Source organism: Hydra vulgaris, chromosome 01 (genome assembly GCF_038396675.1).
Source record: "Hydra vulgaris chromosome 01, alternate assembly HydraT2T_AEP".
Classification (NCBI taxonomy): domain Eukaryota; kingdom Metazoa; phylum Cnidaria; class Hydrozoa; order Anthoathecata; family Hydridae; genus Hydra; species Hydra vulgaris.
In genome coordinates this window covers 36,075,263-36,219,441 of record NC_088920.1, presented here as the reverse complement: position 1 = coordinate 36,219,441, position 144,179 = coordinate 36,075,263, and the positions used below count along the sequence as shown (strand labels likewise).

Below are 144,179 nucleotides of genomic sequence, written 5' to 3'. Positions count from 1 at the left end.
TTGTGTAAATGAGTGATGTAAATGATAAAGAAAAGGGGCCCAAGTATAGAACCCTGGGGAACATCACAGGTTATATTTAATAGATTGTTTGGGTCAGTTAAATTACTATAAACAAACTGTTTACGTTTGCTTAAATAGCTTTTAAGTAACAGTAAAACATTTCCTTTAATTCCATAATATTCAAGTTTTTTTAGGAGAATTTTATGACCAGTTGTATCAAAAGCTTTTGATAGATCTATGAAAACTCTCAACGTGAATTGAGAATTTTCAAAAGATTCAGAAATATTGCGAGTAATTTGGATTATTGCATGTTCTGTTGAGTTATTATTTTTGAATCCGTATTTATTAACATTTAGTATATATTTAAAGAATGGTGAGTATAAATTACGTTATATAAAGTTCTCTCTAAAACTTTAGAAAAAGTAGACAAAACAGAAATTGGGCGATAATTAGAAACATTGGTTGCATCACCAGCTTTGAAAGTTGGAGTCACTTTAGCTATTTTTAGAAAATCAGGAAAAACGCCCTGAATTATTGAACAATGTAAAACTTTATATAGTAAATCTTTTAGGGGTTCATAAGACTCGATGACAACATTACCATTTATATTATCATGGCCAGCTGATTTATTACACTTAAGCATCTTAAAAGATTGCTCAAAATCTTCGTAAGATAATTCATAAGATGTTAAGACCAAAAATCATTCTCATCTCTTTTATTAGTCACAACAGGAATTTTATTAGCTAGATTAGGGCCAACAGAAACAAAAAATTTGTTTAATTCACTACTTATTACAGTTGGATCAGAGGAAAATTCATCATAAGCTTGTATAGTTTTAGGCAGTGAGTATTTAATTACCAAAATTTAGTAAACATTCTGTTGAATAACTACAAGTTTTAGGCAGTGAGTATTTAATTACCGAAATTTAGTAAACATTCTGTTGAATAACTACAAGTTTTAGGCAGTGAGTATTTAATTACCGAAATTTAGTAAACATTCTGTTGAATAACTACAAGTTTTATATTTTTTTTATATTTATATATTTATTAAACACCCACTATACAAGTATACAAGGTAAATTAGAGTTTTATACATGATAATTATAAAAATCCTTGAATTATTATTATTATTATTTTATTATTATCTAGGAATATTTTTTTCAAGAATATCCTTGAAGATTGTTCTTTGTTCTTTTGAGTTCCAGCATTCAACTGCACATTTTAGGGTTTGAAGATCCGTTTCAGGAACTAAATTTTTTAAGCCAATAATTTTTATTTTTTTTTTACTTTGAATTATTTTCTCCAGATTTAGTTCATGTTTATTACACAAACCCTTGATACTATCTAAAAAAGGTTGTGGGGCTGTTTTGTTTTCCGGCTGCGACTTAATAATATCAAATGTAATTTTATTGTTCATCAGGCGAATAAATAAGTTGAGCTTGTTTTGTTGTATAGTTATAGATATATCTTCAATAAAGAATAAGGGATGAATATAATTTTTGCTATGTTTTGAAACGTTGAGGAGTGACTTGAGTGCGTTTCTTCCAACTATATCAAGCTTTTGCATTAATACCTTTTTATGTTCACAAAGCTCAAGACCATATGTCAGTGTTGGGACAGCCAAAGTTTTATATAGCTGGACAATGGAGTTTGGGTGAGCAAAACGAATTCCTGATTGAATTAAAGTTTGGATTACTGCCCGGAAATTAGATATTCGGTGATCAATGTTTAAACTATTAAGTGAGGCAAAAGGTGAACTTTTTGTATCCCACGTAAAACCTAGGTGATTAAGTTTATCATGAAGTTTTATTTTTTTGTTGTTGAGAGTTATTGTGCAGTTTTTAATTTGCTTTTTTCCGGTGAGCAAGAACTCGGTTTTGTCAGCATTCAATTTTATACAGTTTTTGTGTGTGTACATATTACAGGTATTAAGAAGCTTTTGTAGGCCAGAAAGGGTGGAGCTAAGGAGTATAATGTCATCAGCATATGCTACAACACCCGTATAGTTTCCATTGATTGATGTACCTACGGTGCTTTCATTTTGTAAGGTATCTAGTAGATTTTCGGTGTAAATGTTATACAAATAAGGCGAGAGAATAGATCCCTGTCTCACTCCTTGCGTTAGATAGAATGGATATGATTTGCAACCTAGATAAGAAACAGAAGCACTACTTTCATAGTATAATGATGATATGGTATTAACAATATATAGAGGGAGTTTTTTATCATTGTAGAGTCGCTCAAACAGAATGTCCCAGTTACAGCTGTCAAACGCTTTTTCAGCATCGAGGGAACAGAGATAGACGGGTGAGTTGTTGTTGTTATAGTGTTTAATCGTTTCACTAATAACAAATTCGGCGTGTAGGGTTGAGCTATTTTTAGTGAAACCGAATTGAAGAGGATGAGTTTCTTTTATTTCTGGACAGATTATTAGGATTAGATATTCCATTAGTTTCGTAAAGATTGGAATGATGCTAATGCCGCGGTAATTATTTGGATCAGTTAGCGATTTTTTATATGATTTAGCGAGTGGTATTATGAGTGATGTAGACATCGATTTTGGGGTCTGCCCATGATTAATAGAAAAATTAAAGAATTTTCTGAGCCATTCTGTTAGTGCTTCACAGCTCGCATTCTTTAAATGTTCAGCTGAGATTCCAAAAGCGTCTTTGGATTTGTTTAATTTAAGGCGAGAAATAACCGTTTTTATATTTTCATCTGATATTATTACCTCGTCGAATTTTGTACAAGGTGGAATTTCAAAATTTGAAGAGGTATATGTGATTGCTTTAGTATTTAATCGATTTTCAAAACTGTTGGCAAATTCTTTCGTGATTGAGTCTTTATCTTTTTTATTATTTATGGTGTACAATTTCGAGTTTGCTTCGTTTTTTATATTTTTGAAAGTATTCCAGAAATTTTTTGGATTTGTATTTTTTAACTTTTCGATTTTTATGTATTTTTTGTACAGGTTTTTGTTTTGAGCATTTTTGATAGCATTGCGGAAATTTTTACGAGCCATCCGGTATCGAATAAAAATTTGAGAGTTTAAATCTTTTAGGAACCCATTTTCCCGCCATTTTTTAAAATAAAATGAAAGAATATCTTTACTGCGGCTTAACTCGGGTGTCCACCAAGATTTTGAATGCAAAGACGGTTTTTTCCCGAATAAATATTGACTAAGTGCTTCAGATGCAGATTTTGTAATAACAGTATATACCTTGATAAGTTCTTCGTCGTAATTTTCATTTGTAAAATTGTGACGATTAAAATTAATATTTAAGCAATTGTTATATAGTTGTAAAAAATCATTGTTATTCCAGGCATAATTTGGAATGCTATAATTTTCTGATTTTTTGTGATTGTTTTCTTGAGAAGATTGTCCGATAATTCCAATTTCAATCGATACTGGTAAATGATCACTCATATTTTGAGATAAAAAAGGAATTACGAAACAATTTGAGTACAGAAGAGACGTATACCTTGAGAGAGCTATGTGATCTATGTAAGATGCGTTTGGTAATGTATTATGGCGATACGTTATCTTAGGTCCAGAGCCTTTTGTTACGTCCACTAGTTCAAGTTCATTCGACTTAATAAAATCTGATAAAACCACGGAGTAGTTATTTTTCGTATAGCTAGCTCTCTTTAAAAAATCATATATTTCGTGAGGAAAAGATTGAAAGTCCCCAAGAACAATAAATTCAGCAACACCCTCGTAGTTGTTAATAACACCGGAAATTATATCCAACTGACTCTTGTATTCTTCCAGCGATGTTTGATTATTGCGCGACGATGAGAGATAAATGCCAATAATTATAATATTAGTCTGATTTTTTTTAAGATTTATTGCGAAGATGTGATCATCTTCATAAAGAATAATAATGTTTTGAAACAAATGTTTCCGAATAAAAAACGCGTTTCCGCCAAACGGCCGACCCTGCTCATGTTTGTTAGCCTGGTGGAAAAATGAAGAATGGGTATTTTTATATATATTTTTTATAATAAAATGTTCTAGTTTCGATAACCAGTGTTCACATATAAAAGTTATGTCATGAGAGAGAATCAACGATTTAGTATACTCAATGTTGGACTTTAGACCGTGGCAGTTAAAAGTACATAAATTAAATGTTGTTGTTGGAAGTTTTTCTTCCTTTAAAATATTCCCTAAATCCATTTTGATCTATGAGAATCTTCCTGGTTTCCGTTAGTTTCCAGATTTTGAAATATTTTAGTATATAAACGTTTTTTTCGGTATGGTTTAACTATTATATTGTTATCCCATAAAGCAGGGTTAAATATTATATTTTTTTCTGTGTTGTTTACGGAAACTTTGTACGATCTGTTGTATTCATTTTCTTTATTCAATATAACAGATAAGGGGGTGATTCCTATTTCTGTTTCTAAATAGTTTTTAAAAAGTTCTTCATTGATTTGGTTGCTTACCCCTCCGACAAAGATGTCAAATTTACGAATTATTCTTTCACCTGCAATTGTTTTATTTTCAGAAATTTTTGTTCCGAAAACGGGCTCTGAAGTTCTATGTTTTTTTACTAATGGACAATTTTGTGTTTTGTGATTAGATTTACTATTTCGGCACACTAAAGTAAAATTATTTTCGTCATTGTTGGTGTTTGATGCGCGTAGTTTGTTATCGATTTTGGTTTTTTCGTTTATATTCGTGGTCAGTATTCTATCGATTTGTGGTCGATTTGTGATAGAGTGAGTTTGAGCAACTACATTTGCGAATGTTTTTAATAGTCGCGGTTTGTACTCAGCATTTTTAAGAGGCTTATCATGCGTTTTTTGAGTTAGATTTTTTTTAGCACCTGTGTTGGTTATTTTATTTTCACATTGCGAATAACCATCAATCTTTAATTTCGATATTTGACACGGCTGTAAGAGACTTATATCCAATTCCGAATGTCTGTTTTCTATCTTAAGGTTTTCAATAATTTTAGTTTGGAAAATTATTTTTTCTTTCAACAGTATGAGTTCTTCTTTAATTTCTTTATTTTCCTTTTGAATTTCTTTTGAAATATGTAATAACTCTTTTACTGATTTACTTAAAAATCTATCACTAGACAAAGTGTCCACATTCTTTGTTGAGATAATTACCTTAACGATTTCTTTGTGAAATTGCTTTTCACATAATGTCATTGAGAGTATATAAATATCTTCTAAACATAAACTTGTTTTATATCTTTTACGAAGATTCTTTTCAACAGGATTTGTAAGGTCTAGAGTTATGTTTATCTCACTAAATTCATCTGCACAAAATGTCTCAATAATTTCGGCAAATAATCGCTCTCGAAGGTTTCGAATTGAGTTATCTGAGATTGGGCTCATATTTGAGATAACCAAGTCTTTTGGATGAGAACAAATTTCCTCAATATTTTTCAAAAAATTTTCTTCAAAAGTATAAATATCACACTTTAAATAGTTAAACATCTCCTCGATTGATCGTGGTGCCATATTGGTTTTATAGACAATTCTTTTTCAAGTGACGTTTTATTGATAAAAAACCATATTATAAAAAAAACTTTATATTATTTTATTATCGGTTTTTTTTTTTTGTTTTTTTTTTCTCTGTAAAAACACGTCTTGCTTTCTTGCGTATGTTTTGCGTTTAGGCAGTGAGTATTTAATTACCGAAATTTAGTAAACATTCTGTTGAATAACTACAATAACTAATGGTTAAAAGAATGTAGCGTATTTTTGAATAATTCAATAAAATAAAATTTTGAATAATAATTTTTCAATGTAAATAAAATTATTTTAGTCAATTTTTGTTGTTTTTTGTCCAGTTAAACTCGTTTTTTTTTTATTTTCGGTAATAATATATATACTAATAATTTATTATTATAGTTATTAATGAGAAAATAAAAACATAAAAATAATATATATATATGGCGAATTTCATTTTTAACTTATGTTAAATGCGCAACAACTTTATCAAATATTTGCCTATTTAAACTGTAAATTAAACTTTTTTTTGTATGAAAGTTGTTAGTCTAATGAACAAAATAAGCTAAAAAATATTGTTAATAAATGAACAAATAGTAAAAAAAAAAGCTTTTTGATAAAAAAAGATAAGACTGTACAAGATTACAATTTTTATCTTTTAAATCAAATTTACAATAAATAAAAAAGGAACAAATAAAGTTTTATTTTTTGCAGTAAGTTCAAAATTTCCCATATACGTTTACAATTATGTTTGTTCATCTCAAGTAAATTTGAGTAGTACGATTTTTTTAAATTTTTCCTTTGTCTTTTAAATTTTTCGGCATAGTTTTTATAAAGAAACTTACTTTCGTTTGTTTTGGTTTTTAAGTATTTGATATATAATTTTTGCTTAATTTTAGAGGATCTTCTAAGATCTTTTGTGATCCATGGTGACATTAAACTCTTGGTTTTTTATATTTAATGTACATTTCGGAAAGTTTATATCATATATTTCATAAAATTTTTTAAAGAAAGCGTCATAAAGTTGATTAGCGTCTGTAAATACTTTAGTTTGTTTCCAATGAAGCAGAGATAACTGCTCTTTTAATGATTTTAAGTTTGCTGAGTTAAAAAAGCGTTTCGAAAAATTTTCTGTTGGGATATTTTTTCTGCGGCAATGTTAATCGAGATAAAAACGGGGAAGTGATCTGAAATATCGCTTAAAATTATACCTTTTTTAGAGATTTATTAAAAATATAATTTGTTATGATATTGTCAATTAAAGTAGCTGAAGTTGAAGTTACTCTTGGCTCATTAATTAGAGGAATTGCCCCATGTTCAAATACATCATTATAAAATTTATTAGTTCCACCAATTAGTGTGGTATTGATAACTATCCAAATTAATGTCACCTATTAAATAGTATAATTATTTTTCTTGACTGCTTTTTCTTAAAATATCATTAATAAATATATTAAAATTTCCAATTTGATGCGAAGGTGGGCGATAGCAACAACTTAAAATTAAATTTTTGTTTTTTGTGGTTATTATTTCAATTGTTAAAACTTCTTTGTCGTCATCAGAATTACTCAAATCAGTAATTTTGACAATTTTTTTATTTCGAACCATGATGGAGCTTAAACCTGAACAATAAAATATAAAGTTTTTTAAAGAAACGGTTGGTAGGTTGTCTTTAGTATATCAACAGAGAAGATGAAGAGCTAGAATTGACCACCTTGCATGGTTAAGAAGTCCAATTTTATATCCGGCCATTTATCAGAAACTTTACTGTATTCTTCTATTTTTTGTCTATTTATAAAGTCTATTTTTTGCAATATTCAAATAAAAGTCTTTAATTGCAACTAAGGTCTATTAGTATTTCTTCTGGAATATATCCATCTACTTTTGGGTTTTCAATACGTTCAAACAAAACTTGATTTATATCCTAAATATTTTCAGGATTTATCTAGTACTTCTTTTTGAGGTGAGTTTATTATTTTACTTGTTTTAGTTATCTGATTGAGCTTGCCATCAACCCCTAGACAAATTAACCGTTTTTTTTTTTTCTGAGTCCACATCTTCACTAACAATTTTTACTTTGGACTTGGCCTTATTTAATTTCAGCCTTAAATTTTGGCATTTTTGTAGACTAATAATATATGTAAACTGTATTAAAGTATAACAATTAGAGTCATGAGCCATGACGAGACGTTTTAGTGTGTGTGTGTGTGTGTGTGTGTGTGTGTGTGTGTGTGTGTGTGTGTGTGTGTGTATGTGTGGAAAGGGGGTCAAAGCATCAAGTAAACCGAAAATATCCAAACTTACTACTAAAAACCTGCTTTGTAATTATAAAATATTTTTTATTATTATTACAAAGCAGGTCGTCCCAAAGAGGGAGGGGGCGTAGGGGCGTTTAGCCCCCCTACGAGTTTTATTATTCGGCAAATCGGACACTGGAGTCGGCGAAAGTGGACCTTTAGTTGGCAGTCGGCAAATGTTTTAGATAAGTTAATCGGCAAAAAATTTTTTGGGCTTTGGTCGGAAAAAAACAGATACGTCACCCCCCCCCCCCCCATAAAAATCCTTTTAAGACGACCCTGTATATATATATATATATATATATATATATATATATATATATATATATATATATATATATATATATATATATATATATATATGTTAAGCAGATTAGTTTATTATCTTCAAAATGGCTAAATTTCTTCATCGAAAATGCCAGAAGTTTTTATGCCAAATACTCATAAAAAAAACTTGATAAACCTGATAAAGCGTTTAAATTCGGTAAATATAATAGCAGCAGCAGGCTCGACTAGTGATAGCGATATTCAGTTGAAACAGGCTTTATCAAGCCAAAAATGTGATAATGGCACATTTTTTCTGCCGCTAGGTTTTTATGTTCAAAATATCGAACACGATTAAGCGATGAAATGATTGACGCTTTGAGTTTTTTAAGGTGGCACTTTCAAAAAAAATATATAACTCATGTATGATCATGCATATTTATATTATTTTTTAATTATCATTTTCATTTGTAATGTGTTACTATTTTAAGGTATTGTTTTATAATTTTAAATACTTAAGTTCATTAATTTTTAAAAGTTAACATCTTAGATAAGTTTTAATATAACAAAATTAAGTTAAGACATCAGATGTTTTAACTTAATTTCAGGTTCATTAACGAATTAAATATTTTAGTTATATTTCCATTAAATTAATCATTTTTAAGTGTTTGATGAGTACTTAAAAAGTTCTTCTTATGCTTCTCCTTCTACAATTGCGTTTTTTTAATTATATCTCGGGATTTCTCAGGGACAAACTTCTCAATCCCAAAATCCCGAGATTGAAAATGTCCAGAATTTTTGCCATCCCTAATTCTAGCTTTTCGGAACCGTAGGATACGGGTCTTTACCTAATCTACCGTTATTATACTTATCTATTTCACACGGATAGGGCTGTAAATCCTGGCTCGTGTTCGTGAACGGCTCGGTGATCGGCTAGACAAGAGCTCGTTCATGTTCGGGTAGAATGGTAAACGAGCCGGGCTTGAACAAAAAATTAGGCTCGTTTATTAAACGAGCCGAGCTTGAACATCATAGGCTCGTTCATATAGGCTCGATTAAAGCTCGAATATATATATATATATATATATATATATATATATATATATATATATATATATATATATATATATATATATATATTTATCCAATGCAATGAGAGCAAGACTTATATTTGTGAAAATAATAATTTGAACTATTAGAGTGCAGTGTTTAATAGGAATTATTATGTTTGTGAGAGTTTACATTATGTTTGAACTTTAAACATTAAGTTTGAACATTGAACTATTAGTTTTAACTTTTATTTTGAACTATTAGATTTGTAGGATCTTATTTTATTATGTTGTTTATTTGCATGTTTAATAGACTGTAGGATTGTTTATGTTGTTTGTTGATTTGGACTTGGATTAATTACAGACGAGCCTTTAACGAACAATTTTTTTTACTAAACGAGCTTTAAACTAACAGGTTACAATAATTATTTCGAGTTTTAAACCAGTCGAGCTCGAGCAACATGTAAAACGAGCCGAGCCCAAACAATACTAATCCTTAACAAGCCGAGCACGAACAAAGAATCTCATGTTCGAAACGAGCTCGAGCCGAGCCTGAACACTCTTAATATGTAAACGAGCCAAGCCGAGCCTTGGCAAGCTTGGCTCGTTCGGTTCGATTTACAGGCCTACACACGGATCATTTCTATACCTATTCCTTATTTACTTCCATACTTTTTAGTAAAATAATTTATTTTAAAAAACTGCTGAAAGAGAAAAAAAAAAATACCATGCGCACCTTTACCGCAGACGTTTACCCTTACAGACATTTGTACGTAACGCTATACAAACGGCAGAACTAAGAAAGACCTAGACCATTAAAAACTATAGATAGGCCTTTGTGATGGCTAACCTAAAATTTAAGCCAAAAAACAATTTTCCGCAGTCGCGTCAGTTTGTGGCAAAAAAAAACTTTAATACGTCATATTTGCTTTCGCATTTATTATACATTTATTTATTAATTTTGATTGAGAAACAATTGCACAAAAATATATAAAAGTGGTACAGATATATCATTTCACGGATAAGAGTTTGTATTTATTACAATAATAATAAAGAGTTTGTATTTATTACAATAATAATAAAGAGTTTGTGTTTATTACAATAGTAATAAAAAGTTTTAAAGAAATGACATAGTAATTACTATATTTAGTTTTTATTAGAATATATCCCATAAAAATATATTCTATATACTTTTAATATAAAGAATTTTCCTAAAAAACATAATCAAAATCTATTTCTTGTTTTTTTCTGGTATTTTGCCACAAAGTGACGTCACATACGCAAAAAAATTTTGGCTTTAACGGATTTAGAAAAAAGCTGCGTCTATCATTTTTAATGGTCTTTCTAGAAGATGACGTATTTTAGCAACCATAAATTTTTTTTTTTTTTAGTTTATAATGTTAGTCGTGTTACATAATTCGTAATACATAAGTCGTAATACAAAACATAAGTCGTAATACAGTTACGTAAATGATACAATTCAGCGTACTAACAATATAAAGCTAGGTTTCCGAAAGAAGATCATACGGATCTTATCATCGGAACCTTAAAAAGTAAAAATATTTATTTATAACATATATATATATATATATATATATATATATATATATATATTATATATATATATATATATATATATATATATATATATATATATATATATAATTTAACGTATTTACATTATGCAAAATACATCACATTATAATATATAATAAGCTGAAGATTTAACAAATACATTTTACATACATTTTAAGTAGAATTTTAGAATGTTGTCCATAAAAGAATGAATTTTTTTAACTTAGTTTTAAAAGCATGAAGAGTAATAGAAGGATCAAAATTTGGTAATACTATTTTATTCCAAAGATAGGGTGCACGATATGAAATACAAAAAAAAAAAGGTTCATTTAAAAAACTATTATTTCTTAATGTGTACTTATTTATTGGTTTTAAAGAAAAAAGGTCATTAAAAAAAAAAAGTCTTTTTGCGCAGTAGTGAAAGATAATCCCTTTTGTTTTGTTAATATTTAAAGTTAATTTATTAGCTTTAAACCAATTAGAAATGTGATTGAGTTCTTTGTTTGTAGTTGAAAAGAGTTCATAAATATCAGTATGGGGTAAGAAAAGATTAGTATCATCAGCGAACATTATACTTTTTAATTTGGAAGCTTTGTTTAAGTCGTTTACATAGATTAAAAGTAGTAGTGGCCCGAGATCAGAACCTTGTGGGACACCACAGGTTATGCTCAGGGGTTCACTTTGCTGACCATCATTACTATACACAAATTGTTTTCGATTTGTTAAATAGCTTTCAAACCTTTTTAAGATTTTATTGTTTAAACCATGTTTAATTTTTTGGATTAAAATGTGATGATCGACCGTATCAAAAGCTTTCGAAAGGTCAATAAAAACACCTAGTGTTTATTGAGATTTTTCAAAAGATTCAGAGATGTTATGTATAAATTGAATAATGGCATGTTCAGTTGAACTCTCTTTTCTGAAACCATACTGATTGTCATGAAGTGTTTGTAGTTAAAATAACTATATACTTTGTTGAAGATAATTCTTTCTAAAATTTTACAAAATATAGAAAGAACAGAGATGGGACGATAATTACTGATATTGGATCTGTTGCCTTCTTTATGGATAGGGGTAACCCTGGCAAGTTTTAAACGTTCAGGAAAAATACCTTGACGAATAGATGCTCTGAACATTTTAAAAAGAATATTTTTTAATTGTTCGTTTCATATTATTAGGAAGCAAATCTAAAATTTAAATTTTCCACTTGGATGAGACAATAAGTTTCGCGTTTTTTCAACCTTGTCAACTTTTTTTAATACAATAACATAAATACAAAAATTCAAAACAAAACAACTTGAGCAAAAAAGACTTGTTTTATTAGAAAAATTTTCTTATATTGCACACGATCCTGTATAAAACGTTATATTAGTGGATTTTCTACATTTGCATATCGCGAGGTTAGAATTATTTTTTTCTATCTCCATGTTTTTACGAACCAAGAAAATCAAGTTTAAATTTTAAATGGACCTGCAGGCCAAATTATATTAAAAACGCAAACAAAACCGATTTGTATTAATTTCCTATACAGGCTACCACAGTTTCAAAGGAATCATATTAAAATATTTAAAGTGCAGGTGTCTGAATTACTACACCCTGATTTGGAGATAGAACAACATAATACATACTTAAAAAAAAAAAAGTATTGTTTTGTTCTATCTCCATTTTCTGTTGAAAAACATAATACAAGCTAGTATTATATATATATATATATATATATATATATATATATATATATATATATATATATATATATATATATATTGTGCAAGATGAATGTTTATTTTGGCAATTAAAGTACTGTAAACTACATATCTGTTTTATTAGAAAAAAAACTTTATTTTACACTAGTGAACAAATTATATAAACACGTTGTTTTGTCTATAATTCAATTCAACAGAGAAGATAAGTAATCTATTATCTAAAGTATGTACCCCGATCTTCACAACGAAATAAAAATTTAGTTATAAATTCTAAAAGCATACTAAAAAAACTAAAAGCAAGCATCTAAAATACATTGCACAATAAAAAGATATCTTGGAGAATAATTAGTTAACCAGCACCTGTGGTTAATCCATTAAAAAACATAATATTTTAGTAAGAAGCCCATTTAGTAACATAAAATAAATTGTTTTAAAACTCTTATAAAATGCAATATTTACAGCAGGCATATACTTGAACATACTTTGAAGGACATTATCTTTATCATTTGAAATTTGAGCACCCTAATTCAAGGCAGAAAACATTAGTACCACTGTCATGACTAAGATCATAGATTGTTAATTCAATAATTGGCCTCTTATCTGAAGAAGCCCGGGAAGGTAGAAATAAAGACATTAAAAATTTTTGAGAACATTTTACAAGAAAATTTTCTATAAAAATTATAAATAAAGATGTAATGCAAAGGTTGTTCTGCTCATCAGACCCCTTTATTACTTCTATATATATATATATATATATATATATATATATATATATATATATATATATATATATATATATATATATATATATATATATATATATATATATATATATATATATATATATATATATATATATAATATATATATATATATATATATATATATATATATATATATATATATATATATATATATATATATATATAGAAATAATAAAGAAAATGCATTTTTATTTATAATCTCGGTTATAAATAAAGATAAATTGTCTTTAATAAAACCAATATTACGCGTTCTTATAAAGTAGTTGTATGTTCTTTTTTGTGCTCCAATATGCATAGAATATTCATGTCTAGGTAATTATAAAATATGTGTCCTTGATGATTTAGTTTATTAATTGACCAGAAAGTCAAACTATTGAAATCAATATTATGGTAATAAGTTTTAACATATAGATCTAAAAATAAATGTTAATGCAAAAAACATGTCACGTGTTATGTCATGTGTCCTTGGTGTGTTATTTTAGAGTTTGTTTATCATCAATATTCGTAATATTTGTAAGTGTACCATAAATCAAAGAAACTATTAAATGAATTTAAATATTGTTATGTAACATGTGTCGTTTGTTGTGTCTACTTTTTGTCTCTAGTGTGCTACTCTACATGTTTATGCAATCTATCAAGTGGGTAATTTGTCCTCCAGACAATATTTATTTAAAAGATATTCCAAAAATAATTATGTTAAAATAAGTACTTTAAGTGTAAGCTTTTACGCTATGCGTTCAAGGTGCTCTGCACATGTATGATATTTATTCCTTCAAGCAAAAATGTGTGATACATAATAGTGGTTAATAGAAAGTTGAAAATTAAATATAAAATACGTATCACATTTTTATTATTTATTATTTCATTTGTCCTTGGTTTCGTGTTATTGGTGTGTCTTTTAGAGGTATGACAACCAACATTACAATGATCGTTATTGTTGGCCAGGGTATAATAAAACATTCACCAAAAATATTAGTTTTTTAGCTTCAAAATTGGCGAAGATATGATTTTTGCCTCAAAAGTGATATTTCTGGTCCAAGATCATCTGTATTTTTTTTTACTCTAATAACATCTGTTCAATATCATCTGAAAATTTAACGACTCTTAACTACATCTTTAGAAAGTTTTAACTACATCGGGTAATTTTTCTCCAAATCCAATAAAATCTGGAAGAATTTTCTCCAGATGTAGTTACATTTGAAAAAATTTCTGTGTAACTACATCTGGTTAAAATAATGCATTACTAGTTAATACTCCTTTTCAGATGTAATTATATCTGGAAAAAAATCCTATATGTAAATAGATCTGGTTAAAATAATGTATTATTAGTTAAATTATCTTAAAAACAACTTCATCTTAAAACCTATAGATGTAGTTGCACAGATGCTATTACAACTTGATAATTTGAAAGATGTAACTACATCAGTAATATTCATTTAATTTTTGCACAGATGTTGTTAGACATCAATGAAATTTCAGATGTTGTTGGGCAGATGTTATTATACCTCATTTTATTTACAGATGTTGTTAAACAGATGTTATTAGACTTTGCAAAAATTGATGTTGTTACCCCGACCCATTCCGTTTTTTAAAATTTTTTTATTGGTTACTTTATAAATTCGAAACGAGATTAACCCAGCTAAGAATAAATTTGGTAGAATAAGTAAACATATTTTATCAGATATTAACACCAACCTAAAAAATATTTTGCAATTAAATCAGTGGAATAGTAAACAAAATGTAATAAATTGGCTCAAAAATATCAATGATTTTTATAAATTCCTTATTTTCAATATCGTTGAGTTTTACCCTTCTATTAATAGAAAGCTACTAATCGACTCCATGAACTTTTTAAAACAATATGCTACCATTGGTGCTGATCATAAATCTTAACAACTGCAGTTTTCAACCTTACTATAAAACTGATAGTACGTTAAATTATATCCATGCAAGTTCCAACCATCCACCAAGCATTTTAAAACAATTACCAAATTCAATTGAACATAGACTATCTTCCAATTCTTCCAGCGAAAATTTTTTTCAAAAGACTGCTCCTATTTATAGAGTAGCATTGGAAAAGTCTGGATTTCTGACCAATCTCCCATATTATTCAAATCTAAATCCTTCTAATACTAATAAATAAAAAAGTAATATTATAAGATTTAATCCTCTTTTCAGTAAAAATGTTGTAATCAAAATTGGACACCTTTTCTTAAACTTAATTTACTTGCATTTTCCATTACATCATTAGCTCCACAAAATTTTCAACAGAAACGCAATAAAAGTTAGTTACAGCTGCATGCCGAATATTCGATCAATTATTAATTCACACAAACAACAAGTTTTGCACAACAAGCTCACTGCTAATGATACAAGTTGCAACTGCATTAAGAATAGCTCATTAAATAACCAATGTCTATCAAAAAATGTTGTCTATAAAGCCACTTTAGCATCACCTAATCCCAGTCTTACAGAAAAATCTTACATCGGTATTAGTGAAAACGCATTCAACTTAGGTTTGCAAACCACCTTAATCCTTTAATGCAACCAGGTATAGAAATGATACAGAACCTTCCAAAGAAATTTGGAAACATAAAGACGCAAGTAACATGCCTATACGTAAGTGGAGCACTTTTTTTTACCAACTTTGATTCCGGCAATTAGCAAATATCGGATCACGTATATTTGACGTCAGATGCCGTTGCAACGCTAAACTTGTATTTTTTATAACGGCTTTTATTTTACATTTTTCAATAATACGGCTGATGATTGCCGAAAGGCATGAAACTTTAAGTTTCATTATAAAGTCGCATTTTTTTAATTAAATTATTTTAATATATATATATATATATATATATATATATATATATATATATATATATATATATATATATATATATATATATATATATATATATATATATATATATATATATATATATATATATATGTCAATGTAGTCTCCGAAGAGTCACTTTTTTCACTTTTATCTGACGTTATATTCTATTTTTTATTTTTTATTAAGAAAAGTTTATTGGCAGCCACATTTATGGACAATCTATTTATTTAACCATAAAATTAAAATAATTAAAAGTGATTTATAATTTCACAAAATTAGGTTCGGTGTCACACTTATAGTTAAAAACTAGTCATTGGAGTGAAACCTTAATAAATAAAACAAAAACAACAAAAAAAAGTAATACAGTAACCAAAATAAAATTAAACAAAAAAAAAAAAAAAAAAATATTTAAAAAAGCAAATAACACAAAAAAGGGTAAAAGTAAATAAACATGATAAATAACGAACGAATGAGATAACACAACGTTTGACGATCAGAAGGATGATAAAAATAATGAAGAAAATAAAAAAAGGATATTTTTAAATATTATGACGAGACAAAAAATAAAAAATAACCTGAATAATAGCAACATAAAAAGCAACAATAAAAATAATTTGCAACAAGACCACAAAAAAAATACACGTCGACATAAACAATTTACAAGTGTAAACGTCAATATAAACGATGCACAAAATTACACAACATTATAAACAAAATATAGAAATAAAAAATACAAAAAAACACACGGCATTATAAACAATACACAAAAATACACGACAGTATAAACAATCCATACAACATAAATTAATAAAACTTAAAAAATATTATTTTTGTATCTTTAAAAACTTAAAGTTTTTTTATTTTCGAATTTATCACAAATATTTTTATTCTTTTATTCACATCTTTTTTAAACGCAGGTGCTCATTCGAACCAACTTTATTCTTATTAAAGAAAATAAACAACCACTCAATTAAAGTAATAATTATTTAAATGATAACTAACTTCTCACTTGTTCCCTTTTCACATGCTCGCTCTCACTCATTCAGAGGCGTAGCAACGCATTGGCATATGGGCAGTTGCCAAGGGCGCCAAAATCATTTCAGATAAATTGTATATGCCTAATTCGTATAATTGTTAAGGAAATAAATGCATATATGCATTTTATTTGTTTTCCCCAAAAAAAGGGTGTTATTGATTTTGTTATAAAGCCGTTACGAGAATAAGCGTAATTCATGCGCGTATTCATTTACAACACATTCATGCGCGTATTTATTTACAACACATTCACAAAATATACTTAATATGCATCAAAATATGGTTTTCGTTTACGTCGGAGTTAAATAAAATGAAGATAATAAATTTACAAATTCTTTAAATTCGTATAATTCTTTGTGCCAAAATCCTCGCTATGCCACTGCACTCTCTGCCATTTTTAAGAGGATTTCAGTCAAAGTTATTTATTTCCGGTTTTTGAAGTCACTCTAGTAGATTGACATGAGTGAGAAATTAATCTCAAATTATAAATTTAAACAAATGAAATGATTGAGGTCTTTGTGTCAATATTTTGTCTAAACATTGACGTCTTTGTGTCAATATTTTGTCTAAACATTGATGTCTTTGTGTCAATATAACACGAATTGTGTTTTAAATATTATGGTGTCACAAAAAAGATTTTGTATTCTTTAGTACAAATATTTTTTAACAAGATGAAAATTTTTCTTAAACAAAAGAAATCTTTTATGTCTTACTTAGTTTTTTATGCACCGCTGGGTTTTTTTTCAAATATAAAATCTTGCTCTTTGTAGTCTCCTTTTAAAGCCAAACTTTTTTGTTTAGTATTTTCTATATTAGATTATTATAACTTTATAAATAAGTATTCTGACAAATTTTTGTAACTGATGTAATTTATTGAGACTATTTTGTCTAAATATTGACGCCTTTGTGTCAATATTTTGTCTAAACATTGACGTCTTTGTGTCAATATTTTGACTAAACTTTGAAGTCTTTGTATCAATACTTTGTCTAAACTCTTTACAGCTTTGTGTCAATGTTTGTCTAAACTTTGACGTCTTTGTGTCAATATTTTGCAATTAACTTCTTAACAAAAAAGACTTCAACTTTTGACTCAAACCTAGTGTTTTAAGAACGGTAACAAAAATACCCTCAAAAAACGCTTCAGTAACTGAAGCGTTTTTTGAGGGTATACCCTGCAGTTATATGCGTTTACTTTTTTCTTTTCAAAATTTTACTGTCAATAAAATATTTACTTTTTTGTATTAATAATATATTAAAAGGGCCGGTGCAAGTAGAAGAAACATGTTTGTTTTGTCGCCAAGCCCCTCATATTGAAGACAACAAATATTCAGAAAAAATAATTGAAAAATCTTTTCACATAGTGGGAAAATTTTAGAATTTTTAAGTTTGAACTTCAAAGCCATTTCCTTAATGTTTTTAGTAAACTATAAATTAATTTCCTTGCTTTTATCCGGAAAAACAAGAAAAGACATATTACCTACAAAATTTCTAATTTTTATGCCTTTGTCCGCATAAATAACTTTACTCTTAAGGTAAAAAAAAAAAATTCTTATATTTAAAGCAATGGTTCGTTTTATAATCTTCTGTTATAAAATAATTAAAAACTTAAATTGATAAGGTGAGTTAAAATTATAAATATTGTAAAAAGGTGTAAAAATTGCTTTCATGCAAATGTTAACAATATTATTGATTGATAAAATTTAAAATAACAATAGAAATATTGATTGTATTTAACAAAATAGCATATCATGGTAAGATATCTTGAATAGATTTCTTGGCAATCATTTCACAATATAAATAATTTGCATCCATTGTGTTTGTTTTGTAACAAAATTAGCATCAGTACACAACCAATTAAAATACGCAAAGCAGGACTTTTTTTTTTTTTAAATAATAAAACTTTTTTTAAAAAGCAAAATGTTCTGTGTTTTTTTTTTTTTGAATACAGTATTCTGTGGTCAAACATGTTGCGATTAACACAATAACTAAAAGTTGTTGATAACATTTTTTTTTAATATTTAACACATGCAATGGGTTATTCGTCTAAATATATACACAAATTAGTTTTGCTATCAGATATCGACAACCTCAATTTTTTATTACGAAAATATCCTTCTGAAGTAAACTGTCGAAATACAAGCGGGTTAACAGCATTACACTTAGCGGTTATCTACTCTAATACAAAAGCATTAAAAATGTTACTGAATCACGGAATTAATGCAAATTTTCAAAACAACGAAGGTAAGACTGCGCTTCACCTTGCTGTTCAGCTTTCAAATTTAATTGCGGTCAAACATTTACTTAATTATAATATAAATGTAAACCTTAAAGACAATAATGGTTTTAGCCCATTACATTTGTCTTTATGTTCTCAATCATATTTATCTAACCAAGAGGCGTTCATACTTTTATTAAAAAATGGAGCGAAAGTGAACGTTAAAAGTTTTAATGGAATAACGCCGCTTCACATTGCTGCAAATAGAAAATGTCACAAAGCTGCAAAGATACTATTGTATGCTGGAGCAGATATAAATGCTGCAGATAATTACGGTGTAACAGCACTTCACTGCGCTGTATGGAACGCCGATTTTAAAATGATTAAAATACTATTAAAGAATGGAGTTAATGAAGTTATTAGGAGTGATTGTGCAAAAACAGCTGTGCAACTTGGTTTAGAAAGTCGTACCGTAAACTTGTTTCTCGGTTCAAATGAAGGATTCGTATAAAATTTTATAAAAACATTTAATAAGAATTTATTTCTTTGAAAATTTACTTCATTTGGTTTATAACATACAATGACATGTTGGGATAGAAAAAATTGCTATTTAGAATGAGAAATTGCTATGAGTTATAAATGAATCAAACCTGATTTTTTATAATTGAATCGTGTACAAGCCTTTATTAAACTTTTTTGAAAACATGCGTTTTAAGTATGAATTTGAAGTTACTTAATTTACTTTATCACTTTACTTTGATTTAATCAAAATAATTTCAAAATTTCGTAAATATTTTTAATTTTTAATAGTAATTGTTAAACCTTAATAGATTTTAACATTAAATGAACTGTTAAAATTTTTAATATTTAATGATAGCATAAAAGTCAATATAATTTTATATTAGGAAACAAAACTTATAAAGAAGCAATAAAGGAAGACGGAAAAAAAAAAATGTTTTTTTTTTTATTAATGCTTCGGCCATTAATTTTGTATTTCTTTCTTTTATATTTTGTAAATTTTGTTTTAAGATAAAATAAATTATTATTTAAGATTTTATGTTTAAACCATTATAAGCTTTGTTTTAATACAACAAATAAACTTGGTTTTAATATAACTAGCTATACAAATAAATTGCTTTTAACTAAAAAAAAATTTTGTATAATATTCATAAATACTAAAATATTTATGAAAATGTTTAGCTTTTTAAAAAAATGTATTGTTTAAAATAAATAATTTTTGAATATAAATATATAGCTATTTAAAATTTTATAGCAAACAGAAGAAAATCAGGTAAAACTGAATAAAGTTGTAATTTGGTTTCCTAAGAGTTTTTTTGTTAATCGATTAATTTAAGAAAATTTTATTGATGATTATATCAGGAAACTTTATTTTCTTTAACTAGAAAAATTAATTAGTGCAAAGTAAATCCAAAACATTTTATAAAATTTTATGAAAAATCTACAACTTTTTAAAACATTTTTGTTTATGTTCAAGTTCCGCATTTTAATTTTTAAATTTTAAATAAAAGAACTAAAATTTCAGTAATTTAAACAAAAAATACACATTAGAAAAACTTGGTCTCTAATTAGTGGTGGGTAAAAACGTGTTTTTTAATTTGACGTTCGATTTCTTTGATTGAACACGAGTTTTTTTTTTGTTTTTTTTTGTAAAAGCACGTGTTTTTTTATTTATCAAAGTTTACGTCACACCTTGAATAAACAACGCTAAGGCCAAGTTGAATGACAAGTAATGAATAAATGTAACTTGCAAAAGTTTTAACTACTTTATTCCATACGAATTCATACATTCAGAAAATTGCTTAAAATATTTTATAAAAACTTGATGTAACCAATCTTTAGTTAAGGGATAATATTTGCTGTTAAGAAAGCAATATTCTATATAGCTGATGCTTAAGCGAATAACAAAGTTGTTGAATTTTTTTTTTTTGAAATTCACTGTTTAAATTTTTTTAAACGTTTAACACAAAGGATGACCATACGAACCATTTTGAACAGACATGCTTTTTCTTTGAGCGTATTTGAACTTTAAATATAAAACAATTCTTGACTTGTTTAAACTTTGTTTAAACGTTGTTTAACGATAGTTATAATTTCCTTGCTTAAATGTTTAAATTTGCATTGAATCTTCAAATAAAATGCAAAGACAAATCAATTTCTAACATTTATAAGCTTGTATCAAATTATTTATTGATCTGTAAAGAAGTGTTGACGAGAAAGAATGATAGAGAAAATATTATCACTCAACGTTATTGCTTTAAAAGATAATAGGCAAACCAAGAGCATTCACCAATCAGTTAGTTTACTCGCATTATTTACCAATAATTTTCTCTTCTTTGAGCCAATTGCTTTTATTTGATTGGGCAAAAAGTTCCTTTTCTTTCTTGAGCCACTTGCTTGTATTTTGTTTGATGGAGAACTTCTTCTTCTTCGAGTTACTTGGATTGGAAAACACATCCAGAGATTTTCTATTTTTTATATAAGTGAGTAATCTAAGTGAGAGTTATGTCATGTAGTAGGCAAATGTTTTTGTAAAGTAATCGACAAGTTTGTAAGTTTTTAGGATATAAATAAGAATTATACCTCAATCACTTTGTTGTCAATGGAAATCCACGATCTGCCATGTTAAAAAGCCTGTTTACTAGTGCTTGTTACTGTTGCTTTGTAAACACTGTTTTTTCTTCCACAGAGCTTGATTGTCAACATCCATTTATCTTATCTTTCAGCGTTAATCTCGGTACTCGGTACTAAGATAATTATTACCAAATGGCATAATAACTCACTTTTTAAAAATCGATGCTTGCATTTTATAATGGTGTATTTTAAACATGCTAATCGATATAGTGGCTATAAACAATCAGAGATGGTGAGCATTTAATGAGAAAAAATGCAAATATAAGAAATGTATTCAATTGAAACAAATGACATTTTCAAATACAAAATTTTAGGAGAATTTTAGAAAAGTTGTAAAGTGCTTTAGTTTTAAATTGTTTCTATGATAATAAATATTAAATATAGTTTAGGAAGCAAAAATATTGTACATTATGTATTTTTTTAAACTGTGGGGCTATTCTATCATTCTGTGGCGAAATCACCCCACAATATTTTACCTGTACAAAAACCTATAAAATAGAAGAAGTTTTATGGACGTATTTGCCAGCAGGGCCTATACTGAATTAACTAACTTTAATAACTTTAATAAATAACTTAAAAGTCCTAATCTTAAATCAATATTTATAAAACCTGCAGAAAAAATTTTTTTGTATAATTAATGTTATATTAAATGTAACCAGACATAACATTTTTATGTCAGGTTAAATGATATTTGCGTGAATTTAAAGCTTCAAAATAGAAAAAAAAGTATCATTAGAAGATCCACGATAGATATGGCAACAGCATTCCATACAAGGACGGATTTAAGATTTATAGAGATAAAGAATAGAATAGGGAGTAAGAAAGTGACAAGCACAATAAAGAGATGCAACCTTAGCACATGCTAATTTTGAAATCAATTTGATTTATGATTTCCAAGAAAGATTGGAAGTAAGAGTTAGCCAGTAAAATCCCCATACTGTAGCAGAAGTGAGATCCTTTTTAAGCTTAAATGCCCCCTCCAAGCAATCAGCGGGGTTTGGCTTCTTATCAAGACAAGAATAAATGGTAGTATCATCTTATATAAAACACACAAATATGATATTTACGCATATTTAACTCACCAATAGTTTCATTCAAAAAATTTTTTTTTTTTTTCATATATGGGACGAGGAAACTGTTTAATAACTGACTTGCTTTGTGTTATAAAGTAATTAGATATTTATTGTTCTTTGAAGGATTTTTGGGTTTACATTAAAATCTCGTCTAAAGTATTTAATGATCCAATTATTATTTTCATCCATAATTACAACTTGGCCTAAAAAATAAAAAAATCTTTTTTCCTTTAAACTTTACAACTATATAAGAGCTCTCTGCTAATGGATATTCACAGGTTGCAACCATTCCAGATCATTTATTATTTTAGAGCAATTAAAATCTAATTCATAGATACCTTCATTTAAGTAGTTTATAAATTTTCTTTGGATTTGTACTTGCTTTTGATGGAAAACAGAACTATAAAGGTCATAAACATCAAGAGATATATCACTTTTTTTGAGTTAATAAATCTTTTATTTTCAATGCTTTAATTTTCGCATTTGTGCATTCTCTCAGATTTTTTTATCAAAACCTTCTTTTAGCTCTATATACAGCTTGAAGACACATCATAATCAATCACATTTTTAAAAATATTAAAATTAAATGCAGAAGTTCTTCTTTTTTCTTTATTTAAGGAGTCATTAAGTAGTATATTTTTAATTTGATTAGCTTTTTGATTGGGATTTAGAAACAAAAAAGTCTGTTTTATTATCTTCCAATGAAACACTTCTACCAGGTGAAACTTTAACTTTTTTCCACGCAATACAGAGCCTGAGCCATTTAACAGAAGCTTCTCAAATGTCTGTCCTCAAAATCTTGTTGATATTTTTTTTCTGTTTAGTGGGTAGAGACCAAAAGAGTACACGGGAAAAAACGGCAGAATCATATTTAAAAGGTTTTAAGAAAGTATATATTAATCATTTATAAAGGTTTTCATAGAAAGCATAGAAGTAAATTAGAAAAAATTATTTCTTGATTAATTTTTCTGAAGTTTACATTTTTAATAAAGTATTTGTAACTTTTATTAAAATTTTTTTTTTCCTAACTTTATACAAAGACTTTTATATATGATTAACATATACTTTCTCAAAACTTTTTAAATATGACTGCCGTTTTTTCCTGTGTACTCTTCAAATGTTTCATACGCATTTACAGCAAACTCGTGCATGTAATTTTAATTAGTTAAGAGATTAAATAGCAATCTTGAAAAAATAGTTTTTTTGGTAGGGACGTATGAAACTTTCCCTTATCAATTTTCCATTCAGTAATTACTTTTGTTCATGTTGATATCACGGGTTTCTAAACTGCAAGGTCAAGAGATTGTAGCAAACACTGTTTGAAGGTAAAAAGACCATCCTAATTTTGTTAGCTTTAAAAATTTCCATAACGTTAATAAACAAATGACATGCTAAAGTATTGCATACGAAAGGCTTTTTGTGTGTTGTTGTCAACATGTTTAAAGTAAGGTACTATTAATGTTTGCATCAACTCTTTAAAACAGTAACCATTAAACCAACCAATTTTTTCCGGTTATAACGTACATAAATTAGACCTCCAAGTATCCAAGTAACCATTAGACGTTCAGATTTATAAACCGTATATATAAAAAGAAATACAGCATCAGCTGGACATGCAAACATAATAGACACTGATGACTTCGATATCTTCATAACCTTTTAAGCGTGTTTAGTTAATTTATATTCCTTACCGGAATATCATTTGTTTCGATTTTTGATTATCAGAAACATTAGTTTCATCATAGTTTATTATATTTTGATGCAGAACATTTTTTATAGTTTCTTCTAAATTATCAAAGATTATATTCACTGAATCACATGAAATTGGAGCATACATTTTACAAATATTTGACATGCTTGATAATATAAGAGACATGCTTAATAATATAAGAGAATTTTAAATTATTCTAAAAATGATCTTACAAAATCATCACCAGGCAAGTTTTCTCTAAAATATGGGCAGTCTCTTTCAGATTTGTTAAAAAAACTATGTAAAAATAGCTTGAAGTCTACTTTATCAAATGCATAGCCAAAATCACTTAATGTTGAAATTTATCGAGGATTTAACTTCTCCTCTGGTAACAATCAACTCTTTCGATCAACCGCAGTGGTTTTGCATTAACCACTAACATGACACCTTAGTGTTCTGTGTGCTATGTTTAGTAGCCACACATTTACAGGTTCTTCGTGATATATTGGTATATGGACCAAAAAAACTTCAATTTTTTGTTGTTGTTGTTGTTGTTGTTGTTATTGTAGTTATTAAGGTGCTCCCAGATGTCCCAGATGTCCCTACGGTCTTATTAAAGAACTCTAACCACTACACCTCGGGTGCGTTATTACGTAACTACCAACTTATAATTTTTTATTTTTAAAGTTAACTTAAGTATTTTTGGCATGAAAATTAACTTAGTACTATATATTTTATTTAACTTTTAAAATGAATATGATAACGGATGCGCCATTTTTTTAACTTTTAATTTTCAGTTTAAATTTATTACATGTCGTATAACATAAACTTGGCATCTGGAAGAAGATCATACTGATCTTGTCGCCCAAAGCATTTAAAAATTGAAATATAAATATAAAATAATACAAGTAGTTTAAATCTAAAATAGTTGAAATAATAAATTGTTAAAAATTATGTCTCAAAAATATTTTAATAAATTATCTATTGAAAAAATAATATTCTTTAACTTATTTTTAAAAACTGGAAAAAAATCGACAAATCAAAATTGGGCTGAACAACTTTATTCCAAAGATGCGGTGCTTGATAAGTTATACAAAATTGATTAAAATTTGTTTGACAAAAGTCAAAAAAAGTTTAATCTCTAAAAAGAAACAAAAAAGCTTTCTTTCTTTTTAGAGATTTGAAAGCTCTTTCACACTCTTCAATTGATAAATTTAGTAATAAATCATAGTGGAAAAGTGAATTATTGGTAGATTTTAAAAAATAATGAAAGGAAATATCAGAAAAGGAATCCTATTTGCAGATTTACTTTCAATACCAGTAAAATATTTATTGAATTTATTCGCTATTTAATTCGGTTCACATTTACATACGTTGTTTATTTTAATCATTAATGGTATATTTGAGCAAGTTATCTGTTTTCCTCTAATTTCTTTTAATATTTTTCATAAATGATTTGAGTCATTTTTATATTTAGTAATTAGATTAGAGTAATAATTATTTTTTAAATTTTTACGAATTTTATCAAATAGAAGTTTGTAGCTTTTGTATATTTATAGATTTGAATTGGATTTTGTTTTTAAGTATTTAGACATTTTTTTGAAGATTTTCTAAGCTCCTTAGTAATCTTTTATATACAGCTTTCTTATTAAATAGTTTATATTTATATTAGGTGATGAAATTGAGTTAATTGTTAAGAAAATGGGGAAATGATCTAATATATCTGATTTTATAATATAATTACCACATTGGGAATAACCAACGTTATCTCAGCGAGAAAAAAATGAAACAATGTTTTTACTGAATACAGGGTCAATTTAAATCTTTATAGTTAATTTTCTCCAAACAGACTTATTGTGACACTTCTTGAATTAGACCTTTTAATTGCCACTGCTAATATCAATGCTATTTTTTTGCTGCTGCAATAACTACAACACTTTATATTAATTTAGATCTTGTTTGTGCACTCTATGCTAGACGTCACTAGACTCACTTAACTAGTTAGTAACTATTTGAATGTACTTGAACCAATCGTGTAAATTTAAAATGAATTTTGTAAATTTGATTAATGTGGTTGGATAAAAAACAACAACAACAACAAATTTTATGTTGTTTTTGTTTTTTTTTCTTTGACGCAATAAATCCTTTTTGTTTTTTTATTTTTTATTTTTTTTTAAATTTAAGTTAAGGTTTTTTTTAAGTTTAAGTTAAGGTTTTATTTTTAAGTTTATTAAAAGATTTTTTTCTTTTTTCAAATTTTTCTCACAAATATTATTCTAGTAGATCGAAGAAAAAACTCTTTTTTTTTTTTGAGTTTATAAGTTCATAATAAAAAGCTCATTCAAAAAATCGTACTTTAACTTATTAACATTTATGAGTTGTATTTGAAAGTACTTTTTTAATTTGATGCCATTATGTTTAAAAAGTGTAACGAAATTGAATTAAATATAGGTATGAGTATTGTACTAAAAGGACATTTTTTTATTAAAAATAAAAAAAAGAATAGGTCCTCGTTAACTGACATTTGCCGACTACATAAACTTGCCGACTACAGGTTTGAATTAAATAAATAATTTTTGAAAAAGTTTTGTTAGAAAGGTTACACACACCTACGTCCCCCTCAGCTAGGGATGCTCTTCCTGAAATATATTCAATAATGTATCCTAACAATGCAATTTTTTTTTATAGCTACTTCAACGCATAGATTATGCACAAAACCATTGTTTGAAACCATTTCAAGTTTATTCAAAAGCACTGAACTTAAAAGCTTTCGTCAAATTTATATATATATATATATATATATATATATATATATATATATATATATATATATATATATATATATATATATATATATATATATATATATATATAATTGGGAAAGAAAATACTCCAAAATTATATATATATATATAATTTTGGAGTATTTTCTTAAAGAAAACATTCTCAAATAACATAAGTATAAGTATACAAAGAGTATTGAAGATTGACACATATGTCATATCATGACGAATTTGTTATTTTTATATTTCAACTTTTTTTAAATAGATTAGTCGGAACTTTCTATAAATGAACATAAATCAGGTGTTTAGTATGCTTGAAACAAATAGGAGTGAAGGCCTGGAAGAAATTAAATATGATGCTATTAAGGTTTTCTTTGATGCTATTAAAATACATCTTCCATAATCTTTAATCTTTCTTTAAAAACGGCGTCTTTCCTGACCAATTAAAGCTGGCAAAAATATACATAAAACTGGCGACGATTCAATAAAGTTAAATTAAAGAAGAACCTTTGTAATATCACGCTTTTTGTAGATACTTTGACCTATTAAGATAACAAATCGGATAATTAACTTGAAAAATTTTTTTCCTTTTTCACACACTACTTTAGTTGTTGGAAAATCATTCATCTCATCCATAAAACTATTGATTTAGCAAATAAAGTTTTAAATGGCTTTGCTTAGCATGAAAAACTAGATTTTTTCAAAACCATTCAAGTCAATCATAAGAACCATCATTACAAATTGTGAACATGTAGTTTAGATAGGTAAGTCAATTTATGAGTAGTAAACTCCAAATGGGAAGAATCTTGTCTATGAAATTATAAACAAGAAGTACCAAAAAGCCAAGCAGTTCATTTCAGAATATCAACTGAAGTGTTTTCTACGGATCAATAGTTGGGGCTTAAATAATTTCTGTGCAAACATTATTTTCTTAACCTAAGAAAGTTTATTTACTTAGTTGTTCGGCTATCGACGTTAATGTTTTTATTCTATAATCTAAAAACAATTTCTTCTTTAATTAATACATTAAATATAGTGCTTGTAAATCTTACCGTTTGGTTAAAAAAAAATTTTTTTTAATATTACTAAAATTAAATAAATTTTATTCACAAAAAATTCAGGATTATGAAGATAATAATTTGGGCATTAAGAAACTGGGTGTAATTTAAAAGTAAACATGTATATTATCAAATAAAAAAATGACTCCTTTTTTACAGTATGAAAAAAAATTATTTTAAGTTAATGATTCCATAAAAAGAAATTTATAAAATATATTAAATTGGAAATAATTGAGGTCCTAGTATAGGTCCTTGTGGATCTCTACAAGTTGTCTTTGCAAAATCAGGTGAAGAAGCTCCTTCAACGTAGTCATATTGTTTGCGATGGCTTAAATAGCTTTTAATTAGCATTAAAACGTTACTGGAAATGCCATAATATTCAGGTTTTTAAAAATATATTTTATGATCAATTATTTTAAAAGTTTAGTCCAGCTGCTTCTTTAGAAAAGTTTAGAATAAAAAAAAACTAATGCGATATTACTCAATGATAAAAAAAGGTAATTCTAGTAAACAGATGATTTATATCTAGATATAAGAATTTGAATTTCAGAGACATTTCTAGTAATGATAACAACTGAACAGATACTAATTAATTAATACTTTGTCGCACAAAATTTTTAATTAATATTATGAGATCTTTAATTATTTTATTATCTTTTGATCGTTAGAGGTTAAAGAAATAATTGTATTTTGACAGGGCGCGTTAACACGCATTATAAAGATCGTATTTGTCTTTTCATTTTTAAGTAAGTTTTTTTTTAAATGCTCTAGAAAGCATACATTATAAATGTTTAGTTTATTGTTACATTTAAAATTTACTTAAAATCATTTTTCATAATATTTAAAATATATCAGATCCCGTGAACAAGAACCATGTTAAAAATAGGTTTTTCATGTTTAAACTATAAAGCCATTATAATACCGTAATATCTTACATAGTAAGTTGGGTAAATTATAGCTTACCCAATTTCTTTGCCTCTAAATAAATATCTTGGGTAATCATATACCCTTTAAATTAAGAGAAACTGTTTTACAAGTATGGATAAATACCATGAAAGTTCCAGGATTTATATGACATTCTGAGGATCGATCCCTTCTTCATTTTTCTTTTTTATCGTTTAGTTTCTTTATTTTTTATTTTATTTATTTGTTTAATATGAGCTTGATTATATGATTTTTTCAGGTCCTTTTCCACTGCACTGCCCGCAACTTCTGACCATCTTAAATCGGGATAAAATATTGATGAAATTTTTGTACAGATACTAATCCCGTAATGACTTAAACAACATTAAATAACATTTATTTTTAGAACAGAGATGTTAATTAACGGTATTTAAAAGCTTTTAGTATTGTTGTTACAAATAGTGTAAAAATATTCATTAGTTTTTAGGCCAGTAGAATCGCCACGGCTCGGTAAATACGCCAGTCTATTGTTACACAACTGGAACAAGGAATAATAACGAACGTACTTAACGATATGTTTACTTTTTTTAAATAAGAAACAAACTAAACAAGCGGTATTTTTTTTGGTTTCACTATTTATTTTTGATTTAAGCCCCTCAGCAATCCAATAATTTATAAAAGTTACTATATTTTATAGCAACTGCAGTTGAAATACGCATTTAGAAGTTGTCTCATGTTAAATCTTGATCTACTTTAAAATATTGTAAATGAACTTAGTTTTGCGACATCGGTTAGGAAAGAGGCGTGAACTTTCAATTAAATGCTGATCCACGGTGCTCTGTGATAAGACCGTAAGGACTTCTTGGGGCACCTAAATAAAATTATATATATATGTATATATATATATATATATATATATATATATATATATATATATATATATATATATATATTCAATTTTATTTATAAAATTAAATTTATATATATATTCAATTTTATTTATAAAATTAAATTTATATATATATATATTTAATTTTATTTATAAAATTAAATATATATATATATTTATATATATATATAATTAAGTTTATATATATATATATATATATATATATATATACATATATATATATTTATATATATATATATATATATATATATATATGTATTCAACTTTATTTAGCCGCCCCAAGAAGTCCTTACGTGGATGAGCATTTAATTGAAAGTTCACGCCTTCTTCCTATCCGATGTCGCAAAACTTGCCCAGAGGTTGGGTTTGAACCACGGATCCTTTGTTTCTAAGGCAATATATATATATATATATATATATATATATATATATATATATATATATATATATATATATATATATATATATATATATACACATATACATATTATATATAAATATATTTTGAACATTGCATTAGCAATAAATGGGTAAATATTATTAAAAAAATAAATAAAAAAAAACCAGTATAATTGTTTATGACATTTTAATATAATTATAATGTAATGAATTTATGTAAAAATTTTTGAATATGTTTTTATATTTATGGCAATGTAAAATGGTTCTTGATGATAAGACCATTTTTTATATATATAATCATATATATATATGGTATAAATTATATATATATATATATATATATATATATATATATATATATATATATATATATATATATATATATATATGATATAAATTATAAATATATATATATATATATATATATATATATATATATATATATATATATATATATATATATATATATACGATATAAAATCTATGCATATATATATATACATATATATATATATATATATTTATATATATATATATGTATATATATATATATATATATATATATATATATATATATATATATGTATATATATGTATATATATATATATATATACGATATAAAATCTATGCATATATATATATACATATATTTATTTATATATATATATATATTTATATATATATATAATATATATATATATATATGTATATATATATATATATATATATATATATATATATATATATATATATATATATATATGTATATATATATATATATGATATAAAATATATTCATATATATATATGATATAAAACATAAAGCATTTTAATTTAATCCAACAATAATTAAATTAAATATATTATCTTTAACAACTTTTTCTAAACTCGATGAACGCGGTGTAAATTGCATTCAGATAAACACTTAGCGCGTATTGAGTATTTTCTTATTGTTTGCGTTAAATAAAATAAACAGACCTATTTTAAACTTTTTATTATAATTGGAAAAGATTCTGTTAAATGCAGTTTTCTCAGAAATCTTTTGATTAAAAGTATATTATCAATCATATTGTCTCATTTGTCTTTACAATAAAATTAGTATACAAAAAAGTATTTGCTCAAAAGTAAAAGTAGATTTTAAGATATGTAGCTTAGGTAAAGTTAAGCTTGTAGCAAAGTTTTTTAGTTATGGTTATACGAAAATGTTTAGCGTAAATGTTTACTTATTTTGAAATAAATGTTTTATTATAAATTCCTCATAAAAAAGCAGATGCTTTTGATTTTTAATAAATTTTATATAAATGTATTTATTTTGCAATTGAATGATTTTGCTTTTGAATTTAAAAACTCGTTTACGTTTCTATTTGCCATATGGTTCAATTTCGATTAATAACGTGATCTATTTTATATAAAGTTTTTTAGAGAAGAAACGGGTAACAAAAATTAATAAAAAAAGATTTTTTTACGAATCAAGTATGACTTAGGAGTTTTTTTTTGAATTCGGAAAATGTTAAGGAAATAGCTATTTTTAAATATAAACAGTTGATTATTTGTTATATCAGTTAGTAACATTATTTTTCAGCCATTAATTGATATAAAAGCAATTAATCACATTTAATTGCTATTTACCATAGTTGAACGTAACCAAACGGATAGTTTAATCAAAAATTTTAATTGATTTTCTTAGAGAAAGTATTTAAGAAAAGCTTAGATTAACTTGTTATTACATTACTATGTTGATTATATGAGCATAATTTATGCGCAGTTACATAATTATGTAAATGTGATTATGTAAATTATTAAATTATGTAAATTATTAAATTACATAAATATGTATAATTTTTTTTTATTTATTTGTACTTAATAAATGAGTTAGTTCTTTTTAAATTTCTCAAAAAAATAAATAATAAATAAAAAAGAGTAGACTTAAGTAACAATTAAAAACCAAATTCGTTTCTAGATATAAAAACCTTCCTATCGAGATAGAAAAGTTACTTATGGTGACTTGAGAAAATTCATGACGATCATGGCGCGCCAATACACGCCAAAACTTTTTTACATATTAAAAATATATAATTAAGAAGAAAATATTATTAGATTAAAAACACGATTTTTTTTTGTTTGTTTTTCCTTTATTTGTCTTAGTACCATCAAATGCAAGAAAGTACTTCTATTCTAAAATAAAATGAAAAATAGGACAGAAATCGACTACGAAAAGTATAATATAATTTTTGACTTTTTTCGTTTGATTTTGTTCTGAATTTGATTCTGTTTAAATGTTAACAAAACCCAAAACTATTAAATTCAGAGGCTTTATTTGAAACAAAAGAATTAAACATTATCTTTCACAGTGGCCAGTCTATTGTCTTTAATAATTGTACTTTTCGAACCGCGTAATAAGCATATAATACCTATTATTAAAAAAGTAGTCCCTGCTATGTTTTGCAAGAAAAGCATTACTAATAGGAAACATAGCACATTTTCTTTCAGAATAATAAATTAAGTTATTAAATTTTCAATTTTCAAGACATTTCTTGACAAGTAACTTAGTTTTAAACTAAGAATAAAAAAATTTCAAAATTCTATTGTCAATCGTCCATGCGAATAAATAAGCAGTTGAAAATTCTGTTTGCGCGTGAACACTCTGTATATAACTGTTAATCGCCAAATGTTTCTTTCCAATTACACTGGAATCCTTGCATTACAGGAAACCTGCAAGGAAGCCTTTAATTTCGGAAATATATTATTTCGAATCAGATTTTGACAAATCTTGTTACTTAGTGTAAATGTGGGTGCAGTTTAATGCCTTTGCTCATAAAGCGATGAGTATGAATAGGCAGCAGGACTTTCTGTATTAATATGAGGAATGTTTTGAATAGAAGTATATGTTGGCACAACTACGGAGCTACCACTGACTCCTGGTCCTCCAATGAACGAACTAGCATACCGATTTTCAAACTGCCGGTTTTCAGACGAAGGGTATCTGTCTGAAAGATTAATTATATCCGCTCCGCTACCACTCGAAGATCTTTCTGCCCTTGTTTCGGCAGTCGATGAATGCAAACCGGAATAGTATTCGTTTTTGCTTGAAACTGCCCCGTAGTAATCGTTTCCAGCAGCAATAGGGCTTGCATTTTTGTTTAACGAATAGTAATCGGCAGCTGAAGGAGTGGTAGTTGGAGCTGCTGAACCAGTTCTTAAGACTCCAGTTGAAGACATTGACTGACGGGCAAAATCACTATACATACTTGAATAAGCCGGATGGTTGCTGTTGCCCATTACTGGGTACATTGTGCCATACATTGAGTCTTGAAAAAAAGGACTGGGATAAGGGAATTTCATGGCAGGAGGAATTGTGTTAATGTCCGCAGCATACGGAAATGACGGCCTCTCTTTTTTTATGGCTTGACGTGGCTTACGTCTATTTGCTTTGAATTTGTAATTTGGATACTCTATGCTATGTTGTTCTTTTAAGCGTTTTGCTTCTTGAATATAAGGCGATTTTTCGTAGTCACTCATACGTTTCCATTCAGCTCCAAGTATTTTTGAAATCTCCGAGTTGTGCATGCGAGGGTGAACTTGTGCAAGTTTTCTACGTTTTTCACATCCAAATATCATAAACGGATTCATTGGTCGTTTTATTTTTGTCGATTCGTCATTTTTTATTTTATTGTCTGGTTCACTTTTAATGTCATTCGATTCTAATGTAACTTGAGTTCTATTTTCATAATGGCCATTTTGTTGTAAAGCGCTAGTTTGGTTGATTGCTGAAGCGCTTTGTGAAGTAACGTGGTCATTCGCTAACTGTTTGTGTTGCATTGAACTCATAGCTTTTTAAGCCTTTATAAACGCTTTTGTGTTTTTTAAATATATAAATGGCAAACTTCCAAATAACTTCTAGCCTTCTTTTTATAAACGATAGGTTTTCTAACCAATATATTTATTCATTCAAAGAAAAACAAAATAAACAAATAACTTTTTATGATAACCTTAATTTTATCTCAATTATTCTGACTTTGAACGTTATATCTGCTATCGTTTGTTATAATACCAGCTGCCGTAATGAAAGCTTTTAAGCGCGTTATTTATTCCATTGAAAACGCGATAATAAAAGACTCCACTGTTAGCTAGGAATTTTTACAACGAATCTTTGTAATTAATTATTAGCGTACAATAATAAAAACTAAAAAGTCAATTATTCAACGGATTTGGTATTATGCTCTATTATTTGAAATCCACGAGGTGAAACCCTACAATGGGAATAAAGTACAAAGTTGTAAAAATCAACTTTAGGATCGCTGTAGCGTAATCGATCATTAAACAAAGAACCTTCAACGGGAGGCCCATATAAAAATATCCAGTTGTAATTTATAAAATTTATCGGGATATTTTATTATTATAAATTACGAGTATTTTTATTGCGAAAATCGCGATGAAATATTTTTTAATTGTTTTAAATAAAAGCAAAAATTAAATTTTTTGTTGATCATTTTATATGTATTTTAATAGATATATAAAATATAATTAAAAAAAAATAAAGCTCACAAAAAATACTTTTAGCAACTAAATAAAATGTTAACTTTTAATTATTAGTTGAACCGTAGAAAAATAGCGTCCGGGTAAAAAATAGCGTCCGGGTAACCTAATCACGCAATATATTGTTTGCAGCAAGAAAAAAATCTTTTTTTTTTTTTATAAAATAAACGAAAAACGATTTAAAAATAAATTTTATTGGCCGCTTAAATTTTAATTGCTTTTTTCTTCTTCGTTACTCTTCAAGAATTTGCTATTCAATAGTTTTTTTTTAGATGAAGCAAATTTGTAAATACAATTTATATGTATATACATATATATATATATATATATATATATATATATATATATATATATATATATATATATATATATATATATATATATATATATATATATATATATATATATATATATATATTAATTTACTGTATCTTTAACGATTTTGAACTTTAAACGTAATAATATATTAAAAAGCTAATTCCGTCTTCAACTCTGTCTTGTTAACACCCATTTTAAATCTATTACAAAAGCGTTTAATGTTGATATCAGCAAAATTATGTTAATATAGAAATCAGTAAATAATTTTTATTTCAAGTTATAAAAATTTTAACAATGGAAAAATAACCAATAGACTGCTTTTGTTTTTAGCGCGCATATAAACATTTAGTAATTTTTGTATTTATTATTTTATATTATACACAAAATGAAGTTTACTTAAACTTTTTAATAAGTTAAAAGGAGTGTCAACTAAGATTTATAAATGCAAAGAAATTGCATAGACAACAATATAAGTTCTCGTTTATCTGCATGACGAATAAATCAGATTAGTTCGCAGATGTTACGGAAACCGTTTCGGACGAGTGGGAATAATGAAAACGAGGCTTACACATTAACTATTTATGTAATAGTTTATTTGTTGTAATGTTGTTCTAGTTTTTATGATTTTATGTACTTTTTAGTTTGTTGAACCAATATGCTATTAAGGTTTTTTTCATAATGCCTACCGTAAAAGTTTTATTACTTTCCGATTAAATATGTTCAAAGATCTAGTGCCTAAAACTAGCTGTTAATTTGTTTTCATTGTCTGCAACCCTAGCAACCATAGATGTTATAGATATCTATTGACCTTATGACTATTTATATTACAAATAAATGATACACATTTTTAAATATAAATTATATTATCTAAAAATAATGTTAAAATTATATTATAATTATATAATAGATGTAATTGTATTGTAACTATATAATAGAAAATTACTATTACTATATTTATTATTGTTATTTATGTATATGATGTATATTATATAAAAAAATAAATCTCGTCTTTAGGAATCAAGATTTAAATTTTTGACGCAATTCAATCCGCATTGTTTATAGAAGGCTGAATTTTTTTAGTTTGTAAAAACACCAGGTCAGCTTCCTCACGGCGTGATATTCTTAAACCCATTTGATACTTTTCAATGAATTAACTTTATTTTTATCTTATTTTTATTAAATCTTTTTAAGATCTTTATATTAATTTTTACACTCAAAAATTTTTATAAATGTTAGTTTGTCATTTCTTAAAATGTTTATATGTCATCATATATCATAATTATTTGTTATACAGAACATTAAACGTTTAAGTTTACATATAATGTATATATTTTTGTTTAAGAATTATACAAGAAAACGCGAGACAAAATTTTCTCTAAGTATTAGCAAAGTATTTAATTTATTACATACATTATTTCCCAGCTACTATTTGTGTATTAAAACAGAAAAAATGTATACATAACTGTATAAAGTTTCAAAATGATTGTTAGCTCTTCATATTCATTTATTACCGGGGTAGTTACCAAACCTCAAAATATTTTAGTAAACAAATCAATTGACTGTAATCAATTGCTCAAGAAATAAAGAGAAAAAAGAGTTTTTCTTCACAAAGTAAAAAATTGATTTAAACAACTTATTTACATCCAAATAAGTACTCTTTTTATTATTAACCTCAGCACAATTGTGTGCACAACTCTTTAGAAGTTTACCTTATATGACTGGTATTTATTGTTATTGTATTTTTCAGTATTTCTATTTAACAATTTGGGCTTTTTATTTTATTTATATTATATATGGAGACAGATACTTTAATTTAGGATGCACTTATACATGTATATGTATATATATACATACATATATATATATATATATATATATATATATATATATATATGTATATATATATATATAAATATATATATATATATATATATATATATATATATATATACATATATAATATATATATATATATATATATATATATATATATATATATATATATATATATATATATATATATATATATATATATATATATATATATATATATATATATATATATATACACACACACAAACATGAAAATGTATTTACAAAGTGGTTTATGTAATCTTTTAAGAAATGAGATAAATAACTTATTAATCAATTGATAAAAAAAAAATTATTTACCTCATTTTCAATTTGAACTTTACGTTTTATTAACTGATAAAATCTGATAAAATACAAAAAAATTAAAAATTTATTTATAAATAATCCATAACAAAATGTCTACGAGAACATCTTTGTGAAAAGATAAAATGCAAATTTCAAAGTTTCACTTATTATAAAAAAGGGGCTGCAATTTGACTTTATAACACTCGGTTGGTTCTATTGAACAGTTTGTTGGTCAAAATATCATTTTTTATTGGATAAATTTTGGGATACAAATATGGTTAATGAAATTACCTTACAACATCTTAATGACATTACCTAACAATATACTATAATAAAAATTGCATTTGTTTTTAAAAGATCCTAATTTTTTTATATATATACTAAATGTAATTTTAGATTATTACTTGTTGCAGCTGAATAGTATTGCTTAAAGCCTTATAATCTAGGTTCAAATGGAAGGTTTCTGGATAGTAAACTCGCAAAATATTCCCTCAGTTTTAAATTCTCTCTTTGTTAAATCAGCCTGCATAGAAAACGGTGTTTAAACCCGAGCAGTCAACCAACAGCTCGTCTCTATAATGTTATACTGTATATTTATTTTTATTTTTTAAATAATATTTATACCCGGTTTTAAAGTAATGTTGAAATAATAACAGTGGATGTTCTTTACTTTCTTTTTCCGATTTTTCTTCTTCTGATTAGTTATTTACTGATTTTGCATTTTTTTTGTGAGTTGGTTAAAAACAAATAAACAAAAATGTAGAGATTTAATATTTATTAATAACAAAAAAGAGGTTTAAGATAACACGATGACTACTGTGATATGAAAGATATTTTGCACGCGACGCTCTCGCAAAGAGTAAAGCATTAAAAAAACATCTTGGCTTAATATAAACAAAACAATGTAAATAAATAGTAAAAAACAAAACAAAATAAAACGCGTAAATAGTAAAAAAGGAAAAATAAAAGTTTGGTAAAATAAAATGAAATTTAAAAGTTCACCACTTACGTTGGGGTTTATGTAAAGAGGACATCCATAAATTAAGTAAGCAGTTAAACCACTGATTTAGGACACACACCCCTCCTTTCCCTTTAGGCAAAACTATTTTGTGCTTTAAACAAACTCTTCCTCTGCGTACGTACGCATTATTTATAACCCCTTCCGAAACGCATAAATTATGTAAAACATTAAAAATGAAAAAAACTTTTAGTAAGTTTGACAAATCAATGTTACATAACATAATATTGATTTTTCTAAACTCTTGAAATTCTGTATTTTTTTAAATAAGAAAAAAAAAAAGAAATCAAGTTATAGGAGAGATAGAGAACGCGAGATAATCAATCCGCGTAGACACTCTACTTTAAGACACACACACACACACACCTAATACGCATCCATTTTTACGCAGGTTTAAGGAGTAACCCCCTACCTAAACCTGCGTACGTACTTTACGGAAGACCTCAATGTACGTTTAATCTCTATCCTTTACAGATAATTCTTTTCCGAAAAACGCAATTCAAGAAATCCGTAAGATTTCATAGCACTCTTGAGACTGTGTTTAGTTTAATAGATGTAATAAGAAATTTAAACATTTCTGAATAAGATTAAAGTTTTTACAAAAAGTGTATAATAATAACAAGGTAGAGGATAGTTGAGGAAAGGGGCAAGTTGGGCAATTAAAATATCTCAAAAACTACGCATCACATAACATAACATCTAATGGATGAAAGTTTAGGAATTAGAATGTTAACTAAATCCGCAACAAAATATTGTTGGAAAGCAATCGAGTAAGATACACGGGCACTTTTTCTATTTTCGACCGAAAAAGCAAAAAAAAAAAAAAGCTTTGATATTTTTTGCTTAGATGCTTCATAAATTTTTTTTATCAGACATCACTTTAAGTGTTGATATTTTAAAAATTTATCGGACTTTCGATTAAAACTACCCGTTTTTCATAAGTCTTCTTGTTCTCTTTAAAACCTAACCAATGTGTCACCTTGTCTAGTAGAGGTAAGTTGAGCAGCTTTGAAAAAAATAAGTAAAACTGAATTTTCGAACTTTGATAAAAAATAATTGAAGATACATTATTTATATTTATGATATATTTTTAAATTAGTAATTTATAAATAGGGCTTCAAAGTCATGATAATTGTATAAAATAATATTTTTATATTTTATGACGCTTTCTTACTATTTAATTTTTCTCTTCTCGTATTTACGTCATTAAAGTGTATAAAATAAAAAATTTATAAATTAAACACACGCTTACGTTAGTGAAAGTTTTATTGAAGATTCACCAAAGTTTCATACCGTGCATATACATTCATTTGTTGATTGCTCAACTTACCCTACACTATTGCTCAACTTAACCCGCTGGGGCAAGTTGAGCAGCTCCGCAAACTTTAGGCATTATCTTATTAAAAAAATCAAAAATATACCTTTTTTTCTTAACAAATTTTGAGCAGGTTAAATAATCTTTCAAATACTGAAAAATTTTGTAAATCTGACGAAAAATTATGTAAATCATGAGATCTGTTAGATTTAGTAAAAATTGTTTTAAAAACAATTATTATTATTGTAGAGTGTTTTAAAAAAAAAAGATTTTTTATGTGTAAAGATTGCATACAAAGGCGATTTTAGGGGGAAGTTGTGTGGTGTTCCACTTCCACAAAGAAAGCGGTTTTCAAGTTTTCAATTTAGTTGGCTAGTCAGGTATTTGACACAATTCAGTCAAGTGAATTTTATTATTTAAGGGCTTTTTTATTTATTTTTAAGAAACCAAGTCAATACTTTTTAAGGATTTTTCCCCCTCCCCCCCTCCCCCCCCTCCCCCCCCTCCCTCATTTTATTTGTAGAATCGCCTCTGATTGTATATAAAAAATTTTATATATAAAAGATTGCATTTTAAATCATCATGTTACAAATACACTAGCTGTGATAGATAATAATAATTTATCTAAAAATGACATTAGTAAATACATTTGATTTAAATGTTCTGTAAAATAGCAAAAAATTAATTTGCTTGATACTTATAACACACACACACACACACACACACACACACACACACACACACACACACACACACACACACACACACACACACACACACACACACACACACACACACACAAATTGCCCACTTGGCAGTATTGGTTAAAAAATACAGTATTTATTTAAACCATTTTTAAATATATCATAATTCTTTAATTTATTAATTTATAAAGTCAAAAGTGCCCTAGCAAGGTTGTGGCGAGTGAGACTCAAGTCTTGAAAGCATTTATTTAAACACAGCGGAATTTATGACCCCGAAGTCATTAGTTTTTTATTTTTATTGTTAACTTTATTTTTAAATATTTAAGTTTAGGAAAAAATTTTCGTTACTTTTTGGCTTTCATCAATCAATAACGTCTTTAAATCAAGAAAAAATTGTAAAGTACCGTAAATATTCAATCAAGTCTTTTTATATATAATTTTACAGTTTTTAGTTATTTGTCCAATTTAATTGATTGAAAAATGCCCAATCCCCTTATGTCAAGTTTTAAGAGAAATCTCTGGCATTACCATAACTAAATGAGGCGCTTTTATTAAATAAAGCTCTGGCATTAGAGTTAATGACAAATATTTTTTATTATTCAAATAAAGTAGAAATTATTTCAACCTTAATTCATTTAACTTATTTAATTTTAACTTAGCTGGACCAAATCTAACAAAAAATATTCATAGACAAAAAATTCCTTTAAATTTGTATTTCCAAAAATAACGAATCTTAATTCCATTGTAGTATCTTTTGAAGAACTTGAACCAGGAAAAAAATTTTATAGAATTTTTATAAATTTCTGAAACAATTGGCCTGTAGAAATGCTATAGAATTTCTATAGTATTTTCATAGAACGTCTATTAATTTCTATAGAAATTGTTATAAAACTTTAACTATTTCATGTTTTGCAACCCCCTCCCCTTTTTTTCAAAAGGGCCTTTTTTTATAAAAAAAAAAAAATACAAGCTATAGAGGACTTTTTTTTAGAAATTGCCGATTATACCCAACCACTTCGAAACCCGTGTCATCGGCCATGTATTGAGTAATTCATGTGATCGGATCCCTTAATGAAAATGTATTAAACATATACCAACTTAATATATATTTTTTGGATTATGTAAAAATACAAAACGAAACTCTTTTTTTTTAGTTTATACTCGTTATGAAAGTGTGGTATTTTATATTTTTTATAATTAATTTTTTATAAATGGGGATTAAGCACAAGACAAAACATCATTTGAATAAAATATGTTTAAAATGTTTTAACTATTTATCTATACATGGTCATACATACATATTAACTATTGTAATGTTGCCTGGGCAAACAATCATTTATCTTTCCTAAAAAATCTTCATACAAAATAAAAGCAAGCATATCTTTTACTTCACATTATCTCTCTTTAATTCTCGGTAGTGTTTTACTCAAGAGTTTAATAATACCATACTCAAATATGTGTTTTTAGTGTTCGGCTCTTTTAGTGTTCGACTCTTTTTTTATTCAGATACTTAAAAAATAAAAGACAATGTCGAAAAAATACAGAGAAAGCAGGTTACAACAGCATATGCTTTAATCAAAAAGGTAACATATTGAGAAAAAAAAGGGCAACCCAATTGCGTTTAAAAGTTGTTGAAACTTTTGGTAAATACAAACATGGTCAAAAATCGTTTAAAAATCAGCAAAGGTTGGCATTTCATCTTAAAGTTATTTACAGCATATGTAAAGTAGATTAGGTAAGTACAAGAAGTTCGTAAAACTTCAGAATCACAAAACATAAACATCAAAGTAAAGTGCTTTAAAATAACAAGGTTCTTGTCAGCAGTAAAAGACATATATTAGTATTGGTAAGACCTGTTGTTTTTAGAGTGTTTAACGTTTATCATAATAAGGCAAACCAAGAAAGTATTGTAGCGCCTTTTAATGTAGCACAATGTCAGATTAGAGTGAGATGGCTTAAAAAAAAAAATCTTTGAAGCTCCAATCAGATTAAAAGCTTAAAAATGACCAGGGGGTCAAATACATTTGAGCAAATTCAAGTAAGAATACACTAATTCTAGATTTTCAAATACAAATTCAAATTAAAATATTGGCATTTTCTAAATACAAATATTTGTACTTTAGTTTAAGAAAATATACAAAGAATTTTTAAAGACTAAAAAATGGTCTAAATAAAAGAATAAAAATAAGTCTTTCAACAAATATCCCTTTAAAAGTAACTTTAAATTTATTTTAGTGTTAAAAATGAAAAAAACAAACAACGAACCTCTTGGTATTTCTCATAAAAACACTGGTTATCCTAGTTTATGGTTATATATGAGTATATTATGAGTATATTTATTTAATCAAATACAATACGAATACAAATACGCCAAATTAGCCACTATTTTACCAAATGTAAATACAAATACGTATTTGATCCCAATCCTGATAATGATAATTTCTCTTAACTTGCTTATGGTAAGGAAACTTACAAGTATATTTCCGATGATGCCAAGACTTGACAGATAATACATTGATCTCACAAACGGCTTTAGGATTAAAAAATTAGCATTTATCCTTTTAAAGATAGTTTTGGATAAAGAGCAACCAAAACTTGCCATTATTTCCAAAAACTTGAAAAAAACGTGTAATGAAAAATAAAAGTTTAGGATGGTAGAAAGTTTACGTTTAAAAAAATATATATATGCTTACTTTTAAACAGATGCTTGATTAGACCAAAACATAAGTTCTGACGTAATGAAACATTCCTGCTTATGTCAAAGAACAAAAACGTGATGTGTTATTTTATGAACAACTGTAAGGGACAGATACAGATTTTTTAACATGCTGAGACATATGTGGTTGTTATCAGGGTTTCACTTCCGCTTTAGTCTTTAGATATAGCCCTCTATTATTTTCTCATTGTATTAGTCTAGGAACCTCTGCCTTTTTTACAACTTTATGAAATCTTGGTTTTAAACTCGCCCAGGTAAGCGTCCAGCAGATGACTTTCAAAAGACATTCCGCATCTCATAGTAACAAAGCCCTTTACCAGATTTTCACTAATTGGCCGTAATTTTTAGCTCTGTGGTTGCTTAAATGCCATTTACAACAGTTCCATACTTTTCTCTAAATAATGCTGAGCTTTTGAGAAAAAAATTGTTTGTTTGAACACTTCCTTTATCTGAGGACCAACAAAAATTCCTCTTTTTTTTTTTGGCCGTAGATAACTTTAGAAAAAACTTTAAAAGCTCTAAAAACTCTAAAACTTAAATGCTAATGATTCTTGGTTAAAGTTGTTTCATCGAGTCCATTTTATTTTGCCGTAGTAACACGAGCAAAATTTTTTGATCAACAAGTGGCTTCCCCATGAAGTTTTGAGAACTTCATGAAGTTCACATGAACTTCAAGTTCTGTTTTTTCTAAGACACCCAAAAGGCACAAAAAGCATTAAAATTTAATAAGTTTTCCCTAGAAATCAAGCAAGAAAGCCCCCATCTTGAAGTATACAACATCCAAAAAGTATTTGTTGGGCTGCAGAGCATTTTTGAACAAGAGTACTCTTCTTTTAAATAGACTAGATGGATTAGGAATAACTTTGGCAGCTTATTTCCATTGTGTAGAAATATTTAAACTACGGGAAGAGCTGTCAATAAAAAGCCACTAGTTCATGGCTTCAAATAATATCTGAATTACTTTCTACAGCCCTAGTTCCAAAATCACGCCAAAAGCAAAGGTCAGCTCTATCAATAAAAAAGCCTTAAATTGGTTCTTGTCAACTTCTCTGATTTGTAGCTTGCACCATTTCTTAAACCAAGTTTTACAGCTTTATTCTGAAAATGAATAACTCTGCATTGGATAAGTCAGACCCATACCCCTAACTGTGTTATTTTCTTTTTAAAGTAAATGAATAGGAAGTAATTTTAGATGCGCAGTTTAACTCGTCAGTATTAACAAACTCCTCAGCATCAAATTCCTTAGCATTAAATTCCTTTATCAAATTCCTTGGCATCGAACTTCACTTCATTATAATGATTGTCTCATATTTTATCTAGATTATTTGACATAAACACAAAATATTTTCATCAGTACTAGCTCAGAAGTACTCCTACCCAATTTTTAGGTTTGTTTTAAGTACCATAAAATAGCAAGACAAAGAGTTTTTACAAACCCAAACCTTTAACTACTTAGCATTTTACGTAACTTTCAGGGCATAAGTAATACTAAAAAAAATGTTACATGCAGGAACAAAAAATTATTGTTTTTTCGTTACATTGTGTAATCATTCAGATTGATGGTTCATGATAAATCCTACATCAGAAAAGCAGCAAGTTATTATTACACTTTCGGAAGGATGTAAGTGTAAAGTTTTAAGCTTTTCTTAGCATAATAAGCATAGTAGAAATGTAGTAGATATATGCATGATATGCATAAATGCTGGACAATGAGTGGGTACTTAATCACTTTTGATGACTCAAAGAATTTTTTATCAAACCAGAAAGGTTTGATAAACACAATGTGGTCTTAAGGTATTTTCTAGGGAATTTGTAATGTTAAGCTTGCTCTTTTAATTTCCAATTTATATTACCAAGCATGTGTATTACAATGCAGACAACAAAAGCATTATTAAGTTGTTTTGAAAAAAAATGGAGTTGCCCACTTTGCATATTAGGGTATCAACCGAACTTACGTAATTTTTCCTATGCTGATAAAAAAAAGCATTTCAAAAAATTAAAAAAATTAAGTGTACAATTTGTAATAAGTATATTATCTCTCTAAAATATATTAAATAAAAAAGCAATATTTTAGAGAGATTTATATTAAATATAAATCTCTCTAAAATATTGTAAATCATAAGCGTGCGAATCTGAAAAAACATCCAGGTCGAGTGCAAAATTTCACTTTGAGAAGGAAAATGAAATTTAATATATAAATATACAAAATATTTAATATGAAATATTATTGGTACTATATACAGAGGCGATTCTAAGAATAAAATGATGGGAGAGGGGGGAGGGGAGTGATGGTGGTGGTTCCTTAAAAAGTACCAACTTCCTTTTTAAAAAAAAAAAAAAGGTCCTCAAAACTTAAATTTACTCAACTGAGTTGTGTCAAATACTAGACTAGCCGACTAAATTTGTAAAAAAAAACCAACTATAACTTAAAAATCGTTTTCTTTGAGGGTGGTGGAACATTTTATTAAACAATTCAATATACATTTCACAAGAATTAAATATAATTTTACATTAAGAAAAGATTGATAACGAAGCATAAAGTAGATGTTACCACCGCAAAAAATAATTAAAATATCTTATTGAAAAAATGTATATTTTTAAATTAGGTTTTAAAACATTGCTGTTGGATTAACTTTTGGTGTGTTTGTTTTTCTAATGATATTACCTTTCATGGAACTTTTTTCTAATATATTTTTTGTCAGCATATGTGTGAAACATTAAAAAATAACTTTTAAAATACATGAAATGTGTAAAATACTTAAACAGTGCTTATTTCATTTGAAATACAAAATATTTTAATACATGAGGGAATAAAGTTTTGTTACGCTGTGATATTGTTCAAAGATTTTCTAAAATTAAAAACCTACTTCCTTTATTTACTGTATGAACTATTTAATAATCTCTTAACGCATTTTAATTTATTTTAAGGCATGATAACTCGTGAAAATGCTTCCTAATTCAGTTATAATGAATGAAAAGCTATTACTTACAGAATTCAATCATCAACGTTTTAAATAGGGTCATAAACCAATGATTTAATTCTTCTATATTCAGTAAAATCTAGCGAAACTTTTATTGTCTAAAATCATTGTCTTACACAATTATGTCTCAAACATACAAAACGATTAATTAAAACTGTTTTTAAGTTATAAATTCATTTAAAATTAGTATTTATTCAAAATATTCTGTAGTATTAAGTTTTCGCCAATGTGTGCGTTCAATAACAAATAAATATAAATAATGAAAATATGTTTTTACAAAAACTTTCGAATAGACAATATTAAAATAAGATGTTAAAATTTTCCGTTTCTACTGATATACCAAAGTTTTTTTCTATATTTCGACCGAAGTGTAAAGCATTCACTATTCAGACTTTTTTTCAAATTTCTGTCCAAGACGCTTGCTTAAAGCTGGAAAGTTCTCTCACAACTCTCACCAACCCTCGTTATACTCCAAAAAATCACTGCACTTACTGTCACACATGTCAAAAAATTACTTACAATTGTATGCAAGTTGTACTGAACAGTTCAGTACAACTTGCATACAATTGTAAGTTCAGTCTGAACTCCACTAAGTGTCCTCTGGTCTCAACGTCAATGCATAGGTCTGTAGTAATTGTCCTGATGGGATACCCTGAGAAAATTTCTTTTGGGATAACTCTAAGGCGTTTGGAAATCTCTAAGGCGTTCACTGCTCAGTGTAACTTCACTAAAATGAATTGCATTTACAAAAAGAAAATCTAAATGGAAAATCAGCTTAATATAACAAAGTTTGTTCTCCGTTTTTAACCATGATATAACAATGTTTGTTTTGCATTTTAACTCTATTTGAATATAGCAACTTTGTACTAAACTTAGATTTAAATCATTATCGTTGTTTTCGTAACTTTATTAACTTTATTAACTTATTTTTTATGGTATAAAACGTACGACTTGTACGTATATATCAGAATACGTATTTGTATTGTAATTTGACAAATTGACATTTTGTAATTACTTTGAAGTGTACATACTTTGTTACAAATAGACAAGCTTAATTAACTGACAATTATAAAATTGCTTTAATGTCAATAAATTACGTTTGATTCATCTTTAAAGCCAAAAGAAACCCGAAGTAATAACACAATTTTTGCCAAAATTGAAACTTATTTCGATGAAAAAATTTAAATTATTTTTAAATTTATTTATTTCACCGATAGGTTTATTTTGAAAATATTATGTATTTATTTTTACTAGATTTCTTTTTCTCGTCGAGAGTTTCGACGTTATATTATAAAGTTATCAATATTATCAGAATTAATACTAATTTTCGAATGAATTAACGTTTCTAATTCATTTTAAATGTTCTCCTGACATTTCAAGTCGTTAAACCAAGTCTGGTAACACTCATTTTGACAGATATGTTGATCTTGAACTTGAAATTAAAATATTTTAATTTAAATTAATAAATTTTTTGGCAAAGAAGCCATGATAAAATGGAATTCATAATAATAGTCATGAAAAAATAACATTGAACTGAACTTGCAAAGGGAGATCAATAAAAATAGATTTTTTCCTAAAAAACAAGTTCTACCTAATTTTATTTTGGGAATAAAAGTTTTTGAAATTGTTGTATTAACAGTACTGTTCAAATTATTGCGATAATTGACAAAAAACCTGGTTTTTACACTAAAAACTGGTTTTTATTCCTCGTATTCAATATATAAGCCCAAACTTAGCAAACATACATGTACTGCATACAATTTATTCATTGCTCATATGTTTTCAGTATTTGCCTGCACAACCCTTGGCTTTTATAAGCGCTGCAATTCTATTCGGCATACTTGCATAGTATTTGGAAATTAACTGTGTGATATCCGGATTGTGATACCATACATGATTAATGCGTTCAATTAGGTCACGTTTGTTAGTGGTGGTGACCTCGTTTACTCTGTCTTTCAGATTGTGTCATATCCCTTCAATTGGGTTCATATCTACATGCCGGCCAGGGCAACACTTCCATACCGTAGTCAACAAAGTAATCCTTGATAATGTTTGCTGTTTGGCAGGGTGCCCCATCTTGCATGTAAATGCAGTTCCCATCAGGAAATCAGTCCTCTAGTTGAGGAATCAGACAAGTTCTCATCACTTTCTTGTACTGTTTTGCATTCATCATGCCATCTACAATGTATAGACGTCCAGGTCCTTTGAAAGATTTCACGCTCCAAACCATGACTTTAGTCGGATGTTTAACCTTCTACGCCAGACACTGTGGAAGAAACTCTTCTCCTGGTCTTCTTCTTACATAGCGGCAATCGTTGTCTATTTCCAGTTTTGATTCATCCGAAAAACATACCTTAAACACACACATATAAAGTGAATTACACAGACTACTATTATAGGCTTACAACTGTTAAAATTATTCTCATTCTAGTAATTTAAATTTATAGTTAAGTTAAATTTCATTTAATTTGTTTGTCGCTAATCAAATGTAAAAATTATTTTGCTGGACAGTATGGAAGTACATTTTGACAACTCACCATTTTCCAGTCCTCCGCTGTCCACGTGGCAAATTGTTTGGCCCATAATAATCTTTTTTTCATCATTGCAGCGGTCAATTTCGGTTTCTTTCTTAGTCGGTATGCCCTAAAACCAGCTTCAATTAATCTTCTTCGCACTGTGCTGCTACTCATCTGAACACCTAAAGTGTTCGTTTCAACCATCAATCTGCGTGATGCCATCTTGCGGTTAGATTTAGAGAGTCTCGCCAAAGCTCAATCATCTTGTTGTGATGATATCCGCTTTCTTCCGCATTTTCCTTTACGTTTTGGAGTACCAGTTGAGCCATGCTGCATGTTCTTTTTTATGCTTGACACGATGCTCTGAGTCACACCACATTTTAAAGCTATCTGACATTGAGTAAGCTCTGTATTCCTCAAGAGAACTTTAATCTGACCCCTTTTACGGGGAGATAAATCTTTTTTTTTCCCCACTGCTACTAAAGTAAATAAATAAAACAATTATCAAGTCATTTCTGGTAGTCTAATTTCTTGCAAAATAATCCCTGCCTAATTGCAAATAATTGAATATTCATAACTAAGAACATTACTAACGTATTTCTTAAATTTTCAAAGTACAAATCTAACATGCAGGCACTAAAATCTCACAGTAATGCCCCAGGTATGATATTAATCATAATACTTATTTACTATAATGCATTCTAATGACAAAAAGTACAAGTAAAGTTTGATTTAAAAATTTTTCTCAATTATTGTAATAATTTGAACAGTACTGTATATACTGTTTCAAAAAGAAACTATTGAATCTACACAGTAATGGGCACCACCTTAAACTTGAAGCCATACTTGAAGACTACTATTTCGTAAAGGATAATCTAATCGAAGTAACTTATGAGGGATTCCTAACTATAGTAGATAGAGATGTTTTATGTTGCCGATGCTGTTATTGAGCACTCGAAAACGTCATGACAGGGTCATGAAAGAATCCTATCCTGTCATTTTTAATCATTTGTCTGACCAGTTTCTAGAATAAAATATCTTTAAAGTTGTTGCTAGATGAAGTTGAAGAACTGATGATCCTGATGTTCCTGATGACCCTGAAACTCAACCTTACTTTGATTTAAAAGAAGAAGTAATTAGTTTTATTTATTTTCAAAATTGACTTTAAAATTTTAATTTAAGTTTAAATGAGTTTATTTTAGTTTTGCTTTGTTTTCATTTTACTCAAGTATAAAAAGAAGAATTTAGTTTTCCTCGTACCGGAAATAAAATTTTACATTTTACATTTTATGATTAAGGGCGCACAAATTTAATTGTTTTTTAAAATTATCTTAAAAACTTTATTTAATTTTTAAGTTTCTGACGAGAATGGAAGAGAAAAAAACCCTGCTGCTCAATTGTTTGCTATTGCTATTATTGAGCAATTGCAATAGTTCTATCTACAATATTGATTAGTGTTCGTTGTTTTTTAGGTCTTGAAAAACATTTTAAAACGACTATGTTTAATATTGTTTTGATTTTAAGATATTCTGTCAATGAAATAAGATCTTCTTGAACAGTTCCAAATTAACACTGAGTTTCACTCATTTTTCAGATCAATTGATGTAATATTTTAAGAATTGTCGATTTAAATTTATTAATTAAATGATTTGAAATTATGAATTGATTATTTTACAACATTAATTTTATCTAAGATATAAATTTGTACAGTGGGCAGCAAAATATTATTAGTTACAGTTCGTTTTTTCACAAAAACTGTAATTTTTTATTTTTTTTTAATTTAATTTTATTTCGTCATTAAAAAAAGATGCCGTTTTAAATAAATAAAATTTACATGACCGGGGCTAAAAGAAGACAATATTTGTCTTATCACTACGTCCCAACGTGCTTTCATCAGCAAGCGTGTACAATCATTAAAACGTAAACATAAAATTACTTTGTACCATATAAAAAATAAATACAAATTTTACAAGTATGTTAAGATCAATAACTAATCTATAATCAAAAGAAAATCGTAAAAAATAAGATAAAAAATTATAATAATAATAATAATTACACCTAAAATTTAAAAATAAGTTAATAGAAGAATTTAAGGAAAATTAAAATTAAAGATCAGTTAATAAGATAGTTGTTAATAGAAAAAAAAAAAAAAATTAAAAAAAAAAAAAAAAGAAGACGAAAAAAAGAATCTTAAAAAGAATTTAATTCATAAACATCGTTAAGAAGGTTTTGTTTGAACTTTTGTTTGAATAAAGAAAGTGAAGAACAATTTTTCAGCTGGTTATTTAACAAAGTATTCCATAATTTAGGACCTCTAATGGCAATAGAAAATTTACTAACCAAATAGTGCATTTTAGGTTGCTCATAATTTTAATTTAAAAATCTTGTAGGGTACTCATCGTTAATTTTATTGAAAAGTGTACTAAACGTTATAAGAGTTACTTTAATATGAAATTTGTACATAAATATAAGAATTTGATAAAGGTTCAACTGAAAAACATTAAGTATGTGATGGTTTTTAAATAGTTCTTTAAAATGTGTAATACGACCTGCACCTGAAATAATTCTGACAGTGTGTTTTTGTCTACTAAGCAATTTACTTTAACTTTACTTACATTAGAGCTGCACCATGCAATATTTGCATGTTTATATAACAATGTATGAGGGAGAAATATAAGATTTTAAACAGTTTTGGTTTAATAATTGCTAAGCTTTGTATAGAATATTTTTTGAAATTTTATCTTGTAACGTTCTTATGTGTTCTCTCCATGTCAGGATTTCGTCAAGTATCACTCCTAAAAACTTTAATGATGACTCTCTAATTATTTTAGAGTTACCAATATAAAGATCAGGAAGTTTTAATGGAATATTTTCTTTATCGTGAATTCTATGAAAAAACTATGCTTAGTTTCTTTTAAGTTTAAGGACAATTTGTTTGCCTTAAACCATTCCGCTTGATTTAAAAATTCCTTGTTTACTATTTTAAAGAAAAATGGTTGAGATCTCCATTAGAATAAAATAAATTCGTGTCATCTGCAAATAAAAATGAATTTAAAATGTTTGAAAACTTATGGAAGTTGTTTACATAAATAAGGAATAACAGTGGACCCTGAATTGAGCCTTGGGGAACACCGCAAGTTATAGTCAAGTAATCAGTTTTTCCATCCTTGTGTGCTATGTATTGTTTTCTATTGCTTAGATAACTTTTGAGCCATTCTAAATATGTGCTTTTAATTCCATAACTTTCAAGTTTTTTTATAAGAATGCTATGGTCTACTGTATCAAAGGCTTTGCTAAGATCTGTAAAAACTACGAGGGTAAACTTACTTTCGTCAAATTTTTAATTTTTTTTATTTTTTTTATTTTGCTCGTTTACATTTGTCGAATTTTACGAACTAACAAACAAGGCATCTGAAAGAAGATCATAATGATCTTATCATCAGAACCTTTTACAGCTTTGACATTTTACAGCAAAACAAAAATGAATAAAAAAATTTCAATAAGCAGTGTAAATAAATCTGACGATGCTATATAAATAAAATAAAATTTCGTGTAAATAAATCTGACGTTACTATATATAGAATCTATATTATTTATATATAAGATAAAACAAAAATTAAAACGTTTCATAAAGCGTATTTTACAATAAAATAAAAGTTCTGAACAAAGATTACAAAGTATCAATTAGAAGTACTTGACTACGTCATCAATAGACAAAATAAAATTTTTCAGTTTATATTTGAAAGTGGGATAAGTGTGAAATATATCAAAATATGACAAAACAATCTTATTCCAAAGATACGGTGCGCGATAAGCAATACAAAACTCATTAAACTTGGTTCGACAAAAAGGTTCATATATGAGAAAATTATTTCTAAGTGTATATTTATTTATTGGTTTTTCACAAAAGAGATCTTTAAAGACAGATAAGGATAAGTCATTTTCCCACAAATACATAAAGCATAAGACATTAAACACATTAAGCTCATATATATTGAGAATTTTCATTTCAATAAAAAAAGATTTGGAATGAGTGTATCGATCCGCAAAATTAATTAAACGGATCGCATGCTTCTTGCGGCGGTAAAGACATTGTAACTTACTTTTTTCTGTGCTTCCCCATACAATATTTGCATAATTTAAATAACTATGTATAAATGAGTAGTAGAGTTGAGTTAAACTTTTTTTACTTAAATATGTTCTGGATTTATATAAAATTCCAATGCTTTTGGAAATTTTTGTGCTAATATAGTCAATATGTGCTTTCCATGTGATGTTTTCATCAAGAAAAACACCCAAAAACTTTGTGACATAGTGTCTTTTTATCTCAGTATCATCAATAATAATTTTGGGCAAATTTGGGGGTAAATAACCTTTTTTGAGACAGGATGGAACAGAATCCATTTTGTTTTGTTACTGTTTAGAGTTAGTTTATTGCATTTGAACCAATTGGATATATTTTTAAGTTGCTCGTTCATGCTAGAGAAGAGTTTGTAAATATCATTATTGGAAAGAAATAAGTTGGTATCATCAGCAAACATGATATTCATTAAATTTGAGGCTTTATTTAGGTCGTTTATATAAATCAAGAACAACAGGGGTCCCAAAATGGAGCCTTGGGGAATGCCACATGAAATATTTAGAAACTCATTAGAATAATAATTATTACTAAAAACAAACTGTTTACGGTTTGATAAATAACTTCTGAACCATTTTATGACTTTGTAATTTACTCCATAGTATTTCAGTTTTTGTATCAAAATTTGATGATCGACAGTATCGAATGCTTTCGATAGGACGATAAAAACACCTAAAGTATATTTAGATTTTTCAAAAGAATTTGAAATTTCACGTACAAATTGGATAACTGCATGTTCCGTAGAATTGCTAATTTTAAAACCAAATTGGTTGACGTATAACAAATTATTAGAAAGAAAATAATTTTTCATAATGCGTTCTAGTATTTTTGAAAATGTGCATAGGACGGAAATAGGACGATAATTACTGATATTTTTTTGATCTCCCTCTTTTAAAATAGGGGTAACTTTTGCAATTTTTAATCGGTTAGGAAATACTCCTTGATGGATAGATGCGCCATATACTTTAAAAAGAATATCTTTTAATTGTTCAAAATATTCTATAACTATATTACTTTCAAATTCTTGAAAAGATAGTTTTGAGTATATTTCGTTGGAACCATTGTAATTATCCATCTGTACTAAAAAATCGTTAAACTTTGCTTTGGTAAAAGGAATTTTATTTGCTAGTTTAGGACCGATGTCAATAAAAAGTTTGTTAAACTCATGAGCTATATCTCTTGGATCACATATACGTTTGTTATCAACAATAATCATCTGGGGGAGAGAACCTGAGCATTTCTTTTGTCTACCACTAATTTTGTTCTTTACTTGTCAAATGCGTCTTGAGTTATTTTTGAATTTATCAAGAAGTTTTGAGTCGTAATTTTTTTTCAAGTTTATACGAACTTTTTCAAATAGATATTTGTAATCTTTATATATTTTCTCATTTGAAGATGATTTTGTTTTGAGGTATTTTATATACAGCTTCTGTTTTATCTTGGATAATTTTTTAAATCCTTTTGTTACCCAAGGATTGTTTATATTTTTTGGAGTTATTGTTCTTTCAATAATAGGGAAGTTTGCATCATATACGGAGTAAAAGGTTTCAAAAAAATTGTCGTAAATTTTGTCTGCACTGTCATTGAAGTTAATATGCTTTCAGTGCAGTAACGATAATTGGTTTTTAAACTGGTTTATATTAGTATGGTTAAAAGTGCGTGTTTTAATTTTGATTGATTTATTTTTATTTTCATATTTTGAATTATGGTCATATCAGATTTTAGGATACCCGTTTGAATATCATTTTTGAATATATCTATTGTAATGATATTATCAATCAAAGATGCCGAGTTTTTTGTAACTCTGGTCGGCCTATTTATTAAAGGAATTGCACCCGTTTCAAAAAAGGAGTCATAAAAGTTTTTAATTTTGTTATCTTCATTATACAGAAGACAATTCATACTTAGGTCCCCAATAATGAAACTCTTTTTTTTTTCTTTAATACCTTTTCTAAAAATACTTTGTTCAAAAAAAATGCTCAAGTTCTCGCTCACGCCGTCAGGTGGTCGATAACAACAGCCTAATAAAATGTTTTGTGATTGATTGTTTATAATTTCTATAGTTAAATTTCTTTATCGCCATCAGAAGCACTTAAATCATTCCTAACGTAATAAAAAATATTTTCATTCACATAAATAAGGACTCCTCCGCCGCGTTTATTTACTTGTTTTATGAGCGAAATTAATTTAAAATGTGGAATATTAAATTTAGAATTATTATCTAAGTCATTCGAAATCCACGTTTCAGTTAAACAAACTATATTAAATCGATTTTTTGTTTCATCTAACAAGTTAAGAAGTTTTTCAAAATTGTTATTAAGACTTCGAATATTTACGTGTAGAATTTTAATAATTTTATTTAAATTTTTGTCATAAACATTTTTAAAAAGAAACCCTTCTAATTCACATGGATAGTGATATAAGCAATCCGAGCAATTTTTTATATTAGGGTTTACATTTTCATCAGAATTCAATTCAGTAAAGTTAAATCTTATAAATTCAAAATCACTTATTCCAGCCATTTTTATAATTATTTTTTAATTTATCAGATCATTCATTTTAGAAAAGTTTCTTTTTAAAATTTAGTGTATAGGAAAGGGTTTCTAAATTCTCTGCATAAAATTCTATCATATTTAATAATAGCATACTTACCTTCCCATAATTTTGTGCGACTCTCGATCGTTTCCTTAGCGAAATCTTCGTTGATAAACACACCAGTACCTTTCAAGTTTTTAACGGCGTTTAGAATTCTGTTCTTGTCCTGATAGTTTAAGAATTTCAGAACTATTGTTCTGGGTATTTTGCTATCTCTTGTTTTTCCGACTCTATGTGCTCTTTCTACAACTACTTTGCTGTTTATTTTAAGTTGGTTTTTAAAAACATCTTTAACTGTATCTTCACAATCAGTCCAGGTTTCATTCGGTTTTTCTTCTACTCCATCTATTCGGAGGTTATTTCGTCTAGATCTATTTTCTAAGTCGATTGTTTTTTTGCTCAAAATGTTCAACTCGTTATCATAGCATTTCTTAATTTGTTTTATCTTTTCTATTAGGTTTGTTTCTTGAAAGTCTAATGTAGTTTCAACTTCGCTTAAGTCTTTTTGGATATTCATCACATTAGATTTATTGTTATTTACATAAATTTCGATTTTTTCAATTCTTTCGGTTAATATTTTTAAGTTTGCACTTATTATCGACGCAAAGCTCTTTTCTTGTTCCTTTAACAACTTTTCTGTTTCTTGCAGTATACATACTTTTTATTCCTCCAATTTTTTGATAATTAACTTTTCTATATTTTTAAACAAATTTTCCATATTTGTAAAATATTTTATAATTTAACACGCAGTAGAAAAAACGCATCTGTTCGTTTCAACACGCTGCTTTCTTTAATACCCTTTACCTCCCTAAAAGTGCGTACGCTTTTAATCTACCTACCAAACATTTTTTGATATTTTTTTTATTTTCGTGTCTCCTTATTTTTATAATTGACCACCTACCACCCATCTCATATACGCCATTTGCATGTATAATAAATAAAAATTTTGTCAGCTGTTCAGTGTTTTTGTGACTCTGACTTATTTTTTTTACAATAATTAGTAATTTTAATTAAAAATATTTGAACTTTGGAACCTAAAAATGAGAAAAGCTAAAAATATATCAAAAATATTTCAAAAAAAATTTCAGAAATATCTGCTTTATTAAAACATTTAAATCACTTCAAAAGCAAATTAAAAATATATCTAATTTTCTGTGAAGACAGTAAGCAGAAATAAAAGTAAACTTGATAAAAAAGTACCCATACGTAGTCCCAGAAGTGGAAAATGTGGGAAACCACGCATTACTCCGTCGAGAGATGAACGGGCGATTTGTGTTAAAAACCGAAAAAAAAGTACAAAAGCAATTACTTAAATCATACAAGAAGCCGGGTTTCTAACAGAACTACAAAGCGCTTAATTACAGAACTAGGGTTTGAATGCTCCAGACCAGCGAAGAAACCAGAAATGAAATCAAAGTGTCTTACTTGGACTAAACAACACCTTCCCAGTTTTTCTTGATGTCAATCCAGCGTTGGTGTTTATTTTGGATATTCATCTACGTATTACTACGTTTCAACAACGTATTACAACGTCGTTACGACGTCGATATAATGATGTTAAAACGATGTTTTTAAGTCGATATCTTTTGACGTCTTCTGATGGCTAGCAACGTCAATTTGTATGACAATAAAATGTCAATTATTATATATATATATATATATATATATATATATATATATATATATATATATATATATATATATATTTATATATATATGTTTTCATAGCATGTTTCAAAGCCACTATAATGAAGCTTACCCGATAATTAATAAGTTTATCAAAATCAAATCCCAGCAAAATCCTTGGATAATAACGGGAATAATAAAGCCATCAAAAAAAACAACGCTTATACGAAAAGTTTATTAAAAAAAGAACTTATGAAAACGAAACAAAATATAAAAACTACAAACGGCTCTTCGAAACAGTTAAAAAGTATTCAAAAAGGCAATATTATACTAATCAGTTACTTAACTGCAAAAATAATGTACAAAAAATGTGGCGCATAACGAAAGAGGTGATAGGTAAAAAATCATAAGCACTAATGGATTTCCCAAAAAACTTATTATAAATAATCGTGAAATTACTTATGATTCTTTAGTCGCTAACTCTTTCAATCATGCGTTTGTTAATACGGACCCAAGTTTGGACTCAAAAATAAAAAATAGTAAAACAAGCTTTGAATCATACTTAACCTTTAATAATAATCTTATGAAAAATAATAAGTTATCTGAAAAAGAACTACTTGATGCTGTAAATTTATTAAAATCAAATGAAGGTAATGGAGTTGATGATGTAAGTAGCAATATAATAATTAAATCAATATTTATGCAAATTATAGACCTATTTCAATTCTACCATGCTTCTCAAAAATATTAGAACATATTATGCATAAAAGACTGTACAATTTCTTAGATATTAATAACATTCTTTATAATAAACAATTTTGATTCAAAAAAGGTCACTCTACTGATCAGGCAATTGTTCATCTTGTTCATGATATTCTTAAATCTTTTGATTATAACAAATATACTTTAGGCGTTTTTATTGATCTCAGCAAGGCTTTTGACACTGTGAATCATTATAATTTATTAACCAAATCAAAAAACTACAGTATTAAACACTCGAACCTTAAATGGTTTAAAAGCTACTTGTAAAACAGACAGCAATATATTTCTCATAATAATGGAAAAACTAACAACATGAATATATCTTGTGGAGTACCACAAGGATCTATATTAGAACCGCTCTTATTTCTAGTATATATCAATGATATAAGCAAGTCTTGTAATGTATTAGACACAATCTTGTTTGCAGATGATACTAATTTATCTTATGCTTACAGTGATATAAAAATTTTATTTAAAACTGTAAATACAGAACTACTATACCTTGCTGAATGGTTTACAGCAAACAAATTATCTCTAATTTTAACTAAAACAAAATATACTTTTTTCCATCGCTACCATGAACGTGACAAAGTTCCATTAAAACTTCCAAATCTTTGTATTAATAATTGTGAAATAAAAAAAGAAGTATCATTAAAATTTCTAGGAATACTCCTTAACGAAAATGTAACATGGAGAGATCATATAAAATATATTGAAGGTAAAATATCAAGGAGCATTGGCCTACTTTATAGGGCAAAACCTTTTTTAAATTCAAGTTGTTTAAAACTCTTAAATTTTTCTTTTATTCATTCCTGTTTTAATTACGCTAATATTGCATGGTGTAGTACCAAGAAAAATAAATCAAAAAAACTCTTTAACATGCAAAAACATGCAATCAGAATTATATCCAATGAAAGCCGCTATACGCCCTGCCAAACTTTATTTACTAAGTTAAATATACTTAATATCTACCAAATAAATATTTATCATCTTCTAATTTTTATGATCAAAATTTAAAAAATTGTTATTCCAAAAACTTTTAATCTCTTATTCAAAACAAATCAGAATAAATACTTAACTAGATATTCAAATAACACCAATATACAACTCAAAAGTTATTTTGCGGCAACTGAGTTTTCAATTTTAATTAAAGGACCAAAGGCATGAAATAAAATACTCATGACTGAACTTAAAATTCTTACAATGTTAAATGAGTTCAAAGCTAAACTAAGACATTTATTACTAACAATTGATCTACCATAAAACTATTTCTAAAAATTTTAAATATCCTTACGATTGATCTATCAATTAAATGAAAAGTATATTAATTTTAGAAACGCTTAAGTTAAATGCACTTGGTAACTTTTCAAATTTATTTATGTTTTTTGATGTTTAATATTTGTTGTTATTTTTTTTATTTTTTGATCCTTTGACTTTGGTTTTGTTATTTGAAGTTTAATATTTAAAAAATAATAATAGTAATAAAAATTAATTCACGATTTTATGATATTGAAAAATAAATTTTTCCGTGCTTTTAGAAGAATATGTTTAAGTAAAAAGCGCCTCTTGTTATTTTTTAATAATAGATGTTATATTAATTTTTTTTTACCAATTTTACGTTTGTTTATTTTATATTGTTAAAGTAAGTGCTTATTTTTGAATAAAGCTTTATATTTACGGAATTTATCAAGGGGCTTGGCGATATGACATATTAGTTTTCTTCTCGCCTCTGCTACATATATCTTGTTATTAACGTGCGGTTTGTATATATTTAAACGGCTAAAAAAAAAAAAAAAAAAAAAAAATATATATATATATATATATATATATACATATATATATATATATATACATATATATATATATATATATATATATATATATATATATATATATATATATATATATATATATATATATATATATATATATATATATATTAGTAATTCCTGATATATATGTATATATATATATATATATATATATATATATATATATATATATATATATATATATATATATATATATATATTAGTAATATATATATATATATATTAGTAATTCCTGTGTATACAGATGGTATAAGCTTGTGTTTAGCAGCGACGATCAAATCGTGGTCTGGGAGAGTTACCCAGTCTTAGAACTGATACAATCTTAAACCATTGTTCTTGGTTAGTTTTTATTTTCAGCGCTCAGCAAATTGGAAGTTAATCGACTTTGTTGATCATAAATAACAAATCGCTCATTAGTGGGCTCTAAAAACTGCGAGGATTTCTTGTCAAATTAAAGAGGAACATACGTAGGGGTTGAATGTTTTGGAGTATTGTACCAAAATGACAATTGCTTGCTTTTGAACTATGTTGCGTTTTCATTTAATGAATTGATTAGATACATTAATTCAAGATCCTTATGGTCGAGTTTCTCTTTCTTTAATGAGTTCTATATACTATGGATTTCTTTCTGAATATTAGCCTTCTTTTTATCGGAATGAGCATTTCATATGTTAAGCAATGCAACTTTATCCATATTTTTGTTATTGCTTAATCAGTATTGTGTACATCACAGTCAAAATAATGATTTTGCTCCTATCAGCGCAAGTTGTTTAAAATAAATTCTTCAAGCCGCTTGGGAGGAATTACCGTTTCGTATTTGCAATAATGACTTTATGAATTTGCATTGCATCACTTTTTACAAACCGATAAAGAGCAATTAGAGTTTCGTATTTGAAATAATGACAAATGAATAAGACAATTATGTGTTTGCTTTGAAGCACTTTTTATAATCTGCTAGGGAGCGAATAACAATTGTGAAATTTATATACAAATAGTTGATATTTGTTAACAGGAAGATTTGCAGTAATACAATAATAAAACTTTGGTAAACTGTTAATTCATTTAATGTTTCTGTGAAATTTTTATTAAACAATTCCCCCAAAGCAAATATACCATTTCTATACCACATTGTAAATGTGGTATAGAAACCTAGTATAAATAACGTGGTAAAGATCTTTAAAAACTGCTCGTATAAACTAAAAAAAAGTTTATAAAAATTGACATCATTTTGGTCTGAACACCTCCTCTCCCCATTGTCAATTATTGTCAAACTTTTCAGTACCCCCTCCCACGCTACATTTACTGACATCATTTATGGATAGCCCCAAATTGTGTTAAATGTTTAAGATAATTTTCTATAAACAGTAAAAGCGCTCGAACAACTTTTATATTAACTCTGTTTATTGGTAAATATTTATTATATTTTTGGTTACAGACTCTCATATATATATATATATATATATATATATATATATATATATATATATATATATATATATATATATATATATATATATATATATATATATATATATATACAAGTACATGATTACATACATACAAGTATATATATATATATATACACACACGTATATATATATATAAATAAATACATACAAATATATATATATATATATATATATATATATATATTAATTTTATTTGGTTGATAAATTAATACCGGTAATGATAACTTAAAAATATTTTTATTGTGATCATATTATGATAATTTTTATCTAAATCATAATTAGTCAATATTTTTATATTATGTATATGTATATATATAATAAATTTTTTGTTTTTAACTTTATAAGTTATTAAAGATAGTAAATACAACGGGTAATTACCCGTTATATCAGGTTTACAAACATAACGCTTACATAACGCTAACATAACGCTAACATAACACCAGATTTCGTGTTTTATAAAGGGTAATTGCCGTCATGTTCAATCTATAATTCATAGGAAAAAAACATAACGGCAAATACCGGTATGTTTTTTTTTGTACCAATGACATATATAAATAAATATAATTATATATAGCGAAACATCGCTATATATATATATATATATATATATATATATATATATATATATATATATATATATATATATATATATGTGTGTGTGTGTGTGTATATATATTAGTGGCGGATCCATCATTCAAAGTTTAAACCCCCTCAATTTGAGGGGGTTGTAATTTTTATATGGTCATAATTTTTGAACGCTTAAAGATAATACTATGAAACTTAAAAATAATCGATGAATATAAGTCTAGTTGAGAATAGTACAAAAAATATTTTATCAACTTGTTGCTCTCACGTTTGGGGCAGGTGTAGCAAAAATTTTGGGGCTTTTTTGTTCCCAGCCTTCAATCATTGCAACTTTTTGCAAACTCTCATTATTTGACATAAGTATAAACATATAAATGTTTGGAGTTAGCTTCATGTCTGGAAGTTAGCTACCTCAAAGATAAAAAAATCCTGGATCCGCCACTGTAAATATATATATAATTGTTATTGTATGATTTAGTATTAAAAATACTAAACTCTTGATCGTTGTAGAATGCTCAATATTTATGAAGATCATTTATGTATAGTAAAAAAATGAGTGGACCGAGTATGGATTCTTATAGAACACCACATGTTATATTAAACGAATTGTTTAAGGTTAGTAAGATTTTTGAACTTTTGAACCATAACAGGGTTTTATCTTTAAAATCATATGATACTAGTTTTTTTTTTAAGGTTTTTTATTTTATAAGGTTAAATTTTATAAGTGCAATATGAACGTGTAGCATGATGATAGAACGTAGTGTTTCAATGCAAAGGATTCTGGGTTCGAGTTTCACACGCCACATTTTTACAATTTTTTTCAAAAATACTTTGGATTTACATCAGAATGCCGACATCGAGCGATGTCTTTATTTAACTTTAAACAACATTTCTATTTTCAACGTAAACCCGGTGTTAATCCGACGTCGCCCCTGAATGTCAACCGACATCGTTTCGGCGTTGCTTTGCCCACTGGGTACATACGTCTGCTAAAGATTGGGAAAATGTAAATACTTATTTAATTGTTTACTGCAACAACATCACTGATTAAGACATTTATACAAGTTTTCATATCATTATTTTAAATTTTTTTCGGGTGTATTTCTCAGTTGAGCCCTAATTTGAACTATTAATAGACAAGTTTTCTTTTATTAAAAATAGGAAAAAAGAAAAGTGTAACCTAGACTATGTTATAAAGACGGTAAAATAGTCTAGGTTACCGTCTTTGTAACATAGTCTAGGTGATGGTGTGGTCAGTTATATAAACACCCTCTAAAGGTGATGGTGTGGTCAGTTATAAGTGGTATAGTTGAAGGGATGATGAACCAGGATAAATATAAAAAAGTTTTAGCTACCAAATTAATTCTTTAGTTACATGGTTTCCTAATCCATCCAAATGCATCTTTATGCATGATTCTGCCCAGTGCCATAAAGCTCTGGTACAGCTTTACAAGATATTTAGAGTCGAATAAATGTTACTGCTTTACCGTGACTTTAACCCAATAGTGAACGCTTGATAAATTTTTCTGTACACAAAAGTATAATCAATAAAAAAAAGTTTAATTGAGGCACTAAATAATTTCTGGTTTAATAATCAGGAATTAAAAGCAAATGTAAAGCATTGCTTCCAAAGTATGTCAAGAAGGGTACAGTAACTAATGCAAAACGCGGCCCAACCAAAATACTAAAAAACCCTTTGTGTTGTGAGTTTTCTTAAATAAATGCTTGAAAATAGTAATGATGTTTACAATAGTGTTTTACTTTTTAAAGAAAAATATTTATTTAAGCTTGTAGCACCAACATTAATACAAAAATTTAACATAAGAATAAGTAAAAGAGTTTATAAAGATTATTAGGAGTTTACAATAATTATTAATCATTATAACATAATAATTGTTAATCATTAAAACTCTTTTACTTATTCTTATATTAAATTTATTAAAAACTGGGATGGATTATTATTCAAATCTTTATAACTCTTTTTAGCAAAACTTATTTTCCACAAAACTAGTGCTATAAAGGATAGTAAAAAAGGCAAGTAGGTCTTGATTCAATCTAATGATTTTATTATGAGTCAAGCTCAATTTTTATCTGAGCTTTTTAATTATGAAAAATATAAACATTACCAATAAAGAAATAAAAAAACTTTCAGACTGCACTCAAAGGGCTGTCATATATGTTCTGTTTAATTTAATTTATTTTAACCATATGTAATACTGTGTACACGAGGTAATTTTTAGTACGAACATAAAAAAAACAACGTAAATGAACAATAAATAAACAAAATTTATGTTTATTATTTAGTTTACGTTTAAAACGTAAACTAAATATTTAATAAACATCAAAAAAAACTTAAAAAAATCGCAAAATTATGATTACTTGTCTTTGGTTACTCAAATTTATTAATTTTTATTGAAAAATCAGTTTTAATATCAATTTATACTTCATTATTTATAATAAAACTCAATTTTTTGTGGACTTTCATTGTTACCTTTTGTTTGTGGACTTTCATAATTATTTTTCGTTGAATTTAAGTTTTAATTTCAGTTTGTATATTATTATTCCCTGGAAATATTATTTGCTGAAATATTTTGCAAATTATTTGTGTGTATTTGCTATTTCATTTGTTATGCATTAAAAATTTCAAAATGTTTAAAAAACCACAAGTGAAACGGGGCTCGGTCATATGATAAATTGTCATCTTTTTGCTTCCGTCAGGTTTTGTATTATTGTAATTTCTTTATTGTAATTTAAAAAAATAGCAAGTTTAAAAAAAAAATGTTTATGCTGTCTAAACTTATCTTATGAATATTAAAAAACGAAAATAAAAATAAAACGTAAACTTACATCTCTCTTTAATCTTGATAGTGTATGAATGTTTTACATTTAAAATTTTTTGTTTGTTTGTTAAAAGAATAGAATAATAACAAATCATGAGCCAAAATAAATTTTTATTTTCTTATGAAAATAAAAAATTTATTCTTATTCATAATCTCATTCTTATAATCTTTCAGGGCAATTAAATTTTGTTAAAATGGCGTTATCTATTCTCATTAAATCAAAATCGACAAATGTTAAAAATTTTCAAACAAAAAAGATCCATTCAATACAAATATGTATCTCAATAATAAACTAATTGCATTAAACAATAACTTATTGCACTGAATAAAATAAATAACATTGAATTATAAAACAAACTTAATTTTCCAAAAGTTTACTTTGATTAAAAGTTAAATTAACTATACAAAGATTTGATAAAAGATCAAGTTATCTGTTAACAATATTCAAAATAATTTATAAACAATAACCCTAAAAATAAACATGAAAATTCTTTACCTTGGCAAGGAAATGTCTACCTTTAAGGTCCCATCCTCACCTTTCAAAAAAAAAAAAAAAACTTGGCATGGAGGTACTAAAAAATGAACTATCTGGTAAATTTAAACAATCGCAAGATTTTCATTCTTTATTTCAATTCATCGTTTATACTTGTTTTTGGGAGAAAAGGGGAAGGGGGGAAGGGGAGGGGAAGGGGAGACTTTAAATTAATAAGTCATACAGATGTCGAAAAAAGACATCTTACTAAATATTTGAGTCAAGGGATCTCATTTTTTTTCCGTTTTTATATACGACATATTTAAAATTTTAAAAGCTTTTAACTAATTTAAAATTAGGAGGTGTGTTAAGGGTAGGCCTAATATAAACTTTATTCTGATGTGTATAAATTTTTGTACGTTTTCCATATTTGACACCAGTATAAAGTGGCAAAATACTGAAAACATCTCTATGTGCTTTTATTATTTAATCATCTTGAGCTCTAATAAGCTCTTTTAAAAGTTAATTACCTTGTTCTCTAAAAAACTATTGTTACGAGCTTGAAAAACAGTTCTAAATTTCATCTTATAAAACAACTTTATGGATGATAAAATTTCAAATGATCTTTTATATAATCATTTTTTATTCGTCAAAAAATAAAACATTAAAACTTATTATATTATAAACACTTATAAGACACAACCTGTTTATATATTGTGTTGCTACATAACTACAGCTTTGTCTAATTAATAGTTCTTACTTAAACCCTGATAATTGCCATTATTTAAAAAAAATTAAAATAATATCTTTATTATTATATGAGGAGATTGGTACTTTATGGTTTTGATTTACTTTATTTCAACGAATAAATAAAATAAAAATAATACAACGTAAAAATAAAAGATTGGAACTTTGGTAATACCAAAAGTAACAGTTTAATAAAGTAACACAAAAACTTAATAAACTAAATTTTTTAAATAAACATACAAATAAAGAATAAAAAATAAAAAAAAGGCATCCAAAGTCAATGTAAAAATAAAAAATAAAAAATTAAAATTAAAAAAAAAGTTAAAACGTTTCCCGCTAAACCTTTTGTTTCAATACATATTGCCTTTTTGTTTCATAAACAAACAAAAAATCTACTTAAAAACTATATTCATACGCTTCACTTTTACTTTAATTATTACTGCATAAACTATTTATGTGGTAATAATAAAAATAATAAAAATAATAATAAAAAATAGTATAAATAATAACAGTAATGCAAAGCGTTTATGTTTATTAACATTTTTTTTTTGCAGTTAAAAAATTATTTTAAAACGTAAAACAACCGAGTCTGATTAAATCCAATGCGAACCGGACCGTGCATTAAATTAATTTGCAAACACTAGCATGAGTGATAACAAATTTTTTGCATGATTACTGTGATACTTAATTATAAAAAAAAAACATAACCTTCAAAATATATTAATTGACAGTGGAACATATGTACAGCTGTAGACCTTGCAAGTGCAAAAAAATACAGCTAAAAACTAAAATGATATTTATCCAAAGGGTCAAAAATAATTCAAATAAATAAGCTGATGCTCATAAGGACAAAATATTACTTGTTAAAGATCTTTAAATTTAGAAAAATGCACCTATCATTAGAAAAACTATTAAAACATTATCGTTAAACCTATAAACATCTTGTGAAGATTTAAAACTTTTTTGGCGAGGTACATACAATAGTTTGCGATAACTTTAGGCCATAGTTTTAAGCCATAGTTTCAGGCCATAGTATTAAGCCGTAGTTTTAAGCCATAGTTTTAATTAATCTCTGTCAACATTTGTATAAATTAAAAAAACACGTCTTATGTGTTAAAAAAATTGGTTATATACACTCTATTAGTGTTTTCTCTTAAATTTTACAAAACAATAGCTATTTGTACATTTAGACATTGAAATGCAAGCAAAGTGAAATAGGGCAAAGATAACCATTTATAAAATAAAAAATAAAAATAAACATTCTTAAAGAGAGTTGTGGCATCATCAAAGAATCCCCCCTTTTCTTTTGTTATAATTAAGTTGAAAAAAATTAATTTAATCCTCAGAGGGCGCGGGACGTAAAAAAGATGTTTTTTAAACGTCTTTTAAACATTTTGGATGTTTTTTAAATGTGTTTTGGGTGTTTTTTAAATGGATGTCAAAAGACATTTTTTTAGTCCCGTTACCACTGGATCAATTTATAAAGAACTAAAAAGATATAACTTTCTAAAAAAAGTAAATCTTTACTTTTAATACTTTGTTCAATAAGAACTACTTTAATTTACAAAAACCAATTGAACTTTTTTTTTTCTTATTTTTATTTAATTTTTATATGTGATTATTTTATTTCATATATTATGCAATATATTTTTAATATTTGTTTTGATTTTGATTTTTTAATTCATCCTCGAACTTCTTTCGAGGCGCGCGATGATTATTTGCCTCTTATTCAAGGCACGCGATGATTATATGCCTCTCATTCCAATCAGCGAATAAGATTGTGCATATCTGTGCCTGAATAATATACAATAATTAACAGGTATAACTTAACGTTATACGTGCGTATTTTACTACTAAAAAAAAGGTCTAAATAAAAGTATTATTACTAATAAAAAAATGGTTTATATAAAGGGCTTATTGTGAAACAATGACAAGCCACGCTTTTTTCAAAAATGAGTTATTATCATTTTTATCATCATAAATAGTATACGCAATAGCCAAAAAGATATTAAGGCATAATTCTTAAAATTGGAGCTATAATTATAAAATCATCTTACTGTAAGCACTGATTTTATAGATTTAAATAAAACTTAAGTCATTTTTCTCAAATATTTGTTTTTGTGGCTTGTCATTGTTTTACAATAAGCCCTTTATATGTAAAGTCACTATTTAAAATTGTGCATTTAATTTATTGTTTCACAAAAAGAGATCTTTAAAGATGGATAAAGATATATCAATTTTCCACAAGTAAATAAAGCATAAAATTTTAAACTCATTTTTTTTTGTTTTTTTGTTCTTTATTACAATATTTATGATACAGAAACAAAAATATAAAAAGAAAAGAAAAGTTAACAAGTCAAGATATTGTTAAGAAATAAAAATAAATATAAAGAACGCGGATACTCAAAGAAGACCATCAGGTCTTGTCATAGAGAAACCGCTATTGAAAAAATTAGAACGTTTTTTTTATTTTTTAAAAGGTTATTTCCTATTATTATGGTGTTTACGGCTAGCATCAATCAAATTACTATGTCTTCCGAACAGCTGACACATGCGAACAATGATGTCCATAATTTACTTGCGCACACTGAATCTAATTTGTCGAAAATAATCAATGAATCTTATTTATCGCTCTATATTATTCACTATATATCACTGAATATAATCATAATCATTTCCAGACTGAATATAATGCATTTCCAGATTGTTCAAAAAGTTGTGCAAAAGGACCTAGATAGCTATATGATGGTTATTGCTGTGTGTTAAGCCAAATTACCAAATTTTTGTTTACGCTTCTGACAACAAAAAAATTCTATCTAAATATATATAATAAACACATTAATCTCACATATATCAAGAATATTTATTTCAAAAAAAGTTGGATCAAAGGAATCAATCAGCAAAGTTAAAAAAACCAATTGCATTTGGACTCAATGCCGAGAGTCCATTATTTGGAATCAAGGTATTGAGTCCAAGTTTCATTAGCTAGTTTATATTCACTACTGACTGAAGCATTCCAAAAAATATTACCTGTGGATCCAACAATAAAGAACAGAATACACCCAATTATTGGTGTAAAAAGATTTTGAAAATTTTCATAAAAATATAAACAAAGATATTATTTGACGCATCCATCAAAAAACCTAATCAAAAGGGTATTGAGTCATCAGGATATTACATTCAAAATAGTTTAACAACTGGAAAAGATTCAATTTATTACCAACAATCACCCAAAATAAATTGAAATTTGTTAAGAAAAAAAAATCCTTGCCACACAAAACGGAAGATTAAAAACAATAATGCTCAAAGAAGAATGCGAAAAGTTTGCACCTCTTTATGTTGCATGGCAACAAAGGGATGGAGATTTAAATTTTTACATATATCATTCAGTAAATTCAAAGACATTCAGAAAGTATTCTGAAATCGAAACTTCTAGAAAAATAATTAAAATCTTATCATCGAAACATAGAGAAACACAAAGGACTAATATTGTTTTTTTTTTTCAATGTAGTTTAAAAACGCAGACCTGGGAGAGTCGTGGGAACGGAATGAGAATATGTGAAAAACTTGTCACAGTTCTCACGAATGGATAAAAAAGTACTTTTTTTAAATACTTGTAACAAATTTTGTACAAGTACCAACATTTGACTAGTTACTTTAAACAATGTTTGATGATACTGTTTTATCCACTTTTTAACCACAAAGAAGTTGACACTCAAATTTTTCAAGATGTGCAACAACAATGATATTTCGGCACACCCAAAACAAAAAGATCTAAGGTTTGAATTCATTTATTAGAAAATTTAAACAATTCACAAACTTTGAAACGCAAGCATTGTGACACCAAACTTAAATCTCATTTATCAACTACATTTTTGACGTACCACATGCAACACAAGCACGACCTTCTTTTAGAGTCTGCGTTAGGAAGCTTATCAGTTGCACAAAGTAATTCTTTAAAGGTAATTTCAGCCTATTTTTAAAAAAAAAATTCTTGTCCTGGATTAATTCTTGCAAAGTTAGCAAACAATAAAGAAACTACGAAAGGATGGAATGCTCAAGATTTAAAAATGTCATTAACAAGACAAAAAATGAAAAAATGAAACTAAGTATGATGACCAGATTAGAGAAAAATTAAAAAGTAATTAAATAAAAAATGTTGAGAATGGTGAGAGATTTTTATTATCATTAGACGAATGGAGCTTCAAAAAAAATAGACGTTATATGTGTATGAATATCCATATGAAAATTGGAAACATGAAAAGTCTTGGTATGATAAGAGTAAAAGACACAATGCAAGCTACCAAGGTAGTTGAGACTGTTATTAAAAAACCAGGCAAGTTTAGTTTGCACCTCATATAATCTCTGTTATAACAGATGAATCGTTTGTATTGAAAAAAAATGGGTCAAATTTGTCATAGTCATGGCATACATATGGCTGTGGCAGATGTTTTATGAGCAAAACATTCAGATTTAGTAATTATTTTTGAAAAAAAGTAATTATATTTGAAAAAGATCTTGATAACTCTTCTATAAATGACCAGGAATGTGATGACATTGAGGAAGATTTTGTACAAAGCAAAGGACAAATGTTGGCTTGAAGTAGCTCCTTCCAGTTAAAAAATCAAATTTGTTCAAGATTCTTTATCATTAATAAATTAAGCTAAAAATTAAGCTCGTTTTTATTGGAATATCACCTGTAAAAAAAGATTTTCTGCAAAGAGAGTGTCAATAAAAACTAAGAAAGGAAAAAGTCATGACAATTGATATACGTACACGCTGTAATGTTGGCAATGCTGAAGCGGGTTTTGGAATCGAAAGAAATAATAAAATCAATATTAATAAATTTGTCAGTTATTCACTTATATTCAACACATTGTAGAATTAAGCATATTGAGAAAGTTGTAGAATCATTAGAAATCATTCAGGTAAGTTCACTTGCTTTGGAAAAGCGAGATTGCAATATAATTAATGCTTTGAAAATATTTGAATTTTTACTTACCAAGTTTAAAACACAATCAAGTGGGACTAGTATGACATTCTACGAAAAATATAAGTACATTCATATGTAGTAGAAACTACATATAAATTTACTGAAATCATTACAAAAATAGAAGTTTTTCGATTTGTTTTTAATTTTATCTTCAAAAAACACTTCAAAAAGTTCTTTAAAAATTTTATTAACTGTTGATAGTTAATTTTGTGAAGTTCTTTTTAAATAATCTTCTGAAAAGAAATGATTTTATAAAGTTATGGTTTTTTCAAGATGTTAAATGTTATTAAAAAATTTATATCATTTAACATCAATTTTTGTAATAAAGAAGTCTTTATATTCCAATTGTTGTCTTCGCCAAACCTTTTTTAGGACGACAAAATTTGTTTTAACTAGAAAGAATATTATTTAACTAGAAAGAACCACGGGTACAGAATACAGGTACACGGGTATAGAATACAGGTACACGGGTACAGAATAGTCTTTTATGTACAGAATGTCTTTTATGAAGAAGTAAAATATAAGATATTTTAGAAAGCAACTGATGTTTAAACTTTTAATAAATTTGCAAGTTTTATGACTATATTGGTTAGTCTTTTTTTTTTAAGGTTAGTTCTATTTTGCTGTTTAAAATTATATACAATATCCAAATATATGACAAAGTCTATGTCTGAACACGAAGTTAACAAAGTATAGATTTATTCCAGTTCCATTTAAAACAGATTTTACAAAGCCGAAGTATATAAATATATAATAAAAACGTTAGTGTAAAACGTAAACAGTAAGCGTAAAACGTAAGCGTAAAACGTAAACGTAAATAAAAAGCGTAAACGTAAAATGTTTACGTAAAAAAAAAAGTAGCTCTTAACTTCCCAAGTCAAAATATTTTAGAGAATCTTATAAGATTTTAGAACAAAAGTTATCAGGTTTGACCCCCAATAAATTAAAATAAATGAATTACAAAATGCTTTTAGCAATCAAATCTTTATTTTTTTCTCTCTAAAACCCTATAGAAATATTGACTAAGGTTACCCTTAACATTTAAAAAAGAACTCTATCTCTGTTTTTAACTTCCATCGAGAATTAAACTATTAAGAGTTATTATAAAAATATAATGAAATTGAAACAAACGAATTCTTATGTGTATTTTAAATACAAATTTATACATTCAGCAAAAAAAAGGTACTTCAAAAATATTTTTTTTCAGTTATCCATTTTATCTTCTTACGTTAATTTTAATAGTTTAATTATCTTGTAATAGTAATTTCTGATCAAGTTTAGATGTTTTGTAACTTTTCAAGATAGCAGCAATTCGCCAATCAGAAACATTTTGAGCCATTTCCAAAGCTGTTTTTCCGTATGCATTTACAATCGAATCGTTTACTCCATTTATTAAAAAAAACTGTACAAAATTTAAGTCGTTTTGATTCACGGTATAATGAAGAACTGTTGATTTGGTTTCGTCTATAGCGTTTACATTAGCGCCAGCCTTTAATAGTAACGCTGCTGCGTATCTATTAAAACTACTAACTGCTGTATGCAAAGGAGTTTTTCCGGTTGAGTTTGCTATACTTACATCAGCACCGTTTGCAACTAACAAAAATAATGCTTCTTTGTTGGATAAATAGTTGTTTGAATGCAATGCAAGATGAAGGGGCGTAAAGCCTAATAAATCTTTTACGTTTATTTTTACACCGTGGGCTAACAAAACCTTAATTGCTTGTATATTGCTATGTTGAATTGCTAGGTGAAGTGCTGTTTTACCTTCATTGTCTTGAAAATCTGGATTTATTCCATATTTTATCAAAAGCTTCACTGCAGGTATGTTTGAGTAAATTATAGCTAAATGCAACGACGTTCTTCCGTTATTATCTCGACTATCAACCCGGACAAGTTTATGACGTAATATAAAATTAAGTTTACTTATTTGAGAGCACAATACAGGCTCGTGAATTGATTCAGGATTCATTTTTATGTAAACAAGACAGAATGCTAAATTATTTTTTGTCACTATTAATAGTTATCTTTATTGTCGAGAGAAAAGTAAAATTGCAACCAATTACTTAACCCCATTATAAGTTAATCAGGATGCATCTTTAATTAAATATTATTAAACTTCAAAAGAGTTTAAATCAAGGAAAGCAAACAATTTATGCTGTGACGTTAAAGTAAAATATTTAGAAAAAAAGGACCAGATCCTATTTATTAATTAAAAAGAAACTTATGCTTTTTAAATGTTGCTAGATTGACCAACACCTGATTAGAACATTTTTGCAGAGATTTAAAGCAAACTTGTTTGTGCAAAACAATAATTGTCTTGCACAAACATATTCTTATCAGGTGTTTGATAATTATTATCTTTTATTATAAATTATCTGATATAGTTTTACGTTGAATTTTTAAATAACTTTAAAAGTGAGTAATTTTAGAATTCAAACTTATTATGAACGAGATTTAAAGAAACTATACATAATTTTGTTTTCAAAGATTATTCAAAACGTTCATTTGTAAAAGTATAAACCTGTATAAATGTCGCTATAAAATTAAATCAAATATTTCAAATTAAAGAGTATGAAGTATTCGTCGGTTTAAAAGCATAGTTTCATAGAACTATATCAATAAATATTAAGTATTTATACTTTAAATTTTTGCAAGATTCCGATGCTTTAATTATAAGTTGCAAATGTTTAGAGCTTTATTCTGAAAAAGACACGCGCAAACATACTTGTTGCTTGAATAAAAAAATTTAAAGGATATAGGAAAATTTTTTTTAATTAAAAAAGTGGTGTTTCACTGGGGTTTATTTTTAAACTAAAATACAAATTTTTCGTTAAAATTATTAACCTTTTGTTAAAAATTATACTTTATAAATATATTTACCCGTTGCGAAAAAAAAAATATATATATATTTATATATAGGAAAATCAATATATATTAAATAATTTGACAATAAAATATTTGATAAAACCATCGATAAAATTTTTAAAAACTAAAATAAAAATATTAATTTTCTTTTCTAAAACATTTATGTTATAGAAATTTAATAATATAAAAAATTCGATATTTTACGATAAACGATATAAACTTTCAGTAGTAATAAAACTTATCGTTAGAAAAACTTTTTAAGAACTAAATATCCGGCGATTATTTATACAATAAGCTAATAATATAATTACATCATTTCTTAAATTTAAATGGCTCACAAAAAACATTAATTTAATAAACCCTTACTTTGTCAGCGGCACGTTACAAGCTATCGTCAAAGAAATCTGTCACCATGGTAGCCTCGGTATGGTTCTTACTTGACTTTTTATCTGGCGTAGACGAAGAAGATGGTTTCGGCTTTAAACCAGCTGTATGAAAAATAACAATTTTTACAACAATTGGCATCTATCGTAAAAATAATAATAATAATTTAAAAAAAAAATACAAACATAAAATATCGTCCAACTCTTTGTCGTAATCTTCAAAGTATTGTTGGCCGCTAAAAATAAAATCATTAAGTGCATTTGAATAACTTAAATAAAAAAATAGAAGGTTCTGATCAAAATAATATTATACAGTAATGATTACCCAACACCGTTTCTTGGTTCAGGAGATTCATCAAGGGAATAATCACTATCTTCGTCATCCTCCTTAAAAAAAAAAAGTAAGAAAAAATAAATAAAATAAACAGCAAATAAACTCATTTACAGTTTTATTATAATTTATATAAATAATAATATATAATAATTATATAATTATTAAATATGAGTATAAAGTTACCTCTTTAAATGCCACGGACCTCTTTAAGTTAGATTTTGGTACGTTTATGGTGTCTACTGCACCTGCTATTTTTATGTTAGGATCACGAAGTGTCAAGCTAGCCTCTAGACTTGCAGCTAGTTCGCGTACCTTTAATGGTATATACTCAAAGATTATAATTCAACACATCTATGCAGTAACAAGATTAAATAACTCCTTTTATTACCTTATCACCTTTCGGAGGACGCATTTTAGGATTGTATGGTATCTAAATTTAAAAAAGTGTATGTTATCTTGTTTGTACCAGTGTACATAGAACATTCCTCCAGATTAATAAAATGAAAAGATTTCTAATTAAATTGGCTAATTCTTTACAAAAAAAGCATACTTCTTGCTAATAAAATTATTTTTTGGCTGCCCTTTCCTAGAAAATTTTATGTGAACACATGTATGTCTTATTAACTATTTCTTAACAGCACAAGTTTGACAAGTTTTTAAAGATAGGTTTTTATGACTCTCTCTCTCTCTCTCTCTCTCTCTCTCTCTCTCTCTCTCTCTCTCTCTCTCTATATATATATATATATATATATATATATATATATATATATATATATATATATATATATATAGCTTCAAAAATAAATTTATAATTCAACTTGTTAAGTGGTTGATGAAATGTGGGAAAAATTCCTACTTAATATCAGTATTTTATTTTCAGCAATTTTCAGTTATTTTTATTGATATACAACTGGTATATAAAAGTATATAAACTGTATTATACATTTTATATTTTCATATTAAACCATATTTCATGACTCTATAACAGTTTCGTTATGCTGGTTTTCATTAAAACAGATGGAACTACAAAATGTTAAAGAATTCTTTAAAAATAAAAAAGTTTACACAGCCGTTTTAAATGTATTTACGACATAAATAGAGTCCTTGATGATTAATGAATTTTTATAATAAAAAGTAGAAATTACCTTGTTTATAATTATAAATTTATTTATCATGATTTAAAAATGCATAATCAAAGTTCCTTGATCTCATAGGATTTTATAAAAAACATTTAAAAACAAATCTATAAAGATTTTTTTAAAAAAAAATAAGATACTTAGACAGGTGCTTTAATCATTCCGAGAATGCGCACGTTTATTTACGATGTTTACGACATTTAAATGAAGCAAGGAAAGATTAACGCACTAAGATTAGTATAACTTTATGAATAAACTTTATTATTATTTACCCAATGCCTAAGAAACAAAACCAATGATAATCTAAATTATAATTAAACAGCAATAATTCAATTTTTTTACTTTCTTTGAAAATATAAATATTTTATACTTCCACATTTTTTTAATTGCTTAATGGTATATTTGTTCTTTTGCCTTGAAGCTTCTTTTATACTCATAAAACGAAACTTATAAGTACAAACGAAGGATGTTTGTGTGTGTGTGGGGGGAGGGGGGGGGGAGGGGTCACCTTATTAAGTATTTAAACTTTATTAACCCATTATATCGATTCCTAAAACAAAAGCTTTCAGTGGAAAATTTTAAAGTATTTTGAAGATTTTAAAAATAAGCAAGAAAACCTGTCATATATAAGAATATAGTGCAACTCTGATCATTTTATACTGGTGACCTACTAAATACAATTTTATGAAAAAATGTCTTTTTGAAAATATAATCTATGATGATATATCATCTATGATGATAACTTTTATATTCAAACTTTATTTTTAGAATAGACTGTTTATCTGGAAAATTTATTTTTGGATCTTAAAATTTAAATATTCGTGTTTTATTTCATCTTTAAAACTGTCATAAATAGATAATTTGATAAATGTATTGAAAAATTATTTAAAAAAATGTATACATCAATGCCATGTTTGTAAAAGTAAGTATGTAAGATTAACATGTATATAAAAAAAATACAAATATAACATGTATATAAAAATAATGCGCATATAAAAATAACAAATATATATATGTATATATAAAAAACATGCATATAATAAAATACATACAAAAATAACATAGATGAAAATCTTTACTAGTTATATAAAAGCTTAAGTTTTTAACTCTTATAATGGTTGAGATGATAATTGTTATAAAAACAACTTGTGTATCTTTGATCAGTGTAATGTGACCAGTGGAGAACATTGTACAGGTCAACCAAGCCACGTAACCTTAGACAAATTTTGGGAGGCAAGTTTTATGACATTTTATTTCATATGCTTGAATAATTAATAAAATATGCTTGGATTAAAAGAATTAAAAATTAATGTTAAATCTTAAGAAATGTAGAAGTATTATATCGTAATTTAAGTAGGAGAGCAACTACTGCAAAAAAGACTCGATTGCAATCAATTAAAGATAATTATGAAAATTCTATTTGTCAGAGTTCAGTTGGGAACAAATAGAATAAGAGAATAGAATTCGAGTTTCTTAAATATAAAATTAACTATAAACAATATACAAATAAGCTTAACAATTTATTTAAAATAAATGAGTGTTTTATTTATGGTTTAAAGTTTTATTTGTTTAGTTAATTAAAACTTAGTCATAATTATTTAATAATGATGTATTTTATATATAATAATATTTCAGATATGGTTAGACACTATAAAAAGAAAACCTCAAAAGGTGAATAGTGCAAAAAAGCTATGGCATCTGCTCAAGAAAATTATAAAGATGGACATATGTCCTGCAAATGCAATTAACGTACCTAAAGCTACACTTCATTGCCGCTTGAAAAAAAACTGAAAATGTGAGAAACTTTGAATAAATTAAAAAAAAAAAACTAATTTGCACCTAGTAAATAATTGAGTAAGCCTATTATGCTGCACAGGAAAAATTAAAATCCTACATAGCAGCAATGGACAAATGTTTTTTGTATTAACAAAGAAACAGTGTAGCAGACTAATTTTTAACTTTGCTGAAGAATATGATATTTTGCATCCATTCAACAAGGATACAAAGATGGCAGGAGAAGATTGGCTGGCTAATTTTATAAAAAAACATAAATTTAGTGAACGCAAACAGAAAACAACATTGATTGCCAGAGCAATGGGTTTCAATAAACCAAGTGTAGACAAGTTTTTCAACATTTAAAGGGAGCAAGAGGTAAATATAAATTCCCTGCTTCTTCAATTTACAATGCATATGAGTTAGATCTGTTTACTCTGCCTAATAAGCTATCCATGGTTCTCAATCATACAGGATCTAGAAGAATATCTAATATTCTTTCATCAGAAAGTGGAAGAAGTGTAACAATATTTTGTTGCGTTGGCGCTACTAACTTTTGCCACCTTTTCTGATTTTAGCAAGAAAACTTATGTTTCCTTAACATGTAGAAAGAGCCTGGTAACCACCAGATTAAGAAAGATTGTGGCAACCACCAGGAACTGTAGACAGGTATAATGATAATGGCTGGAGCAACTACGAAACCTTTTTAATACCAAGCAAAGAATATCGTGCTCTATTGATTATTGACAACCACGAATGTCACATAAATTTAGAGGCTATATTATATTGCAGAGAAAAAAACATCACCATTGCTGGGCTGCTGCCCCACACATCACATTATCTCCAGCCCTTTGATGTATCGTTTTTTGGTCCATTAAAGACCTACTATAGCCAAGCATGTGACAACTTTATGGTCACTCATCCAGGACAACCTATCATAGACAAATCATTGGTGATCTTTTGAGCACCACTTATTTTAAAGTAGCTACAGCTAGAAATACTGTTAATGGGTTTAAAGAATGTGGTATCAAGCCTTATAATCCACTAATGTTTAGCAAACATAACTATTTTATATTTGAAATTATTCAATTGTTCATGTACTACCAAAAATCTTGCTCTAAAAGTCAAATAGTGAACATATCAAGTGCAGAACCAATAATGATTAAAAGATATCAATGCTTCAAGAAGTCACTGTTACTTTTATTTCGAAATGCTAAACATATGAGCTACATGTTGAAATGTGCTTCTCCTCACACTCAAAACTAAAAGACTTGTAGCTTTATGCATTCATGAAATAAAAATAAATAAAACAAACCTCTGTTTGATCATTACTGTTAACAGGATATAACTGTTTACTGATTTCATTTTTGTCTGTTCTTTTAGCATCTGATTTTTGTATACTAAACGACAAAATTAAAAATAAACAAGACATTAGTAAAATTTATTTTATATATATATATATATATATATATATATATATATATATATATATATATATATATATATATATATATATATATATATACATACATATATATATAACAATTGAGAAATAAGACTAATTTTTTCCACTTATTAATAAAAACCATTTTTTTTAACAAATAAAATACAATACATGTTTCGACTATTTTATAGTCATCTTCAGTTGGGTTAAAAAAAATTATTTAATTTTATATACAAATATTATAAGGTAATAAAATATTAATTACAATTTATTTTTTTAATAATTGCGACAAAATAGGCAATAGAAAAAAATTTATTAAATTGTTTAACAAAAGGGTAACAACTAATAAAATGGTAACTTTTATGTGAAAAGTGATAATTTATAATGGTTTAACTGGTTGTTCATATCTGGTTTTTTCCATTCCATTAACAAACTTTCCTTAATCTTAAGCTTAAATTTATTGGAGGCAGAACCCAATATCGAGAAAAAGTGTGTGTGTCTATACACATACTGTTTCTCGACGTTTGATTTTTTTTTAATACAATTTAGGCGATGTCAGAGAGGAACATGGTTACTTATAAAGTTTACTAAGACATTTCAACAATAAAAGGAAGATATAAGAGTTGACGGTACGCAATCATGATGGTAAATGTATAGTCTTTAGTCTTGGTCATCCAAGGACTTTTAACAAAAATTGTTGCATTTTTGTAAAAAGTTTTAAAACTGAAAAGCTGATCTGTTCTTCTTAAGCCTAAAGTACTTGAGGTAACATCCTGTTTTTTGTTTTTACTTTAATATTGACAGTCATTTGGCTGTTTTTTAAATTATGCTTTACAACTGTTTTTTAAATTATGCTTTACAACTGTTTTTTAAATTATGCTTTACAACTGTTTTTTAAATTATGCTTTACAACTGGTTAATATAAAAAATCTCAAAAAGAAATAGCTCAAAAAGGACTTCTTTTTTGATATCAGCACCGAAAAACTATATTAGATCAGGAAATAAACAAAACTACTGTTACATAGTGTGTATACGCATGTGTGCTTGTGTGTACATGTATGTGTTTATACCATTACTAGTAATATAAATATACCTATCTGATTCCCAGTCAGAAGACTGGCTAACATCAAAATCATCACTAGAGCTGCTTTCATAATATGATAAAACATCATTTTTTATTCCATTTGAAAGTTCATTATTTGCTTTATTTTCTTTGGTGAAATCATGTGTTAGCCTACTTTCATGATTCTTTATAGAAAATTTATTTTCTTCTGAATTATCAGCAGAGCTACTTGATTCATTATTTATGCGAATTTTTGTTTTGTTTTGAACATCATCTCTATAGTTGCTGTGTTCACTAAATAAATAGAAAATATATATATAGATAAAAACAACTAATAAATACAAAACAAGTCATTTTTATTTGAACCTGTTGAATATTGCAGTTTTGTTTTAAGTTTAATTGTTAAAACATGCAATAACAAACATTTAAAAATCAATAATGCGCACTTTTAAAATTTTTTCTTAAAAACCTACCCAGAAATGGAAGGCAAAGCCCGAGTCACAATATCTCTAGTTTCAGTTGTACTTTTTCCAGGTTTAACACAAGCTTTAATGACATTTGCTGTTTTCTTTAGCGACTTAAAAGCATTTTCTTTTTTACGTTTCATCCATTGTTTTGTAGCAAACTCATCAAGCTGTGTTTGGATCTCTTGGCGCAATTTTAAAATACCAGGGAATGTTCTTTCCTTTAATTCAGCTTCTTTTGCATGATTACTCATTTTAGAATTGAAAACAGATGTTGACATTTGAGTTTCATTCTAAACAATTGATTAATATAATAAGTTTAACAATGGTTTCCAAGACAACTCATTTGTATGTATATTTCATGTCTACAAGTTGCACGGTTATTTAAAGGTAGGCAAAAGGTATTTTATAATTTAGACATTTTGAAAATTTCTTACAAATGACTTTAACAACAGTATTTTTATAAAAATAATTATTATAATATAATAAATATTTAAATATAATTATTATAGTAACAACAAATTATAATTATAAAAACATAATAAAATATCAAAACTAATACAAATCATAGTTATAAAAATATATTAGTTACAATAATAACAATAAAAAAATTAAATGATAAATATTGTAATAATAGTTATATGTAAAATACTATTTATAATAATAAGTCTATGATTTATAAAGATGGTGTCACTCATAGAGTAACCTGTGTCTGAGTGAAGAACTAGAGAAGTGAGAACTAGTCTGTTCAAATTATGTTATCGCTGTTTACAAAAATTTAAAACAATATAAAGCTATATAAGAAAAAAATATATTTCTATTTGGCCAAATATTATATCATATAAACTTTAGGATATCAATATTGAAAAAATCTTTACTTCAGTTATGCCATATTTTGCAAGATTTTCTTCTAATATATCTATAATCTCATTTCTCTGGGCATCCAATACTTGTTGGTTTGGTTTGTAACGAGCAATCGCTAATGGGTTATGAGAATATGGTTGGTAAGTTCCCCTTTCTGGGATAGTAGTATTCTAAAGAAATTTATTTGTGTTATTTTATATATATTAATATATACAATAAAATATCAAAAATAAAAAATAAACGAATCATAAACTCTAGGCGGTAACTAATTATGTTAAAGTTTGTCAAAATATCAAAAAATCCACAAAAAATTCCTTTTCAAAAAATGTCCTCACTTAAAAAATAAAATAAAAAAATATATAATAAATTATAGTAAATAAAAATATTAAAAAAAACTTACAAAAATAGAACCAGATGATGTTAAATCACTAAAATACCAAAAAAATAAATTTAATATCTGTTAAGAATATTACATATAACTAAAATTTAATATTAATAAAACAATTAACTTTTTGTTAAAGAAGTTGTTTATTAGCTGACATATTCTGATAAATGATTAAGTTTTATTTTTAAATGGTGAGCAGTAAATAATTAAGTTTTATTTTTAAATGGCCAATAAATGACCAGCAGTAAAGGGAATACGTTCTTTAAAGATTTTTGTTAAATATCTTATAAACTAAGCGTGAACAACAGGTGCTGCAATAACAACAAAAAACATTTAGCAAAAACGTAGTCTAAATTAACAATGCAAATTCATGTTATTTGCATTATACTGATATAAAGATATATAAACTAAAGACTAAAAATTGATTCCCAAATACAGTGCCTCCTGTTCAAAATTAGTCTCTTCATCAACAACAACTAAACAATAATCAACAGCAACAAAACAAAAGAAGCAACAATAACAACAAAACAAAAAAGACAACAACAACAACAACAACAAAATAATAGCAACAACAACAACAACAACAAAATAATAGCAACAACAACAGCAACATCAACAACAACAAAAAAGCAACAACAATAACAAAAAAACAAAAACAAGAACAATGAAACAAAAAAAGCAACAAAAAACTGAAAAAATAAAATAAGAGAACAAACAACAACTTGCAATAAACAGTATCTAACTCACTAATTATATTCAGTATTGCTTTGCACTGATTCGTTTTTTTCTTCCAGTTGTTGATTCAGATCTTCTGATTCAGAATCATATGATTGTTTATTGCTCTCAGAATCATCTTGAAGTAGATTTTCTCTACTTCTAATATTAACAAATATTTATATTAAACAGTTATGGTAACAAAATTATACTTTTTTTTTTTAATTTATACTTATCAATAAATCTCTAAAGAACAAAATATCTTACTTCTGAAGATCAACCGCTAACATTCCTTTGACTTCATTGTTACCATCAATACTAGAAACTGAAACTTCATCAGAGTCACTTAAGTTAGTTACTGTGAACCCTGAGTTGCTCAAGGAATTTTTAGAAACAATAGTTTTTATGGTATAAAAGCTGACATCTTTATTTGTCCAGTTTTTTATATTTTTTTTTTCAGAAATCATTGAATGCACCACACTAGCACTGCCTGCATAATGAATGTATAATTTTATTGTGCCTGCAAGTTTGTTGTTAGCAACATAAAATATCAAATCATTTTTATAACTTGAGTTAGGAGGGCTACCACTAAAAGAAATGTACTGCCGCCAAAACGGAGATCCTCCACAAGAATAAACATACACTGGTTTATTAAATTCTCCCTTTGGTGTTAAAGGAGCATAAAAGGAAAAAATGTCTTTCCAATCAGTTGTTTTGTATGCTGGCTTTAAGCTCACTCTGTGAATTCCATTCACTTTTAAATTGCAAGAAACCCAAAGACAAACTTCATCTTAATAAAAATAAAATATACAAATAATTTAATGAAAACAACCTTCAATAAAATAAAAATATTCAAGCAAGCATTTTTATTTTTCATTCTTCTATTTCACTCACAACTCCACACGAATTTTAATAAGTAACAGCATTTCATGGAGTAACACATTTGTAGGGTTAATTTCAAGCTCTTTCAAAGATATGCTCTCTTTGAAAGGTCTTGAGATCAAATTGTTTGCTACATCATGGTCAAATAAAAATAAAACAAAAACCTCAATTTCATTTATAATTTATCTAACAATACTTATTTGCTTTTGATTTTAATTCCGTCAAATGAGCCTTGGTTCGAATTCCCTCTTATAAGTATTGACTCATGATTTTATTCTAATATTCTATAATATGCAATGAGTCTATAAACCCCAATCATTCAAATCTAACAACCATTGTGTCTCATGTTTCCTCATTAATTCCTTCAAATAAACTTTGCTCCAAATCTTTCTTTAAATTAAACAATTTATGAAAAAATTTACTTACTTTCTATAGAAATGTTATCCGCTGCTAAAATTGAAAAGTTTTTAAATTGATTTAGTTTTAGAAAAATGCTCTCTAAATTAAACTTTTTTGTGCAAAATATATTGTATAATAAATAGATGATATAAACACTCTAGTGCATAGATTATATATAGCTTATGTGCACATACGACTTAAATAAAAGTAGCATAAAATAAAAGCCTAAAAAAGTAAATGATCGATAATAGTGTTTAAAAGAAGATAACAGTTTAACTGACAGTTAAAACATTTTCTTTTTGCTTTAAAAAAAAGTACAAATAATTTTGCAGTGAGATTTCATAAACATATTTTACTATACAAAGCAGAAGACAGGAAATCAAAGTTATCTTATATTTTATAATATTTTTAATAATTTTCTTATTTATTTTATAATTTATATATAAATTTATTTTTATATGTATTTTAAAGAGTTTAAAAACATTAAACTATTTCAAAAATGATTTAAAAAATCTACGTATAAAGCAGAAAAAAACACTTTTGTATGTAAATGTAAACACTTATTTAACAAAAAATATGTTTATTTGCTGTTTAGTATAAATAAAACTTTCAAAACTGTTCGGAAAAAAAATAAAAAAAAATTATATTATACTTTTGCCTGACCTTAAATTTTCTTATTTTTAATTTCTCAACATATCTACATTAAATTACATACTTCAATTTGCATTTTTGATTGGCTCTATTTAAATTGAAACTTAAAATTTAAATTTGTTAATAGAAATTTTGTAATGAAAAATTAGTATAAGTAAGAAAAGCCTAAATTTTAAGCTAAAGCATTTTTGAAACATTTTTTTTTAAAAAAAGGCAGTGAAAAATTAAAAAATGCCTAAATTTTTAAGTAATCAAATTTCCAACAATTTAGTGAAAATTTTTAATATGTATAATATGCAAGAGTTGAGATCATACTATTCTCTTTGAATCGAAGACTTTGACGCATTAGTGAGTATTGAAACTGAAGAACTTTTAACAAAAGAAAATAAAATCAGTGACCTCAAAATAATAATGAACGATATCAAGAGCCAACCAAATATGTATCTAATCTAAATGATTGTGATTGGTCCAATTTGTTAAAGGTAAAATAAAAGAAACAAATCTTCATTTGGTTTTATTAAACAATGTAGTCAAAGAACAAAGACAGAAAAATGTCGTCATTTTTGGATTTAAAACTTCTCAAAATAAGGATAAAAGTGTTGCCAAAGAAAAAGATACAAAAGGAAAACAAAGAATATTCACTGAAACTAATGCTAAAACTTCTATCCTGTGTATTTTTAAATTGAATACAAAATCCAACAAGCCACAACCATATAAATACAAAATATAACAAGCCACCACATATTGTTGTTTTTACTAACAAAGAAAAAAGAAATGCTGTACTTAAAACTGCAAAAAACTTACACAGTTTACCCGAAACTTATAACATTTATTAATGCAGACATGACTGAGGCTGAAAGATTTAAGATGAAGGCTCTCAGAGAAGAAAGAGGTAAATTGAATGAAGCCATCCAAAAACCCCAATACTATTATGAAATTCGAAATGAGCATGTAGTAAAACTTCTAAAAAGATTGCTATATATATCTAAGTAATCAAAACAGCTGATTTACCCAAAAAATCTATAAAAATCTTACTGATCAGCTTGATAATCGATTGTTAATTATAAAAAATCACAAGCTAATTAATCAACCAAAATCAACTACAGTGGTAAATCAACTACAGTGGTAAATCAACTACAGTGGTAAATCAACTACAGTGGTAAATCAACTACAGTGGTAAATCAACTACAGTGGTAAATCAACTACAGTGGTAAATCAACTACAATGGTAAATCAACTACAGTGGTAAATCAACTACAGTGGTAAATCAACTACAGTGGTAAATCAACTACAGTGGTAAATCAACTACAGTGGTAAATCAACTACAGTGGTAAATCAACTACAGTGGTAAATCAACTACAGTGGTAAATCAACTACAGTGGTAAATCAACTACAGTGGTAAATCAACTACAGTGGTAAATCAACTACAGTGGTAAATCAACTACAGTGGTAAATCAACTACAGTGGTAAATCAACTACAGTGGTAAATCAACTACAGTGGTAAATCAACTACAGTGGTAAATCAACTACAGTGGTAAATCAACTACAGTGGTAAATCAACTACAGTGGTAAATCAACTACAGTGGTAAATCAACTGCAGTCTATGCAATAAAATTGCTGATTTCCAACATTTTGTTTAATTGCACAATTCTGATATTTTTTATGCTGTTGAAACTTTGTTGTTGAATAACAATATATATGATAGTCTATTATGTTCTAGGTATCAGTGTTATAGACCTAGAAGAGGGGGTGGAGTAGACATAGTTTTTCGCAATTCAATTAAATTTATGAAAGTGGATACACCACCTGAGTTTCATGAATTAGAAATCACCTGTGCAGATTTAGATCTCAAAGGTCAGACATTCCGATGTCTGACCTTTGAGATCTAAATCTGCACAGGTGATTTCTAATACATGAAAATATTGGTTATTATCGTAGTTGTGGTTGTGGAAAAAAGCTATCGACTATATGGAAACAAGTGTTAAATATCTTTCTATGTTGTGTTCCACTGATCGAGCTGTGGTCATACTAGGGGATTTTAACTTATCCGAAATAGTCTGGCACTATTACCATGGTCCAGACATGACATATATAACTCTTTTTTATGTTTTATAAACAACTATGGCTTTAGTTAGTATGTTGATCAACCTACTCGCAAAAATAACATCTTAGATCTCATTTTGAGCACTTCTACATTTATTAAGGAGCTTTGCATCAAACCACTCATTGGAACTAGTGACCATTGTGGAATTTTAATTACTCCTAATTTGAGCTGCCTCCATTATAATGATAAAATTCCTGTTCAGCAATTATGCAGTTGGATAAATTCAGATTACCAGGCTATCAATGAATTTCTGAAACCATTAGACTGGAGTACTATTTTTCAAACATGTAATAATATTGGAGATCGCTGGCTCACCTTCACTACTAAACTAAATAATATTATTAAACAATATGTATCTATTGCTCACATCAAAGATGACCACATAAAATACACTATCCTTGTTTTGTTAAAAACTTAATAAACAACAAAGCAAATGTATGGAAGAGATTAAAAATATCAGGTCAACCTGACCACAAAGCGATTTATAGATCAATCGCCTCAAAATTTTTTCATGCTATTAAAACATGCAGCAAAAGAACTAAAGATGATATATAAAAACAATCTTGATAGTTTCTTTAATTTTGTAAATAATAAACTTAAAAGGAAAGTAAACTGACTGAGATTTGTCTATCAGATAATATTCTTTCACAAAATAAAGAAGAAATGTCTGGCATTTTTAATAACTTTTTTCAAGTGTTTATATTGTTGATAACAATTCATCACCAAAGTTTATGAAGTGTGTTTATGTGAGTACAACTTGTCTGTTATTGATATACTTCTCTCCATCTACTGTAGAAAAAGCATTAAGATCACAGAAACATACTACATCTACTGGTCCTGATGGCATTCCAAATATTATATTAAAATTCTGTGCTAAGGGACCAACAGTTGATCCAAGTAATTATAGACCTAACTCGTTGACATCTACTTGTTGTCGTGTAATAAAAAGAATTATTAATAATGAGCTGATAAATTATCTTTTAATTAAAACATTATCACAAAAGAGCAACATAGTTTTATTTGTAAATGCAGTACTTGCACTAACATTCTTGAAAGTCTTCATAACTGGACTTTAAATCTCCAGTGCCACATTCCTACTAATATTGTTTATTTTGATTTTAAGAAGTCTTTGATTCGGTTTCACATCCTTAATTATTAATAAAACTACTCGCTACCAATTTTTTACATATGAGATCTCAAGTAGTTAAGTTAAACAATGTTTCTTCTCACACAATATCTGTAACAAGTGGTGTTCCACAAGGAAGTGTTGTAGGACCTATTTTATTCTTATTGTTCATCAATAATATCAGTGATATATATAAGAGTTAATGGTAAACTTAAACTTTTTGCTGATGATATAATTATATAATAAACTATATTCCACTTATGATATATAGGGCTCTCAGTCAGACCTTATCACAGCTGTTATACGTTTGTATGATTAGTGTTGTACTCTGTAACTTCAGATATCAAGGGGAAAATGCTTTGTTTGCACCATAACTGATCAGAATCAAAACTCAACTATCATGTTTATAGTATAAATAACCAGGAACTTGATCATGTTAATAGTATTCGTAATCTTGGAGTTATGATTGATTGTCACCTGAAATTTGATCAGCATATTCATATTATTGTACATAAAGTTATGTTGAGATCTATCTAATTCTAAAAGCTTTTCATCCGCAAGATAGATCACTAATGGTAAAAGCCTACTGTACTTATGTATGTCTACTGTACTTATGTATGTATGTCCTACTGTACTTATATATTATGTTAGAATACTATTCTCCGGTATGGTCACCTTACACTATCTGCAAAAGTAATAAAATTGAGAAAGTTCAATGATTCTTCACTAAGAAAACAGCTGGTCAGTATCCTACATTAAACATCTAGCTTAAGCTTCACTTGCTTGAATGTCATTGAGTTGTTAACGAGTCTTATATTAAAAAATTCTTAATGGTAAAGTGGTCACAGACTTATCAAATCTTTTTAAATTTACCTCTTACTCAGGTAATCGGGGTCATGCTTTTGAACTTTACAAACACCATTTTAATCTTAACAGTACAAAGTTTTACTTTTCAGATCACATTATCAACATATGGAATAGTTTACTGGAAAATGTATCAATTTTTAAAAACCATCATCTGAATAAAAATCATCTGTATCAATGTTTAAAAACCATCTTGTTCAATGATATTTTTATATAATGCAATTTGATCGTAACTAGTGTCGATTTTAGCACAGATTTATTAAATTGTTTTAATGTACACTGCAGTATACGTGGCCTTTGGGTCATTCTGTTGTTTTAAATAAATAAATAATGTATGGTAGTAAAACAAAAATAAATTTTTTGCCCCAGTAAAACAATATAAACTAGTTTCACATACCTTTATTGTCAACATAAGTAAGCTTAAAAAAATTAAATTATCTTTAAATTATTAAAACAATCTTTATTTTGTAACAAACTTTATATATTTTTTTGTGCAGTTAGCAGTTCACAGTTACCTTGGGAGATCAGTTAAATTTAAAAATGTCAAAATTTAGTTGTAACTGAAATTTGTTGAATTTAAAAATGTCATAAAACAATCAAAATAAAAATCACAGAATTTTTCAAACTAATGAAAATTTTTACAGAACAACTTTATGCCTAATCATTCTGCAAATTTACTTTTAAAAATATAATTAAATATAGTTAACCTGGTGTTGAAGGGTTGTTTAAAGTTTTCAATGTATTCTCTGAATGAAGCTGAATTATAAAAACAAATTCAAATGAAAGTAGATATAAGCAACAAGTAAAAATTATAGAAATATAAATAATAATATAATTATTTAAAATAAAACAAAATGTGTGTGTTATCAAAATCTACAATGTGTACGTTATCATATGTTATCTACAATAGTGATAAAAAAACTAGAGTCGCCTGAAAATTAAAGCTCCTTAAAAAAGACTATTTAACTTTAATTATTTTAATAGTGTACAAAGTCACAGTAAAAACGAAAAAATCTTTAATCAACTTTGTTGGCATAGTGGCTTATCATAAGTCGTCAATGTTTTGCTGGTAATCTTTTGTTTTTAAAAACAGCTATTACACTCTATGCACAACCTTTCAACAGTAGCCTAAGCTTGTCAAGACAGCTTTTTTTGTTTGAAAAAATGAGTGATAGGTAGCCATTTTGGTTTTTATGATCCAGCAGTTTTCAATAACATTAGGATCTGGCCAAATTAAAGATGAGTTGGATAAAACTTCTAGTCCATTGTTGACAGGATTGACAAGTTTTCTAATAAGCTGATGTTATTGATATTATTTGATTATATCTTATTTATATCAATTTATAGACAATTTAACACTCAAATAAAAATTATAATGAATCTATAATAACTTTTTGTTTACCACTAAATTAAATGATATTAATTCATTTTTGTTGATTTAAACAGCTGATATTGTTTTTTGTTTATTTTATGTTTCCAATAAAGTTAACTCATACAGGAACAGACATTTGTATCTAAAGTTTAAACAAGTGTTTTTCAGGGATGCTTAAATTTTTTTGCAACTTTGCCTGATATATGTATGTATGTATGTATGTATGTATGTATGTATGTATGTATGTATGTATGTATGTATGTATGTATGTATGTATATTTGGCATATCTATTATTTTCTACAAGACGCAAATTAAGAAATAATGAATTGTGATATCTGGAAATACTTGTGGTCTTTAAATTCTTAGTTTATTAAAAACAATGAACACTGTTTATATGCAATGATTGAATTAATTTAAATTTATCATATTGCAATTTATGAAAAAACAAAACAATAAACTTACAGCAGCAAAAATAATAACAGTCATAATGTAATTGTTTTAAATGAACATTTCATTTATACATTAAATAAATAGTTAATTCAAGTATCATAAACAAATAAAAAAGGTAAAATATTAATTATTATGATACAACAAAATAATTATTATGATACCATAAATTGTAATCAAATAGAAAGCCTACCAAAAATACTAAAATAAGTCTAGCAAAAACATTAACTTCTACTGAAAATTTGAGAAATGTTTACAAATATGAGATTTAATTTCTCATAAATACTATAAATGGTCAAAAAGGTATGTGGGGTAATGTAAAAACAATCAATAAGAAACCATACTAAAGTTTAAAATGTTAAGCACTGAAAGCATTGTAGGAAACACTAAAATCTGATTTTTGTGAACATGCGTAAATGTATACAACCTTTTCACATTGAAATGTGAAAGAAGATTTAATAACTGAACAAAACTTTGATTAGCCGAATTAAACTGGCAATTTTTTTGTTAAGGGGACACTTTAAAGAATTATTTAAAGATTATAAATCAAATAAATTGATATAAAAGATAATGATTAAAAAATGTTTAAAATTTAAAAAGATGTTATTAGATATTTTTGTTCTGTTTTAAAATAACTATAAGTGGTTTTAATAAGTTTTGTCTTTAATTTTATATAAATATCTGTGCGAGAGAGTTACAAGCGTTTAGTTGACAGTTTGATTTGTTTTACAAGACTCAGTTAAACAAGATATAAATAAAAAAGTAGTTGCGATTTCTTTTACTTAAAATATTAGATCAATGCATCTATGTTTTCATTTTTAATATTACAATATTATTATTACATTGTTTTTCATTTTTCTAGTTGTATCTGACGATTATTCAAATAAACTAAACTATTAAAAATGAAATCATATTTTTTAATAATAATACACATATAAGGGTATGATATAATGTTTACATTTAATAATGAGATTTTATATCAATTTTAAAATCAATGCATAGATATTTTTTATTGAATAATAATTACTAAATTTTGTGAAAACAAAAAACAGAATTTATGGTTTTTGAAAATCTAAAAATTTATAGATCAAAAGTTTTTCCAGATAACGTAATTTGCAATTACCTAATTTGTGCCTTGATCGATCTGATTTTTAAAAAAATCTAATTAAGCCAAAAGTATAAAAAAATAACCTGAGACTTTTGCAATAGCTCTTCATGTTTGTTGAGTTTCTATAATAGAATATTTAAACTAAAATCTGTTTCTGTAAAATTTCATGTTTCTGTAAAATTCCATGTTTCTGTAAAATTTCAAGTGTTAAATAAAAACTTGAAATAAAAAACAACTAATTTTTGATGGATAAAGGTAAAAAAAAAAGTCTTTATGCAAAAAAAATTTTTTTTTAATTTTATAAAATATAATTCTAAACATTAGAAATATCTTAATGGAAAAATATATCATCTTAATGCATTAAGATATCTCTATTACAAAAAATATATAAATAAATTACAATAATACATTAGACAGCTTCTTTGTAACATTAACAAAGAAGCTGTCAATCAAATAATCATTATTCAATAACTTCATAAATGATTATCTTTTTTCAAATTCATTTTTATTGTGCAACATTAAGCAGATTTCTTATATTCTGCACAATAAAAAATAAAATGAAAATTAAACCATAAGATATTTGATTATAAGACTAAACAATTAATTAGATAAATTAATTAAAAATAACCAACTAAAAATAATTCACCCTAACAAAAAAAGTAGTTTTTCCATGACTTTTATTATTACCTCATACAAACCATCAATTTGATCTTTGTAAAGTTTACTTTCCTCTGCCCGTGCTTTTTCTGATAACTCTAACTTGGCACGCTCCTAGATTATAAAAATATAGCAAGTTTTGCTTTAGTTTTTAATTTGGCCATCTTTTAACCTCAATTAAAGGAGCGATTTTCAATTAACAAAAAAATATATATTTAAAAAAGATTTAGTCTAATGAAAAATCGATTGAAGACTTGTTGGCTCATCAAAAAATATAACTTTTTGGATTGGTCGGGAATTTTCTTTTTAAACTCTATAGAGAATGTATGGGATTTATTGAAAAGAGAAATTACTATAAAAAAGGTCACAAATAGTTTGAAAACAACTGTTTAAAAAGTTAATTAGTATTGGAACCATAATAAAATTTGAAAAAATAATACAGTAAAAATTAATTGCTTTTATTGTATGACAAATTGCATAATGATAAAAAATAAGAGAGGATCAAGAAAATAATAAAACTTATGTTGACAACTATTTTAATTTATGTTAATAAACATATTTGAATTACCATAATATACAGTGAGAACAGAATTTAATCATACAAAGTAATTTTTGCATTTTATTTTCCTAAAACTTGTTTTTGAAATATTGAAAAAAAACTGTTCCAGGTATTGAAAATAACTGGAACAGTTTTTTTTTTTAAATTTATTATGACTATTCCTTGTTTATAATTTTTCAGTAAAAATATAAGAAAATGTGTTTGTTATACAAACGCATTTTCTTATATTTTTATTTTTTTTGCTTTTTTTCCTAAATGTGCATTTGCATGCACATAAATTAATTGTACAAATCTGTTTTATTGATAATTTGTCATGAAAATCAATGTTTATAATTTTTTTAATTTATAAAATATCAATTTTATTATTGAATCATAATTTCACTTACATCAATAAGAAATCACATTCATAAAGCAGGGTTCAGTGGATGTATGGCTCATAAAAAACCATTCTTAACAAAAAAGTATTATTTAATGCCAATATTATTTTGGAAAAAAGTATTTTTGGTCTGATGAACCCAAGTCTAACTTAAAAAAATCTGATGGTACACAAAGAGTTTGGCAAAAGAGGGGTGAAGCTTTTCATTTGAGCTGCACCAAAGGAACAGTTAAACATGGCAGTGGAAGTGTAATGTTATGAGGTTGTATGGCGTGGAATGGTATAGGTAAACAAGAATTTATTGACGAAACTATGAATGCTGATTTTTATAATAAATATTGAAACAAAATTTAAAAACTTCTGCTAAAAAATTTAGATTAGGAAACAGCTTTTTGTTTCAACAAGGCAATGGTCCAAAACATACTGCTAAAAAAACTAAAAGCTTTCTTGATGAAAGCATTTTAAAATGGCCTTCTTAGAGCCCTGATTTAAATCCAATAGAACATTTATGGACTTAATTAGATAAAAAATAGGTAATAGATCATTTACTAAATAAAAAAGAATTGAAGAAAGCTGTTGTTAAATCATCAACATCAATAATAATCAAATCAAATGTGTAATTGAATCAATGCCGAATTTTTAATGCCGAAATGCTTGTTAAATGTAATTAAAGCAAAAGTAAGACTAACTAAATATTAAAGTATATTAATAAAATATATAAACTTGAAACTGTTTTCCATTTATTTTGATAAACTGGTATTTGTTCTTAGCTTTAACCTGCTACGCTTTTTTTGTACAATTATTTTATGTGCTTTTTTTATTTAAGATTCCTAATCTGGAAATTCAAAAGCGTAAGGAAAACTTTTCTTTCTTTTTTGTAGATTTTTTTAACAAATGAAAAATTTGACAAAAAAAAATTCTTTATAAGTAATGCATGATACAATATTTTATTCAAAGGTTTTAATTTTATTGAAAAACCACTTTGTATGATTAAATTCTGTTTTCACTGTATGTTAATAAACATGTTCCTATTATTATTGTGTAGTTTAAATTAGTAAATAACTAAATTTTATATAAACATAAAGTTTATAACTGTATTTTTAAAAAAGCAAACGTTCTACTATTAGAAAGATAAAAAATACAAAAAAATTAACACAGGCTTAAAATTGATCTGGGACTTATTACATTTATGTAAAATGATAAAACTTTTAAAACAAAACTATCAAATTTTAGATAACACACAGCCTTCAGAGCTTTTTCATATTTTTTCTTCTGCAAAGCCTCATTTTTTGCATTTTCATTTAAACGAAGTTGAAAGTCTTTTTCAAGAGCTTCTATCTAAAACAAGTGAAATTTTCGTTAACTAGTTTAAAAGATTGCAAATAAAATACACATATATTTGTATATATATACAAATATATGTATGTATAAATACATACGCATTTAGGAATTGTACACAAACTAATGAAAACAAGCTCACTAATACAAAATTTATATAATAAAATATATTTATATATATTTTATATATTTATAATTTATATAATAAATATAATACACACATATTCCAGTGGACATCTTTAATACATATTAATCTATATTAGCAAACAATCAAATATCGAAATTTAAATATTTAATTTACTCTTCACAATAGTATGGTATCATTACAGATAAGAACTCATTTTTTTATGTTGTCTTTACCTAACAAGCTGTGTTCATTAAGTAAAGACTTCCTAAAACAAGCTTATCAAAAATGTGAGTGTTAATTGTGGTAATTTCAAATTTAGTAGAAAAGTAGCAATTAGAAAACATAGAAATGCTTTTGCTTTTTGATATAAATTGATAAAGATCTTATCACCGAGGTTCTTAACCATTTAACCAGGAAATTCATGGTTTCTTACCAATATTGCTTATCTGGCCAGAGCTGGCATCATTTTCCGACCTGTTCTGGTTCTGAGAATCACTGAAAAACTACCTCATTACACATATTCAAACAACAAGTACAAATGAAATAGTTTGGCACTTTCTTTAGGGTTATGTCATTTTAGTAGCATTTCATTACATTTTTCATAAATTACATCTCCTGAGTATCAGTGAATAAATGACACTATAAAATAAGTTTTATTCTTTCAAAATCTATAGTGATGCCATGAGCTGCCTTACTAAAGAAATATGCTATGCGCTGTCTTAATGAAGAAACATGCCATGCGCTATCTTCATAAAAAAATATGCCATGAGCTGTCTTAATAAAGAAACATGCCATTAAAAAACTTTGAAATAAGGTTTATTCAAAATATCAATAGTAAATGAGATTTTGGTAAAGTTGGTAAAGAAACCTTACTGGCCAATTTAGGAAACAACTCATCACAAATAAATGATAAAAACTCTTAACTGACAATTCTGCAAAATGAACTGTAAAAGTTTTTTAAACTTATTGAAATTATTAGACTCTGTATATTCACTGATGTACTTATTCTTTAAATGATGTTTTAACAACATAGCTGTACCTTCTATTATAGTTTAAAAACTGAAATAAATTTTTTTGTTTTGTTTTAAATGATAGATAGTATGCCCAAACCAAACCCTAAGTAGATGTAGCTGCACTTATTTGTAGCAGCAGGCTATAAGATAGTTGATGTAGCAGCACTCCCCTGTAGCAGCAGGCTATAAGATAGTTGATATAACAGCACTCCCTTTTAGCAGCAGGCTATAGTTGATGTAGCAGCACTTCCATGTAGCAGCAAGCTATAAGATAGTCGATGTAGCAATACTCCGCACATGTTGTACAAATATGTTTTTAAAAAGCAAAAACTAAAATACTTTTAAAGTAAATAACTTTCTAGTCATTATTATTGCGGTTTTTTAAAAAACAATAAAACTTAATATACATCCATAATAATTTAATTGCTTTGACTTTTAGATGACATAAAATTGCAGCTTATTTGTTGAGGATGCCTAACTGTTGTCTCATAGTCGAAATTTTTTTACCATAAAAGTCTCTTTTGACTAAAAGATAAGGATATATATATATATTTCTAGTAAAGATTTTAAACTTACCATTTCTGGTAAAAAATGGCACTTAACTATACTATGACATCTAGTAAGACAAAATTAAGTACAGACTATATCAAAATGCGTTAGTTTAATTACAGAAACGAATTAAATTTATTGTTTTTTAAAACCATAAAAACACAAATTAAAAGACTAGAATGTTTTTAAAAACATACTGGATATTTTTATTTAATTTTTTAAAAAATAAAAACATTCTCAATGTTTTTATTTAATTTTTTAAAAAATAAAAACATTCTCAATGTTTTTATTTTTATTTTTTTACTGTAAAAAATGTGCTAAGTGTTGACTATCTTATAGCCTGCTGCTACAAGGGAGTTCTACTAAATTGATCTGTATGTGTCAGTATGTGTGTGTGTGTACTTGTCTATATATATAAATTTATACACACATATGTCATGTAAAAATTCAACTCTAACAAAACTCAGTTATTTACTGCAAACAAATGTTGTAATATTATAGATGTTTCTAAATAGTTGAATGCAATTATTAATAATATTGATGTTTCTAAATAGTTGAACACTCAAATACTCAACTTCTGGTAGTAAGACCTGCTTTATAAGTTAATCTTGAGCCACTGCCTCACTGTCAAAAGGACGCTTTCTCCTTTCTACAAATTCTATCATGGTCGCTGTTCAGACAAGCAGCAACCATGATAGAGTTTGTAGAAAAAACCACCAACCAAAACTCATTCTCGCTTGGCTAATCATTCAGCACAATTGCATCTTATAACTTTATCGGTTCCTTCACAGGGGCTATTCTAGGAAAAAAATATGGGCGGCTGTACCCTCATGCAGTAACCAAATTTGCCGTATGTAGGAATTGTTTCTCTAAACAACAAAATTTGTTTTAAAAAAATAAAAAGACTTTAGAGCATGAAGCCTCTGCTTCATGCTCTAAAGTCTTTAGAGCAGACTTTTATTCATCAAGCTTCTTTCCTCAAATATCAACGATTTGGAACTCTTCCCCATCTTTTTGTTTTCCTGATATAATTTATATATAATACAGTTTTTTTGTTTTTGTTTTCTATTAACTCTTAATTTAAATAGTGGTTGCTTACAGTTTTGTAGGGAGTGAATTAGTGTGTGTATATATACATATATACATATACACATATATATATATATATATATATATATATATATATATATATATATACATATATATATATATATATATATATATATATATATATATATACATATATATATATATATATATATATATATATATATATATATATATATATATATATATATATATATATATATATATATATATATATATATACATATACATATATATATATATATATATATATATGCATGTTAGGGTGTCCCAAAACACTTGTGAAAAATATTTTTTTTTAAACTGCTGATGCAGTCCCTCTTAAAAGTTTCTTTATGGTCCCATTATAACACCTAATTTTTTTTAGATCATTTAAATAATATTTAGGGGTCCCCCAAGGGTCATGAGTAAATTGCATTTTACGTCTCCAATTTGAGCAAATTTAGATAAATTTTTAGAGATCAGTCTTTGATGCAATGATAATTTGTTTATCCAATCTAGAAAGTTTTTTATTTGTAGATTCTGGAAATATACAACTTTTCTGTATATGGAAATTAGGTTTCAAGGACAAATAATGCTAAAATCAAACAAAATCATTACCTTTTAATTTCTACGGTCGGACTAGGTACTAGGTATATTTTATGATACCTACTAATAAATTTACATATAGAAAATACATTGGCATCAGTTTTCAGTTGTAAAATGTTTTAATTTTGACCCAATTATAATTCTATAGTTTTGTCTATATGTCAGAAGATTGTCACGATTGTACTTTAAAAAGTTGAGTCTGTGCTTCTCGACAACTTGCATAAGTTATTATTTTTGTAGTTCATCTTTTGTTATAATGGCATTGGAATTCTGTATGAGGGCAACACCACGTTCGGCACAGTCATTGACACAGGCCAAGTTTTTTATCTGTTCACATGCAATCTGATAAGATTAGTTTTTATTCCATTTTTCTACAGGCAAGACAAAAAAACTGTCATCAATCGTGGTAGTTTTGAAGAAACTTCTAGAAATGGTTAATTCAGATATTGAATGAGGAAGTGGCTTGATCAAATGCAATTCTTGATCATCTTTGATTTCTGATACAAGTTTTGCTTTCTCTTTAAAGGATAGATGTTGAGAAAACAGAGAGTGTTGCATGCTCTTGGCTTAAGTACCAAAAATGCCAGACCATAATCTTCAAACCTGCTGTCTACAAACCAAGGTCGTCATAATGCTGGTTATACAAATCTTTAATTTTCTAAACTATATCTGGTTTATATCTTCTCGGAAGTCTAGATTTTATTCAGAAAGGCAACACTTGAGGATATACTTTCTGTGCATTTTCTGCCGCTTTTAATTTTTGCTTCCAGTGACAGAATACAAAGTTTCTCATAACCTCACGACCAGAAGGTAGGGGTGCCCCTGTTATCTTGTCACAGGGATGACCAATCAGCCAGATTATATTGCTACTTTGAGTCTACGTGGATTTTGCCATTACACTGGATATAATCAGTATTATTCAGTTTTCTGTTATATATATATACATTATATATTATTATATAACTATTATTATAAGTATCTTATAAGACAACATACAATGTCATACATGTGTGACTTCTTTTGTGAGCACTGAGTTTACTAGATCAAAAAAATAAAAATTATACAGACCTAATAGGCTATATAATATTGATTGCCACTAGCTACTTCCTGAGATTTGCACAACCCTAGTAAATTGATACTGTCTTTTCATCAACAAAACTTGTAATAATCTATTAATATACAGAAAAATCTATTTTTTAACTCACACTGTTTGATTTTAACAAGTTTGATAACAAGTATATTTTTTGTTGGTCATGTGACAAGTATGCAGTCTGCCAACAGCAGACTACATACATATCACATGACCAACAAAAAATATTCTAGAAATGATATAGCATTCAATATTATTTACCAGCTCTTCACTTTTATTATTAACAGAACTCATTAACCAATGATGTCACAAAACATCATTATTATTGAAATAAAAAAAAATCTAAAATAAGTTAATTTATTATTTTTATTATTATTATCGTTAATTATAATTTGACATTATTTTAAGACATTTTACTACTGATGAGCCTAATGGCTTAATGTACAATTGTACATACAATACATATTATGCAAATTTATTAGCATCATAAAATACACTGTAGAAGTTAAAAACTCATGATTTTGCTTGATTTTGACATTGTTTGTCCTTGAAAGCAAATTTTTATGTACACAAAAGTTATATATTTCTAGATTCTACAAAAAAAAGATGGGATCATAAAGAAACTTTTAGGAGAGACTGCATCAGCAATTAAAATTTTTTTTTTGGGATACCCTAATATATGTGTGTGTGTGTGTGTGTGTGTGTGTGTGTGTGTGTGTGTGTGTGTGTGTGTATATATATATATGCATATATATTTGCAAATTGATGATAAGTGGTCCCCAAACATGCTTTGTAAGACCTTGAGAGCCTTGTTTTTGTCTATACATGCATAGGTTTTACTTATTAGGGTAAAGACAATTTTATAAATGTGTATAATAGTGACTCATTCCCTTTCTCAAAAAAGAAATTTCCAATTCCCTTTTTGAGACTCATTTTTCTCTAACCTGGCATATTTCTACCAACTATTGTCAGTATTACATGCATCAGTTTTACTTATTAAGACAAATATATGGATGCATACAGCAGGGGTAACTTGGGTGGTGGTGATCTCTTTGTAGATTCAGTTGAAGAACATTTCCTATGGCACATAACTACTTGGTAGAGAAGCTGATGTTGACTATCATTTTTTATCAAAACTTCATTAAAGTCAGCGGCCAAATTAACTGCCTGTTCTGCACAGCCACTAACCATTTTATGGCACTATCCTACAAGCAGCTTTGTAGTCATCACAAATAGCCCAGGTTTTTGGAAATGATGTCAAGAATTTTTTTGGTAGATTAATAGAGTCAAACAAACGCATTAAGCATCATGTAACAAAACTAATCATAGAGATTTTAGATAAACCTAGTTTTAAACAAACCTTGAGCAAGTCTTCTCTTACCACCTGCTAATGGTTTTTTTTGCATTTACAACTTTCACAGATAAGTAAAAGTGCAAGCAAATTTAGATTTACCCCCTTCCCATTATTTAACAAATTCTATTCTAAATCCATATTTTGATTACATTGTTGAAAAGTATTTTACTTACAATAATTTGTTGCAAATTTTTTAATTAAACTATAGCTCAGAAATTAATTTTTAATAAGTTTAATAATAGTGAATTTATGGTTGCATATAGGGGGTAGGGTAGGTAAGAAGTGGATGGCTTTGAGCAAATTATATTTATTAAACATATATTTAATACAGTAAAAAAGTTTAAAAATATGATTTAATAAAAGCAGCCATCTTCTTAAGTTTAAATAAAACTTAAGAAGATGGCTGCTTTAGACTTAACATGTGGGTATAGCAATATCTTTTATTTGTTTTACTATATATTTGTTTTTAGATGTAATGTTAAACAATTCATAGCAGCATTTTGTATGAAAAAAACATTTTAAGATAAGGTTTTAGACAAACTTTGGTCAATTTAGGGTTCTGAAATAGGGTTTGGGGGACCACTTTCCATAATCAGCTTGCAAAAATTTTTTACCATTATACTTTTTTTTATCAAACCTCACCAAATAAAAGTTTGTGCTATTTAAGACTCAAAAATAAAATTAAAAAATTTCTATATTAAAAAAAACAACCTTAAAAAATTTCAAAATTAATCACGCTAAGAAGAGGTTTAAGACCTCTTTTTAGCGTGATTAATTTTGAAATTTTTTAAATCTTGCTTACATATTTATAGCTAAAATAATGATATTGCAAAAAAAGATTTTTAATTGTTAAAATAAAATTTTTAAGTTTTCTCATTATATAGATATATTATAAACAATTGTTCCATATACTGCCTGCAAACTCAACATATAAAAAGACGTTTACACTTACAGACGTTTGTACGTATAGCTATACGAAGGGCATAACTAAAAAGATCTTAAAACATTAAAAACTATAGATGCGGCAGTTTGTGGCAAAAAAAACTTTTATACATCAAGTTTGCTTTGCATTTGTCTTACATTTTTTGATTAATTTTATTTACGGAGCATACAGTTGTACAAAAAAATATAAAACTAGTACAGGTATATCATTTCACGGATAAGAGTTTGTATTTATTACAATAGTAATAAATAAATAGTTTTAAAGAAATAACATAGTAATTACTATATTTAGTTTTTATTAGAATATATCCCATAAAATTGTATTCTATATACTTTTAATAAAAGGAATTTTCCTTAAAAATTTAAATAAAATCTTATTTCTACTTTGTTTTTTTCTAATTTTTTGCCACAAAGTGGCATCAAATAAGCAAAATTTTTTGGCTTCAACAATTTGCGAAAAAGCTGAGTCTATTATTTTTAATGGTCTAAGAAGAAGATGACATAATTTTAGCAATCAGAAATTATCAAGAGAGGGGCAAATCTAAAATTCAAGTTTCAAATTTTTTACTTGGATGAAACATTATGTTTCGTGTTTTTTTAATCTTGTCAATTCATTTTCAATAACATAAATATAAAAATTCAAAATAAAACAGGTTGAGCAAAAAAGACTTGTAATTATTAGAAAAGTTTTCTTATATTACACACAATCTTGTATAAAACGTTATATAAGTGGATTTTTTACATTTGCATATAACATATGTGTTTCTATATATTGTTTACATATAGACACAATTTTATTCCGATTTAGAGAACCCACTTGAAAAATGTTGATTAATTGCAATCGGTATAAGAGTTTATAAAATAGTTTATTTTTCAATTACATGCATAAACTTGATAGATCAGTGGTTTAATGCGCTGTCATGAGTGCCGTTTTGCAAGAATTCAAATTCACATATATATTTAAAGCAAAAAAATAAATGTAACAAAAGACTTGTAATTGTTAAAATAAAACTTAAAGCTTTTTCTAGCTAGGGTTTTTCTTTTTTTTTTTTTGCCTCCACAACAGCACCTTCTGGAGTAGCAGAACTGTCTAATTAAATTTTTTCTTTATTAAGTTTCAAACCATAATTTTTTTCAGACCATCCACAGCTTATTAGGACTAATTACCTGAGCACATTAATAACATAACTACTATTAAGTTCGGCAATTATATATATATATATATATATATATATATATATATATATATATATATATATATATATATATATATATATATATATATATGAGGCAGTCTTCTCTGTTTAGCCAGCGCTTTTGCACTCGCTAACACACCCACAAAACTTTGGCGAGCGCATAAAAAAGCGCTAGTCAAAAAAAATAAAAGCTTTTTGTTTTAAATTGCAACAAAACATTTTTGTTAATTTCCTCAACTTTTATGAAAAATGGCACTTTTACCAGTTTTTTTTTTTTAATTATATTATCAAAATATTTATTAAATTTATTAAATATATTATCTAGTATTTATTCAAAGCATGCTTTTCACTGTTTTTATCTTAATTTAAATAACAGGAAAAAATGAGTTTTTCAAATCGCGCAGGATAAATTAAAAATGACCATATCCTGTCAACACTTTTTTGTGCGCTGGCATTAAATTGGCATTAAACGGAGAAGACTGATGAGGGTTTCCCAAAAAACCAATATTTTTGAAAAATATATCCTTTATGTGTTCTATATGACAAAACAACACTGGCTTTGAAAAAATATTTTTAGGGGTCCTTCAAGTCCCTTGATCATATAATGATTTCCCAATTTCATAAAAAAAAAATTATTTAAAACTTGAAAACTTTAAAAAAAAAAAAATGTTATGACAAATTGATCAAAACATTTATAACTTAAGTTTTTAGTCACACTGATGTATAGGATATACTTTTTAAGTGTATAAAAGCATAAAAACATTTTTGTTTAATACATTTCATAAACTTGAAATTCAAATCAACCTTGTTGGAGAGACTTTTGTAATCTAAATCATCTTCATCCTAGCAATAAAAATAAAAAGATTCTGAAATCAAACATTTTATTATTACAAAAATATTGAAACATTTTAACTAAAATTATGTTAATTATAACACATAATTAATAAAATATTACTAATGAAATATATTTAAAGAACTAATATTGTTATAAAATATGATATATTGTTATAGTATATAAAAATGCAGCATGATAATAAAAAAGTATATAAAAAACTTACCATCAAACTACCTAGATTTGATTTTTTTTTTCCTTTCAAAGCAAACAAAATATATTGGTAAAATAGATTTTTTTTTTAATGAAATTTATTTTAAAATTAAACATGCATATAATAAAAATATAATAGATAATATAAATATAATAAAGTATAATATAAAATATTATACCTGATGACTTTTCTAATTCATAAATATTCTAAAACATAAATGAGACGATTAAAACTGTTTTAAAAAGATTTTTAAAATTACTTTTGAAATAAAAGAAGTAAAAGAATAAATTTAAATTAATAATAAACAAAAATAGTAAAAAAAAAACATTAAAAAAAGTAACAAACAATATATAAAATTTTAAACTTGTTGCAATTGTTCTTTTTCTTTTTGCATTAGTCTCATTTCTTCAAGCATGATATTTTTAAAATTTTCTATCTCTGTCTAAAATTACAATGCATGAAATTTTTTACAAAGCAACATAAAATATAAATTTGGATAAAAAAACAAAACCAAATATATTCTGTAAATTTTTACGTTAAAAATATCTACATATAGTAATAATTAATAAGAAAAATAGTAGCAACAATACTTTCTTTCTTCACATTTAATGCCCATGGTTCTACATTATGGAATCATGGACAATTGTGTGGTCAAGACATGCCATTTTCTTATTTAAATATGATAAATAAGAAAATGGAAAGAAAAAAAAAAAAAAGTAAATTCAACAAGGCAGCAGGCAACAAGACATGTTGCAATAAACAAAATGAGTATGATGATGCCCTTTCTCTTTTAGACAAGGTGCAAAAACACATTGTAAACATAGTTGGACCTGCTCTTGCACTCAACCTGCAACCATTATCACATTGTGGTAATGTTACTTCACTTTCTCTTTTCTACAAATACTATAACTGCTCCAAAGAGCTAGTGTCTCTTGTGTCATCTACTAAAATTCATTCTCGTGACTTGTTATTCAATTAAGTCTCATCTGTTTTCTGTGACTATTCCTAAGTGCTCCAAAAACATTTGTCTAGTTTTTTTCCTCAAACATCAGTTCTTCGGAATTCGCTTCCTTCATCTTGCTTTCCTGATTCATACAATTTGCAATCTTATAAGTCATCTGTCAATTGTAATCTTGCTTTATAAACTTTATCTTTTCTCTTCCAGTAACTTCCAACTCTAATAGTGGTTGCTTGCAGCCTTGTTGAAAGATATTCTATTTTAACGAATTTCAAATTTGATTATATAAACAAAGTAAAAAAAACGAATTTCAAATTTGATTATATAAATAAAGTTTCTCTCAATTTGAAGTTGTGTTTAACATCAAATTTATATAAATAAATTTGATGTTAAACACAACTTCAAATTGAGAGAAACTTTAATGTACTTTAAAAATATAATTTGCGTAAAAAATATCAAACATTTTATCTGTTTTAAAAAATGATTTCATTAAATAATCACCTTCATTTTCTCCTGCTCCTGATTTTTCCAAAGAGCATGTTCTTTTTGCAGATCTTGCATCAACTTTTCATTCTTTAAGGAATCCTATTTAAATGAATAAATTTTTAAAAATTTTAACAATTTAATTAAGTTTAACATTGTTTAAGTTGATTGATCAACATTGATTATATCTACAAACTGTATATAATTTTAATATTAATTTATAATTAATTTAATTAAAAGCTTATAATGTCTTATCATCTATAAAATCTCTTTAAGGTCTCAAAGTTTATTCTAACAGTGTACAAAGATAACAGAAAGTCATGCCATAATTAAAACTTAAGAATTGTCCTAGGTAACTTTATGTAACTTAAGTACAAGTTTATTTATAGAAAGCTTATCCAGTTATGAAGAGCAATAGTCCCACTTTTCTATGAAAATAGTTAACAAGTCAGCAGTAGAATGATATGATTGAAATCTGTAGGGAAGAGTGGGTAGAAGTAGGATGTGGTCCCACTTCTCTCCACTCTGCCCTACCAATGCTACTGATCCCTAATCATAGTTATCTAATAAAAACAATGGGATTTCTTTCCTTCTATTTATGAGACATTGCTTTGTCTCCCAATGTGTAGTAAAAACCATATTTTTAAAAAGTACCTCCTAAAAACGATTTTTGAGGAGTGAAGTTGGACAAAAAAAATTAATTGATTTCCCATTTCTCTCATATCATTTTTGTGTAATTATATTGTGGAAACCTTTGAATGTTTATGATTCATAATTTGATTATGTGGTTTACGATTTTAATAGTTTTTAATTAATGTCTCACACACACACAGTGTGTGTGTGTGTGTGTGTGTGTGTGTGTGTGTGTGTGTGTGTGTGTGTGTGTGTGTGTGTGTGTGTGTGTGTGTGTGTGTGCGACAAGTGAGTAATCAAAAACATTTTAACAACTTTTAGTTAACATAGCTGAATGAGCAATCACAACTTTTTCAAAACTGTCCTGAAAAATTTAACAAATTTGTAAATAAAAAATGGTTATCACTCAAGAATAAAAGTTTCAATCAAAAGGTAATTAGTAAAACTTGAAAAAAGTTTGAATACTTACCTTGACTATAAATCTAATATTATAATTAGTCTTTTTTAAAATACTTTTATTTTTAACAATTAATTAAAAACTCTGTGTGTGTGTGTGTGTGTGTGTGTGTGTGTGTGTGTGTGTGTGTGTGTGTGTGTGTGTGTGTGTGTGTAATAATAATAATATGAGTTGGATAAAAAAGTTCTTGATATAGATTTTTTTTTAAATTTCATGACGTGAAATTACCCTCATAGGGTATTTTAATTTTCATGAAGTGAAATTATCCTCATAGGGTAATAAGCTTGTAGCTAAATATTTGCACAATATTTTTAGCATATCTTTAATCATATTTTTGTTGTTGTTGTAATCATGTGTTTCCTCTATACAAACTTAATAATGAAATTTTTTGGAAGTAATTCTTATTTTTCTTTTACAAAAGAAGTTAAAGCTTTTTAAATCTTTACAAATTTCCAGACGATTATGTCTCTTGATATTTTTTACTCTCTTACCATGTAGTGCTGTTATTTTAAATTTGATAAAATTGACAAACTTAAAACATAATTTATAAAAAGGATCTTGCTAAATAATTATTAATGTTTTGGTTTATAGATTTAATGTTTTTTATTTTTAACATTATAGCATAACTGTACTATACAATGTTTTATGAGTCAGTAGAATCCTGTTAACTCAGACTCTGAAGGGGTATATATATATATTACCTGACTTAGCGAATGTACAAATTAAGTGAAGTTTCTTGTGGGACTTTTTGAAAATGCCCAACTTATCAAGATTTCAAGGCTTATCAAATGTTTTTCAATATATAAATATTATGTACATATATAGAACTCTGTATCCTCATGTGAAATATATACTTTTGTATATATAATATATATTATAAAAGAAAATCGTCTGAAATAGATGTTTGTTTCAGTGACTCGCACAATTTTTTTCAAACGTTTTTGAAGCATTCAAAGCTATTCTTTTAATGACTTTGTCAACGTTTTATCAGGGGTTTTGTTTCCTTTATTTCTTCGTTAACTATCTCGATGATATCTTGAACAATTTCTTCATCTGTCATCACTCCTCCCATAACCAAAATGTAATCATCAATCGTTAAGAAATCTTTGTACGTAAAATCATCCAGAACAAGATCTTCATCATGCTGACGTAACTGATTAATTAAATTTTTTAATGCAGGGAAGTATTCATCATCTTTGTCTTGTACTACTTCCTTAAATCCTGCTTTGAAACTTCATTCTAAGAATAAAGCATTTTTGTAGCATCAAGCATGAGAATTAAAGGCATTTGTTTTTTGTTATCAATAGCATTTATGATCTTGTTAATTAATTTAAGATTCTCAATATTTGGATGGGCAGTGCAATTTATAATAACAATTGTTACCTTATGGCCTTCTAATGCAAACTTTCTGTTGTTTTCATTGACCTACTCCTTAAATAGTTTAGAGGTCATTCAGCTCTTTTTTTGTGCATGGTAACAACATGGAGTACTTCTAATTTCTTTAAAGCAACAGGGTTTGTTTGATTTTCTTAATAACAAACATTGAGAGTTTCTCTGCACACATGATCAAGCCTTTCCAGGAAACATGTGTAACTTTTTGTCTTGTATATCCACATGCGTATACTTAAGTACAAATAAATATAATTACTATATAATTATATTTATTTGTTCTTAAGTATACGCAAGTTTAGCTTATGGATAAAGGGTTTACTTTGTACGGTTTGGATAAGACATTTACTTCATACGGGAATGTCCATGGTTTGAATCCCACCACTGTCCACTTTTTTGTTTTTCTTTTAAATACCCCTGGTCATACATTTGCTTTGTAACCGTTTATCTTTTCTTTTTTGTATATAAAATACCTTCTTGTTGTATATTTATGATTGATACACATCTCATCACATTCAGATTTCTTATACCATTTAAGATTTTTAGTGTATTCTCTAAGTAAGGCGCACACATATATATACATAATTTTTAAGCTTCAATTAGGTCATGGCATCTAAACATTTTTCGCCTTAATTGTTTCATATTTCCTTTCTAATCCTGTACGTTTTTTATCGCCAACCTTTTAGTGCTTTGTAATTTTGGATACCTGTTGCTTTTTAACATTCGGCTTTGTGCATTTAGTTCTACCAGCCTCTTCCCTTTTGTTTTACTATACTGGTGAACAATTATTAACAATAATAATTATTAATTGTTATCCAATTATTAATAATAACTATTATTAATAATTGCATAACAATTAATAATAATTATTATTATTAGTTGGTCTTACAAGCAGTCAATAAAAACTTTTAATTCAACAATGTCATTTATTTAGAAAAAAAAATTCTTTTACTTCAACTGTCCAGATAAAAAAAGTTTCAATTATGGTTTAGAAACTCTACCATTTCCACTAATTTGGGTGCAACAGATGCATGCGATTAATGGACCAGCCTTAGTCGCATCTTGAAATTTTTACCTACTACTACATTTCTCACCATTCAAATGCATACTTTTTTTTGTAAGCGCTTTAGAAAACAAACCGAACTCATCTTTCATGTGAGTTGTAACAAGACATTATTGTCAGCTAAACTCTTTTCCTATAAGGAGTAGTAATTTGATTGGTAAAATCTTGACCTTCATCTATAAAAAACAAGAAAAGCAATTTTAAAATCACCATAAATTTTATTAGCTATGGGTTTAGGACTTTATTTGCTTTTCATGCACTGCATGGTTTCATGCAGTGTGTGGTTTCATGCAGTGCATGGTTTCATGCAGTGTGTGGTTTCATGCAGTGTGTAGTTTCATGCAGTGCATGGTTTCATGCAGTGTGTGGTTTCATGCAGTGCATGGTTTCATGCAGTGTGTGGTTTCATGCAATGCATGGTTTCATGCAGTGTGTGGTTTCATGCAGTGCATGGTTTCATGCAGTGTGTGGTTTCATGCAGTGTGTGGTTTCATGCAGTGCGTGGTTTCATGCAGTAAGTGGTTTCATGCAGTGCGTGGTTTCATCCAGTGCGTGGTAATGAGTCAACTGCATTTCAATTGGAAATCAATAAATAAAAAATAATGCTTAAGCTATTTGTGCATTGTATAAATCATTAATATCAATTTTTGCTTAGGGGGAAGGTTTAAGGAAATATTTATTCAAAAATTTAAATGTTTTAAATTGGAAATAAATTAAATTTTAATAAAAATGATAATAAAAAAGATATTTTTAAAAATAAGCTATTAGAGTTTTATTGTTTTGTTTAAAATAACTATGAAAATTTTAATTAGTTTTTATATATTTTTAAACTCCTGTCTTAATTTTGTATACATATTACAAGCATTTAATTTTTAAGAAAATATTGAATAAGATTTAAATAAGATATAAAAGTATTTTGTACCTTATTTAACGATTTTTTTAATTTAAAATATTTAATCAACGCTAAAATCATTTTGACTGTTGTGATTAGCGGTTGTTTTTTAATAATTATACTCTATCGTGTTTTATTTTTCTTGTTTTATCTGATGATTCATAAAATGAATTAAAATATTAACGCTTAAATCATAATCTTTAATAATAATAAAAATAATTGTAATAATATGGTTTTACGATAAGATTTCATATCATAATTCAAGATCAATGTAAACATTTTTTTATTGAATAACAGTTATTGAGGTCAAAACAGTTTTACGGTTTTTAAAAAGCTAAAAATTTCAAAACTGGAAGCATTTCCAGAAATTGCAATTTGCGATCACTTAATTTGAGCCCTGAATAAAATACCTGATATTGTTTTAAATGATACATTTTTTTTTTATTCCCAACTATCTAACCATCCATCGGATGTTTAAAAGTTGTCACAACCAAGTTCTTTTGCAAAATGCAAAGCTTTGACTTTGAAAATTGTTCCAGACACAGGAGTGTTTTGGTGGTGGGTGTTTAAAAGCCACATACAACATGCTTTATCCAAATCGATATTCAGGGAGACTCTCATTCTCACTCTTTTTGAAGTAGTTTTTTTCGATTTCTGAATATATTGTGTGTTTTTCTTTTGACCATCCAGACAATGTTTGCTTTGGAATGCCATATTTCTTTGATATACAGATAATTCTCTATTTGTCAAGATCTTTTGGTTTTATGTATTTTTCTGTTATAGTTCTAATTGTTAGCTTTCTTTTAGCAACAATGTGTTTTGTTGGGGAGTGTGTAGGAAATGTGGCGTTAACATCAGAATTGCATATTTTTGTTCAATTAAACAGTTGTTTAATTAAATAACATGTGGAAGGTGCTACTCCATCTAGTTGAGTTCCATATGTCAGTAGTTATAATAACATAATTAGCTTTCTTTGCCAAAAAAAGAACTTATCTGTTACCTTCTGATAAATATTACAAATTTTAATAGTCAAAAAATATTTCCTGCCTGGTATTGTTTAACTAGGCTTTAAAAACTAAAGTAATCTTTTAAAACCAGGGTCCTCCACTGTACTAAGAGGCTATATATCAGTACATATCATTTCATCAATAAGCTTTGTAATTTTTACTGCCCTTGCATCTTTGCTGTGAGAGGTCTAGTTTCTGCAAACACTAGGTGTATTGTTGGTTTATTATGAGATAAAGATCTAGGCCTAATTTTTCCAGAACTGAATGCAGAAGAAGACCTTCTTGTGTTGGTTTCTGCACCCTTAGACCTAGGCATCGAACTTGTGGATATGATTGCGGGTGCAAAAAAATTCAAGTTACTTAGACAAGGTCATAGAACTTTCAAAACTTGAATTAGGAATAGACCTTGAAGATGAGTATACAGTAAAACTATTATCGCATACATTAAAATCAACAACTCTATCGGTATTCTGTTTCTGATTTTCCATATCAGATTTATGAAAAGTTGAATAAAAGCGAACATGTTAAAGTGAACACTTTAGCATGTTAGATGTTGCATGACTAAGAAATTCTGCAATCACCCATAAATTTGATTGTTTTGCAAAAGTTACATATTGCATATTTAGTGTCATTTACCTTGATTGTAAAATTGTCCCATAACTCACTTTTCTTACATTTTGGCTTTGTAATCAATCAATATAAATTTATATATTCTAAAATAAAGAAATAACATTTATAACAATAAAATAACTATTACAGCAATAATAATAAAAACAATAACAATTATTAAAATAATACCAATAATAATAAAGACAAAAATAAAAAATATATGTATATCATATATATATATCAATTGTTTCCACACATTTAGTAAATTCAAATATCAATAATTTTCATAACAGATAATTATTTATTTTGCATAAGTACAACTCAAAATAAATAAAATCTGTTAGAGTGTTTGATTACAGTTACTTAACTTCAACATTGATGTTAAACATTAAAGTGAGATTTTAACATAAAATAAAGTGTTGAAGGAAAGAAAAGCAAAGAAACAATATTTTTTGTTAGTCATGACAACAAAAAGTGCATATCTTTATCTATAAAATGTTCAATGAAGAATTTACAAAAGTAGTGAAGCTGTTAAACTAAAAAAATAACTTAAATAAATCCGAAATGTTAAAGTTTGTTAAAAAAAAGAGAATCGTGATTCTTTCAATTCTTTGAGAATTGGTGGAATCAGAATCAACCCACCTCTAGTTAGAAGCTAAATGTATACATGTTAAGGAAAAACTGAAATTGTTCAAAGTATTACCTCATTTTGAACGATTTTCATTTTCTGCTTTTCTGCTATAAGCTCAGCTTCTGTAGCAAGTAACCTTTCTCTTACAACATTTATCTCATTCTGAACCTGAGAATTGTACAACGATGTTGGTGATAAGGGAAACATTTTTTGACTTTCATTAGGATGTCTTCTCTGAAGGTGACTTGACAAGTAAAATTCAGAAACAAAACTTTTATTGCAGTAAACACACTAAAAATAAACTTAAATTAATACAATATTCTAGTTTAGAGTTGCATTATTGTATTTCTTTTATTAATGTATGGTTATAAGTAACTATACTTTATACTGTCCACTAGCTCCAGCTCTGATCATTAATTGGTAGTCTGCAATTTGTACTTTTGCTTTGTTAAATTCTTTTTTCAGTTTCTTGTACATTTCATTTCGAAGATTTAGTTCATTTTTAGCTGCTGCTTCTTGCTAAAAAATTATAAGTATATATAAAAATCAAAGTAAGTTTTTCTAAATATTTTTGCTAAAAACAAATAATAGCAGTCCTTGATTATCTCAAAGTGTGAAGTTTCGGAGTTTTATCTACAGTGAAATCTAAAAATCTGTGCTGAAATAAAATTTCAGCACATATTTTACTATATTCAACATATTAAATTCCAATTAAAAGACTTTCATATTTACTGCTATGTTTAGAATGAGTATTTATTATTAAATTAACGTACTTTAATTGATTTAAAATTAATGATTTTCAAACCATTGTATCTTAAATTGCTAATACTTGTTGTTTGCTGCTGAATTCTATTATTTTGCTGTTTAGTGTTGTATTGAGTGTTCTAGTATTTAGTGTTGATTTAAATGTTCTTGTGTTTTGTTGTTAAGCATTGTGTTGAGTGTTTTTATGTTTTGTTGTTTAGTGTTGTGTTAAGTGTCCTCTAATATATTCATGCGTTTGGTTTGTACATATCATTGTTGCTAAAACTATTTAAAAAAAAAAAAAAGAAAGTAAAAACCTGTTGAACAGCTTGAATATGTTCAGTAACAAGATTGATTGTGGTCTGCTTTTCCTCCAAACTTGCTTGTAAATACTGCTGACAGTGCAAAAGGTATTCAATCATTAACTGTGCAAGCCGAAATAACTTTATAAAGTTTGGATCCAAACTATCATGACCCTGAAGACAAAAAATTTTGATTATAAGAATTAAAAAAAAACTTGTAAAATTGATTATAAGAATTAAAATCTTTTTACTTCATGTTGATACCAACTAAACCTACAACCGGCTGAAACAAGTTTCAGCCACAACCTAACTTAATTTTCACAACTACTTTAAACTAAATTTGAAGCTCATTCTACTTTTAAATTAACGTGCCGGACATTTATAAAAAATACAATTTTAGAATCAAGAAGAACTTCTAAAAATCAAAACATCTTGTCTATTTCTTTTTTACGTTATTCACCTCCCCAAGACCCAGAAGGCCACAACAGTAGAGGAGACTATTGTGGTTACAACCCCCTCTCAACTCTTTAATTCCAAAACATAAACTTTAATGAACAAGGTCGCTGCGCGGAGAAACAAGTTGAGCGCGGCACTACCAGGGACATGAAGGGGGTCAAACTTGGAACTAATTGCTTATGAAGCAAGAGCTCTACCACAACACCACTACCGCAACCTAGATAAAATGAAAAAACAGTATGTCAGAAATATACAAATTTGCATACATTAGTAATAAGTTTTGCTAATTTTCAAATGAAGCAAAAAGGTAATAAAAAAAATGTTTTTATACTAAAAATTAAATAAAGTCCCTTTAAAAAAAATTTTTTTATTTTGCTTTTGTCTATATTTTTTTTTTCATAAAAAAAAGTTATTTAGTTTTTCAATATTGATTTATTACCTTTCTTTTTTTCTTCTTTTTTTGCAGCAGATGCCATTTTTTCTTAATTTTAAAAAAATTGAACTTTCATAATTTGTACTTAAAAAAGAGAAAATGCTTTATAATCAAACTATTTTTTTAGATTTGGTTTTATGTTTTTGAAAAACTATTATTTATAAAAACATGACTTATTTTCATACATGTTATGAAAAAGAAAGCATACAAAAACAATCAAAGCAGAATTACAAAGCTCCACTGGAGTTAGGAAAAACAAAAAGCGAGGTTTTAAAAATCTTTGATACTTCACCATACACTCTTTCAACCTAGAAAAAGTATAAAGTTTTTGGCGCATTTGTCAAGAAATTATGGCATAATGGTTGAAAGTTGACATGCTCAACAAATGAGAACTGAAGATAGTTCAATAGGCAGTTTGATGGAAAAAGCTTATATTTTGTGAAGAAATTTAGTTTTCCTGCGTCAGATAAATGGTTAAGTTAAATTCCAATTTTACTTTATCCAATCTTTCTGATTAGTGACTTTAAACGCTATTATTGTAATTTCCAGAATTGGGCTAATATAAATTATATTGTTGAAGTAAATATTATATTTTGTTAATGATGAAATTATTGCACCATACTCAAGTCATTTAATGTTAATGAATTCAACCTTTTCTACAAATGTTTGCAACAAAAGTTTACATATAAAAAATGAAAAACACACAGGAGTAAAACATAGTAAGGTTCATCTGATAAGGATGGCTGCTGGAAATGTTAAAAAAGAAAGACTTGATGTTTATAATAGTATAAAATGTTTAAAACTGGAAAGTCAAATTTATTGGGGCCATCAAAAAAGCTGGATGAGGACAGAATTATTCGAGAAGTGTGTCAAAGAAATTGATCAAAAGTTTAGTGTTCAGAAAAGAAAAATTGTTTTAATTTTCTGTTTATGTCAACATAAATATACTGTTTATGTCAACAAATACATGGAATTCCACTCCAGACTTTTATGAATTGTTTCAAGAAATCAAAAGTATCAGTATAAGCAACGGAAAAGCCAATAAATGATAATAAAAATTCTTTATGTGTTATAGATGCTGAGGAAGATGTAATGGAAAATATAAAAGATGATTTTGAATAGTTAAAAGCAAAATTCTATGCAGACTTAAAGATCATGGGCGAAAAGTTGCTAGACATAGATTTCGATATTTGCCAACAAATCATAAGATCAGGACATGGATTTAAATGCTTATAAAAGACAACTCACAATTACTTTCTGTGAACATACAAAACTTTAAAACACAATTATTGTATATAACACTACTTGTTTTACTATTAAAACGCATTGTATATAAAAATGCTTGTTTGGTTTGCTTCTGTTCGTTACTTTTACAAGAATATTTGAAAAAGCAACAAATAGAAAATAACAAAAAAAAAGTCAACTTTCTATAATTTCAAAATCTCTCTTACTCAAACTTAAAAACCAAGTTACAGTATTCTTTAAGTTTAACATTTTATGAAATCAAAGGTCAAAAACGCACTTACTAAAATTAAGAGGGGTAGCACAGTTCTACTTATTAAAAAATATTTTTACCATGTTTAAATAATTCGATGCAATTAAAACTTGCTTATGATTTAAATAACAAAAAGTAAAATTTCTTTTTTTTACTTGTAATAATATTAATATTATTTTAGTATTTTTTATTTTATAATATTATATATTATAGTATACTTAAACTTAGTAAAATACTTATCATGCTTATTTTGATGGATACATATTTGATTTGGTGATCTGGTGATGGATACATATTTCTGATTTGGTGGTCTGGTGATGGATACATATTTCTGATATGGTGGTGTGGTGATGGATACATATTTCTGATTTAGTGGTCTGGTGATGGATACATATTTCTGATTTGGTGGTCTGGTGATCGCACAGTTATTTTTAAAAGGGAAATGCTTTTCGAAAGAACATAGAAAATCTTTTTGTTGCAATGGAAAGATTCAACTTTTCTTGATTTAATTGTTTCTTCTTTTTTTTACCCCCTAAAATTTTGTATAAAGTCATTCAAAAACTTCATTTTGTAAATAGCAGCTGCGATTTTTCATCTTATTTGGCAATAGACAAAAGGTGCACAACTAATTACACACAATACTAAATTAAGGTGTGTGCACCTATTCACCTGAAAATAAGATGTAAAGCAGAGGACTCAGTAAGAGTGATGTTATTCATCGATATAGGAATATCAATATAGTGATGCCATTCATCAATATAGGAATATCAACAACATTGCAGTAATTATTATTAGTAAACAACGGACTTTTGTTTAAGTTAAAACTCACCAGCAACTGCAAGACCAATGCAATCTTGAGAAGAACAAAAAAAAAAAAAAGATTGACTAAAGAGGTGCTAATCAAAAGTGCATAAGATTTCAAAATGAACAGATTAGTTGATACTTAAGTATATCCCCAGACCAAGCATTGGAGTCTTTTTTTTTTTTGTAAATCTAAAGATAATATTAATCAACTATCTAAAAATAAAAAAATTTAAATTTGTTTTACAAAGAGCAAGTAGGTCTGCTGAAATTTGGCAAGATTAAATAGATGAAAAGTTACTTTTAAGATGATGAATATTTGCAAAAGATTAAAACAATTCGGCAATAATATCAAATATTTTAACTGTACTATACACCTGTTTCGAATTATTAGAAAAATTGACTTAATCACAGGTAGTACATCGCAATCTTAACAATAAGCTATATATTTGTTCCAGTTCTGCTAACCAACTCAAAGTTCTAACAAAGAGCTCTTGATACAGCCTCATCAATTGACTAACAAGAACACCATTCATGCACAACGTGGGACTCTTTATATTTTAGAGCTGTCGATAAAATCAGTAACACAGAGAGCTGATTTAGAGTTAAACCCTACTATCAGCAGCCTCAGAATCACTAAATTGAATTTTAGAGATACCCTCATAAGAATACATCAGTTGAGTTGCACTGCCACTACCAAAGAGGAACAAGCAAAAGTATTGTAAAAAAATATAAAAAGAAACCATGAAGGTACAAAAGTACAAAAAAAATCAAGCATAAGGCTTTTGCTTGTTATCTTCTTCACTTAAAAAAAATAATTTTTTTAAGTAAACTTTTTTTTTACCTTTATTGTAATAACTAAGTTAAAAAAAACTTTCGTGTACATAGTATGTGAAGAAATTGTAACTCATTTAAAAATTAAATTTTTTTTGTTAAATATAAACGATAATTATTTTTTTTAATATACAATTTGAAAAAATAATTTCTTAATCTATTAAATAAAATAATCTTTAAATGCAAAGTTTTTATCTCAAATATTACCAACTTTTATTTTATTATAAAAGTAAAATAAACATAAATTAAACAAAATTTTTTTAAACAGATTTTTTACATTTAAATAATAAAAATTATTTTGTAGAACAGTTAAATTGTACTTGATAATAAATTTCTTTTTATCATAGAAATTTACATTTTAAAATGCTTTAATTGATTGTGATTAACAATAGTATTATGTTTTAATATAAATTTTTCTTAAAATCTTTAAAAAAAAGGTTTCAGTAAAACTAAAGTAGTGGACGAATGATTGATTAATAAAATATGATCAATTGTACAAATAATCGGACATGTGTCCACCGCCTATTTCTTAACATAATATATCTTTTATCAAATGTAGATTTAAAGTAGATTTGTTCTCGTAAATGCTTTTTACTTTTTATTTTTATTTAAAAATTTCAATCCCTCTCCCCCACCCCTCTTCACCATCAGATAAGACTAGATGAACACTATCACTGAAAAATTTTTTAAATTTCTAAAAAAATTCTGGGCTTTTCATTGATATATAATAAACTATTTGTCATCTATTACTTTATTTGCTTAAACTAAAAGTATGAACAATTGTTTAGTAAATCAAATAAAAATAGTCTTACCAATTCATATTCAATATTGCAGTACGTAACAGTTGCAATGTTTTCTTGAATTGCATCAACATCAACTTCATTTGCAATTCTATTTATATCAAGACCAGCTAAATAAAAATCAAACTTTGTTTTATACATACATACATACATACATACATACATACATACATACATACATACATACATACATACATTGTATGTATGTATGTATGTATGTATGTATGTATGTATGTATGTATGTATGTATGTATGTATGTATGTATGTATGTTTGTATCCAAAATGATTATTTTATAAAATGATCTTTATCTTTAGGATTTTTATATCATTTCGTTTCTTTAGAATTCCATTACTTTAAAAAAAACTTTAAACTTCTAACTGGCACAATGAATTTGTAATGGCTTAGCTGTTACCAAGGGTGTAAACTCTTTATTCCAATCTTTAAACTGAGAAGTATTTGACCAAACACAAGTCTTCTCTGGATAAACTAAAGCATTGTTAAAAGAAAAAAGAAATGTTTGGTTCAAATGTAGAAGGAAGAAATTCAAGAACATTAATTTACTTGCAAAATAAAAAAAGATGAACAATAATTTAAAAAAGGTAAATCAATGAATTAAAGATTTTAAATATGGGCTTGCTTTAAATTTAAAGTTTACCTCCAAGATAGTTTATGAATAATAAAAGTAAAGTCAAAGACAATATAATAACAATCCAACTAAGAAATGGTAGCATTGAAATTGATTTACAAGTAATTGCATATAGATTGAATAGATATTTTTTGCATCGGTATTCAATAAACCACAAAACACAATCTGTAGAAATCCGGATCTTAATACTTCTGCTGTAGAGAATAACTTATGCAAGCTGGACAACTGTAACTGGAATAGACAATTATCTAAAGTTGGACAAGGCAACAAAAATAGACAACCATTTAAAAGAGTGCAAACCCGCTTTAGCCAAACCACAATTGTAAATGTTTAATAAATCATTTGAAATAAGTAAACTCCCAAAATTATGGCAGTGTGCTAATATCATTCCATTGTTTAAAAATGGTAACAAATCGGGCCCAAGCAACTATAGACCTGCATCTTTAACATCTGTAGTTTTTAAAGTCATGGAAAGGATAATTAAAGATAAAATGATAAAATATTCATCTAGAAAACATGTTAATATACAAAAACCAACATGAATTTATCAATAATAAAAGTTGTGTGACAAACTTATTAGAATCTCTAGATATCATCACAAGTTCAATAGATAATGTTTAGGAAATAATTATTTTATTTCTAGATTTTACCAAAGCATTTGATTCTGTTTATTAAGAAAAATTATTGTTAAAATTGTAATCTCTTGATTTTAAATTATATATATATATATATATATATATATATATATATATATATATATATATATATATATATATATATATACATATATATATATATATATATATATATATATATATATATATATATATATATATATATATATATATATATATATATATATATATATATATACAGGGCTCGAATTAAGCGTATCGCGATCGTGAATCACGATTACTTTTCGCACCTTTGCGATTAGTTTTTTCTTAAAATTTGTTTTATTGCAATCTTTTTTTCGTGATTATTCTTTTTTTATTTTAGAAGATTGGTACTCTATTTGCGAATATTTAGTGTTCTTTTACAGTATAAAACTGCAGTGACTTCTGTAACGATTATTTTTTTTTAAAGCGGAGCATAAAAAGAAAGAAAAATAAAAGATTTAGAAAATCAATAGACAAAAATGTTCAAATGCAGGAAAAAGACCGATTGTTCAAGGAAGGAAAAATTTATAAAAAACAAACGGTTAAATACCTATTCGAATCAAGAAATAAAAGATTTTGATTGAAAAAAGAAATAAAAGTTAATTGATTGAAAAGTCACTTTCTTAACTCGAATTCTCAAGGGCTTTTTTCCGATTTAGCTCATTCATTATGAACAAATTTAATGATATAAACGATCAAAATATTTACGATTACGATCTAATATTTTAATAATTTTTCTATTAGCAATCAAAAAAAGTATTAGATCGTAAAAGATTCTATTAATTAGACACATTTTTTTCTTTTGCTTTATTTTATTGAATAAAAAAAGTGAACATTAACTTTTATTAAAAAATACATTGAATGAAAAAGCAATAGATAGAAATATGACGGGAATTTGATAAGGTTACTTAGATAAGAAAACTTACTTAATAAGAATTTAATTATCATTCTTGTTTGTGATTGTGCTGGTTTTCGTGAAAATGATAAGTTTTAAAATTTTCAAATCAAAGTCAAAACAAGTTTTTCAAATCAAAGTCAAAACAAGTTTTTCAAATCAAAGTCAAAACAAGTTTTTCAAATCAAAGTCAAAACAAGTTTTTCAAATCAAAGTCAAAACAAGTTTTAACATCACGATAATGTTATTGTCATTTTTAACAGTTTTTTATAACTGTTTCAAATGTATAGATTGTTTTGTTAGAGTTTTAAATAATTTTTTTTGCTGTTACAAAATTTATAGAAAATTAAATATTCTAGTTGTTTTAAACAGTTTAAAATATGTAAATAAAATAAAAAATGAAATAATTAATTAAAAGAAGATTATATCAAGTTTATTTATTTTACAAAAATACAGCGGTTAGATTTAATGCATTATAATAATATTAATAATGTAAATTACAACTAAAGCTACTTTACAACCGCTAAACGTAAATGTTATGATATCTTATGCAAAAATGAGACTTATTATATATGTTATTATAAATAAGTTAAAATAAATAATGCCCCCTCCCCTCTGGCGGGAGTGGAGGAGGGGTTATGAGCAACAAAAAAATTGCGATTAGATTTTTTTACGTTAATTCGAGCCCTGATATATATATATATATATATATATATATATATATATATATATATATATATATATATATATATATATATATATATATATATATATATATATATATATATACATACATATATATATATATATATATATATATATATATATATATATATATATATATATATATATATATATATATATATATATATATATATATATATATGTATGTATATACACCAGTCGTGTACAGCCACATTTCGGTTGGTTGCCAACAAGGCGACAGATACTAAAAATTAAGCTAACTTCAGTCACCCACCAATGTTTTGTGTTATCTGTTTCAATTTTTTAACTAAAATTTTACATTCAGCATAATTCTTGTATAGTTAAGTTATTTTTGCATATGGTGCCATGGATTAAGTAGAAAATATTTTTGCAAACCAAAAAAATTATTGAAAACTATTGATAAAACTTGCTCTTCAAATTTAAGAAAAAGCACAAGACTGCATGAATGACCTTAGTTTATTCACTTTCTTTAAGCGCTTCTTTTACAAATAATGAACACAGTAAAGTCTTTATAAAAATAAAAAAGATCACAAGAATATTTATGATTTTCAGGATATATACTCTGATGAGATCTTTCCAAAATCTAGTTGTTTTATTAAATACTATATAACTAATGACTTGAACATTTTACTTTCATTGTTAAATGTTAAACTTTTGAAAATATTACTTACTAAAAATATACAGTTTTTAATTTTATTTATATTATTAACTTTTTGTACATGAAAAATTTTTTTTTACAAATTTATTTTTATTATTCTTGTTGTTATAAGCGACTTTAATTCTCATCACACTAAATGTCTCTAACACCACTGACCCTGCAAAGAACTTTTCCTCTAACTCAATTCTTAAATCTAATAGCAATACTCTTAATGTCATTCCAGTTAGACAGGTTAACCCATTGTTAAACATTCAAACCACTCTCGTTTCTTTTACACAAGTCATTTCTCAATTAAACTCTTCTACAGTTTGTAGTCCTGACAACATCCCTGTCATATTCTTACAAAAGTGTTTTCCAGAACTCTCTTCAATTCTCTCTAAACTATTTAATCAATGAATGACTAAGCCCTGTTTTCCTGCATGATGAAAAGCCTAATTGTTGGTTCCAATGTTTAAAAACTCTGACCCCTTTAACTATTGTCCAATCAATCTTCTCTCTATTATTAGCAAGGTCTTTGAGCAGGGATGCGAAGTTGGAGTCTAGAGTCCCTGTTTTTACCCGGAGTCCTGCCCATCAAAAACTGTTGGACTCCAAGACTCATGGATTTTTTAAATTTTATATCAGCATATGAACATTTCCTAACTTACCTTTTTGAACTTCTATAAGTTTATTAATTTAAATTTACTGCAGCCGTGGCGCAGTGGTTAGAGTTGTGGCTCAGAAACAAGAGGTCAGAGGTTTGATACCTATGGTGATGCCAAAGTAAAAAATGCATTTTCCTAATGTTATTGTTCAAACTAACTGATATGACTTTACCAATAGAAAAGTTTTAATAGGCTTTTTAAACACAGTTAGAAAGTATAATTTTACAAGTGTAGCAATTGAAGCCTATTAATTGTGTCTGAGCACGTTGTCAGAATAAAGTTATTTTTGAGTTGCTATAACTTATCATTAAAATTAAATAAAAACCCATTACAAAATTTTGGTTTAAATATGCGTTTAATTTACAAGTTAACGATTTTAATAACTATTTTATGTAGGTTATTTAACTAATTATGTAAATTTATGTAGGTTATTTACACTTGAAGTTAAGACGCATTTAGACTCGAACAAGTTTGTTATATAAAGCATTTTAGTAGAAATACTTCAACCTAAAAAAAATAGTTATTTTTTGAGCTAAGAAATAAAATCAAAAATAAATTATAATTTTTTACAGCATAATTGAAACTTTATATAGTCGACTATTTCATCCCTAAAAACTCTGGTTAATTGACTCAAATAAGTTTAAAAAAAAGAAGACAAGGAGTCCCTATTTTTTGGCCCCGAAGTCTTCAATCAACAAATTTCTAACATCTCATTATGAGTTTAACAACTTATTCTCTGATAATCAATACGATTTTCAATGTTCTCAAGATCAAGGTCTTATCTGTGATCCTGTATTGTTTCTTATCTATATTGATAACCCTTCTGACAATCTTACATCTAAAATGGCTCTATTTGTTGACAACCCAACTGTATACTCCTATTTTGACAAAAAGCCTTCTCTTTTCAATCTCTTAAAACTGGAAGCCAATTCTGAATTTCATCTCTCTTTTGTGACAGCTTGGGCTCACAGTGGCTAGCAAATTTCAACTCCATCATATCTCAGTTATTTACAGCAAACAACTATCGCAATATTGTTGATATTCCTAAAATTAAAAATTTATTTCTAATCGCTTTTTTAAAATCACCCTCGAAGGCTAGCACTCTTCATTTTCAGTAACTTTTGGGGTACCTCAAGGTTCTATCCATGGTCCTGTTTTGTTTCTTATCTACATTAATGATTTTGCTGAAAACCTAACATCTAAAGTAGCTCTTACTACAAATGACTCAACTTTATTCTACTGTCTTGACAAAAAGTCTTCTCTTTTTGATTGCTTAGAACAGGTCGCTCTCAGGTAGAAGTGAGGTCAGATCTTGAATCTGACCTCATTTCTGTAACAGATTGTGGCTCGCAGTAGCTTTTAAAATTTAACTCCAACAAAACTCTATTTACTGCAAACAACTATTGCAATACTCTTAACATTCCTATATTGATGAATGGCAACCCTTTCACTGAGCCCTTTTTATTTATGCCTTTTTGGATTATCGCTTACTACTGAACTTTCATGGAAACCACATATATAATTGATTGCTAAATTAGCATCCGTTAAGATTGCTGCTATTTATCGTGCTTACCATTTTCTTACTCCTGATTCCATTCTCTACTTCTATAAATCTCTTTTTCATCCCTGTATGGAATACTGTTGTCATATTTGGAATGGTTTTCTAATGATGCTCTTTCTTTTCTAAACAAGGTCCAAAAATGCATTGTAAATGTAGTTGGACCTGCTTTCATTGTCGTAAAGTTGCATTTCTTTCTCTTTTCTACAAATATTATTATGGTTGCTGTTCAAAGGCGCCACCATCTCTAGTTCCATCAACTAAATCTAATCTCGCTTGACTTGTCATTCAGCAAAGTCTCATTCTTTTACTGTACCTGTTCCTGCATGCTCTAAAAACTTTTATTTATCTAGTTTTTTTCCCCGCACCTTAATCTTTTGGAACTATCTCCCATCTTCATGTTTTCCTGACTCATACAACCTACAACTTTTTAAGTCTATCAATCGTTTCCTTGCTCTATAACTCTATTCTTTTTTTTCTTCTAGTAACTCCTAACTTAATAGTGGTTGCTTGCAGCCTTGTTGAAAGTGATTCAGAAAAGAAAATTCCTCTTTTTGCATTTTCTTGGATTATCATTCACTACTGATCTCTTATGGAAAACATATAATAAAACATGTAAATAATCTCAATAATTTTAAACTTAATATCTGTAACGAATCTACATTCACACTACTGCTGTCAGTAAATATATAATAATCATGCAAACTACTATAATGATAACCTAAAATAATTTATTATAATAAATAAGCAACCTACTATAATGATTTTGATAAATATGCAACCTACTATAAGATGATGATAAATATGCAACCTACCATAATGATTATGTAAATATGCAGCCTACTATAATGATAATGATTATGCAACAATGTTTATTATTGATTATGTACTTTATTTCAATAAAAATCACAACCCAACTTTCAAAATTCCTTACCTAACCGCCTCCAATCAATTTTCTCGTTTCTCTTTTGAAAAAGAAACCTTGAACCTACAATTAAATATTTGACTATAAACATTAAACATGTACAATAACACTTTATTAGTATTACTATAATACTTTAAATTTACCAGTGACAGACTAAACAACTGAAAATGTTAGAATTACGTCTTGATGTTGATATTTCTTATCTAATATTGGATGCGCCAATATTAGATAGGAAAAAAGATTTATATTCAAGATGCGAAATGGGAACTCAAATAAGAACCTTCTAAAAAATTTAAATTGTTCAACAGGAGGTTTGTAAAACACAATTCAATTATTTAAAATATATATTTTTTAAATAGTTTTGTAATTGTTTTTGAAAATAAATTTAAAATGAAAAAACAAATTAAAAGTTTTAGGGTCTTAATCAGTGCTGGGAGTATTTTAAATACCAAGTATTTAAAATACTATTTTAAATACTTTCACTATATTTATTTGTACTTGTATTTTATAATACTTTTGTTGGAAGTATTTAGTATTTGTACTTAAAATACTTGTTATTAGTATTTTGTATTTTATACTCATTGAAAATACTTATTGAAAATGCTTATAATTCAAATTCTAATTAGAGCATTTCAATGTACATCGTCCATTTTGTTGCTGTTTACTCTGAAGTTTCACTTAGATACTATTTATTCTGAATTATTTCTTGTTTTATTTATCTACCTTGGTTTCATTAGGATAATTATTAAATTATATCGCAAGAATTATTTTAAATTAAAGATGGCTGCGGTTAACAGCGAAAATAAAAAGACCTTCGAATCAGTAAATGAAAATCAAGAAAATAAATAAATTTTACCAGCCATTGTAGATGGTACCTTTTTAAAATTTAAAAAGCAAGAAATAGAAAGCCTGCAAGAATATGTCATGGTAATGAAACCTGTTGCTACAACATTGGATACTTTACAAGGAGATAATGTGTATTATGCTCATGTGTTTCCACATTTGCATAGCTTACAAGTGAAATTGGAAGCGTTTCAAAATTGACAGTTAAAATATGCTAAATTATTTGCTGCAGCAATGTTAGCACAAATGAAAATTCTGTTGTATATAATGATGACACTTAAAATGCTGGTGCAACAAATGGTGCTCATCAAGAGTGCATGTTGTATATGAATGATAAAGATAAAAGTTTGAATGCTCTGAATAAGTATAAGACTGTTCTGTCACTATTTGTCATATTCAATAACACTGTACCATCGTCGGCTCCAGTTGAACAACTGTTTAGCACAGCGGGACAAATACAAACCCCTAGACGTAACTGTCAATGTGATATGATGTTCGAAAAACTGTTGCTGCTAAAAACAAACGTGGACGACTGAATGAATGATATTTTGATATAAATGCAGTATAATGACTAAAAATTACTTTCGAGCAATGACAAAAATAAATTTTGAAAATTGCTATAGTTGTAAATTTTGGTAAAGTATTTTGTATTTAGTATTTTAAATATTTTCGAAGTATTTGTATTTGTATTTAAAATACTTTTTTGTTCCAGTATTTGTATTAGTATTTGAAATACTTTTATAAAGTATTTTACTCAGGACTGGTCTTAATACAAACAAAAATTATTATAAAAGTTGCGTAAATTTATTCTGGAAATTTTTATAAATTTTTATAAATCAAATTGTTTAATATATTAATATCCTATCTTGCTGTATGTGTATATTGGTTACTTTATCATAAAAAAAAGGTTTTTTCGCTTTTCAAGGTTTAATAAATTAAGTAAGCTAAAATGTATATAAATTGTCAAACCGAATTATATTTTTTAAACTACATTATTACTAAAATTTACATAAATTAGAAGCTGTACAAATATGCTTATACCTTTTCATTTTTTTAATCGATTTATTTGAAATATTGAATATTTTGAGTAATTGATTTTTGAATACCTTATTTTTATTTCTATGATTTACTTTTCTTTCTTATATATAACTATAGCCATACATAAAGTTATAGTTCAACATAAATATATGTTAAACTAATTTAAAAAGAAAAAAATAATTTTTAAAATTTAAAAAAACTATGTATATATATACATTTGTATATATATATATATATATATATATATATATATATATATATATATATATATATATATATATATATATATATATATATATATATATATATGTATATATATATATATATATATGTATATATATATATATATATATATATATATATATATATATATATATATATATGTATATATACATATATATATATATATACATATATATATGTATATATACATTTGTATATATATATATACATTTGTATATATATATATATACACATATATATATATATATTTATATATATATTTATATATATACATATATATATATATATATATATATATATATATATATATATATATATATATATATATATATATATATATATATATATATATAAAATCTAATTTATTTAATTGGTTATTAAACAATAAATTTAACATATTTAAAGTAACATTTTAAATGAATGAAACTATTACAAAACAAAATTTATTTACTAGCCTATATAACTAGATTATTTTTGCAAATATCTACTGTGCAAAAAAATAGATAAATTAAAATTAAGTACATATTTTTGGAAATAATGAATAATAAAAATTAAAAATTTAATTTACTTATGATTTATTTGTATTTGGTTGTATACCCTTTATTTACAGTTATCGCCACACATCTTTTCGACATGATATCAACTAATATTTAGCATCTACTTATTGAAATATTTTTGCAAATGTATTGAATGTTTTTCCAAAGTTCATTTTTATTTTTGGCCTTAGTAAGTTTTCCTTATTCATTATTTATGTGTGGCCAGAGATTTTCTATTAGATTTATGCCCGGTGATTGGGCTAGCCACTTCAAAACTCAAATTTTCTTGTTATGAAACCAATTTTTTACAGTCTTTGCAGTATCCTTTGGGTCATTATCTTGTTGATAGAACCAAATCAAAGGTAGAATTTTTTCTGTGAATGGTAGCATAACATCCAGCAGTATATTTAAATATATTTCTTTGGTCATATTTTCTTTAATCCAAAAAAGCGGACCTACTCCATAATATGAAAACCAACCCCATATTTTAATATTTCCTCCACCATGTTAAACCGTTTTTATAGTATATATAGGATCATATTCTTGTCCTTTTGGTGTTCTGACGTATTTATTCAGTGCAGCTGACCCAAACAAGTTAATTTTGGACTTCTATAGAATATTTTGCCATTTTGAAGATAATCAGCCCACATGCTCCCTAGCGAAATCTTTCCTACTTTTAATACTTTTTGGTGATAAAAATGAACACTTCTTTGGTACCTTGGCTTCAAGGTGTTGTTGAGTAAGCCGTTTTCTAACTGTTAAAGCATCAATTTGTTTTTATTTCTTTTGATGTTGCTAAAGAACTTTTATTGGAATAAAGTACAATATTTTCATTATCTCTTCTAGACATTTTCTTAATTTGACCATGTGTTTCGGTGTATTTTCTTTTTTAATTGAAATGCATACCATATTAATTGAACAGTCCATTAAATTTGAAATTTCTTTTAAAGTCTTACCCTTGTTTCATAAATTTTTAATTTAACTTCTTTCAAACTTCCAAAACACCCTATTTTTCCTAAAAAAATAATTACTTTCTAATTTTATTTTTTCTTTCTAATTTCCAATTACTTTCTTTTTTAATTTCTAATTTCTAATTACTTTCTAATTTCATTTTTTCTTTCAAACTTCCAAACACCCTATTTTTCCTAAAAAAATAATTACTTTCTAATTTCATAGAAAATGTTAATAAAATTAACCTTTCAAGTAAATAAATTAATAATTATTGTAAATAATTTAATTTAAAATTACCTATTATTTTGCACACTTTAAATTAAAGTATTCAAGAAAAATCAAATAAATACATGCACAAACTTGTTTATACATCACCAGCAAACAACACAATATACATAAGAAAGTGAGGTTAGACACATCTGTGGAATTCCTGCATTTATGTCCAACACTTTTCTAAATATGATGTGATAGACGCTTGTTACCTATTATTTCACACACCACTGTATATATACAGCAGTCAAAGTAAGGGGGAACCCAGAGGAATGATATTCCTCTTAAGCCGACAAATTATGAAATCATTCCACTTTTTTTTATTACTTTTTTGCAACTGTTCCACCTTCGTGTTTTTGAGTTGTTGTTATTTTCAGTGAGATCATCCATAAATTATGCAACACCTACTTTATTTCATTAATAAAAGTAGAAGATCATTTTCACTTTTGCGTGGTTATTTTTATTAAATGTTAAACAGCGATTTTAATTTTTGGTTTAATATATGACTCTTCAAGGGAAATATTGTGATCTTTTTGTTTTGCTTATTAACTAAATTTAAAGCCGTGTAATTTACAGACTAAAGAATTTGTAATAATAATTAGAAAGTTTAATTATAAAAAAACAATTTCCAGTAAAAATAATTTCAAGTATTTTAATCAAAGACATTAATTAACGCAATAAAGTTTTTTTGCTAATAATATTTTGTGTAATAAATAATCTATTATCATCAATAAGTATTTGTTGTCAGTTTTTATATTTATTGAAGTTTTGTTGTTATTTTTTTGTCAATATAAAATGCATTTTTAAAAAGATCCTTGTATTATATTGTCTATTTCTATTCTTTTTTTATTTTAGTTTATTTAAATATCCATGAAATTGCCCTTTCTCTTTTAGACAAGGTGCAAAAATGCATTGTAAGCATAGTTGGACCTGCTCTTGCAGCCAACCGCCAACCATTATCACATCGTCGTAATGTTGCTTCTCTTTCTCTTTTTTACAAATACTATAATGGGCACTGCTCTAAAGAGCTAGCGTCTCTTGTGCCATCTACTAAAATTCATTCTTGTGTTACTCGTCATTCAATTAAGTCTCATCCTTTTTCTGTGAGTGTTCCTAAGTGCTCCAAAAACGATTCTTCGTCTAGTTTTTTTCCTCGAACATCAGTTCTTTGGAATTCGCTTCCTTCATCTTGTTTTCCTGATTCATATAATTTGCAACCCTTTAAGTTGTCTGTCAATCGTTATCTTGCTCTACAATCTTCGTCTTTTCTCTTCCAGTAACTTCCAACTTTAACTAGTGGTTGCTTGCAGCCTGGTTGGAAGCGAAGATGTTTAAAAAATAATAACTTTTTCAGAATATATTTGATTTATTAATTTAAATTAACATTGATAAAGTTAAATTAAAAATAAAACATCATTTTCATAAATGTAAATGTCTACAAAAGATAAACAGCAAAAGTTATCAAACTTTTTTTTCTGCACCTGCACTACCTAAACTACATGTTAACATTGTGTCTGGTGGAGATACAGATCATTCATCATGTTATTATTTTATCAGCATATTAGCAATGAGTTATCAAGTTATTATTTTATCAGCATATTAGCAACGAGTTGTTCATCATTAGCAACCATTTCCCTAAATGTTAGGCAATAAATTATTATGAATTCAATGCTAAAAACAGTTTTTTATTATGCATTGGTGGAAAGATTAGATGCTCTGTTTGCAATACAATAAAACTAGAAAATTAGTCCAAAAATGGATTGTATGCTCCATAATGTCTAATTTTGAATCTCTGACTCACGGTTAATGTCATTAAGAAAGAAAGAATGTTAACACAAAGTTTCTGAAACCCATAGACAGATTTCCAAACTTGTTGAACTCAGAAAAAAGTGAGCACTTGAAAGCAAATTTAGCAAAAAATGGCATACTCTATTGCTAAAAACAACATTGTTCTACATTTAGAAATACTCAGATCTTCCAGTATCTTAACTAATGGAAGCACAAATTCATTCGGGGAAAGCTTCGAATTCCAACTAATCCAAATATTTACTAGAATTTTGCAGTGATGATGCCTCTGTTTTGACGGGATCAAATAAGTTTTATATTCTTTTATTGTTTTCAAAATTTGATTTTTACTTTACTTTTACTACTTTTACTTAATTTGTCCATAAATTATGTCACACAATAGGGGGAAAGGGGTCAATGATTTAGTTTTTTAAATTTTGTGATGCAACATATATATTTTTTTGTTTGGTTGATTAAAAAAGTCAAATATATACCTCCATATATGTACACTCCTATTCCAATTTACATCAGTTAAGACTTTGCTGTGTCTGCGTTGATGATATAGCTGTAGACTGCAGCTACAGCTATATCATTGACTGATACAACTATACCATCAATGAAAAACTAGTGACATCCACAACACTACACTACCTTTTTGATTAAGATATTATTAAAAATATATATTTATCATAAATTAAATATCTTCAGAGATTATTTATCCAATTAATCACTGTAAATATGTATTAACTGTTCTAATAAATATAGATAAATATATAAGTTGGGTTCAATATAAGTTGGCTATGATATAAATTAGTTACAATATAAGTTAGGTAACATTTATATTTAATAAATGTAATATTACCTAACTTATAATATAACTGTAAATACATTTGCATAAATATATTACTACTTTATTTGATTGATTACTTATATAAATAAAAGATGAGCAATTATTTGCTTATAAATTTTTAAATATTGTACCTGTTGATTCCATGAGAAAAATTGCATCTAAACATTTTTCTTCCAAGCTAATAACTTCAACCGATGAATAAATACATTTTTACAGCTATAAATGTAATTAATACAAAAATAAAATAAAAAATTAAGAGTTTATTTGCTGCTGTATTAAAAAATATGTATTTAAAAATATTTTCTGCATTAAAATAGATTTTTTTATTTAATAAATGTTTTTATATAAGTTAACTCCCTAAAGTTAAATCTCACTGCAATTGATAATTTTATTCTTCAAGAAAGAAATTATATATATATATATATATATATATATATATATATATATATATATATATATATATATATATATATATATATATATGTATAAATATATAAATATATATATATATATATATATATATATATATATATATATATATATATATATATATATATAAATACGGTAGTGGTGTAGTGGTAAAGCGCTCGCTTCATAAGCGAGAGGTTCCGAGTTCAATCCCCACCACGTCTCTGGTAGTACTGCGCTTAACTTGTTTCTCCGCGCAGCGGCCTTGTTCGTCAAGGCTCGTGTTTCGGAGTTATAGAGTTGAGAGAAGGGTTATAACCACTATTAAGTAGCCTCCTCATCTGTAGTGGCCTTCTCGGCCTTAAGGAGGTGAATAACAAAACAAAAAATATAAATATATATATATATATATATATATATATATATATATATATATATATATATATATATATATATATAATGTAATATTTAAGAGAAAACTAATTTTATCTTTTACTTTAGACTATGCACATAAAATGAAAATCTACAGTATATACTAGTTTTTCAAATAAGATAACTTTTGTTGCTGTATAAAGTGTCAAGCAATAGATACTGCTTGCTTAAATTCAAACCCTCAGTGATGTTTTTACTAAAACCATAGTAAAAAAACATAGCATAGTAAAAGATTAAACAAACTTATCAGAATTTATGACAAAACACACAAATTTTAATGTAGTGCAAATAAAACAACTGATTAACTATCAACTTTATAAAAAAATACTTTAATATAAAAAATTGTTTAAATCAAGCATGTAACTAATAAATGTATAAAAGAATTTACAGATTTTTCTATAATTAATTTTTAGGCATTAACTACTTTTTAAAATAAACAAACAGTCAGTTTTCAAAGCAATTTACTGATGATGCATTTTTTTAAACATGTCCAGTAACAAAAGCAATGCGATACATTTGCTTTTAACTATTTACAAGAGAAAAATTAAGAACTTGTTTAGAATAGTTGAAAAACAAATAAATATACTTTTTTATATGCAAAAAATATGTTGTATATTAAAAGTACTTTTTATGAAGATGATAAATCAATTAATAAAATGTTTTATTTATGTTACATTATAGTTTGTGATTCTTTTTAACTTATATTATTACAGTTTTTTTCTATGTGTAATTTTCAGACATAAACTACTTTTGTAAAATAAACTTTTGTAAAATAAACAAAATACATTTTTTAAATATGCCCAATAAAAAAGCAATGTGATACAATTGCTTTTAATATTTTACAAGAGAAAGGGGGTTAAGAACTTGTTTACAATAGTTCAAAAATAAATATATTTAATTATTTAATAAGCAAAAAATATATTGTTTATTGTACTTATATTTTTTTGTGTGCATAAATACGTTGATAAAAGCAGAAACACATAAAACAACAAAAAATAAAACATTATCTGATAGTAATAGCTGAGGCACAATTTTATGGACTCAATCTTAAATTTCAGATACATATTTTACATTATGGAATAGAATACAATTTATAATGTTAAGTAAAAAATATTTTACTTGTTTTGAGATAACTTATTTAGATTTTGAAAGAGTAAAATGATTTTATTATCTTAAGATAAATAGAAACTTTAAAAAAACTAAACTATAAAAACTTAAAAAAACGTTTAAAAAAAATCATTTCCAATTTAAATCAACAATTAAAGGTATATGGTCTGATGGTGAAACTACTGAAGGTAAAGCACAAAATACTTCTAGCTCTTCTGCTAAAGGAATTGGAACAAATCCATCCAAGGTAAAATTTTCATCAACAAATATATAATCCAATGTTTCCCTAAACTGTGGCACAAAAACAGTAAACAATGGAAATCCTGTCACATTTTCAAGTTGAAAAGGACATTGCAATACACAATCTAAATTATAAAGTAGTTTTAGAGAGTAAGATTTCTCATTTAAAAACTGCAGTACAGGATCTCCTTTTTTAGAATTATAATCTCCACACATAATTAAAAAGCATTTGGTCTGATGTTCTTTTAAAATTTTTTCAACGTAGTTTAAAAGAACAGCTATTTGAAGAACTCTAATTAACTGTGCACCAGGTTTAAAATAAAGATGAGTGTTGAATATACATAAGTGCCTTCCATTTATTTTATTCTCTGCAAGAATGTGAATTTGTGCAATAGATGATTTTTTACACAGCAAATCAAAAATATCATTTTTTTGAATTGCAGCTAAAATATCTTTATTACACTCTAAATATAATGCTTCTTTAACAGAAATACTGAAATCCTTCAAGTGAATAAATTTATTTTTTCTGATAAAAATAGCTTCCCCCTCAGGCATTTTACCTGTTTTCAAATTTAAATACCCTTCATAATTATAAATTTGTAATACAGGTTTCAAAGAAACTTGGAACATTTTCAATTCGCACTCTTGCAAGCACAATATATCTGCATTGAAGCCAATAAGTTCTTTTATGAGCAAATTCATTCTGTAACTTAATTTTAAAGCATATTTTGGACAGTATGGATAGAGGACTTCATGTGCATACTCACTGTCACAAAAAACATCTGCTAAAATATTATATGTAATAATACGCAATTTGTCATAAGATTCAATATGTTTAAGAGTATAAAGATGTCTATTTTCAAATACACAAACTCCCGGACCAGGTAAAACAGGGCTACTTATAACTTCCTCTGAAAAAGGACCGTATTTATTACCATCACTAGGTTGACAAACACACTTTAGACGAAACATTATATCATTATTGACAGGGGTGTAGCAATAACTTTCACCAATGACCTCCCATTCTTTATCAATACTTGAAGATTTAAACCACAAAAATTTAGATTCTTTAAGGTTAGCAAAAAATAATTCTAGTTGAGGATAAACAGGAAAACCTGTCATAATGCATTCAGGCAGCTGTAATTTTACAATAGTTGGCGGGTTTAGTTGAACAATATACCTTTGAGAAACTATTTGCATACAAAAACCTTCTTGAAAACTTTCTTTGTTTGTTATCTTATCATTTACTACATTCGCGTATTTATCAAAAACTAAAACTTTAACTTTGTCGGTAGAATAACTTAAAACAGCATTTTTGTTTTTGTTGTTCTTGGTTTTTTTTTGAGGATCAAGTTTTAACGAAATTCGCTGCAATGTTTTTCCTAATTCTCCCATAAGTGGTCTAACAAATTTTGTCTTTACTCCTCGATAAATAAACTCTATTACTATATCGTCTGTATTAGTTATGACACTTGCATAATGATCCATTGGATTTTGTTAGCAGTTTTTAAAAACTTATTGTTGTTAAATAAAAATAACTACAAAATAGTTTTATTCCACCGAATTATTCAAACAGATTTCCCAATAATTCAAAAGTTATTCGTCAGAAAATTATTTAGCGCCATAAGTTTTGAGCGTCGCAATAGTAGTAAAAACACCGCGCAGTTCAGGATTCAAATTTAAAAACAAATATTGTTTGTTTCCAAACTTACCTTATATTTATAATTAATTTATAAGGACTACGTACCGAAGACCCTGAGGAAAAAATAAACTAGATGCATCAATGCGTTGTAGAAATATTAATCTGGTTGGCGGTGAAGAGATCCATGTGAATGGTTTCACGGGCACTGCCATCTAGCGCGGTGCTCCTTAACCACTTAAAAAAGTGTAATTCAAACTTGGAACACAAGAATAAGAGATAAGAATATCTATGTACCATCAATGATAATTTTAATTTTCCATCTTTCCATAAACTTTTGAATTCGACTTAGGCTTTCTCAAAATGGTGGTTTTGTTATCTAAACTACCTAATCACTTTTTCAAAAATCTTCTGAAAAATTGAAGTCTAAAGAACACACATTATGGTTAACTTTAGCTTACTGCTAAAGGAAGTTTGAAATATACAAAAATAAAGTTGTCAACTTTAAAAGTAAAATATCTATGGGCAATATTTAGAATTTTTTTACGTTGATTATGATAAAATCACTGTAGCGCTGAAGTATCTAGAAAAAGAGATACCATCCGGTATATTATTACTATCAGGTAACAGTAAAAGACCTAAAAAAAAAAAAACATTCCGAATCATCACGAGTAGAAGATAATGGCTTAATTGATTTATTACTAAAATATTTTTTCGATTGTATTTGTAAGGGTGTGCCAAAGGAATTCTTCTGTGAATGCATATTAAAGCTGTAGCGCTAAACTTGCTTAAGAGAAGATTCAAGAGAAAAAACAAATAGCTTAACACTTTTCAGGTTATACAGTTATTATTAATATGCTAAGAAAATATGAAAGCGGAGCTTCTAAAAGGAGATTGAAGAAAGAGAGAGCGGAAATGGTAGCTAAACTTCCGAAAATGACAAGTTTTTTTCATCAACCCAACTTATTATTTTTTTTATTAAGCTTATGTTTAACGGGTGATGCGGAACTTATCGGACAAAACAAAAACGTCTATAACTTATTTATAAATAAAAAAACAAACTACTATTATATATTTTTTAAATAAAGCATTTATCTTTTAATAAAAAGATATTACTTTTTATATGAAAAAACACGACCATCTGCAATTGATCTCAATTTTGCTCTGACGCTTTTCATATGCGACTGTAAAAAGTTTAAATCAATTTCTTGTAGTTTTAGTTTAATGCGATCAATCAAAACATGCTCTGTTGAAGCTTTCTAATCTCCCTCGTAAACCTTCTGTGCCAAATGTCCCCAAAAATTTTCAATTGGTCGTGCTTGAGGCACATTCGGGGGATTGGATTCTTTATCAACGTAATAGACATATTGGTCCATCCAATTTAGAGAATCTTTAGAATAATGAGAACTTGCTAAATCTGGCCAAAATAAATAGTTAAAGTCTTCATGATGCTTGTGAATAAATGGAAGAAGTCGTTTTTCTAAACATTCATTAATATAGATTGATGAATTGATCGCTACAGCTTTGGAAGTGCAAAACAATGGCTCGGACATACCACGGTCAGATATGGCTATCCACATTAATAATTTTTTTGGAAATTTCTCTTTTCCTATAAAACGAACACTTTCTGGGCATGTCTTTTTGTTGTTTGTGTAGTATCCAGAATTTCCAGGCATGTTGTCCCCTGCAAAACAAAAGTATTTTTCGTCATCGATGACTAGAAGCGATTTTGTGTTATAGAGTTGGTTAACTAGTTTCCTGCTTCTTTTCTTTGCCTTTATTTGTTGTTCTATAGTGTATTTTGGAGTCTTTTCACGTTTTCTATATTTAATATTCATTTTTTTTTTACTGACGACCAATTGTCGATTGATTTACACCGAATTTAATACCTATTTTTCTCTGACTGACCCCTTTTCGATTGTTGACAAGTCTCGTTAATTCTCTTTCTTTTCTCTAGTCCAGGATGTCGGACGACCAGGGTGCTTTCTATCAGAAAACGATTAAACAGTTTCAAGTCTTTTTAGGTTATCATATCTTGTACTTCGAGCAAATCCTTCCTTTTCAAAATGATTTACGATTTTTTTTTTTTATATTAGGTTTATTTACAAAAAACATTTTTAGTCGCTTTCGAAAAGATTCTCGTTCAGCTGCATTTGACCTCATTTTAAATAATTGTGTTTCAAATAATAAAATTTATATTTTATAGAACGTTTATGCCAACGCATAAAACCACAAAAACTAATTATTATGCTCAAATAATGAAATTAGGATTTGTCCGATAACTTCCGCATCACCCGTTATCATGATTTTTATTTCCTAGATATCATTCTAAATGATATCTAGGAAATAAAAATCAATTAAAAGAAAATGAACGTATGAAGTATTTAAACAAGGGGTATGCTTTTTTCAAAATAAAGACTTATTTCGAATCTTCGAAACGAATGTTCAAAAACCAGTACAGATATTATTCTGTTAAATATTTTCAAAAAGTGATAAATATAGGCGAAAAGTGTGACCGAAAATGGTTAATGTTTTCTGAATCCATTGGATGTGTATTTTTTTATTTTTGCAAATTGTTTTTAATCGAAAACGACAATGTATTTTTATCAAAATTGGTTTTTACAATTGGAAAAAAGCTAAACAAACTATTTTCGGCCACGAAAACAGCAAGGAACATATTCAATGTATGATCAAGTGGATAGAATTCATATAACAAAATACTCATATCGATGAACATATGGTAAGTCAGATTAAAGACGAGATTAATTATTGGGCTGCGATCTTAAATAGAATAGTAGCAGTTATTTGTTTTTTTGCCGGAAGAGGTTTAGCATTTCGAGGCCATAATGAAGTTGGTAGTGCCGGAAGAGGTTTAGCATTTGAAGGCCATAAAGGCAAAGGTAATGTATCTTATTTGTCTAAAACTATTTGTGAAGAACTAATTGATGTTATGTCTCAAAAGGTTTTAACGCACATTGTTAGTGAAATAAAAAAAGCAAAACACTTGGGAAATGTCGTAGCCTGATATTTCTCACGTGGATCAACTTTCTGTGATATTTTGTTATTATCTAAATGGCCACGAGTATGAGCGATTTTTTTTGTTTTATACAAATTAACAGCCACGAAGGTAAACTCTTAATTACTGACATTTTAGATCTACTGGAAAAATATGATATTAATATTAGCAATTGTCGTGGCCAGGCTTACGGTAATGCTAGCAATGTCTAATAAATATTCTGGATTACAAGCACGTCTAAAAGAGCGGAGTGAATTAGCTTTTTATATCCTCTGCGCCGGACATTCATTAAACTTAGTTGGACAGTGCAGTGTCAGTGAGTGCACCAACTCTATCAACTATTTTGGCGTTCTGCAGAGTTTGTATTCATTTTTTGTAGCTTCAACATACAGAGGATTTATTGAAAGGAAACCATGAATATTTATATAGCATATTGTTTGTTTCAAACTAATCCCATAACAAATTTCGAGACTGAGAGATCATTCTCTACTCTTAAAAGAGTAAAGAACATTTTTTATTTAGAGTAAAACGATATGCTTATCGTATACTTATTTTTTAACAAAGTCCAAAGTTATGTTTGTAAAAGTAACAACATGTAACTGACTAATCCCAGAAGGTTACCGTTTCTTCTTAAGTATCCAATTAACTAGTTGCCGGCGAACCAGCTCCCAAGCATTGAAAATGTGTTCAAGTTTATATAGATTATAAAACAATCCAGATCTTTTAAGTTTAAATTTACTAAGCCTGATGTAGCTTGTTCTCAAGGGTTCCCAGGCAATAAACTTATTTGCAAAGGTATATCATGTAAAAATCCCAATTATAGATGTGCTCCTGATTTTATAATGGCTGTGTGAAATAAGGCTGGTTATGGAGAACTTCTTCTTTTTAAAGCTGCTGTTAGGTAACAAATAATATAATTTCTAATTGTAAATAAACAAGTAAATAAATCAAAAAAACAAACAAATAATAAATTACCAATATAAAAAAATAAAATAAAATCAATATCTAGGTAGTTAAAAACACGAGGAGATCATCAGATATGATTGGAATGAGCTACAGGTTGGGTCATGATTGTACAATATTGCAAGTGTTAAATGATTTAAAAAGTTAAACAATTTTCCAAACTGAAGTTTATTAAGAGAGCGTTGACCAAAGAGACATTTAACAGAGCGAACAATAAAAATTTCTGCAAACTAGTTGTCTTCTATTTCATCTTAAGCCAGTTACAGTTTATGTATATTATCAATAATTTTTGTTTTAAGGGAAAAATACATTTTTAGGTTTTTCTAATATATCACATAGGTTTTTAATATACCACATAGATATTTGCGTTCATAAGACGTTAAACTTTGTAGCATTTACTGAGTCAGCATTATTTTCTTTAGATTTTTTTTTTTAATTTTAAAACATTTTTTATAAACGTATATAGCAAATAAATCTTTCTTGATAAACTTAAAGTTGCAGAAGTAGTACTAGTCTTAAAACCGTTATATACCTCGTCTCTAATCACAGGACTATCCCCATACTACCATACTTCTTAAAACCATAATCCATTTAAGAATGTAAGAATTATGCATAGTGGACTATATTTTTTTCTAGAAAAGAAAATATTATAAATAAGTATAACAAATAACTAATAACAATATGATAAATAATCATAAAGAATAACACAGCAAAATCCACGATTCTTGTTTTAAGCAAAAAAGTCTTAAAACAAGAAAAAAAAGACTTGTCCGCCACGTAAGAATTTTTTTTTATGTTTTAAGAATTTTTATTCTTAAAAAAAGAATTTTTTTTCTTGTTTTAAGAATATTTTTGCTCAAATAAAGATATTTTTTTCTTGTTTTAAGATTTATTTTTATCAATAAGAATTTTTTTCTTATTTCAAGGACATTTTTGCTTAAAATAAGATTCTATTATATTGCTTCAATAATATTTTCCTTGAACAGTAAAATAATATTACAAGAGTATTTTTTCTAAGGAAAAAGTGAAACATTTTGAAATTAGGATGATATAAAATAAGAATATTCAAAAAGTATTTATACATTTAAACAAATATCATCGTTGAAATAAAACTTGTTGTTCTTAGGAATGTCCAGTTATTGGTAACGCTTGTAGCGGCAATACTCCTTCCATAGGCTACTCTTCTGACTCAAACGAGTTTCTGTTGAGCTTTTTAAATAAAATATAATGTAAGTGTAAAATATAATGTAAATTGTGTATGCCGTCATGACATGGGCGTCATAATCCATGTCCATAACATAGTGTATTCCAATAAGTCCAATCACGGCGTCAGAAAATGAAATACTTATTAAAATATTTTTTTTGCCATGCATAACGATTGCCTCGTCTTAATCGTCTGTTATGATAAGGATTTTATCTGAAAATAAATTTAACAAACTTAAATCGAAAATTTAAAACTAACATCTTTTCATATGTTAAAATTTTAGAAATCTTTACTTGGATATATATATATATATATATATATATATATATATATATATATATATATATATATATATACATGCTGATTTAGGTGAGCAGTGTGACATCATACCCAAATAGCTTGCTGCTGGGGGCTTCAGTACATAAATCGACGAACAAATAGCCTGACTAACAGTGGAATGCTGCTACATCGACTGAGGGTTTGGCATAGGGCAGCAATCTTTTCATTCATTATTCTTTGTTTTTTTCTTTTTTTATCCAAAAAAGCCATATTGATTTAGATAGGCAAAAAAAGTGAGCAAGTGCTTACATAAATATGCTATAGTAGATATATCAACTTCGGAATTAGGAAAAATGAGGTCAGCAATATTTTGCAGACCACAATCTTTTATAGGTCGGCAAGAAAAATTTAATACAAAGGTTCTCAACACCTTTTAGGTTGGCAGTTAGGTCGACACTGCGGAATGCCGACCTTAATTCCGAGGGCTGATATATATAATATATATATATATATATATATATATATATATATATATATATATATATATATATATATATATATATATATATATATATATATATATATATATATTATTTATATATGAATAATGTTTATATATAATCTATATATATAAAAATAATCTATATATATATATATATATATATAATATATATATATATATATATATATATATATATATATGTATATATATATATGTATATATATATATATATATATATATATATATATATATATATATATATATATATATATATATATATATATATATATATATATATATGTATATATATATATATATATATGTTTTCAAAAGATCATACAAACTTACAGCATTTTCTAAAAAACATGTCCACTTTCAGTCTTTTTTTTTTAGAATTTCATTTGGGAATAACCCTGACCTCGTTTTCATCTTTAATGGTGAAACCTTTGTGAAAATGTTTTTATGTTTGTAATCTGATGTTGACCTGCAACAGTTTAAGGTTGGCAATTTATTGCCCACTTTAGTTTTCTTAATTCTGACAATTTCTTAATTTCTTAATTAACTACCAACTTGAGTATTCCAGAATGTGTGTCAATTTCTTAAGCCAAGCTTACTCTCACTGAGTCAACTGTGACAGAAGACTTTAATACACAAGCTATCTCGCCAACAATCTGAATTAAACAATAATAAAAAAAAAGCGTACAAAAAATTTTAAAAAGCAGAGGATAATTATAGAATAACCCATTAGGACATTGGAGTTTCGAAAAAATAACTTCTCACTTTAGAAAGGATTTGTGATTTTGAAACACTTTTAGATTTTTACCAATAAAAATATAAAATCAACAAGGAAAAAAAAAAATCAATAATATAGGATATATAATTTAAGGTTACTAAAAGATGGAAGATAATAATGAGAACTTTTTATAGAAGTAAAGAAATTATAGATTGAGAGAGGTATGGTAACTTGCGTATGACTCCAGACAAATAGACAATTTAAAATATGTACAAAAGCGCGCAATTTGATAATTTTGGATAGAAAGTAAAGGATATTAGAATTCTTTACGATATTCTTGAAGGTATATTATTTTAAATGCCTTGTTTTTAGATAAGATATTCTTAAAAAATTATTGGTTGATAAGTAGTTTATAGGGTATTTCTCTTGAAATTATAAGTGTGTATATATATATATATATATATATATATATATATATATATATATATATATATATATATATATATATATATATATATATATATGTATATATATGTGTGTGTGTGTGTGTGTATACCTGAATCCCCCTATTATCGAATCTCTTACAAGTACAATAAAGCTGACTGGGATTCTTTCCGTGATTTTCTTCGTGATGGCCCTTGGGTAGAAGTCTTTCGTCTTCCTGTCGACAAATGTGCTTCTTACATAACTTCGTGGATTCAGGCTGGCATGGAATCTTTTATTCCCTCTCCACGATTCCAGGTCAAGCCTCACTCTCCTCCATGGTTTTCCTCACACTGTGCTGCTGCGATTGCCAATCGAAACCGTTACTTCCATATTTATGAGCAAAACAATTCTCCAGAAAACAGACGTCTGTTTAATACTGCTAGAAACAATTGTAAAAAAGTTTTGTCTAACGCCAAAACCCGCTATTCTCAGGTCATGAAATCTCATATCTCATCTCAAAAATTAGGCTCTCGTGACTTCTGGAGAATCTTTAATAATATCAATAATAAGGGCAAATCTATAGTTCCACCTCTCTTGAATGGTTCAGACTTTGTCACCTCACCTAAAGACAAAGCCGAACTGTTTGCTAAAAACTTTTCATCAATATTATCTCTTGATTCCACTAGTTGCGTTCTACCTGATATTGGCAACAAACAGATTGATCCATTGCTTGAGATTCATATCACTCCTGCATCTGTATCTAAAGTGATTTCCTGCCTAAACTCTTCTAAAGCTTGTGGCCCGGACAACATACCTGTTATTGTCTTGCAGAAGTGTTCTCCGTCTATACTCTCAAAACTATTCAACAAGTGCTTATCAGAGTCTTGTTTTCCAGCCTGCTGGAAAGCAGCATCTGTTATCCCTATCTTCAAAAATTCTGGAGAGCGATCTGATTTGTCTAACTACCGTCCCATAAGTCTTCTTCCTATCATAAGCAAGGTTTTTGAATCTTAAGTTAACAAACACTTAATCTCTTATCTTGAATCTAATAACTTACTTTCTGATCATCAATATGAATTTCGATCTTCTCGTTCTACAGCTGATTTGCTAACAGTAATAACTGACAGGTTTTATCGTGCATTAGATGAAGGTGGAGAGGTTAAGGCCATCGCTCTTGACATTTAAAGAGCTTTTGATAAAGTTTGGCATGCTGGTCTTCTCCATAAGCTTTCTTCTTATGGTGTATCCAGCAACATCTTTAAGATCATTAAATCCTTCCTTTCCAATCGTAGCATAAAAGTTGTTCTCAATTGACAGCACTAATAACTTCATGTTCTGTAACTTCAGGGGTTCCTCAAGGTTCTATCCTTGGCCCTATACTCTTTTTAATTTACACTAACGATCTTCTCACATCTAAGGTGACATTGTTTGCCGATGATACTACCATTTATTCTTGTCATGATAAGAAACCAACACCCTCTGATTGCTTGGAGGGGGCATTTGAGTTTGAAAAGGATCTCACTTCTGCTACAGCATGGGGCTCACAGTGGCTGGTGAACTTTAATTCACATAAAACTCAATTTTTTTCAGCCAATCGTTATCGCAATAATTTAGATCTTCCTATATTTATGAACGGTGATGTACTCGATGTGTCACCTACTCTTCATCTTCTAGGATTAACTCTTACTTCCAATCTTTCTTGGAAACCATACATCAAATCAGTTGCAAAATTAGCATCTGCTAAGGTTGCATCTCTTTATCAAGTTCGTCAGTTTTTTACTTCGGATTCTATTCTCTATCTCTATAAATCTCAAATCTGGCCTTGTATGGAATACTGTTGCCATATCTGGAGCGGATCTTCTAATGATGCCTTTTCTCTTTTAGACAAGGTGCAAAAAGGCATTGTAAACATAGTTGGACCTGCTCTTGCAGCCAACCTCCAACCATTATCACATCGTCGTAATGTTGCTTCTCTTTCTCTTTTCTACTAATACTATAATGGGCACTGTTCTAAAGAGCTAGCGTCTCTTGTGCCATCTACTAAAATTCATTCTCATGTTACTCGTCATTCAATTAAGTTTCATCCTTTTTCTGTGACTGTTCCTAAGTACTCCAAAAACGCTTATTCGTCTAGTTTTTATCCTCGAACATCAGTTCTTTGGAATTCGCTTCCTTCATCTTGCTTTCCTGATTCATATAATTTGCAACCTTTTAAGTCGTCCGTCAATCGTTATATTGCTCTACAATTTTCATCTTTTCTTTTTCAGTAACTTCCAACTTTATTTAGTGGCTGCTTGCAGCCTTGTTGGAAGCGAAGATGTTAAAAAAAAAAAATACATATATATATATATTAATATTTCAATATTTTCAAAAATTTTTTTTTTCTCAATGAAAGATCTTACAATTGAGGTTATTAACAAATAGTTAAAAACTAATCTTAAGTAAATACCATGAAATAGCATTAATAATACAAATAACAATGATAATAATAATGATGATAAATTATAAGAATAATAAGAAAATTATATGATAATCAATCAATATCAACTTTAAAACAACAATTGAATATAATGCACAGACAGGAAAGTTACAAATAGTTATGTACTGACAAAACGTAACAGCCTACCATGTAACTTAAAAAATTACTGCAAAAAAAAAGTAACAATGTTTTAATAAATATAATAATCTTGATATCAATA

At 26.9% G+C, this 144,179-nt stretch overlaps 7 protein-coding genes across 8 annotated transcripts; 1 reads left to right on the top strand and 6 right to left on the bottom strand.

The window, feature by feature from the left end:
• Positions 1-18,864: 18,864 nt before the first annotated feature.
• LOC101234454 (ankyrin repeat domain-containing protein 65) lies at positions 18,865-19,969 on the top strand. Its single transcript, XM_065788033.1, has one exon. The coding sequence runs from the start codon at positions 19,022-19,024 to the stop codon at positions 19,715-19,717; it is 696 nt and encodes a 231-aa protein (XP_065644105.1). The 5' UTR covers positions 18,865-19,021; the 3' UTR covers positions 19,718-19,969.
• A 13,169-nt stretch (positions 19,970-33,138) lies between these two features.
• Positions 33,139-35,029, bottom strand: LOC100214575 (transcription factor SOX-14). The gene has a single exon (XM_065788032.1). The coding sequence runs from the start codon at positions 34,501-34,503 to the stop codon at positions 33,475-33,477; it is 1,029 nt and encodes a 342-aa protein (XP_065644104.1). The 5' UTR covers positions 34,504-35,029; the 3' UTR covers positions 33,139-33,474.
• Positions 35,030-49,191: 14,162 nt separating this feature from the next.
• LOC136074378 (uncharacterized) lies at positions 49,192-54,290 on the bottom strand. Its single transcript, XM_065786686.1, has 2 exons — positions 53,747-54,290; positions 49,192-49,415 (listed from the first exon to the last, which is right to left on the bottom strand). Exons 1-2 carry the CDS (start codon positions 54,288-54,290, stop codon positions 49,192-49,194), a joined length of 768 nt encoding a protein of 255 aa, XP_065642758.1.
• Positions 54,291-68,381: 14,091 nt separating this feature from the next.
• Positions 68,382-73,116, bottom strand: LOC101241047 (putative ankyrin repeat protein RF_0381). The gene has a single exon (XM_065788030.1). The coding sequence runs from the start codon at positions 72,962-72,964 to the stop codon at positions 72,239-72,241; it is 726 nt and encodes a 241-aa protein (XP_065644102.1). The 5' UTR covers positions 72,965-73,116; the 3' UTR covers positions 68,382-72,238.
• Positions 73,117-73,937: 821 nt separating this feature from the next.
• On the bottom strand, positions 73,938-130,754 carry LOC101241137 (uncharacterized). 2 transcript variants are annotated; one of them, XM_065788028.1, is made up of 28 exons: positions 130,663-130,750; positions 124,025-124,078; positions 117,315-117,412; positions 112,499-112,657; positions 111,819-111,956; positions 111,510-111,728; positions 104,775-104,858; positions 103,680-103,757; positions 103,494-103,521; positions 103,328-103,359; positions 103,074-103,112; positions 94,208-94,303; positions 92,061-92,144; positions 91,457-91,495; positions 89,153-89,201; positions 83,729-83,752; positions 82,688-83,210; positions 82,454-82,582; positions 81,722-81,749; positions 81,336-81,491; positions 80,467-80,750; positions 80,024-80,287; positions 78,802-78,886; positions 74,966-75,007; positions 74,761-74,889; positions 74,569-74,630; positions 74,430-74,479; positions 74,098-74,348 (listed from the first exon to the last, which is right to left on the bottom strand). In XM_065788028.1, exons 1-28 carry the CDS (start codon positions 130,673-130,675, stop codon positions 74,242-74,244), a joined length of 3,093 nt encoding a protein of 1,030 aa, XP_065644100.1. In that variant the 5' UTR covers positions 130,676-130,750; the 3' UTR covers positions 74,098-74,241. The 2 variants fall into 2 exon arrangements, with proteins under 2 accessions (XP_065644101.1, XP_065644100.1); XM_065788029.1 differs by lacking the exon at positions 83,729-83,752 and having other exon boundaries at positions 73,938-74,348; positions 130,663-130,754.
• A 1,373-nt stretch (positions 130,755-132,127) lies between these two features.
• LOC100204657 (2',5'-phosphodiesterase 12) lies at positions 132,128-134,389 on the bottom strand. Its single transcript, XM_065788026.1, has one exon. It carries the CDS (start codon positions 134,204-134,206, stop codon positions 132,608-132,610), a length of 1,599 nt encoding a protein of 532 aa, XP_065644098.1. The 5' UTR covers positions 134,207-134,389; the 3' UTR covers positions 132,128-132,607.
• Positions 134,390-135,616: 1,227 nt separating this feature from the next.
• Positions 135,617-136,195, bottom strand: LOC136074377 (uncharacterized). Its single transcript, XM_065786685.1, has one exon. It carries the CDS (start codon positions 136,193-136,195, stop codon positions 135,617-135,619), a length of 579 nt encoding a protein of 192 aa, XP_065642757.1.
• Between the last annotated feature and the right edge of the window lie 7,984 nt (positions 136,196-144,179).

Bases quoted from the DNA above. Each gene is read 5' to 3' on its own strand.
- LOC101234454 (XM_065788033.1), top strand. From the start codon at position 19,022: ATGGGTTATTCGTCTAAATATATACACAAATTAGTTTTGCTATCAGAT.
- LOC100214575 (XM_065788032.1), bottom strand. From the start codon at position 34,503: ATGAGTTCAATGCAACACAAACAGTTAGCGAATGACCACGTTACTTCA.
- LOC136074378 (XM_065786686.1), bottom strand. From the start codon at position 54,290: ATGATTATTGTTGATAACAAACGTATATGTGATCCAAGAGATATAGCT. The intron at 49,416-53,746 runs GTGTTTTTATCG...TATTTACTTTAG, and splicing joins AAAATCTAAATATACTTTAG to TAGCAGTGGGGAAAAAAAAA.
- LOC101241047 (XM_065788030.1), bottom strand. From the start codon at position 72,964: ATGAATCCTGAATCAATTCACGAGCCTGTATTGTGCTCTCAAATAAGT.
- LOC101241137 (XM_065788028.1), bottom strand. The intron at 81,750-82,453 runs GTGAGTTAGATA...TTGGTATTTTAG, and splicing joins AGCAATACTGAATATAATTA to TGATTTAACATCATCTGGTT. The intron at 74,349-74,429 runs GTTTGTATTTTT...TTTTTCATACAG, and splicing joins AGAGTTGGACGATATTTTAT to CTGGTTTAAAGCCGAAACCA.
- LOC100204657 (XM_065788026.1), bottom strand. From the start codon at position 134,206: ATGGATCATTATGCAAGTGTCATAACTAATACAGACGATATAGTAATA.
- LOC136074377 (XM_065786685.1), bottom strand. From the start codon at position 136,195: ATGAATATTAAATATAGAAAACGTGAAAAGACTCCAAAATACACTATA.